The sequence below is a fragment of the Oscarella lobularis genome, chromosome 14 (genome assembly GCF_947507565.1).
Source record: "Oscarella lobularis chromosome 14, ooOscLobu1.1, whole genome shotgun sequence".
Taxonomy (NCBI): domain Eukaryota; kingdom Metazoa; phylum Porifera; class Homoscleromorpha; order Homosclerophorida; family Oscarellidae; genus Oscarella; species Oscarella lobularis.
In genome coordinates, this window is record NC_089188.1 from 102,419 (window position 1) to 233,253 (window position 130,835).

At 43.6% G+C, this 130,835-nt stretch overlaps 16 protein-coding genes, 7 long non-coding RNA genes and 1 pseudogene across 55 annotated transcripts; 11 read left to right on the top strand and 13 right to left on the bottom strand.

Annotated features, from left to right (window-relative positions):
• Positions 1-15,689: 15,689 nt before the first annotated feature.
• LOC136195253 (uncharacterized) lies at positions 15,690-16,245 on the bottom strand. The gene is made up of 3 exons (XR_010671855.1): positions 16,107-16,245; positions 15,960-16,056; positions 15,690-15,904 (listed from the first exon to the last, which is right to left on the bottom strand). It is a non-coding gene; the product is annotated as an uncharacterized lncRNA (long non-coding RNA).
• Positions 16,246-33,770: 17,525 nt separating this feature from the next.
• On the bottom strand, positions 33,771-37,321 carry LOC136195319 (U1 small nuclear ribonucleoprotein 70 kDa-like). Of its 11 annotated transcripts, none has more exons than XM_065984626.1 (7): positions 37,221-37,321; positions 36,854-36,885; positions 36,703-36,791; positions 36,536-36,646; positions 35,016-36,493; positions 34,869-34,965; positions 33,771-34,813 (listed from the first exon to the last, which is right to left on the bottom strand). In XM_065984626.1, exons 1-5 carry the CDS (start codon positions 37,235-37,237, stop codon positions 36,383-36,385), a joined length of 360 nt encoding a protein of 119 aa, XP_065840698.1. In that variant the 5' UTR covers positions 37,238-37,321; the 3' UTR covers positions 33,771-34,813; positions 34,869-34,965; positions 35,016-36,382. The 11 variants fall into 11 exon arrangements, 10 of the variants coding, with proteins under 10 accessions (XP_065840698.1, XP_065840697.1, XP_065840695.1 ...); XM_065984625.1 differs by having other exon boundaries at positions 36,549-36,646; positions 36,854-36,943; XM_065984623.1 differs by having other exon boundaries at positions 36,545-36,646; positions 36,854-36,943.
• Positions 37,322-41,367: 4,046 nt separating this feature from the next.
• Positions 41,368-44,679, bottom strand: LOC136195120 (uncharacterized). The gene is made up of 4 exons (XM_065984388.1): positions 44,501-44,679; positions 43,097-43,345; positions 42,987-43,045; positions 41,368-42,936 (listed from the first exon to the last, which is right to left on the bottom strand). Exons 1-4 carry the CDS (start codon positions 44,589-44,591, stop codon positions 41,629-41,631), a joined length of 1,707 nt encoding a protein of 568 aa, XP_065840460.1. The 5' UTR covers positions 44,592-44,679; the 3' UTR covers positions 41,368-41,628.
• On the top strand, positions 44,381-48,579 carry LOC136195121 (uncharacterized). Of its 6 annotated transcripts, none has more exons than XR_010671799.1 (6): positions 44,381-47,099; positions 47,156-47,299; positions 47,356-47,505; positions 47,562-47,771; positions 48,212-48,311; positions 48,374-48,579. XR_010671799.1 is itself a non-coding variant. In XM_065984393.1 (6 exons), exons 1-5 carry the CDS (start codon positions 46,163-46,165, stop codon positions 48,145-48,147), a joined length of 1,491 nt encoding a protein of 496 aa, XP_065840465.1. In that variant the 5' UTR covers positions 44,381-46,162; the 3' UTR covers positions 48,148-48,151; positions 48,212-48,271. The 6 variants fall into 6 exon arrangements, 5 of the variants coding, with proteins under 5 accessions (XP_065840465.1, XP_065840462.1, XP_065840463.1 ...); XM_065984393.1 differs by lacking the exon at positions 48,374-48,579 and adding an exon at positions 48,098-48,151 and having other exon boundaries at positions 48,212-48,271; XM_065984390.1 differs by lacking the exons at positions 48,212-48,311; positions 48,374-48,579 and having other exon boundaries at positions 44,381-45,673; positions 45,739-47,099; positions 47,562-47,934.
• On the bottom strand, positions 48,551-50,343 carry LOC136195123 (uncharacterized). Of its 3 annotated transcripts, none has more exons than XR_010671801.1 (4): positions 50,228-50,343; positions 49,853-50,097; positions 49,223-49,335; positions 48,551-49,089 (listed from the first exon to the last, which is right to left on the bottom strand). It is a non-coding gene; the product is annotated as an uncharacterized lncRNA (long non-coding RNA). The 3 variants fall into 3 exon arrangements; XR_010671802.1 differs by having other exon boundaries at positions 48,551-49,070; positions 49,391-50,097; XR_010671800.1 differs by having other exon boundaries at positions 49,391-50,097.
• Positions 50,344-50,353: 10 nt separating this feature from the next.
• On the bottom strand, positions 50,354-53,185 carry LOC136195428 (ice-structuring glycoprotein-like). The gene is made up of 7 exons (XM_065984752.1): positions 53,131-53,185; positions 52,902-52,954; positions 52,722-52,843; positions 52,662-52,665; positions 50,792-52,621; positions 50,682-50,741; positions 50,354-50,386 (listed from the first exon to the last, which is right to left on the bottom strand). Exons 1-7 carry the CDS (start codon positions 53,183-53,185, stop codon positions 50,354-50,356), a joined length of 2,157 nt encoding a protein of 718 aa, XP_065840824.1.
• Positions 53,186-55,655: 2,470 nt separating this feature from the next.
• On the bottom strand, positions 55,656-59,741 carry LOC136195223 (CMP-N-acetylneuraminate-beta-galactosamide-alpha-2,3-sialyltransferase 1-like; annotated as a pseudogene).
• A 5,605-nt stretch (positions 59,742-65,346) lies between these two features.
• Positions 65,347-65,835, top strand: LOC136195429 (uncharacterized). The gene has a single exon (XM_065984753.1). The coding sequence runs from the start codon at positions 65,347-65,349 to the stop codon at positions 65,833-65,835; it is 489 nt and encodes a 162-aa protein (XP_065840825.1).
• A 501-nt stretch (positions 65,836-66,336) lies between these two features.
• On the top strand, positions 66,337-69,232 carry LOC136195217 (phospholipid-transporting ATPase ABCA1-like). Its single transcript, XM_065984519.1, has 19 exons — positions 66,337-66,447; positions 66,508-66,581; positions 66,633-66,673; positions 66,727-66,814; positions 66,865-66,987; positions 67,077-67,187; positions 67,242-67,345; positions 67,395-67,447; positions 67,498-67,628; positions 67,680-67,742; positions 67,800-67,889; positions 67,944-68,031; positions 68,083-68,216; positions 68,275-68,432; positions 68,488-68,554; positions 68,605-68,708; positions 68,764-68,856; positions 68,907-69,058; positions 69,111-69,232. The coding sequence occupies exons 5-18, from the start codon at positions 66,955-66,957 to the stop codon at positions 69,046-69,048; spliced, it is 1,371 nt and encodes a 456-aa protein (XP_065840591.1). The 5' UTR covers positions 66,337-66,447; positions 66,508-66,581; positions 66,633-66,673; positions 66,727-66,814; positions 66,865-66,954; the 3' UTR covers positions 69,049-69,058; positions 69,111-69,232.
• Positions 69,233-69,596: 364 nt separating this feature from the next.
• On the bottom strand, positions 69,597-70,858 carry LOC136195226 (uncharacterized). Its single transcript, XR_010671839.1, has 7 exons — positions 70,734-70,858; positions 70,489-70,683; positions 70,332-70,406; positions 70,116-70,269; positions 69,873-70,065; positions 69,769-69,820; positions 69,597-69,720 (listed from the first exon to the last, which is right to left on the bottom strand). It is a non-coding gene; the product is annotated as an uncharacterized lncRNA (long non-coding RNA).
• A 179-nt stretch (positions 70,859-71,037) lies between these two features.
• LOC136195209 (uncharacterized) lies at positions 71,038-74,477 on the top strand. 2 transcript variants are annotated; one of them, XM_065984499.1, is made up of 11 exons: positions 71,038-71,824; positions 71,873-72,021; positions 72,069-72,251; positions 72,300-72,459; positions 72,510-72,702; positions 72,759-72,812; positions 72,881-72,943; positions 72,994-73,080; positions 73,134-73,196; positions 73,288-73,442; positions 73,494-74,477. In XM_065984499.1, the coding sequence occupies exons 1-11, from the start codon at positions 71,260-71,262 to the stop codon at positions 74,318-74,320; spliced, it is 2,499 nt and encodes an 832-aa protein (XP_065840571.1). In that variant the 5' UTR covers positions 71,038-71,259; the 3' UTR covers positions 74,321-74,477. The 2 variants fall into 2 exon arrangements, with proteins under 2 accessions (XP_065840571.1, XP_065840572.1); XM_065984500.1 differs by lacking the exon at positions 72,759-72,812 and having other exon boundaries at positions 71,039-71,824.
• A 775-nt stretch (positions 74,478-75,252) lies between these two features.
• Positions 75,253-78,307, top strand: LOC136195213 (probable serine/threonine-protein kinase DDB_G0271682). Of its 6 annotated transcripts, XM_065984507.1 has the most exons (12): positions 75,253-75,453; positions 75,504-75,555; positions 75,612-75,785; positions 75,858-75,920; positions 75,975-76,037; positions 76,126-76,188; positions 76,237-76,332; positions 76,419-76,430; positions 76,487-76,678; positions 76,737-76,799; positions 76,864-77,060; positions 77,123-78,307. In XM_065984507.1, the coding sequence occupies exons 2-12, from the start codon at positions 75,521-75,523 to the stop codon at positions 77,950-77,952; spliced, it is 1,788 nt and encodes a 595-aa protein (XP_065840579.1). In that variant the 5' UTR covers positions 75,253-75,453; positions 75,504-75,520; the 3' UTR covers positions 77,953-78,307. The 6 variants fall into 6 exon arrangements, with proteins under 6 accessions (XP_065840579.1, XP_065840577.1, XP_065840578.1 ...); XM_065984505.1 differs by having other exon boundaries at positions 75,253-75,785; positions 76,487-76,549; positions 76,616-76,678; XM_065984506.1 differs by having other exon boundaries at positions 75,253-75,555.
• A 194-nt stretch (positions 78,308-78,501) lies between these two features.
• On the bottom strand, positions 78,502-79,264 carry LOC136195227 (uncharacterized). Its single transcript, XR_010671840.1, has 4 exons — positions 79,043-79,264; positions 78,896-78,966; positions 78,689-78,851; positions 78,502-78,630 (listed from the first exon to the last, which is right to left on the bottom strand). It is a non-coding gene; the product is annotated as an uncharacterized lncRNA (long non-coding RNA).
• A 32-nt stretch (positions 79,265-79,296) lies between these two features.
• Positions 79,297-82,460, top strand: LOC136195211 (uncharacterized). 2 transcript variants are annotated; one of them, XM_065984502.1, is made up of 10 exons: positions 79,297-79,874; positions 79,923-80,071; positions 80,123-80,305; positions 80,354-80,501; positions 80,552-80,747; positions 80,829-80,858; positions 80,939-81,001; positions 81,052-81,105; positions 81,153-81,328; positions 81,383-82,460. In XM_065984502.1, exons 1-10 carry the CDS (start codon positions 79,310-79,312, stop codon positions 82,210-82,212), a joined length of 2,394 nt encoding a protein of 797 aa, XP_065840574.1. In that variant the 5' UTR covers positions 79,297-79,309; the 3' UTR covers positions 82,213-82,460. The 2 variants fall into 2 exon arrangements, with proteins under 2 accessions (XP_065840574.1, XP_065840573.1); XM_065984501.1 differs by having other exon boundaries at positions 80,552-80,858.
• Positions 82,461-82,748: 288 nt separating this feature from the next.
• LOC136195231 (uncharacterized) lies at positions 82,749-83,784 on the bottom strand. 3 transcript variants are annotated; one of them, XR_010671844.1, is made up of 4 exons: positions 83,699-83,784; positions 83,542-83,642; positions 83,389-83,461; positions 82,749-83,338 (listed from the first exon to the last, which is right to left on the bottom strand). It is a non-coding gene; the product is annotated as an uncharacterized lncRNA (long non-coding RNA). The 3 variants fall into 3 exon arrangements; XR_010671845.1 differs by having other exon boundaries at positions 82,749-83,131; positions 83,182-83,338; positions 83,542-83,771; XR_010671843.1 differs by having other exon boundaries at positions 83,542-83,771.
• Positions 83,785-83,804: 20 nt separating this feature from the next.
• Positions 83,805-86,898, top strand: LOC136195212 (uncharacterized). Its single transcript, XM_065984503.1, has 10 exons — positions 83,805-84,400; positions 84,449-84,597; positions 84,645-84,827; positions 84,875-85,028; positions 85,079-85,274; positions 85,333-85,395; positions 85,445-85,498; positions 85,556-85,618; positions 85,691-85,866; positions 85,919-86,898. Exons 1-10 carry the CDS (start codon positions 83,821-83,823, stop codon positions 86,743-86,745), a joined length of 2,445 nt encoding a protein of 814 aa, XP_065840575.1. The 5' UTR covers positions 83,805-83,820; the 3' UTR covers positions 86,746-86,898.
• Positions 86,899-87,066: 168 nt separating this feature from the next.
• LOC136195219 (uncharacterized) lies at positions 87,067-88,890 on the top strand. The gene is made up of 4 exons (XM_065984523.1): positions 87,067-87,451; positions 87,509-87,617; positions 87,668-87,843; positions 87,898-88,890. The coding sequence occupies exons 3-4, from the start codon at positions 87,799-87,801 to the stop codon at positions 88,726-88,728; spliced, it is 876 nt and encodes a 291-aa protein (XP_065840595.1). The 5' UTR covers positions 87,067-87,451; positions 87,509-87,617; positions 87,668-87,798; the 3' UTR covers positions 88,729-88,890.
• Positions 88,891-89,269: 379 nt separating this feature from the next.
• On the bottom strand, positions 89,270-90,348 carry LOC136195232 (uncharacterized). Its single transcript, XR_010671846.1, has 3 exons — positions 90,082-90,348; positions 89,934-89,989; positions 89,270-89,880 (listed from the first exon to the last, which is right to left on the bottom strand). It is a non-coding gene; the product is annotated as an uncharacterized lncRNA (long non-coding RNA).
• A 473-nt stretch (positions 90,349-90,821) lies between these two features.
• LOC136195208 (uncharacterized) lies at positions 90,822-94,332 on the top strand. Of its 3 annotated transcripts, XM_065984496.1 has the most exons (13): positions 90,822-91,424; positions 91,473-91,621; positions 91,669-91,842; positions 91,891-92,035; positions 92,087-92,279; positions 92,339-92,392; positions 92,483-92,545; positions 92,601-92,642; positions 92,727-92,789; positions 92,840-92,926; positions 92,982-93,044; positions 93,137-93,291; positions 93,347-94,331. In XM_065984496.1, the coding sequence occupies exons 1-13, from the start codon at positions 90,860-90,862 to the stop codon at positions 94,171-94,173; spliced, it is 2,580 nt and encodes an 859-aa protein (XP_065840568.1). In that variant the 5' UTR covers positions 90,822-90,859; the 3' UTR covers positions 94,174-94,331. The 3 variants fall into 3 exon arrangements, with proteins under 3 accessions (XP_065840568.1, XP_065840569.1, XP_065840570.1); XM_065984497.1 differs by lacking the exon at positions 92,339-92,392 and having other exon boundaries at positions 93,347-94,332; XM_065984498.1 differs by lacking the exons at positions 92,339-92,392; positions 92,483-92,545 and having other exon boundaries at positions 93,347-94,332.
• Positions 94,333-94,791: 459 nt separating this feature from the next.
• LOC136195430 (uncharacterized) lies at positions 94,792-97,795 on the top strand. The gene is made up of 10 exons (XM_065984754.1): positions 94,792-95,344; positions 95,392-95,537; positions 95,585-95,767; positions 95,815-95,959; positions 96,011-96,203; positions 96,259-96,312; positions 96,390-96,452; positions 96,504-96,578; positions 96,630-96,805; positions 96,860-97,795. Exons 1-10 carry the CDS (start codon positions 94,792-94,794, stop codon positions 97,687-97,689), a joined length of 2,418 nt encoding a protein of 805 aa, XP_065840826.1. The 3' UTR covers positions 97,690-97,795.
• A 5,581-nt stretch (positions 97,796-103,376) lies between these two features.
• Positions 103,377-105,513, bottom strand: LOC136195221 (uncharacterized). Of its 3 annotated transcripts, none has more exons than XM_065984526.1 (12): positions 105,320-105,513; positions 105,146-105,233; positions 105,045-105,086; positions 104,738-104,995; positions 104,612-104,690; positions 104,464-104,543; positions 104,228-104,416; positions 104,053-104,176; positions 103,932-104,003; positions 103,772-103,878; positions 103,574-103,713; positions 103,377-103,519 (listed from the first exon to the last, which is right to left on the bottom strand). In XM_065984526.1, exons 1-4 carry the CDS (start codon positions 105,357-105,359, stop codon positions 104,764-104,766), a joined length of 402 nt encoding a protein of 133 aa, XP_065840598.1. In that variant the 5' UTR covers positions 105,360-105,513; the 3' UTR covers positions 103,377-103,519; positions 103,574-103,713; positions 103,772-103,878; positions 103,932-104,003; positions 104,053-104,176; positions 104,228-104,416; positions 104,464-104,543; positions 104,612-104,690; positions 104,738-104,763. The 3 variants fall into 3 exon arrangements, with proteins under 3 accessions (XP_065840598.1, XP_065840597.1, XP_065840599.1); XM_065984525.1 differs by having other exon boundaries at positions 104,228-104,346; positions 104,400-104,543; XM_065984527.1 differs by lacking the exons at positions 103,377-103,519; positions 103,574-103,713; positions 103,772-103,878; positions 103,932-104,003; positions 104,053-104,176 and having other exon boundaries at positions 104,336-104,346; positions 104,400-104,416.
• A 2,197-nt stretch (positions 105,514-107,710) lies between these two features.
• On the bottom strand, positions 107,711-108,678 carry LOC136195228 (uncharacterized). Of its 2 annotated transcripts, XR_010671842.1 has the most exons (4): positions 108,236-108,678; positions 108,097-108,170; positions 107,967-108,048; positions 107,711-107,921 (listed from the first exon to the last, which is right to left on the bottom strand). It is a non-coding gene; the product is annotated as an uncharacterized lncRNA (long non-coding RNA). The 2 variants fall into 2 exon arrangements; XR_010671841.1 differs by having other exon boundaries at positions 107,711-108,048.
• A 156-nt stretch (positions 108,679-108,834) lies between these two features.
• LOC136195203 (uncharacterized) lies at positions 108,835-117,968 on the bottom strand. 2 transcript variants are annotated; one of them, XM_065984485.1, is made up of 21 exons: positions 117,763-117,968; positions 117,563-117,701; positions 117,321-117,431; positions 116,947-117,267; positions 116,622-116,895; positions 116,458-116,564; positions 116,229-116,410; positions 116,058-116,175; positions 115,855-116,001; positions 114,759-115,801; positions 114,226-114,703; positions 113,861-114,169; positions 113,511-113,810; positions 113,164-113,454; positions 112,848-113,111; positions 112,470-112,787; positions 111,797-112,414; positions 111,440-111,748; positions 111,105-111,389; positions 110,668-111,039; positions 108,835-110,613 (listed from the first exon to the last, which is right to left on the bottom strand). In XM_065984485.1, the coding sequence occupies exons 2-21, from the start codon at positions 117,591-117,593 to the stop codon at positions 109,046-109,048; spliced, it is 7,446 nt and encodes a 2,481-aa protein (XP_065840557.1). In that variant the 5' UTR covers positions 117,594-117,701; positions 117,763-117,968; the 3' UTR covers positions 108,835-109,045. The 2 variants fall into 2 exon arrangements, with proteins under 2 accessions (XP_065840557.1, XP_065840556.1); XM_065984484.1 differs by having other exon boundaries at positions 117,563-117,712.
• A 5,968-nt stretch (positions 117,969-123,936) lies between these two features.
• LOC136195207 (uncharacterized) lies at positions 123,937-127,665 on the top strand. Its single transcript, XM_065984495.1, has 2 exons — positions 123,937-127,433; positions 127,484-127,665. Exons 1-2 carry the CDS (start codon positions 124,055-124,057, stop codon positions 127,492-127,494), a joined length of 3,390 nt encoding a protein of 1,129 aa, XP_065840567.1. The 5' UTR covers positions 123,937-124,054; the 3' UTR covers positions 127,495-127,665.
• Positions 127,666-130,835: the final 3,170 nt, after the last annotated feature.

Here is a 130,835-nt window from a genome sequence, read left to right on the forward strand (position 1 = left end):
GACCTGAAGATAAAGTTGAGGGCCTAAACTTTTATTCTAAGGAGCTAAAGATAAAGTTGAGGGCCTAAACTCTAATTCTAAGACCCTGAAGATAAAGTTGAAGGCCCAAACATTGATTCTAAGGACCTGAAGATAAAGTTGAGGGCCTAAACTTTGATTCTAAGGGCCTGAAGATAAAGTTGAGGGCCTAAACTCCGATTCTAAGGACCTGAAGATAAAGTTGAGAGACTAAACTTTGATTCTAAGGACCTGAAGATAAAGTTGAGGGCCTAAACTTTGATTCTAGGGACCTGAAGATAAAGTTGATGGCTTAGACTTTGATTCTAAAGACCTGAAGAAAAAGTTGATGGCCTAAACTTTGATTCTAAGAGCATGAAGATAAAGTTGAGGGCTTAAACTTTTATTCTAAGGGCCTGAAGATAAAGTTGAGGTCCTAGACTTTGATTCTAAGGACCTGAAGATAAAGTTGAGGGCCTAAACTCTGATTCTAAGGCCCTGAAGATAAAGTTGAGAGACTAAACTTTGACTCTAAGACCCTGAAGATAAAGTTGAAGGCCCAAACATTGATTCTAAGGGCCTGAAGATAAAGGTCATGGCCAAAACTCTGATTCTAAGGACATGAAGATAAAGTTGAGGGCCTAAACTTTGATCCTCAGGGCCTGAAGATAAAGTTGAGGGCCTAAACTCCGATTCTAAGGACTTGAAGATAAAGTTGAGAGACTAAACTTTGATTCTAAGGACCTGAAGATAAAGTTGAGGGCCTAAACTTTGATTCTAGGGACCTGAAGATAAAGTTGAGGGCCTAGACTTTGATTCTAAAGACATGAAGATAAAGTTGATGGCCTAAACTTTGATTCTAAGAGCCTGAAGATAAAGTTGAGGGCCTAAACTTTTATTCTAAGGGCCTGAAGATAAAGTTTAGGTCCTAGACTTTGATTCTAAGGACCTGAAGATAAAGTTGAGGGCCTAAACTCTGATTCTAAGGCCCTGAAGATAAAGTTGAGAGAATAAACTTTGATTCTAAGACCCTGAAGATAAAGTTGAAGGCCCAAACATTGATTCTAAGGGCCTGAAGATAAAGGTCATGGCCAAAACTCTGATTCTAAGGACCTGAAGATAAAGTTGAGGGCCTAAACTTTGATCCTAAGGGCCTGAAGATAAAGTTGAGGGCCTAAATTCCGATTCTAAGGACCTGAAGATAAAGTTGAGAGACCAAACTTTGATTCTAAGGACCTGAAGATAAAGTTGAGGGCCTAGACTTTGATTCTAAGGCCCTGAAGATAAAGTTGAGGGCCTAAACTCTAATTCTAAGACCCTGAAGATAAAGTGGAAGGCCCAAACATTGATTCTAAGGGCCTGAAGATAAAGGTCATGGCAAAAACTCCGATTCTAAGGACCTGAAGATAAAGTTGAGAGACTAAACTTTGATTCTAAGGACCTGAAGATAAAGTTGAGGGTCTAAACTTTGATTCTAGGGACCTGAAGATGAAGTTGAGGGCCTAAATTTTGATTCTAAGGATATGAAGATAAAGTTGAACGCGTAAGCTTTGATTCTAAGGGCCTGAAGATAAAGTTGAGGGCCTAAACTTTGATTCTAAGGTCCTGAAGATAAAGTTGAGGGCCTAAACTCCGATTCTAAGGACCTGAAGATAAAGTTGAGAGACTAAACTTTGATTCTAAGGTCCTGAAGATAAAGTTGAGGGCCTAAACTTTGATTCTAAGGAGCAAAAGATAAAGTTGAGGGCCTAAACTCTAATTCTAAGACCCTGAAGATAAAGTTGAAGGCCCAAACATTGATTCTAAGGACCTGAAGATAAAGTTGAGGGCCTAAACTTTGATTCTAAGGGCCTGAAGATAAAGTTGAGGGCCTAAACTCCGATTCTAAGGACCTGAAGATAAAGTTGAGAGACTAAACTTTGATTCTAAGGACCTGAAGATAAAGTTGAGGGCCTAAACTTTGATTCTAGGGACCTGAAGATAAAGTTGAGGGCTTAGACTTTGATTCTAAAGACCTGAAGAAAAAGTTGATGGCCTAAACTTTGATTCTAAGAGCATGAAGATAAAGTTGAGGGCTTAAACTTTTATTCTAAGGGCCTGAAGATAAAGTTGAGGTCCTAGACTTTGATTCTAAGGACCTGAAGATAAAGTTGAGGGCCTAAACTCTGATTCTAAGGCCCTGAAGATAAAGTTGAGAGACTAAACTTTGACTCTAAGACCCTGAAGATAAAGTTGAAGGCCCAAACATTGATTCTAAGGGCCTGAAGATAAAGGTCATGGCCAAAACTCTGATTCTAAGGACATGAAGATAAAGTTGAGGGCCTAAACTTTGATCCTCAGGGCCTGAAGATAAAGTTGAGGGCCTAAACTCCGATTCTAAGGACCTGAAGATAAAGTTGAGAGACTAAACTTTGATTCAAAGGACCTGAAGATAAAGTTGAGGGCCTAAACTTTGATTCTAGGGACCTGAAGATAAAGTTGAGGGCCTAGACTTTGATTCTAAAGACATGAAGATAAAGTTGATGGCCTAAACTTTGATTCTAAGAGCCTGAAGATAAAGTTGAGGGCCTAAACTTTTATTCTAAGGGCCTGAAGATAAAGTTTAGGTCCTAGACTTTGATTCTAAGGACCTGAAGATAAAGTTGAGGGCTTAAACTCTGATTCTAAGGCCCTGAAGATAAAGTTGAGAGACTAAACTTTGATTCTAAGACCCTGAAGATAAAGTTGAAGGCCCAAACATTGATTCTAAGGGCCTGAAGATAAAGGTCATGGCCAAAACTCTGATTCTAAGGACCTGAAGATAAAGTTGAGGGCCTAAACTTTGATCCTAAGGGCCTGAAGATAAAGTTGAGGGCCTAAACTCCGATTCTAAGGACCTGAAGATAAAGTTGAGAGACCAAACTTTGATTCTAAGGACCTGAAGATAAAGTTGAGGGCCTAGACTTTGATTCTAAGGCCCTGAAGATAAAGTTGAGGGCCTAAACTCTAATTCTAAGACCCTGAAGATAAAGTGGAAGGCCCAAAAATTGATTCTAAGGGCCTGAAGATAAAGGTCATGGCAAAAACTCCGATTCTAAGGACCTGAAGATAAAGTTGAGAGACTAAACTTTGATTCTAAGGACCTGAAGATAAAGTTGAGGGTCTAAACTTTGATTCTAGGGACCTGAAGATGAAGTTGAGGGCCTAAATTTTGATTCTAAGGCCATGAAGATAAAGTTGAACGCGTAAGCTTTGATTCTAAGGGCCTGAAGATAAAGTTGAGGGCCTAAACTCCGATTCTAAGGACCTGAAGATAAAGTTGAGAGACTAAACTTTGATTCTAAGGTCCTGAAGATAAAGTTGAGGGCCTAAACTTTGATTCTAGGGACCTGAAGATAAAGTTGAGGGCTTAGACTTTGATTCTAAGGACCTGAAGACAAAGTTGATGGCCTAAACTTTGATTCTAAGAGCCTGAAGATAAAGTTGAGGGCCTAAACTTTGATTCTAAGGGCCTGAAGATAAAGGTCATAGCCAAAACTCTGATTCTAAGGACCTGAAGATAAAGTTGAGGGCCTAAACTTTGATTCTAAGGGCCTGAAGATAAAGTTGAGGGCCTAAACTCCGATTCTAAGGACCTGAAGATAAAGTTGAGAGACTAAACTTTGATTCTAAGGACCTGAAGATAAAGTTGAGGGCCTAAACTTTGATTCTAAGAGCCTGAAGATAAAGTTGAGGGCTTAATCTTTGATTCTAAGGACCTGAAGATAAAGTTGAGGGCCTAAACTTTTATTCTAAGGAGCTAAAGATAAAGTTGAGGGCCTAAACTCTAATTCTAAGACACTGAAGGTAAAGTTGAAGGCCCAAACATTGATTCTAAGGGCCTGAAGATAAAGGTCATGGCCAAAACTCTGATTCCAAGGACCTGAAGATAAAGTTGAGGGCCTAAACTTTGATTCTAAGGGCCTGAAGATAAAGTTGAGGGCCTAAACTCCGATTCTAAGGACCTGAAGATAAAGTTGAGAGACTAAACTTTGATTCTAAGGACCTGAAGATAAAGTTGAGGGCCTAAACTTTGATTCTAGGGACCTGAAGATAAAGTTGAGGGCTTAGACTTTGATTCTAAGGACCTGAAGATAAAGTTGATGACCTAAACATTGATTCTAAGAGCCTGAAGATAAAGTTGAGGGCTTAAACTTTGATTCTAAGAACCTGAAGATAAAGTTGAGTCCCTAAATTTTGATTCTAAGGTCCTGAAGATAAAGTTGAGGGCCTAAACTCTGATTCTAAGGCCCTGAAGATAAAGTTGAACGCGTAAACTTTGATTCTAAGGACCTGAAGATAAAGTTGAGGGCCTAAACTTTGATTCTAAGAGCCTGAAGATAAAGTTGAGGGCCTAAACTTTGATTCTAAGGACCTGAAGATAAAGTTGAGAGACTAAACTTTGATTCTAAGGGCCTGAAGATAAAGTTGAGGGCCTAAACTTTGATTCTAAGGTCCTGAAGATAAAGTTGAGGGCCTAAACTCCGATTCTAAGGACCTGAAGATAAAGTTGAGAGACTAATCTTTGATTCTAAGGTCTTGAAGATAAAGTTGAGGGCCTAAACTTTGATTCTAGGGACCTGAAGATAAAGTTGAGGGCTTAGACTTTGATTCTAAGGACCTGAAGATAAAGTTGAGGGCCTAAACTTTGATTCTAAGGACCTGAAGATAAAGTTGAGAGACTAAACTTTGATTCTAAGGACCTTAAGATAAAGTTGATGGCCTAAACTTTGATTCTAAGAGCCTGAAGATAAAGTTGAGGGCCTAAACTTTGATTCTAAGGAGCTGAAGATAAAGTTGAGAGACTAAACTTTGATTCTAAGGACCTGAAGATAAAGTTGAGGGCCTAAACTTTGATTCTAGGGACCTGAAGATGAAGTTGAGAGACTAAACTTTGATTCTAAGGACCTGAAGATAAAGTTGAGGGCCTAAACTTTGATTCTAGGGACCTGAAGATAAAGTTGAGGGCTTAGACTTTGATTCTAAGGACCTGAAGATAAAGTTGATGGCCTAAACATTGATTCTAAGAGCCTGAAGATAAAGTTGAGGGCTTAAACTTTGATTCTAAGAACCTGAAGATAAAGTTGAGTCCCTAAATTTTGATTCTAAGGTCCTGAAGATAAAGTTGAGGGCCTAAACTCTGATTCTAAGGCCCTGAAGATAAAGTTGAGGGCCCAAACTTTGATTCTAGGGACCTGAAGATAAAGTTGAGGGCTTTGACTTTGATTCTAAGAGCCTGAAGATAAAGTTGAGGGCCTAAACTTTGATTCTAAGGGCCTGAAGATAAAGGTCATGGCCAAAACTCTGATTCTAAGGACCTGAAGATAAAGTTGGGTGCCTAAACTTTGATTCTAAGAGCCTGAAGATAAAGTTGAGGGCTTAAACTTTGATTCTAAGGACCTGAAGATAAAGTTGAGGGCCTAAACTTTTATTCTAAGGAGCTAAAGATAAAGTTGAGGGCCTAAACTCTAATTCTAAGACCCTGAAGATAAAGTTGAAGGCCCAAACATTGATTCTAAGGACCTGAAGATAAAGTTGAGGGCCTAAACTTTGATTCTAAGGGCCTGAAGATAAAGTTGAGGGCCTAAACTCCGATTCTAAGGACCTGAAGATAAAGTTGAGAGACTAAACTTTGATTCTAAGGACCTGAAGATAAAGTTGAGGGCCTAAACTTTGATTCTAGGGACCTGAAGATAAAGTTGAGGGCTTAGACTTTGATTCTAAAGACCTGAAGAAAAAGTTGATGGCCTAAACTTTGATTCTAAGAGCATGAAGATAAAGTTGAGGGCTTAAACTTTTATTCTAAGGGCCTGAAGATAAAGTTGAGGTCCTAGACTTTGATTCTAAGGACCTGAAGATAAAGTTGAGGGCCTAAACTCTGATTCTAAGGCCCTGAAGATAAAGTTGAGAGACTAAACTTTGACTCTAAGACCCTGAAGATAAAGTTGAAGGCCCAAACATTGTTTCTAAGGGCCTGAAGATAAAGGTCATGGCCAAAACTCTGATTCTAAGGACCTGAAGATAAAGTTGAGGGCCTAAACTTTGATCCTAAGGGCCTGAAGATAAAGTTGAGGGCCTAAACTCCGATTCTAAGGACCTGAAGATAAAGTTGAGAGACCAAACTTTGATTCTAAGGACCTGAAGATAAAGTTGAGGGCCTAGACTTTGATTCTAAGGCCCTGAAGATAAAGTTGAGGGCCTAAACTCTAATTCTAAGACCCTGAAGATAAAGTGGAAGGCCCAAACATTGATTCTAAGGGCCTGAAGATAAAGGTCATTGCAAAAACTCCGATTCTAAGGACCTGAAGATAAAGTTGAGAGACTAAACTTTGATTCTAAGGACCTGAAGATAAAGTTGAGGGCCTAGACTTTGATTCTAAGGCCCTGAAGATAAAGTTGAGGGCCTAAACTCTAATTCTAAGACCCTGAAGATAAAGTGGAAGGCCCAAACATTGATTCTAAGGGCCTGAAGATAAAGGTCATGGCAAAAACTCCGATTCTAAGGACCTGAAGATAAAGTTGAGAGACTAAACTTTGATTCTAAGGACCTGAAGATAAAGTTGAGGGTCTAAACTTTGATTCTAGGGACCTGAAGATGAAGTTGAGGGCCTAAATTTTGATTCTAAGGCCATGAAGATAAAGATGAACGCGTAAGCTTTGATTCTAAGGGCCTGAAGATAAAGTTGAGGGCCTAAACTTTGATTCTAAGGTCCTGAAGATAAAGTTGAGGGCCTAAACTCCGATTCTAAGGACCTGAAGATAAAGTTGAGAGACTAAACTTTGATTCTAAGGTCCTGAAGATAAAGTTGAGGGCCTAAACTTTGATTCTAAGGAGCAAAAGATAAAGTTGAGGGCCTAAACTCTAATTCTAAGACCCTGAAGATAAAGTTGAAGGCCCAAACATTGATTCTAAGGACCTGAAGATAAAGTTGAGGGCCTAAACTTTGATTCTAAGGGCCTGAAGATAAAGTTGAGGGCCTAAACTCCGATTCTAAGGACCTGAAGATAAAGTTGAGAGACTAAACTTTGATTCTAAGGACCTGAAGATAAAGTTGAGGGCCTAAACTTTGATTCTAGGGACCTGAAGATAAAGTTGAGGGCTTAGACTTTGATTCTAAAGACCTGAAGAAAAAGTTGATGGCCTAAACTTTGATTCTAAGAGCATGAAGATAAAGTTGAGGGCTTAAACTTTTATTCTAAGGGCCTGAAGATAAAGTTGAGGTCCTAGACTTTGATTCTAAGGACCTGAAGATAAAGTTGAGGGCCTAAACTCTGATTCTAAGGCCCTGAAGATAAAGTTGAGAGACTAAACTTTGACTCTAAGACCCTGAAGATAAAGTTGAAGGCCCAAACATTGATTCTAAGGGCCTGAAGATAAAGGTCATGGCCAAAACTCTGATTCTAAGGACATGAAGATAAAGTTGAGGGCCTAAACTTTGATCCTCAGGGCCTGAAGATAAAGTTGAGGGCCTAAACTCCGATTCTAAGGACCTGAAGATAAAGTTGAGAGACTAAACTTTGATTCTAAGGACCTGAAGATAAAGTTGAGGGCCTAAACTTTGATTCTAGGGACCTGAAGATAAAGTTGAGGGCCTAGACTTTGATTCTAAAGACATGAAGATAAAGTTGATGGCCTAAACTTTGATTCTAAGAGCCTGAAGATAAAGTTGAGGGCCTAAACTTTTATTCTAAGGGCCTGAAGATAAAGTTTAGGTCCTAGACTTTGATTCTAAGGACCTGAAGATAAAGTTGAGGGCTTAAACTCTGATTCTAAGGCCCTGAAGATAAAGTTGAGAGACTAAACTTTGATTCTAAGACCCTGAAGATAAAGTTGAAGGCCCAAACATTGATTCTAAGGGCCTGAAGATAAAGGTCATGGACAAAACTCTGATTCTAAGGACCTGAAGATAAAGTTGAGGGCCTAAACTTTGATCCTAAGGGCCTGAAGATAAAGTTGAGGGCCTAAACTCCGATTCTAAGGACCTGAAGATAAAGTTGAGAGACCAAACTTTGATTCTAAGGACCTGAAGATAAAGTTGAGGGCCTAGACTTTGATTCTAAGGCCCTGAAGATAAAGTTGAGGGCCTAAACTCTAATTCTAAGACCCTGAAGATAAAGTGGAAGGCCCAAACATTGATTCTAAGGGCCTGAAGATAAAGGTCATGGCAAAAACTCCGATTCTAAGGACCTGAAGATAAAGTTGAGAGACTAATCTTTGATTCTAAGGTCTTGAAGATAAAGTTGAGGGCCTAAACTTTGATTCTAGGGACCTGAAGATAAAGTTGAGGGCTTAGACTTTGATTCTAAGGCCCTGAAGATAAAGTTGAGGGCCTAAACTCTAATTCTAAGACCCTGAAGATAAAGTGGAAGGCCCAAACATTGATTCTAAGGGCCTGAAGATAAAGGTCATGGCAAAAACTCCGATTCTAAGGACCTGAAGATAAAGTTGAGAGACTAAACTTTGATTCTAAGGACCTGAAGATAAAGTTGAGGGTCTAAACTTTGATTCTAGGGACCTGAAGATGAAGTTGAGGGCCTAAATTTTGATTCTAAGGCCATGAAGATAAAGATGAACGCGTAAGCTTTGATTCTAAGGGCCTGAAGATAAAGTTGAGGGCCTAAACTTTGATTCTAAGGTCCTGAAGATAAAGTTGAGGGCCTAAACTCCGATTCTAAGGACCTGAAGATAAAGTTGAGAGACTAAACTTTGATTCTAAGGTCCTGAAGATAAAGTTGAGGGCCTAAACTTTGATTCTAAGGAGCAAAAGATAAAGTTGAGGGCCTAAACTCTAATTCTAAGACCCTGAAGATAAAGTTGAAGGCCCAAACATTGATTCTAAGGACCTGAAGATAAAGTTGAGGGCCTAAACTTTGATTCTAAGGGCCTGAAGATAAAGTTGAGGGCCTAAACTCCGATTCTAAGGACCTGAAGATAAAGTTGAGAGACTAAACTTTGATTCTAAGGACCTGAAGATAAAGTTGAGGGCCTAAACTTTGATTCTAGGGACCTGAAGATAAAGTTGAGGGCTTAGACTTTGATTCTAAAGACCTGAAGAAAAAGTTGATGGCCTAAACTTTGATTCTAAGAGCATGAAGATAAAGTTGAGGGCTTAAACTTTTATTCTAAGGGCCTGAAGATAAAGTTGAGGTCCTAGACTTTGATTCTAAGGACCTGAAGATAAAGTTGAGGGCCTAAACTCTGATTCTAAGGCCCTGAAGATAAAGTTGAGAGACTAAACTTTGACTCTAAGACCCTGAAGATAAAGTTGAAGGCCCAAACATTGATTCTAAGGGCCTGAAGATAAAGGTCATGGCCAAAACTCTGATTCTAAGGACATGAAGATAAAGTTGAGGGCCTAAACTTTGATCCTCAGGGCCTGAAGATAAAGTTGAGGGCCTAAACTCCGATTCTAAGGACCTGAAGATAAAGTTGAGAGACTAAACTTTGATTCTAAGGACCTGAAGATAAAGTTGAGGGCCTAAACTTTGATTCTAGGGACCTGAAGATAAAGTTGAGGGCCTAGACTTTGATTCTAAAGACATGAAGATAAAGTTGATGGCCTAAACTTTGATTCTAAGAGCCTGAAGATAAAGTTGAGGGCCTAAACTTTTATTCTAAGGGCCTGAAGATAAAGTTTAGGTCCTAGACTTTGATTCTAAGGACCTGAAGATAAAGTTGAGGGCTTAAACTCTGATTCTAAGGCCCTGAAGATAAAGTTGAGAGACTAAACTTTGATTCTAAGACCCTGAAGATAAAGTTGAAGGCCCAAACATTGATTCTAAGGGCCTGAAGATAAAGGTCATGGACAAAACTCTGATTCTAAGGACCTGAAGATAAAGTTGAGGGCCTAAACTTTGATCCTAAGGGCCTGAAGATAAAGTTGAGGGCCTAAACTCCGATTCTAAGGACCTGAAGATAAAGTTGAGAGACCAAACTTTGATTCTAAGGACCTGAAGATAAAGTTGAGGGCCTAGACTTTGATTCTAAGGCCCTGAAGATAAAGTTGAGGGCCTAAAGTCTAATTCTAAGACCCTGAAGATAAAGTGGAAGGCCCAAACTTTGATTCTAAGAGCCTGAAGATAAAGTTAAGGGCCTAAACTTTGATTCTAAGGGCCTGAAGATAAAGGTCATAGCCAAAACTCTGATTCTAAGGACCTGAAGATAAAGTTGAGGGCCTAAACTCTGATTCTAAGGCCCTGAAGATAAAGGTCATGGCAAAAACTCCGATTCTAAGGACCTGAAGATAAAGTTGAGAGACTAATCTTTGATTCTAAGGTCTTGAAGATAAAGTTGAGGGCCTAAACTTTGATTCTAGGGACCTGAAGATAAAGTTGAGGGCTTAGACTTTGATTCTAAGGACCTGAAGACAAAGTCGATGGCCTAAACTTTGATTCTAAGAGCCTGAAGATAAAGTTAAGGGCCTAAACTTTGATTCTAAGGGCCTGAAGATAAAGGTCATAGCCAAAACTCTGATTCTAAGGACCTGAAGATAAAGTTGAGGGCCTAAACTCTGATTCTAAGGCCCTGAAGATAAAGTTGAGAGACTAAACTTTGATTCTAAGACCCTGAAGATAAAGTTGAAGGCCCAAACATTGATTCTAAGGGCCTGAATATAAAGGTCATGGCCAAAACTCTGACTCTAAGGCCCTGAAGATAAAGTTGAACGCGTAAACTTTGATTCTAAGGGCCTGAAGATAAAGTTGAGGGCCTAAACTCCGATTCTAAGGACCTGAAGATAAAGTTGAGAGACTAAACTTTGATTCTAAGGACCTGAAGATAAAGTTGAGGGCCTAAACTTTGATTCTAGGGACCTGAAGATAAAGTTGTGGGCTTAGACTTTGATTCTAAGGACCTGAAGATAAAGTTGATGGCCTAAACTTTGATTCTAAGAGCCTGAAGATAAAGTTGAGGGCCTAAACTTTGATTCTAAGCACCTGAAGATAAAGGTCATGGCCAAAACTCTGATTCTAAGGACCTGAAAATAAAGTTGAGGGCCAAAACTTTGATTCAAAGGACCTGAAGATAAAGTTGAGGGCCTAAACTTTTATTCTAAGGAGCTAAAGATAAAGTTGAGGGCCTAAACTCTAATTCTAAGACCCTGAAGATAAAGTTGAAGGCCCAAACATTGATTCTAAGGGCCTGAAGATAAAGGTCATGGCCAAAACTCTGATTCTAAGGACCTGAAGATAAAGTTGAGGGCCTAAACTTTGATTCTAAGAGCCTGAAAATAAAGTTGAGGGCCTAAACTTTGATTCTAAGGACCTGAAGATAAAGTTGAGGGCCTAAACTTTTATTCTAAGGACCTGAAGATAAAGTTGAGAGACTAAACGTTTATTCTAAGGCCCTGAAGATAAAGTTGAGGGCCTAAACTCTAATTCTAAGACCATGAAGATAAAGTTGAAGGCCCAAACATTGATTCTAAGGACCTGAAGATAAAGTTGAGAGACTAAACTTTGATTATAAGGACCTGAAGATAAAGTTGAGTGCCTAAACTTTGATTCTGGGGACTTGAAGATAAAGTTGAGGGCTTAGACTTTGATTCTAAGGACCTGAAGATAAAGTTGATGGCCTAAACTTTGATTCTAAGGGCCTGAAGATAAAGGTCATGGCCAAAACTCTGATTCTAAGGACCTGAAGATAAAGTTGAGGGCCTAAACTTTGATTCTAAGAGCCTGAAGATAAAGTTGAGGGCCTAAACTTTGATTCTAAGGAGCTGAAGATAAAGTTGAGAGACTAAACTTTGATTCTAAGGACCTGAAGATAAAGTTGAGAGACTAAACTTTGATTCTAAGGACCTGAAGATAAAGTTGAGGGCCTAAACTTTGATTCTAGGGACCTGAAGATAAAGTTGAGGGCTTAGACTTTGATTCTAAGGACCTGAAGATAAAGTTGATGGCATAAACTTTGATTCTAAGAGCCTGAAGATAAAGTTGAGGGCCTAAACTTTGATTCTAAGCACCTGAAGATAAAGGTCATGGCCAAAACTTTGATTCTAAGGACCTGAAAATAAAGTTGAGGGCCTAAACTTTGATTCAAAGGACCTGAAGATAAAGTTGAGGGCCTAAACTCTAATTCTAAGACCCTGAAGATAAAGTTGAAGGCCCAAACATTGATTCTAAGGGCCTGAAGATAAAGGTCATGGCCAAAACTCTGATTCTACGGACCTGAAGATAAAGTTGAGGGCCTAAACTTTGATTCTAAGAGCCTGAAGATAAAGTTGAGGGCCTAAACTTTGATTCTAAGAACCTGAAGATAAAGTTGAGGGCCTAAACTTTTATTCTAAGGACCTGAAGATAAAGTTGAGAGACTAAACTTTTATTCTAAGGCCCTGAAGATAAAGTTGAGGGCCTAAACTCTAATTCTAAGACCCTGAAGATAAAGTTGAAGGCCCAAACATTGATTCTAAGGACCTGAAGATAAAGTTGAAGGCCTAAACTTTGATTCTAAGAGCCTGAAGATAAAGTTGAGTGCCTAAACTTTTATTCTAAGGGCCTGAAGATAAAGTTGAGGTCCTAAACTGTGATTCTAAGGCCCTGAAGATAAAGTTGAGAGACTAAACTTTGATTCTAAGGACCTGAAGATAAAATTGAGGGCCTAAACTCTGATTCTAAGGCCCTGAAGATAAAGTTGAACGCGTAAACTTTGATTCTAAGGGCCTGAAGATAAAGTTGAGGGCCTAAACTCCGATTCTAAGGACCTGAAGATAAAGTTGAGAGAATAAACTTTGATTCTAAGGACCTGAAGATAAAGTTGAGGGCCTAAACTTTGATTCTAGGGACCTGAAGATAAAGTTGAGGGCTTAGACTTTGATTCTAAGGGCCTGAAGATAAAGTTGATGGCCTAAACTTTGATTCTAAGAGCCTGAAGATAAAGTTGAGGGCCTAAACTTTGATTCTAAGCACCTGAAGATTAAGGTCATGGCCAAAACTCTGATTCTAAGGACCTGAAAATAAAGTTGAGGGCCTAAACTTTGATTCAAAGGACCTGAAGATAAAGTTGAGGGCCTAAACTTTTATTCTAAGGAGCTAAAGATAAAGTTGAGGGCCTAAACTCTAATTCTAAGACCCTGAAGATAAAGTTGAAGGCCCAAACATTGATTCTAAGGGCCTGAAGATAAAGGTCATGGCCAAAACTCTGATTCTAAGGACCTGAAGATAAAGTTGAGGGCCTAAACTTTGATTCTAAGAGCCTGAAGATAAAGTTGAGGGCCTAAACTTTGATTCTAAGGACCTGAAGATAAAGTTGAGGGCCTAAACTTTTATTCTAAGGACCTGAAGATAAAGTTGAGAGACTAAACTTTTATTCTAAGGCCCTGAAGATAAAGTTGAGGGCCTAAACTCTAATTCTAAGACCCTGAAGATAAAGTTGAAGGCCCAAACATTGATTCTAAGGACCTGAAGATAAGGTTCAGAGACTAAACTTTGATTATAAGGACCTGAAGATAAAGTTGAGTGCCTAAACTTTGATTCTGGGGACTTGAAGATAAAGTTGAGGGCTTAGACTTTGATTCTAAGGACCTGAAGATAAAGTTGATGGCCTAAACTTTGATTCTAAGGGCCTGAAGATAAAGGTCATGGCCAAAACTCTGATTCTAAGGACCTGAAGATAAAGTTGAGGGCCTAAACTTTGATTCTAAGAGCCTGAAGATAAAGTTGAGGGCCTAAACTTTGATTCTAAGGAGCTGAAGATAAAGTTGAGAGACTAAACTTTGATTCTAAGGACATGAAGATAAAGTTGAGGGCCTAAACTTTGATTCCAAGGTCCTGAAGAGAAATTTGAAGGCCCAAACTTTGATTCTAAGGGTCTGAAGTTAAAGTTGAGGGCCTAGACTTTGATTCTAAGGACCTGAAGATAAAGTTGAAGGCCTAAACTTTCATTCTAAGAGCCTGAAGATAAAGTTGAGGTCCTAAACTCTGATTCTAAGGCCCTGAAGATAAAGTTGAGAGACTAAACTTTGATTCTAAGGACCTGAAGATAAAATTGAGGGCCTAAACTCTGATTCTAAGGCCCTGAAGATAAAGTTGAACGCGTAAACTTTGATTCTAAGGGCCTGAAGATAAAGTTGAGAGACTAAACTTTTATTCTAAGGCCCTGAAGATAAAGTTGAGGGCCTAAACTCTAATTCTAAGACCCTGAAGATAAAGTTGAAGGCCCAAACATTGATTCTAAGGACCTGAAGATAAAGTTGAAGGCCTAAACTTTGATTCTAAGAGCCTGAAGATAAAGTTGAGTGCCTAAACTTTTATTCTAAGGGCCTGAAGATAAAGTTGAGGTCCTAAACTCTGATTCTAAGGCCCTGAAGATAAAGTTGAGAGACTAAACTTTGATTCTAAGGACCTGAAGATAAAATTGAGGGCCTAAACTCTGATTCTAAGGCCCTGAAGATAAAGTTGAACGCGTAAACTTTGATTCTAAGGACCTGAAGACAAAGTTGAGGGCCTAAACTCCGATTCTAAGGACCTGAAGATAAAGTCGAGAGACTAAACTTTGACTCTAAGGACCTGAAGATAAAGTTGAGGGCCTAAACTTTTATTCTAAGGAGCTAAAGATAAAGTTGAGGGCCTAAACTCTAATTCTAAGACCCTGAAGATAAAGTTGAAGGCCCAAACATTGATTCTAAGGGCCTGAAGATAAAGGTCATGGCCAAAACTCTGATTCTAAGGACCTGAAGATAAAGTTGAGGGCCTAAACTTTGATTCTAAGAGCCTGAAGATAAAGTTGAGGGCCTAAACTTTGATTCTAAGGACCTGAAGATAAAGTTGAGGGCCTAAACTTTTATTCTAAGGACCTGAAGATAAAGTTGAGAGACTAAACTTTTATTCTAAGGCCCTGAAGATAAAGTTGAGGGCCTAAACTCTAATTCTAAGACCCTGAAGATAAAGTTGAAGGCCCAAACATTGATTCTAAGGACCTGAAGATAAAGTTGAGAGACTAAACTTTGATTATAAGGACCTGAAGATAAAGTTGAGTGCCTAAACTTTGATTCTGGGGACTTGAAGATAAAGTTGAGGGCTTAGACTTTGATTCTAAGGACCTGAAGATAAAGTTGATGGCCTAAACTTTGATTCAAAGGGCCTGAAGATAAAGGTCATGGCCAAAACTCTGATTCTAAAGACCTGAAGATAAAGTTGAGGGCCTAAACTTTGATTCTAAGAGCCTGAAGATAAAGTTGAGGGCCTAAACTTTGATTCTAAGGAGCTGAAGATAAAGTTGAGAGACTAAACTTTGATTCTAAGGACCTGAAGATAAAGTTGAGGGCCTAAACTTTGATTCTAAGGTCCTGAAGAGAAATTTGAAGGACCAAACTTTGATTCTAAGGGTCTGAAGTTAAAGTTCAGAGGCAAAACTTTGATTCTAAGGACGTGAAGATAAAGTTGAGAGACTAAACTTTGATTCTAAGGCCCTGAAGATAAAGTTGAGAGACTAAACTTTGATTCTAAGGCCCTGAAGAGAAATTTGAAGGCCCAAACTTTGATTCTAAGGGCCTGAAGATAAAGGTCATGGCCAAAACTCTGATTCTAAGGACCTGAAGATAAAGTTGAGGGCCTAAACTTTGATTCTAAGGACCTGAAGATAAAGTTGAGAGACTAAACTTTGATTCTAAGGGCGTGAAGATAAAGTTGAGGGCCTAAACTTTGATTCTAAGGACCTGAAGATGAAGTTGAGTGCCTAGACTTTCTGAACAAATTGTCCCAGGACAAATTGTCCCTGGACAAATTGTCCCAGGACCAAATGTCCCAGGACAATTGTCCCCAAGACAACTCTACCTACATCACATACCTTTGCCCCCTCGATAGTCATCCTCCCTTCTGATTGCCTTCCCTTCCAATCCTCCTCTTCCCACTCGCATCCGTTGCTCGTATCATTCTTCCTTACGCTCTTACACATCTATAAAACGAATTAGAGACCCCTCAATAACTAAAACTCTACCTACATCACATACCATCGATCCCTTGATATTCCTTCCCCTCCCTGCCTGCTTGTTCCTCTTCTCCCTCGCGCCCCATCTCCTTGTCATTGTTCCTCCCATCCCTATGCCCCTAAGAAAACTAATTAGAAATATGTAACACAATTAGGAACCATTATATACCTATCAGTATTGACTCTGCCCTAACATTGCCCCTATACACATTAACAAAGCCACACAACTCATAAACAATTGCACGGCACTTATCTGACATCCTCCAGAAACCCCCTGTTTACAAAAAGGAAGAAGGCAAAAGGCAAAGGGAAAAGGCAAAAGGCAAAGGGAAAAGGCAAAAGGCAAAGGGAGAAGGCAAAAGGCAAAGGGAGAAGGCAAAAGGCAAAGGGAGAAGGCAAAAGGCAAAGGGAGAAGGCAAAAGGCAAAGGGAAAAGGCAAAAGGCAAAGGGAAAAGGCAAAAGGCAAAGGGAGAAAGCAAAAGGCAAAGGGAGAAAGCAAAAGGCAAAGGGAGAAAGCAAAAGGCAAAGGGAGAAAGCAAAAGGCAAAGGGAGAAAGCAAAAGGCAAAAGGAAAAGGCAAAAGGCAAAGGGAGAAAGCAAAAGGAAAAGGCAGAAGGCAAAAGGCAAAGGGAGAAGGAAAAAGGCAAAAGGGAGAAGGCAAAAGGCAAAAGGGAGAAAGAAAAAGGCATAGGAGAAGGACAAATTGTCCCCAGGACAAATTGTCCTAGGACAAATTGTCCCCAGGACAAATTGTCCCAGGACAAAATGTCCCCAGGAAAAATTCTCCCCAAGACAAATTGTCCCAGGACAAATTGTCCCAGGACAATTTGTCCCAAGACAATTTGTCCTGGGGACAAATTGTCCCCAGGACAAATTCTGAATAAATGCAGATTTAATTCTGAATAAATGCAGAATTAATTCTGAATTAATGCAGAATTAATTCAGAATTTATTCTGAAATTAATGCAGAAAAAATGCGGAATTTATTCTGAATTAATGCAGAATTTATTCTGAATAAATGCAGAAGTTATTCTGAATTAATGCAGAATTTATTCTGAATTAATGCAGAATTAATTCTGAATAAATGCAGAATTAATTCTGAATTTATTCTGTACTAAAGCAGAATTTATTCTGAATTAATACAAAATTAATTCTGAATAAATGCAGAATCAATTCTGAATTAATGCAGAATTAATTCAGAATTTATTCTGAATTAATGCAGAATTTATTCTGAATTAATGCAGAACTCATTCTGAATAAAAGCAGAATTTATTCTGAATTAATGCATAATTTATTCGGAACTAATGCTGAATTTATTCTCAATAAATGCGGAATTTAAACTAAATTAATGTAGAATTTATTCTGAATTAATGCAGAATTTATTCTGAATTAAAGCAGAATTTATTTTGAATTAATGCAGAATTTATTCGGAACTAATGCCGAATTTATTCTGAATAAATGCGGAATTTAAACTAAATTAATGCAGAATTTATTCTGAATTAATTCTGAATTAATGCAGAATTTATTCTGAATTAATGCAGAATTAATTCTGAATAAATACAGAATTAATTCTGAATTACAGCAGAATAAAAGATCGTGAACTTACGTAGACAAGGTGCTTAACCTTTCTTTTCAACATTCTATATTCTTTACGAGAGCTATGCTGCCATGAAGCATCCATGATCGTATATAAGGTGAAGAAAACGACAGGCGCTCCGTCGTGAGTCGACGATACGTCGGCGATCGTTCTAAAAGATCGCTCGTACACCCAGAAACGCCATGACGACGAAAAACTTAGCAATAACCGTTCAGAAAGTGACGGAACACGACAAGAAGTCGATCAAGAACCTCAAACTCGCTCGCTAAGCGATGCACAGGAGACGAAAGACGAGCAGGGCTTTTCGAGTGTAACGCGCGCTAAAACATGGCGAAAAAATCTCACATTCTCTGAATAAACACAGAATTTATTCTGACCTAATGCAGGATTTATTCTGAATTAATTCAGAATTTATTCTGAATTAATTCAGAATTTATACTGAATTAATGTAGAATTAATGAAGAATTAATGAAGAATTTATTCTGCATTTATTCAGAATAAAATTCAGCATTAATTCAGAATTAATTCTGAATTAATTCAGATTTTATTCTGAATTATTGCAGAAATAATTCTAATAAAATGCAAAATAAATTCTAAATTAATGCAGAATAAATGCGGAATTTATTCTGAATAAATGCGGAATTTATTCTGAATTAATGCAGAATTTATTCTGAATTAATTCAGAACTTATTCTGAATTAATGCAGAATTTATTCTGAATTAATGCAGAAATTATTCTAGATTAATGCAGAATTTATTCTGAAATAATGCAGAATTTATTTTCAATTATTGCAGAATTAATTCTGAATAAATGCAGAATTAATTCTTAATTAATGCAGAATAAATCGGGAATTTATTCTGCATTAATGCAGAATTTATTCTGTATTAACTTAGAATTTCAAGGAAGAATTGTAGAAGGAAAAATTGCCCCAGGACAAATTGTCCTGAGAACAAATTGTCCCCAGGAAAAATTGTCCTGGGGACAAATTGTCCCAGGACAAATTGTCCGAGGACAAATTGTCCCAGGACAAATTGTCCCAGGACAAATTGTCCCAGGACAAATTGTCCGAGGACAAATTGTCCAAGGACAAATTGTCCCAGGAAAAATTGTCCCAGGACAAATTGTCCCAGGACAAATTGTCCCAGGACAAATTGTCCCAGGACAAATTGTCCGAGGACAAATTGTCCCCAGGACAAATTGTCCCCAGGATAAATTGTCCCCAGGACAAATTGTCCCAGGACAAATTGTCCGAGGACAAATTGTCCCAAGACAAATTGTCGCAGGACAATTTGTCCTGGGGACAAATTGTACCCAAGACAAATTCTGAATAAATGCAGAATAATTTCTGAATAAATGCAGAATTAATTCTGAATTATTGCAGAATAAATGCGGAATTTATTCTGAATTAATGAAAAATTTATTCCGAATAAATTTAAAATTTATTCTGAATTAATGCAGAATTTATTCTGAATTAATGGCGAATTTTTTTGAATTAATGCAGAATTTATTCTGCATTAATCTAGAATAATTTCTGCATTAATGCAGAATTAATTCAGAATTTATTCAGAATTTATTCTGAATTAATGCAGAATTTATTCTGAATTAATTTAGAATTTATTCTGAATTAATGCAGAATTTATTCTGATCTAATGCAGAATTTATTCTGAATTAATGCAGAATTAATTCAGAATTTATTCTGAATTAGTGCAGAATTTATTCTGAACTAATGCAGAATTTATTCTGAATTAATAAAAAATTAATTCTGAATAAATGCAGAATCAATTCTGAATTAATGCAGAATTAATTCAGAATTTATTCTGAATTAATGCAGAATTTATTCTGAATTAATGCAGAACTTATTCTGAATAGAAGCAGAAATTATTCTGAATTAATGCAGAATTTATTCGTAACTAATGCCGAATTTATTCTGAATAAATGTAGCATTTATTCTGAATTAATTCAGAATTAATTCTGAATTAATGCATAATTTATTCTGAATTAATGCAGAATTTATTTTGAATGAATTCTGGCAGGCAGTGTACGTACTCCGCAGGAAGGCGTTGTATATATTCCGGCAGGCGGTGTATATATTCTGGCAGGCGGTGTACGTACTCCGCCAGCAGGTGGTGTAGATATTCTGGCAGGCGGTGTATATATTCTCGCAGGCGGTGTACGTACTCCTCCAGTAGGCGGTGTATATATTCCGGCAGGTTGTGTAACTACTCAGCCAGCAGGCGGTGTATATATTCCGTCAAGTGGTGCACGTACTCCGCCAGCAGGCGGTGTAGATATTCTGGCAGGCGGTGTAAGTACTCTGCCAGCAGTCGGTGTATATATTCCGGCAGGCGGTGTAGATATTCTTGCAGGCGGTGTACGTACTAAGCCAGCATGCGGTGTATATATTCCGGCAGGCGGTGTATATATTCTGGCAAACGGTGTAACTACTCAGCCTGCAGGCGGTGTATATATTCCTGCAGGCGGTGTACGTACTCCTCCAGCAGGCGGTGTATATATTCCGGCAGGCGGTGTATATATTCCGGAAAGCTGTGTACGTACCCCGCCGGCAGGCGGTATATATATTCCGGCAGGCGGTGTATATATTCCTCCAGGCGGTGTAAATATTCTGGCAGGCGGTGTAAGTACTCAGCCAGCAGGCTGTGTATTTTTTCCGGCAAGCGGTATACGTACTCCGCCAGCAGGCGGTGTATATATTCCGGCAAGCGGTGTATATATTCCGGCAGACGGTGTAGACATTCTGGCAGGCGGTGTACGTACTCCGCCGGCAGGCGGTGTATATATTCCGGCAAGCGGTGTATATATTCCGGCAGGCGGTGTATATATTCCGGCAGGCGGTGTACGTACTCCGCCGGCAGGCGTTGTATATATTCCGGCAGGCGGTGTACGTACTCCGCCGGCAGGCGGTGTATATATTCCGGCAAGCGGTGTACCTACTCCGCCAGCAGGTGGTGTATATATTCCGGCAGGCGGTGTATATATTCCGGAAAGCGGTGTACGTACTCCGCCAGCAGGCGGAGTAGATATTTTAGCAGGTGGTGTACGTACTCCGCCGGCAGGCGGTGTATATATTCCGGCAAGCTGCGTACGTACTCCGCCGGCAGGCGGTGTACGTACTCCGCCGGCAGGCGGTGTATATAATCTGGCAGCCGGTGTATATATTCTGGCAGGCGGTGTACGTACTCTGCCCGCAGGCGGTGTACGTACTCCGCCGGCAGGCGGCGTAGATATTCCGGCAGGCGGCGTATATATTCCGGCAGGCGGTGTACGTACTCCGCCGGCAGGCGGTGTATATATTCCGGCAAGCGGTGTACGTACTCCGCCAGCAGGCGGTGTATATACTCCGGAGAGCGGTTTATATATTCCGGAAGGCAGTGTACGTACTCCGCCGGCAGGCTTTGTATATATTCCGGCAAGCGGTGTATATATTACGGCAAGCGGTGTACATACTCCGCGGGCAGGCGGTGTATATATTCCCGCAGGCGTGTACGTACTCCGCCGGAGGCGGTGTATATATTCCGGCAAGCGTTGTATTCCGGCCGGCGGTGTAGATATTCTGGCAGGCGGTGTAAGTACTCCGCCGGCAGGCGGCGTAAATATTCCGGCTGGCGGTGTATATATTCTCGCAGGCGGTGTAAGTACTCCTCCAGCAGTCGGTGTAGATATTCTGGCAGGCGGTGTACGTACTCCGCCAGCAGGCGGTGTATATATCCCGGCAGGCGGTGTATATATTCCTGAAAGCGGTGTAGGTACCCCGCCGGCAGGCGGTGTATATATTCCGGCAGGCGGTGTATATATTTTGAAAGGCGGTGTAAGTACTCAGCCAGCAGGTGGTGTATATTTTCCGTCAAGCGGTGTACGTACTACGCCAGCAGGCGGTGTATATACTCCGGAGAGCGGTGTATATATTCCGGCAGGCGGTGTACGTTAACTGCCAGAGGAGATGTATATATTCTGGCAGGCGGTGTAAGTACTCCGCCGGCAGGCGGAGTATATATTCCGGCTGGCGGTGTATATATTCTCGCAGGCGGTGTAAGTACTCCTCCAGCAGTCGGTGTAGATATTCTAACAGGCGGTGTATTTCGGCAGGCGGTGTATATATTCCGGCAGGCGGTGTATATATTACGGCAAGCGGTGTACATACTCCGGAGGCAGGCGGCGTATATATTACGGCAAGCGGTGTACATACTCCGCGGGCAGGCGGTGTATTCCCGCAGGCGTGTACGTACTCCGCCGGAGGCGGTGTATATATTCCGGCAAGCGTTGTATATATTCCGGAAGGCAGTGTACGTACTCCGCCGGCAGGCTGTGTATATATTCCTGCAGGCGTGTACGTACTCTGCCAGCAGGCGGTGTATATATTCCTGCAGGCGTGTACGTACTCTGCCAGCAGGCGGTGTATATATTCCGGCAGGCGGTGTATATATTCCGGCAGGCGTGTACGTACTCCGCCGGCAGGCGGTGTATATATTCCTGCAGGCGTGTACGTACTCTGCCAGCAGGCTGTGTATATATTACGGCAAGCGGTGTACGTACTCCGCCGGCAGGCGGTGTATATATTCCGGCAGGCGGTGTATATATATTCCGGCAAGCGGTGTACGTACTCCGCAGGCAGGCGGTGTTTATATTCCGGCAGGCGGTGTATATATATTCCGGCAAGCGGTGTACGTACTCCGCCGGCAGGCGGTGTTTATATTCCGGCAGGCGGTGTATATAATCCGGCAGGCGGTGTATATATTCCGGCAAACGGTGTACGTACTCCGCCGGCAGGCGGTGTATATATTCCGGCAAGCGGTGCACGTACTCCGCCGGCAGGCGGTGTATATATTCCGGCAGGCGTGTACGTAGTCCGCCGGCAAGCGGTGTATATATTCCGGCAGGCGTGTACGTAATCCGCCGGCAGGCGGTGCATATATTCCGGCAGGCGGTGTACGTACTCCGCCGGCAGGCGGTGTATACACATACCGGCAGGCGTGTACGTACTCCGCCGGCAAGCGGTGTATATAATCCGGCAGGCGTGTACGTACTCCTGCGGCAAGCGGTGTATATATTGCGGCAGGCGTGTACGTACTCCGGCGGCAAGCGGTGTATATATTCCGGGAGGCAGTGTATATATTCCGGCAGGCGGTGTACGTACACCGCCGGCAGGCGGTGTATATATTCCGGAAAGCGGTGTTTATATTCCGGAAGGCAGTGTACGTACTCCGCAGGAAGGCGGTGTATATATACCGGCATGCGTGTACGTACTTCGCCGGCAAGCGGTGTATATATTCCGGCAGGCGGTGTATGTATTCAGGCAAGCGGTGTACGTACTCCGCCGGGAGGCGGTGTATATATTCCGGCAGGCGGTGTAGATATTCCTGCAGGCGTGTACGTACTCCGCCGGCAAGCGGTGTATACATTCCGGCAGGCGGTGTATATATTCCGGCAAGCTGTGTACGTACTCCGCCGGCAGGCGGTGTATATATTCCGGCAGGCGGTGTATATATTCCGGCAAGCGGTGTATATATTCCGGCAAGAAACTACAACGGCTACAACTACAACAACTACCACAAAGGCTACAAAGGCTACAAAGGCTACAACCACTACAACGGCTACAACGACTAAAACGACTACAACGGCTACAACGACTACAACGGCTACAATGACTACAATGACTGCAACGGCTACAAAGGCTACAAAGGCTACAACCACTACAACGGCTACAACGACTACAACGACTACAACGGCTACAATGACTACAATGACTGCAACGGCTACAATGACTACAACGACTACAATCACTACAATGACTACAACGACTACAACGGCTACAACGGCTACAATGACTACAATGACTGCAACGGCTACAACGACTACAACGACTACAACGGCTACAAAGGTACAACGGCTACAACGATTACAACGACTACAACGGCTACAAAGGTGTATATATTCCGGAAGGCAGTGTACGTACTTTGCCGAAAGGCAGTGTATATAATACGGAGGCGGTGTACATACTCGGCGGGCAGGCGGTGTATATATACCGGCAGGCGTGTACGTACTCCGCCGGCAAGCGGTGTATATATTGCTGCAGGCGTGTACGTACTCCGCCGGCAAGCGGTGTATATATTCCGGCAGGCGTGTACGTACTCCGCCGGCAAGCGGTGTATATATTCCGGCAGGCGTGTACGTACTCCGCCGGCAAGCGGTGTAGATATTCCGGCAGGCGTGTACGTACTCCGCCGGGAGGCGGTGTATATATTCCGGCAGGCTGTGTATATATTCAGGAAGGCAGTGTACGTACTCCGCCAGCAGGCTTTGTTTATATTCCGGCAAGCGGTGTTGATATTACAGCAAGCGGTGTACGTACTTCGCTGGCAGGCGGTGTATATAATCCGGCAGGCGGTGTACGTACTCCGCCGGCAGGCGTGTAGATATTCTGGCAGGCGGTGTACGTACTCCGCCGGCAGGCGGTGTATATATTCCGGCAGGCGGTGTATATATTCAGGCAGGCGGTGTATATATTCTGGCAGGCGGTGTAAGTACTCAGCCAGCAGGTGGTGTATATTTTCCGGCAAGCGGTCTACGTACTACGCCAGCAGGCGGTGTATATATTCTGGGAAGCGGTGTACGTACTCCTCCAGCAGGCGGTGCATATATTCCGTCAAGTGGTGCACGTACTCCGCCAGCAGGCGGTGTAGATATTTTGGCAGGCGGGGTATATATTCTGGCAGGCAGTGTACCTACTCCGCCAGCAGGCGGTGTATATATTCCGGCAGGCTGTGTATATATTCCGGAAAGCGGTGTAAGTACTCCGCAAGCAGGCGGTGTATATATTCCGGAAGGCGGTGTAGATATTCCGGCAGGCGGTGAACGTACTCCACCAGCAGGCGGTGTATATATTCCGGCAAGCGGTGTATATATTTTGGCAGGCGGTGTATATATTCTGGCAGGCGGTGTAAGTACTCAGCGAGCCGGCGGTGTATATATTCCGGCAAGCGGTGTACGTACTCCGCCAGCAGGCGGTGTATATATTCCGGCAGGCGGTGTATATATTCCGGCAAGCGGTGTACGTACTCCGCCAGCGGGCGGTGTAGGTATTCTGCCAGGCGGTGTAGATATTCTGGCAGGCGGTGTACGTACTCCGCCTGCAGGCGGTGTATATATTTTGGCAGGCGGTGTAAGTACTCCGCCTGCAGTCGGTGTATATATTCCGGAAAGCAGTGTACGTACTCCGCCAGCAGGCGGAGTAGATATTTTAGCAGGCGGTGTACGTACTCCGCCGGCATTCGATGTACGTACTCCGCCGGCAGGCGGTGTATATAATCTGGCAGGCGGTGTATATATTCTGGCAGGCGGTGTACGTACTCTGCCGGCAGGCGGCGTATATATTCCGGCAAGCGGTGTACGTACTCCGCCAGAGGGCGGTGTAGATATTCTGGCAGGCGGTGTATTCCTGCAGGCGGTGTATATATTCCGGCAGGCGGTGTACGTACTCCGCCAGAGGGCGGTGTATATATTCCTGCAGGCGGTGTATATATTCCGGCAGGCGGTGTCAGTACTCCGCCAGCAGGCGGTGTATGTATTCCGGCAGGCGGTGTATATATTCCGGCAGGCGGTGTATTCCGGCAGGCGTTGTAGATATTCTGGCAGGAGGTGTAAGTACTCCGCCAGCAGCCGGTGTATATTTTCCGGCAGGCGGTTTATTCCGGCAGGCGGTGTAGATATTCTGGCAGGCGGGGTACGTACTCCGCCGGCAGGCGGTGTATATATTCCGGCAAGCGGTGTATATATTCCGGCAGGCGGTGTATATATTCCGGCAGGCGGTGTACGTACTCCGCCGGCAGGCGGTGTAGATACTCTGGCAGGCGGTGTAAGTACTCCGCCTGCAGGCGGTGTAGATATTCTGGCAGGCGGTGTACGTACTCCGCCGGCAGGCGGTGTATATATTCCGGCAGGCGGTGTATATATTCCGGCAGGCGGTGTATATATTCCGGCAGGCGGTGTACGTACTCCGCCGGCAGGCGGTGTAGATATTCCGGCAAGCGGTGTATATATTCCGGAAGGCGGTGTATATATTCCGGCAGGCGGTGTACGTACTCCGCCGGCAAGCGGTGTATATATTCCGGCAGGCGGTGTATATAATCCGGCAGGCGGTGTACGTACTCCGCCGGCAGGCGGTGTATATATTCCGGCAGGCGGTGTACGTACTCCGCCGGCAGGCGGTGTAGATATTCTGGCAGGCGGTGTACGTACTCCGCCGGCAGGCGGTGTATATATTCTGGCAGGCGGGATACGTACTCCGTCGGAAGGCGGTGTATATATTTCGGCAGGCGGTGCATATATTCAGGCAGGCGGTGTATATATTCTGGCAGGCGGTGTATATATTCCGGCAGGCTGTGTATATATTCCGGAAAGCGGTGTAAGTACTCCGCAAGCAGGCTGTGTATATATTCCGGAAGGCGGTGTAGATATTCCGGCAGGCGGTGAACGTACTCCACCAGCAGGCGGTGTATATATTCCGGCAAGCGGTGTAGATATTTTGGCAGGCGGTGTATATATTCTGGCAGGCGGTGTACGTACTCCGCCGGCAGGCGGTGTATATATTCCGGAAAACGGTGTATATATTCCGAAAGGCAGTGTACGTACTCCGCCGGAAGGCGGTGTATATACACCCGCAGGCGTGTACGTACTCCGCCGGCAGGCGGTGTATATACTCCGGAGAGCGCTGTATATATTCCGGAAGGCAGCGTACGTACTTTGCCGACAGGCGTTCTATATATTCCGGCAAGCGGTGTACGTACTCCGCCGGCAGGCTTTGTATATATTACGGCAAGCGGTGTACGTACTTCGCCGGCAGGCGGTGTATATATTACGGCAAGCGGTGCACATACTCCGCGGGCAGGCGGTGTATATATTCCGGCAGGCGTGTACGTACTCCGCCGGAGGCGGTGTATATATTCCGGCAAGCGTTGTATATATTCCGGAAGGCAGTGTACGTACTTTGCCGACAGGCGTTGTATATATTCCGGCAGGCGTGTATGTACTCTGCCGGCAGGCGGTGTATATATTCCTGCAGGCGTGTACGTACTCTGCCAGCAGGCGGTGTATATATTACGGCAAGCGGTGTACGTACTCCGCCGGCAGGCGGTGTATATATTCCGGTAGGCGGTTTATATATATTCCGGCAAGCGGTGTACGTACTCCGCCGGCAGGCGGTGTATATATTCCGGCAGGCGGTGTATATATTCCAGCAAGCGGTGTATATATTCCGGCAAGAAACTACAACGGCTACAACTACAACAACTAAAACAACGGCTACAAAGGCTACAAAGGCTACAACCACTACAACGGCTACAACGACTACAACGACTACAACGACTACAACGACTACAACGACTACAACGACTACAAAGGCTACAACGACTACAACGGCTACAACGACTACAACGACTACAACGACTACAACGACTACAACGACTACAACGACTACAACGGCTACAACGACTACAACGACTACAACGGCTACAACGACTACAACGACTACAACGGCTACAAAGGTACAACTACTACAACGACTACAACGGCTACAACGACTACAACGACTACAACGGCTACAACGACTACAACGACTACAACGACTACAACGACTACAACGGCTACAACAACTACAACGACTACAACGGCTACAAAGGTGCAACTACTACAACGACTACAACGGCTACAATGACTACAATGACTGCAACGGCTACAACGACTACAACGGCTACAACGACTACAACGGCTACAACGACTACAACGACTACAACGGCTACAACGACTACAACGGCTACAACGACTACAACGGCTACAACGGCTACAACGACTACAACGGCTACAACGACTACAACGACTACAACGGCTACAACGACTACAACGGCTACAACGACTACAACGACTACAACGGCTACAACGACTACAACGGCTACAACGACTACAACAACTACAACGGCTACAAAGGTACAACTACTACAACGACTACAACGGCTACAATGACTACAATGACGGCAACGGCTACAACTACTACAACGGCTACAACGACTACAACGACTACAACGACTACAACGACTACAACGGCTACAACGACTACAACGACTACAACGGCTACAAAGGTACAACTACTACAACGACTACAACGGCTACAATGACTACAATGACTACAACGACTACAACGACTACAACGGCTACAACGACTACAACGGCTAAAACGACTACAACGACTACAACGGCTACAACGACTACAACGGCTACAACGACTACAACGGCTACAACGACTACAACGGCTACAACGACTACAACGACTACAACGACTACAACGACTACAACGACTACAACGGCTACAACGACCACAACGGCTACAACGACTACAACGACTACAACGGCTACAACGACTACAACGGCTACAACGACTACAACGGCTACAACGACTACAACGGCTACAACGACTACAACGACTACAACGACTACAACGACTACAACGGCTACAACGACTACAACGGCTACAACGACTACAACGACTACAACGACTACAACGGCTACAACGACTACAACGGCTACAACGACTACAACGACTACAACGACTACAACGACTACAACGGCTACAACGGTGTATATATTCCGGAAGGCAGTGTACGTACTTTGCCGACAGGCAGTGTATGTATTACGGAAGCGGTGTACATACTCCGCGGGAAGGCGGTGTATATATACCGGCAGGCGTGTACGTACTCTGCCAGCAGGCGGTGTATATATTCCGGCAGGCGGTGTATATATTCCGGCAGGCGGTGTATATATTCCGGCAGGCGTGTACGTACTCCGCCGGCAAGCGGTGTATATATTTTGGCAGCCGTGTACGTACTCCGCCGGCAAGCAGTGTATATATTCCGGCAGGCGTGTACGTACTCCGCCGGCAAGCGGTGTAGATATTCCGGCAGGCGTGTACGTACTCCGCCGGCAGGCGGTGTATATATTCCGGCAGGCGGTGTATATACTCCGGCAGGCGGTGTACGTACTCCGCCGGCAGGCGGTGTATATTCCGGAAAGCGGTGTATATATTCCGGAAGGCAGTGTACGTACTCCACCGGCAGGCTTTTTATATATTCCGGCAAGCGGTGTATATATTACGGCAAGCGGTGTACGTACTTCGCCGGCAGGCGGTGTATATATTAAGGCAAGCGGTGTATATATTCCGGAAGGCAGTGTGCGTACTCCGCCGGAAGGCGGTGTTTATATACCGGCAGGCGTGTACGTACTCCGCCGGCAAGCGGTGTATACATTCCGGCAGGCGGTGTATATATTCCGGCAAGAAACTACAACGGCTAACCCTACAACAACTACCACAACGGCTACAAAGGACCTGAAGATAAAGTTGAGGGCCTAGACTTTGATTCTAAGAGCCTGAAGATAAAGTTGAGGTCCTAAACTTTTATTCTAAGGGCCTGAAGATAAAGTTGAGGGTCTAGACTTTGATTCTAAGGGCCTGAAGATAAAGTTGAGGGCCTAAACTCTGATTCTAAGGCCCTGAAGATAAACTTGAGGGCCTAGACTCTGATTCTAAGGCCCTGAAGATAAAGTTGAAGGCCAAAACTTTGATTCTAAGGACCAGAAGATAAAGTTGAGGGCCTAGACTTTGATTCTAAGGACATGAAGATAAAGTTGATGGCCTAAACTTTGATTCTAAGAGGCTGAAGATAAAGTTGAGGGCCTAAACTTTTATTCTAAGGGCCTGAAGATAAAGTTGAGGGCCTAGACTTTGATTCTAAGGGCCTGAAGATAAATTTGAAGGCCAAAACTTTGATTCTAAGGCCCTGAAGAGAAATTTGAAGGCCCAAACTTTGATACTAAGGGTCTGAAGTTAAAGTTCAGAGCCAAAACTCTGATTCTAAGGACCTGAAGATAAAGTTGAGGGCCTAGACTTTGATTCTAAGGACCTGAAGATAAAGTTGATGGCCTAAACTTTGATTCTAAGGACCTGAAGTTAAAGTTGAGAGACTAAACTTTGATTCTAAGGACCTGAAGATAAAGTTGAGAGACTAAACTTTGATTCTAAGGACCTGAAGATAAAGTTGAGGACCTAAACTTAGATTCTAAGGCCGTGAAGATAAAGTTGAACGCCTAAACTTTGATTCTAAGGGCATGAAGATAAAGTTGAGGGCCTAAACTCCGATTCTAAGGACATGAAGATAAAGTTGAGGGCCTAAACTTTGATTCAAGGGACCTCAAGATAAAGTTGAGGGCCTAGACTTTGATTCTAAGGACCAGAAGATAAAGTTGAGGGCCTAAACTCTGATTCTAAGACCCTGAAGATAAAGTTGAAAGCCCAAACATTGATTCTAAGGGCCTGAAGATAAAGGTCATGGCCAAAACTCTGATTCTAAGGACCTGAAGATAAAGTTGAGGGCCTAAACTTTGATTCTAAGAGCCTGAAGATAAAGTTGAGGGCCTAAACTTTGATTCTAAGGACCTGAAGATAAAGTTGAGAGACTAAACTTTGATTCTAAGGACCTGAAGATAAAGTTGAGGGCCTAAACTTTGATTCTAAGGCCCTGAAGATAAAGTTGAACGCCTAAACTTTGATTCTAAGGACCTGAAGATAAAATTGAGGGCCTAAACTCCGATTCTAAGGACCTGAAGATAAAGTTGAGAGACTAAACTTTGATTCTAAGGACCTGAAGATAAAGTTGAGGGCCTAAACTTTGATTCTAGGGACCTGAAGATGAAATTGAGGGCCTAATTTTTGATTCTAAGGACCTGAAGATAAAGTTGAGGGCCTAAACTCTGATTCAAAGACCCTGAAGATAAAGTTGAGGGCCTAGACTTTGATTCTAAGGGTCTCAAGTTAAAGTTCAGGGCCAAAACTCTGATTCTAAGGACTTGAAGATAAAGTTGAGAGAATATACTTTGATTCTAAGGTCCTGAAGATAAAGTTGAGGGCCTAAACTTTGATTCTAAGGCCCTGAAGATAAAGTTGAACGCTTAAACTTTGATTCTAAGGCCCTGAAGATAAAGTTGAGAGACTAAACATTGATTCTAAGGACCTGATGGTAAAGTTGAGGGCCTAAACTTTGATTCTAAGGCCCTCAAGATAAAGTTGAACGCCTAAACTTTGATTCTAAGGTCCTAAAGATAAAGTTAAGAGCTTAAACTTTGATTCTAAGGCCCTGAAGATAAAGTTGAGGGCCTAAACTTCGATTCTAAGGCATTGAAGATAAAGTTGAGGGCCCAACGGGTCTCTCCTGTAATAAATTACAGCGAAATTACAGGGGTTAGCCAAAGGGTCTCTCCTGTAATAAATTAGAGCGAAACTACAGGGGCTAGCCAAAGGTTCTCTCCTGTAATAAATTACAGCGAAATTACAGGGGCTAGCCAAAGGGTCTCTCCTGTAATAAATTACAGCGAATTAACAGGGGGTTAGCCAACGGGTCTCTCCTGTAATAAATTACAGCCAAATTAAAGAGGCTACCCAACGGGTCTCTCCTGTAATAAACTACAGCGAAATTACAGGGGCTAGCCAACGGGTCTCTCCTGTAATAAGTTACAGCGAATTTACAGGGGGTTAGTAAACGGGTCTCTCCTGTAATAAATTACAGCGAAATTACAGGGGGTTAGCAAACGGGTCTCTCCTGTAATAAATTACAGCGAAATTACTGGGGCTAGTCAAAGCGTCTCTCCTGTAATAAATTACAGCAAATTTACAGGGGGTTAGTAAACGGGTATCTCCTGTAATAAATTACAGCGAAATTACAGGGGGTTAGCAAACAAGTCTCTCCTGTAATAAATTACAGCGAAATTACAGGGGGCTAGCCAACGGGTCTTTCCTGTAATAAATTACAGCGAAATTACAGGGGCTAGCAAAAGGGTCTCTCCTGAAATAAATTACAGCGAAATTACAGGGGGTTAGCCAACGGGTCTCTCCTGTAATAAATTACAGCGAACTTACAAGGGCTAGCTAAGGCCCTGAAGATAAAGTTGAGAGCCTAAACTTTGATTCTAAGGACCTGAAGATAAATTTGAGGGCCTAGACTTTGATTCTAAGGGCCTGAAGATAAAGTTGAGGGCATAAACTTCTTTCTAAGGGCCTGAAGATAAAGTTGAGGGCCTAGACTTTGATTCTAAGGGCCTGAAGATAAAGTTGAGGGCATAAACTTTGATTCTAAGAGCCTGAAGATAAACTTGAGGGCCTAGACTTTGATTCTAAGGCCCTGAAGATAAAGTTGAAGGCCAAAACCTTGATTCTAAGGCCCTGAAGAGAAATTTGAAGGCCCAAACTTTGATTCTAAGGGTCTGAAGTTAAAGTTCAGAGCCAAAACTCTGATTCTAAGGACCTGAAGATAAAGTTGAGGGCCTAGACTTTGATTCTAAGGACGTGAAGATAAAGTTGATGGCCTAAACTTTGATTCTAAGGCCCTAAAGATAAAGATGAGGGCCTAGACTTTGATTCTAAGGGCCTGAAGATAAAGTTGAGGGCCTAGACTTTGATTCTAAGGACTTGAAGATAAAGTTGAGGGCCTAAACTTTGATTCTAAGGCCCTGAAGATAAAGTTGAGGGCCTAGACTTTGATTCTAAGGCCCTGAAGATAAAGTTGAAGGCCTAGACTTTGATTCTAAGGCCCTGAAGATAAAGTTGAAGGCCTAAACTTTGATTCTAAGGCCCTGAAGAGAAATTTGAAGGCCCAAACTTTGATTCTAAGGGTCTGAAGTTAAAGTTCAGAGCCAAAACTCTGATTCTAAGGACCTGAAGATAAAGTTGAGGGCCTAGACTTTGATTCTAAGGACCTGAAGATAAAGTTGATGGCCTAAACTTTGATTCTAAGGCCCTGAAGATAAAGTTGAGAGCCTAAACTTTGATTCTAAGGCCCTGAAGATAAAGTTGAGGACCTAAACTTTGATTCTAAGGACCTGAAGATAAATTTGAGGGCCTAGACTTTGATTCTAAGGGCCTGAAGATAAAGTTGAGGGCATAAACTTCTTCCTAAGGGCCTGAAGATAAAGTTGAGGGCCTAGACTTTGATTCTAAGGGCCTGAAGATAAAGTTGAGGGCATAAACTCTGATTCTAAGGGCCTGAAGATAAAGTTGAGGGCCTAAACTTTGATTCTAAGAGCCTGAAGATAAACTTGAGGGCCTAGACTTTGATTCTAAGGCCCTGAAGATAAAGTTGAAGGCCAAAACTTTGATTCTAAGGCCCTGAAGAGAAATTTGAAGGCCCAAACTTTGATTCTAAGGGTCTGAAGTTAAAGTTCAGAGCCAAAACTCTGATTCTAAGGACCTGAAGATAAAGTTGAGGGCCTAGACTTTGATTCTAAGGACCTGAAGATAAAGTTGATGGCCTAAACTTTGATTCTAAGGCCCTGAAGATAAAGTTGGGGGCCTAGACTTCGATTCTAAGGGCCTGAAGATAAAGTTGAGGGCCTAGACTTTGATTCTAAGGACTTGAAGATAAAGTTGAAGGCCTAAACTTTGATTCTAAGGCCCTGAAGATAAAGTTGAGGGCCTAGACTTTGATTCTAAGGCCCTGAAGATAAAGTTGAAGGCCTAAACTTTGATTCTAAGGCCCTGAAGAGAAATTTGAAGGCCCAAACTTTGATTCTAAGGGTCTGAAGTTAAAGTTCAGGGCCAAAACTCTGATTCTAAGAACCTGAAGATAAAGTTGAAGGTCTAAACTTTGATTCTAACCGTCTGAAGTTAAAGTTCAGGGTCAAAACTCTGATTCTAAGGACCTGAAGATAAAGTTGAGGGCCTAAACTCTGATTCTAAGGACCTGAAGATAAAGTTGAGGGCCTAAATTTTGATTCCAAGGACCTGAAGATAAGTTGAGAGCCTAAAAATTGATTCTAAGGCCCTGAAGATAAAGATGAGGGCCTAAACTTTGATTCTAAGGCCCTGAAGATAAAGTTGAGGACATAAACTTCGATTCTAAGGCCCTGAAGATAAAGATGAGGGCATAAACTTCGATTTTAAGGTTCTGAAGATAAAGATGAGGGCATAAACTTTGATTCTAAGGTCCTAAAGATAAAGTTAAGGGCTTAAACTTTGATTCTAAGGAGCTAAAGATAAAGTTGAGGGCCTAAACTCTGTTTCTAAGGCCCTGAAGATAAAGTTGAGGGCCTAAACTTCGATTCTAAGGCATTGAAGATAAAGTTGAGGGCCCAACGGGTCTCTCCTGTAATAAATTACAGCGAAATTACAGGGGTTAGCCAAAGGGTCTCTCCTGTAATAAACTACAGCGAAATTACAGGGGGTTAGCCAACGGGTTTCTCCTGTAATAAACTACAGCGAAAGTACAGGGGCTAGCCAAAGGGTCTCTCCTGTAATAAATTACAGCGAAATTACAGGGGCTAGCCAAAGGGTCTCTCCTGTAATAAACTACAGCGAAATTACAGGGGGTTAGCCAACGGGTTTCTCCTGTAATAAACTACAGCGAAAGTACAGGGGCTAGCCAAAGGGTCTCTCCTGTAATAAATTACAGCGAAATTACAGGGGCTAGCCAAAGGGTCTCTCCTGTAATAAAATACAGCGAATTAACAGGGGGTTAGCCAACGGGTCTCTCCTGTAATAAATTACAGCCAAATTAAAGAGGCTAGCCAACGGGTCTCTCCTGTAATAAAATACAGCGAATTTACAGGGGGTTAGTAAACGGGTCTCTCCTGTAATAAATTACAGCGAAATTACAGGGGGTTAGCAAACGGGTCTCTCCTGTAATAAATTACAGCGAAATTACTGGGGCTAGCCAAAGGGTCTCTCCTGTAATAAATTACAGCGAATTTACAGGGGGTTAGTAAACGGGTCTCTCCTGTAATAAATTACAGCGAACTTACAGGGGCTAGCCAACGGGTCTCTCCTGCAATAAATTACAGCGAAGTTACAGGGGGCTAGCCAACGGGTCTCTTCTGTAATAAATTACAGCGAAATTACAGGGGGTTAGCCAACGGGTCTCTCCTGTAATAAATTACAGCGAAATTACAGGGGGTTAGCCAACGGGTCTCTCCTGTAATAAATTACAGCGAAATTACAGGGGGCTAGCCAACGGGTCTCTCCTGTAAGGACAAATTTTCCCAGGAAAAAATGTCCCTGGACAAATTGTCCCAGGACCAAATGTCCCAGGACAATTGTCCCCAAGACAACTCTACCTACATCACATACCTTTGCCCTCTCGATAGTCATCCTCCCTTCTGAGTGCCTTCCCTTCCAATCCTCCTCTTCCCACTCGCATCCGTTGCTCGTATCATTCTTCCTTACGCTCTTACACATCTATAAAACGAATTAGAGACCCCTCAATAACTAAAACTCTACCTACATCACATACCATCGATCCCTTGATATTCCTTCTCCTCCCTGCCTGCTTGTTCCTCTTCTCCCTCGCGCCCCATCTCCTTGTCATTGTTCCTCCCATCCCTATGCCCCTAAGAAAACTAATTAGAAATATGTAACACAATTAGGAACCATTATATACCTATCAGTATTGACTCTGAACTAACATTGCCCCTATACACATTAACAAAGTCGCACAACTCATAAACAATTGCACGGCACTTATCTGACATCCTCCAGGAACACCCTGTTTACAAAAAGGGAGAAGGCAAAAGGCACAGGAGAAGGCAAAAGGCAAAGGGAGAAGGCAAAAGGCAAAGGGAGAAGGCAAAAGGCAAAGGGAGAAGGCAAAAGGCAAAGGGAGAAGGCAAAAGGCAAAGGGAGAAGGCAAAAGGCAAAGGGAGAAAGCAAAAGGCAAAGGGAGAAGGCAAAAGGCAAAGGGAGAAGGCAAAAGGCAAAGGGAAAAGGCAAAAGGCAAAGGGAGAAGGCAAAAGGCAAAGGGAGAAGGCAAAAGGCAAAGGGAGAAGGCAAAAGGCAAAGGGAGAAGGCAAAAGGCAAAGGAGAAAGCAAAAGGCAAAAGGAAAAGGCAAAAGGAAAAGGAGAAGGCAAAAGGCAAAGGAGAAGGCAAAAGGCAAAGGGAGAAGGCAAAAGGCAAAGGAGAAAGCAAAAGGCAAAAGGAAAAGGCAAAAGTAAAAGGAGAAGGCAAAAGGCAAAGGAGAAGGCAAAAGGCAAAGGGAAAAGGCAAAAGGCAAAGGGAGAAGGCAAAAGGCAAAGGGAGAAGGCAAAAGGCAAAGGGAGAAGGCAAAAGGCAAAGGGAGAAGGCAAAAGGCAAAGGGAGAAAGCAAAAGGCAAAAGGAAAAGGCAAAAGGAAAAGGAGAAGGCAAAAGGCAAAGGAGAAGGCAAAAGGCAAAGGGAGAAGGCAAAAGGCAAAGGAGAAAGCAAAAGGCAAAAGGAAAAGGCAAAAGGAAAAGGAGAAGGCAAAAGGCAAAGGAGAAGGCAAAAGGCAAAGGGAAAAGGCAAAAGGCAAAGGGAGAAGGCAAAAGGCAAAAGGAGAAAGCAAAAGGCAAAGGGAGAAGGCAAAAGGCAAAGGGAAAAGGCAAAAGGCAAAGGGAGAAGGCAAAAGGCAAAGGGAGAAGGCAAAAGGCAAAGGGAGAAGGCAAAAGGCAAAGGGAGAAGGCAAAAGGCAAAGGGAAAAGGCAAAAGGCAAAGGGAGAAGGCAAAAGGCAAAGGGAGAAGGCAAAAGGCAAAGGGAGAAGGCAAAAGGCAAAGGGAGAAGGCAAAAGGCAAAGGAGAAGGCAAAAGGCAAAGGAGAAAGCAAAAGGCAAAGGGAGAAGGCAAAAGGCATAGGAGAAGGACAAATTGTCCTAGGACAAATTGTCCCCAGGACAAATTGTACCTGAACAAATTGTCCCAGGACAAATTGTCCCAGGACAAATTGTCCCCAGGACAACTTGTCCCCAGGACAAATTTAGAAACGAATTAGAGACCCCTCAATAACTAAAACTCTACCTACATCACATACCTTTGATCCCTCGATAGTCGTCCTTCCTCCTGATCACTTTTCCGTCCTTCCCACTCGCGTCCCTTGTTCATAGCCTTCTTCCTTACACTCTTCCACATCTAGAAAACGAATTAGAAACTCCTTAATTACTAAAACTCTACCTCCATCACATGCCGTCGATCCCTTGATATTCCTTCATCTTCTTGATTGCTTGTTCCTCCTTCTCCCTCGCGTCCCTTGCTCTTGTCCTCGTTCCTCCCATTCCTATGCACCTAAAAAAACTAATTAGAAATCATCCAACATAAAAAACTCTACCTCCATCACATACCGTCGATCCCTTGATATTCCTCCTTCTCCTTGCTTGCTTGTTCCTCTTCTCCCTCGCGTCCCTTGGTCTTGTCCTCGTTCCTCCAATTCCTATGCACCCCCCCAAAAAAACTAATTAGAAATATGTAACACAATTAGGACCCAATATATACCTATGAGTATTGACTCTGCCCTAACACTGCCCCTAAAATAGACGGCCCCGACGGTAAATTTGATGAACCGGGAGAGATTTAACAGCAATACTACGTCGAGAACCACGATTAGGACCCGAATACGCGAAATAGACGCCTAAAACCACTCGACTCCCACGAGACGAATCGATCTCCCCTCCCGGGCCCCCAATTTCCTCCGCGCAACGCCAACAAACCCTCGCGAAAGCTCGTAACATCACCGAGAAGCGCCGAAAACCAAAAAAACCGACGAGAGAGCGAATAAACGCGAAGATAACACCTCCGAACGTACACAGAGCCCCCGTAACGCGATCGCGAGCAACGAGAAGCACGTAAAAACGTTCCTAACCTTTCGCGATTGTACATCTTCCCCTCCTTTCATCGCGGTCGCCCCGTTTTGAGCCGGTTTCAGTCATCCCAGCGCAATGACTGAAAATGCAGTTCCCGTATATCAGCAACCTGAACTAGAGAATGATGGCCGGTGTTCACCGTGTTGCCATCATGCACAGCCTCCCACCGCTTACAGTACGCGAGTGCATAACATAGTGTGACGTCATATTTTTTATGCTGTCACATATTCACGTGGTCATTACAGCCGTTAGCTACTACAGCTCAGTCGTACCTACATACTGTAAATGATTGCAATTTTTTCCTAATTAGGCGCTTTTCTGACGTACTGTATTTGATAATTTGCTCTTTATTTGAGGTGGACCTATGCATGTGTACGGGTCATATTTCCTCTTACCCGTACACGCGTACATACCCACGCACATACTGTACATGAGTGGAAACTTTTGATTGTGACGTGACGTCAGAGCGTGACAATCAAAACTCTCGTTTCGCCTTCTCAACGCATTTATAAAACGGAAAATAGCACGGATCAATTTGAAACACTGTTTTCTAAGCATTTTATCCGTTTATCAAAGTAAAAACGCTTTTTTCGCGCCGTAAATCGCCTTTTTCGGGTCACCGTTTTGGGCCCCATTTCGCGCATGCGCTTTACAAAGTAAGGGTTTTTCTTATGTGACGTCACAATACAGTGTACCGAACAGACGTACATACAGACAGACATACACTTCCGGCCTTGAGATCACGTTTGAGAGAGCCTCCCTCGCCGTTATACGGGCTCGCAAACTGTGTTTGCCACCCCGTACAACTGCGGTGGTCGGCTCATAAACATTCTTCGCATATATTGAAAAATACCAACACGATCTCGCACACTGTCACACATGCAGAGAAAAAATTAAACAACCTAGAGCGCGAAAACACCGAAAATTTTCGCGGCCCGGTTCCTAATAGGGGCCCCATTTTCATCTAATAATTCTTTGCTTATTTTAAGATGGAAATCACTCGATAGAGCTCTTCTCTAATTAAGAAAAATGTTTTCAAAGCTGCCTTAGCTTTTAAAAAAGCGAAATTTTCGCGGCTCGGTTCCTAATGGGCGCCCCGTTTTCATTTAATAATTATTTGCTTATTTTATGCTGGAAACCAGTCGATAAAGCTCTTCTCTAATTCAGAAAAATGTTTTCAACACTGCTATAGCTTTTAAAAGAGCGAAATTTTCGCGGGCCGGTTCCTAATGGGGACCCCAATTTCTTCTAAAAAAATTTTGCGTATTTAACGTTGTGAATCAGTCGAACGATGTCTTATTCATTAGAATGCACATGCTTTTATTTGAATGCACATGTTTTCATTTGAATCCACAGGGCCTCAAGTAAGCGCACAGGCTCTCAATTGAATGCACAGGCTTTCATTTGAATGCACAGGTTTTCAATTGAATGCACAGGCTTTCATTTGAATGCACATGCTTTCATTTGAATGCACAGGCCTTTATTTGAATGCACATGCCTTCATTTGAATCCACAGGGCCTCAAGTAAGTGCACAGGCTCTCAATTGATTTGCACAGGCTTTCATTTCAATGCACAGGCTTTCATTTGAATGCGCATGCTTTCATTTGAATGCACAGGCTTTCATTTGAATACACAAGCTTTCATTTTGAATGCACATGCTTTCATTTGAATGCACAGGCTTTTATTTGAATGCACAGGCTTCTATTTGAATGCACATGTCTTCATTTGAATCCACAGGGCCTCAAGTAAGTGCACAGGCTCTCAATTGAATGCACACGCTTTCATTTGAATGCACCTGCTTTCATTTGAATGCACAAGCTTTCATTTCAATGCACATGCTTTCATTTGAATGCACAAGCTTTCATTTCAATGCACATGCTTTCATTTAAATGCACATGCTTTCATTTGAATGCGCAGGCTTTTTCTTGAATGCGCAGGCTTTCATTTGAATGCACATGCTTTCATTTGAATGCGCAGGCTTTCATTTGAATGCACAGGCTTTCATTTGAATGCACAGGCTTTTATTTGAATGCACAGGCTTTCATTTGAATGCACAGGCTTTCATTTGAATGCACAGGCTTTTATTTGAATGCACATGCTTTCATTTGAATGCACAGGCTTTTATTTGAATGCACATGTCTTCATTTGAATCCACGGGGCCTCAAGTAAGTGCACAGGCTCTCAATTGAATGCACACGCTTTCATTTGAATGCACCTGCTTTCATTTGAATGCACAAGCTTTCATTTCAATGCACATGCTTTCATTTAAATGCACATGCTTTCATTTGAATGCGCAGGCTTTTTCTTGAATGCGCAGGCTTTCATTTGAATGCACATGCTTTCATTTGAATGCGCAGGCTTTCATTTGAATGCACAGGCTTTCATTTGAATGCACAGGCTTTTATTTGAATGCACAGGCTTTCATTTGAATGCACAGGCTTTCATTTGAATGCACAGGCTTTTATTTGAATGCACATGCTTTCATTTGAATGCACAGGCTTTTATTTGAATGCACATGTCTTCATTTGAATCCACGGGGCCTCAAGTAAGTGCACAGGCTCTCAATTGAATACACACGCTTTCATTTGAATGCACAGGCTTTCATTTGAATGCACCTGCTTTCACTTGAATGCACAGGCTTTCATTTGAATGCACAGGCTTTCATTTGAATGCAAAGGCTTTCATTTGAATGCAAAGGCTTTCATTTGAATGTACAGGCTTTCATTTGAATGCACAGGCTTTCATTTGAATGCACCTGCTTTCATTTGAATGCACAGGCTTCCATTTGAATGCGCATGCTTTCATTTGAATGCACATGCTTTCATTTGAATGCACAGGCTTTCATTTTTATTGCACAGGCTTTCATTTGAATACACAGGCCTTCATTTGAATGCACAAGCTTTCATTTGAATGCACATGTTTTCATTTGAATCCAGAGGGAACTTACTTGAGGCCCTGTGGATTCAAATGAAAACATGTGCTTTCAAATAAAAGCATGTGGATTCAAATGAAAGCCTGTTCATTCAAATGAAAGCCTGTGCATTCAATTGAGAGCCTGTGCACTTACTTGAGGCCCTGTGGATTCAAATGGAAACATGTGCATTCAAATAAAAGCCTGTTCATTCAAATGTAAGCCTGTGCATTCAAATGAAAGCCTGTACATTTAAATGAAAGCCTGTGCATTCAAATGAAAGCCTGTGCATTCAAATAAAAGCCTGTGCATTCAAATGAAAACATGTGCATTCAAATAAAAGCCAGTGCATTCAATTGAGAGCGTGTGCATTCAAATGAAAGCACGCGCATTTAAATGAAAGCCTGTGCATTCAAATGAAAGCCTGTGCATTTAAATGAAAGCCTGTGCATTTAAATGAAAGCCTGTGCATTTAAATGAAAGCCTGTGCATTCAAATGAAAGCCTGTGCATTCAATTGAGAGCCTGTGCACTTACTTGAGGCCTTGTGGATTCAAATGAAAACATGTGCATTCAAATAAAAGCCTGTGCATTCAAATGAAAGCATGTGCATTCAAATGAAAGCTTGTGTATTCAAATGAAAGCCTGTGCTTTCAAATGAAAACATGTGCATTCAAATAAAAGCCTGTGCATTGAAATGAAAGCATGTGCATTCAATTGAGAGCGTGTGCATTCAAATGAAAGCCTGTGCATTCAAATGAAAGCCTGTGCATTCAAATGAAAGCCTGTGCATTCAAATGAAAGCCTGTGCATATGTAAAGTAGAGAAAGACACGATGACATCATCTCATTCTCTCTATTATAGAGATGTCATGTGTTTATTATTTAAAAGTGTACGTGCACAAACTGTCGAGCAATAAAAAAGACGAATAAATTGCCCTTCTTTCACGTGTTTCATATTTTAAGTATACTCTTTGCGTATATATGACTCTTCCAAGTTCCCGGATTAGACGACCACCGCCCCCATTTTCCCAAATCTTGCAAAATGGGGGCGGTGGTCGTCTTATCCGGGCATTTATAGCCGTTTACCCTATTAAATCCGGGACATTGCGCCTTGTGACAGAGGACGGCAGGTTGCATATATTTAGGAACACTCTACCATTTTTTCTGGCTAGAAGAACTTACCTTCTACCAGGATATTTAGAAAAATTTGAAAGCTGTTTAGCTTACAAAAAATGAAAGCACAATTGCGTTCATTCCATCTAGTTTCGAACAACAGACAAAAACGCAAGAAGAATAAGAAAAAAACTGAGTGTCGTCACCCCCCTCCCCGTCCTAACCTAAGCAAAATCCCATTCAGCAGCAACAGCCAACAGAGCGTAAAGAAAGAAAACAACAAAAAAAACCCTGAGTACTGATCATATCAATCGTAAATCAGTATGCCAAACAACTGAAGAACAAAAGAGTCAATATGTTCCTATTTAGGAACACACCTACCTAAAGTCCAGCAGCGGCCTCGCGAATTTTTCTCTTGTATCCGGCTAGAAAGTAGAGATCGTGGCACTGCCGCAGCTCACTGCTCTTAAAGCAAGGCCAAACATAGTAATTGCCCAACTGCTCATACTTCGTCTCGTCTTCTTTGCCCGACCAATCAAAATCCACAATTTTAACAGAACCGTCGTAGCAGACAAGAATGTTGGGGCCTCGAAAGTCTCCGTGGACATAGCCCTTGCTGTGAAGAACGTGCAGAGCTCTTTCCATACTTTCGATGACACGTTGGTAAGGCGCGCAGCTTGATGAGTGTGAAGCCACAGCTTTGATGTATTCGTCGAGATTCATAGCCTCTTTAACTTTCTCCATGACAACAATAGTGTATCCGTCAGCCTTTTCCACGCGAAACTTAGGAGCAATGCCGTTTTCATAGCAATGCTGATGCACTTCTTCTGGGTACGTTATAGACAAGAATTTGACAATGCAGTTCACAGGCCCGTCTTTGCGCTCTTTGGCTTCAAAAACTCTGCTATTGATCATGTTCACGTATTCCAGTTGTGGATAACAATCCGGTTTTACGACAGGAAACAACGAACTCGAACTAGCTTCTTCTGTTGTGGCTTTGATAGATTCAAGCAATTGCACCATTGCCAGCATTCCAGATTTTAGCCGATACGCAAGTTCATCAAACTTGGACTTGTCATCCATTCTTGAGCAGGAGCAGAGCAGACAATGAGATATCTTTTCTTGACCGTGTGTAGCCACTCCGTACAAGTTGAAATTGTTCTTTACAATGGTGAACAAGAAGGAAGGAAAACAAGTTCTCTTGGCAAACTTTGCATAACATTGCCCGGACCGGAGCCAATATCTCCACAAACACTGATATTCCCGCATTACTTGATTGAGGGCACGCTCAGGAGAGACATTTTTACCGTCCTTCCTCTCGCCAATGCCCAAAGCGTAAAATAGCATGCAAGTAAGAGGAAATATGATGGCCATGTCCGCGCGGTAAGCGCCTCGCAGACCGAAAGGTGCGTCTCCAACCACTCTGGGATCTTCTACAAGAAACTCCTTTTGAATTAGCATTGGCAACTGGCACAAGACGCTGAAAGCCTGCCTAATATATTTTTCGCCGTCCGTGCCTGATTGTAGCCCTTTGTACATCAACCCGTGAAACTCCCGAAGATCGTTGTCAGAAATTAAGTCGGCGATGGCGGGCTTGGCAAAGCCCTCAAAGAACGGCACCGATGAGAAGGTTGTTTTATACCCTGCCATGTACCTGCCAACATGACCAGAAGAAGGAGACGTGGGTTCCTATTTCAGTTAGAACTTAGGCACATTGAATTTCAAAGCAGAAAACTTACGATACTACAAGGTACATCTCTGCGAAGAGGCCAAGAAGGAAAAAATGCGCCCTCCTCTCCTAAGTCGCCTCATAATAATAAAAGCCTTCAACAGACAAACAAGTCCTTACCTTCATTTTCAACCAGGTCCGAAACGCACGTCACGTAATTTTGACTTGTAATCACGCAAAAGTAGAAACAATTGGAATGGCTAGCGCTGCAACTCTGAGTAGTGTCCGAACACTCGACGATTCCCCCTTTATCAGTGTCAACCATCCACCACTGGTATGACAGACTTTCGGTGCATTCTACTTCGACGGTCAGCTTCTTCTTCCATTGTCCTCCTTGTGGCTGGCGTGTGACCTCCATTAAAAGCAAATCTGCGCACAAGTCAATAGGGCTTGTGCACGTGACGTCACAGGCGACGTCACAGTCCTTTGTTTGGTCATGACGCGCGTTAGGGTTTCAGAAAATGTCCTCTATCTGCGCGATACTACCTTTCTTCCGCGTAACCACCAGAAGATATGTAGAGGAATGCTATAGACGTCGTTCGGCGCCTATTCCGTGGTATTTCTCCGTGTTTTCGGCGAGCTATATCGATAAATGGGCGGGAACTTCCGACGAAATGGGCGTTTTCGATGTGCTTTCATTCCTCACCAAAGCGTCTGATTGCAACGAGACTTTACCACGTTATAGGCACATGATTGATTTTCACATTAATGGCCAAGATCTGGCAAGAAGAGGTTTAGTTTCGAACTTTGGGTCCTGTTTGTAACACCCCTTAGCGCACGCGCTTCAACTCCTTCTTTCTCGTTTCTATACTTCTAACTCCCTGTGTCGTCGATGGAATGTTGAGAGAAGGTATTAGTTTGTATTGCGTGCAAACATTTGAGATTGCGCGGCGGGATACAAAGTTATGTCTTCTCTCGACATGCGCGACATACGAAATCCATGGCACAGGGAGTTAGAACCACTGAAACGAAAAAAGGCGAAAAAAGCGCTGAAACACGTGCGCTAAGTGGTGCTACAAACAGGGCCAAAAGTGCGAAACTAAACCTCTTCTTGCCAGGTCTTGGCCATTAATATGAACATCAATCATGTATCCATAACGTGGTAAAGTCTCGGTGCAATCGGATGCTTTGGTGAGGAATGAGAGCACATCGAAAACGCCCATTTCGTCGGAAGTCCCCGCCCATTTATAGATATAACTCGCCGAAAACACAGAGAAATACCACGGAATAGGCGCCAAACGACGTCTAAATCATGCTTCTACATATATCTTATGGTGGTTACGCGGTAGAAAGGTAGTATCGCGCAAATAGAGGACATTTTCTGAAAGCCTAACGCGCGTCACGCCCAAGCAAAAAGCTGTGACGTTGGCTCTGACGTCACTGTGCACAAGGCTACAAAGCAGAACGACGAGTTTTGTTCGAAGACGCTTGTTAAGACCTCCCCGAGCGAAGAGGTCTGGCCCCCAAACTACATCCACCGCTAAGGAACCGGTCTCGACGGTCATACTCGCCTTCGTACAGTACCTGAAACCTTCTTGCGTTCGGCACTGCGAGAGGACGACTCGCTCGCCTTCTCATCCGAAAGCTTCCTGCGCTTCGCGTCGGGAGAGGACATGATCGGGGTGATAACAGACGAGAGATTCTCAGTACAGCGAATATGAATGCTAAGGCGCGTGCGCAGATTTGTCCTAGTGACGCACCTCGATGTCCTTTGATCAACAGACACAGTCAGCGAGACATTCGCCCCTCGGCTCCGATCCGCGTACCTTTTCGAGGATCGTTCGAAGTCGTAAAGCGTGCGATTGGTTTTCGATCGCGTGTCGAAGCATGTTTTTTCTACGCAGTGGCTACAGTTACGCCACCGTAACGGGACTTCTTTTTGCTACAGTTACGCCAGTCTATATATCTATGTAATTCGTGACGCAAATGCTACAGGCGCATGCGCGTAGCACCGAATAGCGCCATCTCCGGTGAAGACACATCCAGATGGCGGAAAATGCGAGCGAAAACCTTGTCCTCAGAGCGGGGATGAAATTCGACCGCTTTGAAGCTTGGAACGCCGCTTTGGTGAAGTGGGAAAAGGAAAATTTTACCCAGCTGTACGTTCGATCATCAAGATCAATCGAGGCTGGTCGAAAGCGAACGCCGAAAAAGCCATTGGCCGATCGACTTCAGTATTCTGAAATGACATACGCATGCATTCACGGCGGAAGAGATTTCAAAAGTCGTTCAAAAGGCGAAAGACCAAAGCAAAAGTGCGCTCGCATTTACCCTCAGTAACGAAGTCTTTACGCTAATTCCGCAGGACATTTCTGCAAGACTGCCCATTTTACATCAAGCTAAACGCATCCGCTGATGGGCAATTTTTGGTGATAACATCTATTGGAGAAAATCACAATCACGACATGGATATTAGCAAGGTGCTGAAATCAGTGTAATGTACACTTATACCAGTGGGGTTAGTGCAGGTGGCATTCAGTCATCTGCCTAAGCAGAGAAAACTGAATGAAGCCGAAAGAGAGGAAACGCAGAAAATGTTAGGATTGCGACCAAACAAAAAATTGCTGCAGCACCACGTCGTGAAAACGACAGGAAAGCCGGTTGCCTTGAAGGACCTGCACAACTTAGCGGCGAATTCAAAGCGTGAAAAAGGCAGCAATCTGAAGCTACTTCTAACAGGGATGAAAAGCACTGAAAGTAACAAACACATTGTAACTGTCGCCGATAATGCAAAACTAAAAGCTGAATGATGTGTCTAATAGACTCTGTCACGGAAATTGCGTGCGATGCAGAAGGAACCATAACGACAGTTTTCTTTCAGACACAAGAGATGAGGAATATGTTTTCTGTTTATCCTGAGGTTCTTTTGATGGACGCTACCTACAAGTTGAATGACTTGAGGATGCCATTGTACGTTCTTCTCACGATCGACGGAAATGGAGAAAGCGAGATTGTCGGACTATGGATGGTTGAAAGTGAAGGCAAAAGTAACCTTGGATTCGCTCTTGATGCTTTCAAGCGTCACAATGAAAACTGGGAGAAGATACGCTGTGTGATGACAGACAGGATATAACGGAGAGGGACATTATTTACGAAAAATTTCCTGGAAAATCGCTTCTAATATGCCTCTTTCACACTCTGCGCACTTTTCGGCGTGAAATTTCAACTGACAAACTAGGAATTACGATGGGAGAAAGACAACTGGCTCTAGAACTGCTCCAGAAGCTTGCTTACTCTCGATCACCAGAGGAATACGAAAAGAATTTTGAACAGCTTCGCTCCACAGCTCCTAGATCCGTATTTGACTACTTCTGCGCTAATTGGCATGGTATACGCTCTCAATGGGTTGAAGGACTTAAAAACAGTCACGGCAACTTTCTAACAAATACCAACAATCGATTAGAAGCAATTAATCAAAAATTGAAGAGTGTGATCAAGCGATACTCGCCAAAGCCGGTTTTCTTCCATGATCTCATGACGTGCATTGCGTTTTTACAAGCAGAGCGCAAGCACCGCGCTCTTTCCAGGGCTGTAAAAGTGCCGGCATCTCACGTCTTGCTCAACGACGACTTGAAGCTGTACGAAAAATACCTTACACCCTTTGCCTTCAATCATGTGGAAAAGCAGTTTAATAAGATACCATCTGTCCAGTTCACCACTGATAGCTCAACGCACTTTCTTGTGCAGCATAATGATGGACATATTCTGGCCGCTATAGACTCCTGTTCCTGTGCGTTCTTTGAGTCCATGAAGCTACCATGCAAGCACATATTCGCTGCTCGCAGACGTAGTAGTCTGAGCATGTATTCAGAAGATCTATACGATGTCCGTTGGACAAATAGTCATTACAGAAGCAAGCATTACGCATTTCATGGTGTCACTGCTGATTCTACTTTAGTAACGTCGGCTGGTAGCATTGAAGCCAATGTACTGGACGAGGGCTCGACAGCGGCGGCTCATCAGCAGACACTCACAGAGCAGCAGAAGTACAGAATTGCGTTTAAAATTGCTCAGAAGACTGCGGAAAGCATGTCACACCTTGGATCTGAAGACTTCTTCGAGTATTTGAAAAAGCTGAAATCAGTTAATAATCTTATTATGGAAAGAAAGCCTATATATCTCAGTGAGTATTAATCAGCATTAAAAGTTGAACTAACGTTTGCAACATAATTTGAGCAGAATCAGAAGATGAGGAATGCTCTGATGGCAACATGGATGATGTCGACGGAAAGAGCAAAGAAGACAGCGAAGGAACAGAATTCGATGCAAAGATTCTTCAAAAGAAAAAGGATGGGAGCATTCAGGAAGGAACTGAAAGAAGGAGTAAGACTGGATACCTATTTCAGCTTAGCTAACAATACTAACACGCAAATCTGTAGCTCTTAGTCTGAAATTACCTCCACCAATGCTAAAGAGAGGTCGTCCAAAAGGTGCAGATTTGACGGTTATTGGGCTGCCATCAAGCAAACGCAGAAAGTCGGATCAGCCATTGCCTTTCAAAAAAAAGTCCCCTCATGAGAAAGAGAAAAGTACGACGTTATCGACGCCTGTAACAACTACTAAACTTACTAGCAATCATTTTTAGCAATTCTGGAGTGGTTTGTGGAGAAAGAGGTTGCGCATAAAGCAATGCATGACAAGGTTTTGATTGAGGAAGAATTCGTCGAAACGAGGCCTGAAAGGGTTCCTATGAAGTGCACTGCGGACGACGTTGCGATTCATCAAGTAAAGAAATACTTCAGTTTCGACGGATGGAAGGTTGTGATGAACGTTTACGAAGTGCTGAAAGAGAGGGGTGAGTGGGAGTGCAGAGTATGCCGTCAATCTCTGCAAAAATCCATCTCCGTGGGCTGCGACGGATGCCTTGAATGGTATCATTTGCGATGCCTTGGGCTAGACGACGCTCCCAAACGTAAAACATGGTTTTGTAGAGCATGTTTCAAGTAACTACTTGTCGAGCGTAGAGCGTGTTCTCTAAGTCCCAATAATGATTCTCTGCGCATGATCCTACGTCACGAATTACATAGATATATAGACTATATATAGACTGGCGTAACTGTAGCCAAAAGAAGTCCCGTTACGGTGGCGTAACTGTAGCCACTGCGTTTTTTCTATTCTTAGGTTTTCTACGGGGCGATTACTTCTTGCTACGATGTTCGTGGGGGGAATAACTCCGTAATTAAACTACTCTGGGTATTGTTATTTCTAATTGTGCGTTCTCTTGTTTTCTTTTAGGCTCTTATCTCTATAGGATTGCTATGTGTAAAAGATATTGATAGAAGGCAAGGAGCTGGCATTTTGTTTGCTATAAGTCAATAGCTGGCATTTTTAAAAGGTACGTCATCACCGTCACAACCATCTAAATTGATTATATGTCTTCATTCATATGGCACACAGATGACAAAGAAAAGATTCAGCGAAATGGAAAATGACTTTATTTGTCTTACTTTGCAGTACGTAATAATTTTTTGACTAGCACTAGGCGCATAATACAATCACGTGCGCTCGCGTCTCACGTGGTCCTAGTTAGGCGCGTGGAAAGTAGATAGGGCGGCACACACAATAAAGTAGAGTGAGTCATGTCAAATTTTATTAAATAAAGTCCCGGATGAAGATACAAAATTTAAACAGAGTTTCCCCTCTCCTCCATCCACTCCCTCGCCCCACATGGGAGGCAAGGCCAGGTGGGCACCTGCTGTGAGTCAAAGGACTCGTGGGGTCACTCCATACTCCCCCGCGGAGGGTGAGCCCGTTTAACCTCCTGGCTCCGAGCCTTGGACTGTGAAAGTGGCAGCTGGGATGTCAGTCCACTCACAGGTGCAATTCCAAGGGGCGTCACTGATTTACCCGCCAGTGCTCTGCCTTACGCGGAGAGGCAACTCTATAGCCTTTGCAGAGGTATGGCCTATTTATCGCTCTTGGCCACAGAGGGATGGCTGCGTCTGCCTCGTCTGATTGGAGAAACAACTACACGGCAAAACAATTGACAAAGGGGAAAACAAAGAAAAGTACCTGGCGTCGGCCAAAGTCTCGAGCAGATAAACGTCCGGAACAACTAAAGGCCTATTTGTCGCTCTTGGCCACAGAGGAATGGCTAGCATGAAATATAAGGTCTATGAGTAATTTTATTAGAAATAGAAAATTACTCAAGGGACTATGAGTAAACTTGGGATACCTCTATAGTTATTACTCTAAGCCTAGTCCTTAGGGAAGACGTTTCTCAACTGAAGCGATATAACTTCTTACCTCAACATCTGCATAGGGATCCGGATGGTCTTTGACATAGCTACACGCCCGAAGGATATTCAGTCGCGTTTTTGCGGGCCCCCAGGGCCCGCTTGACACAAGGGAAGATACACCTAAAAAATAAAAAATAAATAACAATTATATTTTTGGTTGCTATGGCAACCAAACTTTGGCTATCAACAATTCCGGGGTCAGAGAGACCAGATAAAAAATCTCGGCTCGATCCGACAAAGGGAAGGCACTTTGCCAACGTCGCAAAGATGTACAAAAACCCAAAAACTTTACGAGTGGAAATTTCACTCAAAAATTTGACCGACGGCCACCAAACCCTTTCGTCCCTTGCGTACCACCCAATAGAAATCCTCTCCAGGAATAATCGCGAACAAATTCCTTCAGGGGACGGAGAAAATCGAAAAACAATTTCGAATTTTCTCGTTCGCGATCAAACGACTTAAAAATCGTGCCGTTTCGCCACGAAACGTCGCACGACGACCGGACCGCGACTAATCAAATCGCCAACGATGACTCTATAAGATTGGCTCAAAGCCGTGTGGAAATTCGCGAGTTTTCGACAAAAAAACGTGTCGAATAAACAAACACGCTTACTCGCGTGCGTCAAAATCACCCCACCTTTGCGACGCCGTCTTTCCTCGACAACGCAACGTACGGCGACGAACGTGCCATCGATCGAAAGCCTATATCATCTAGTTTTCGATTTTCGATTCGCCGACGGCATACGATGCGCCGTTTCTCGTGGAGCGAGCGCGAAAGTTAGGGGCCACGCCCCCTTTTTCGCGCATCAAAATCGTCGCAAACGACTCGAAATACGCCACGGAATGCAGCTAAACGCTTCGTAACGTTCCGAAAACATGATTCTGCGTCGAAAAAAAACGATTCAAGCGCATTTCGCACGGCGCGTCGCACCTTGGCGACGGGACGCCTCGATTTCGATCGTTTCGCGCCATTGCGAACGGTCGAACGGGTTCTAAACTACTCAAGACTCACCTCTTTCACTCTTTTGACGTCGCTCAAGCTTCGAATCCGTCGTTTCGAGCCATTGACCATTCATTCGTAAAAAACGAGTCAAGCGCTAACGTACGCACGTGACTATTGTGGATTATATAAGTGACGTCAAAAACAAGTATTGAAAACCATGATTTCACACTATTTACAATCGATAAAAGTATAGCAAGGGTTTGAGAGGGTATTCGAGGCAAAACGGCGCACGTTACGCAATAAACGAGCCCGAATTCCACTCGACGGCAGCTCTAGCTACACCGTCTGTTCGCTCTAACTCGGTTTGCTTTGTACCTAACCCGATCCCTACCCCTAAACCTTCACCCCAGTATCTGTCCACGCGGTTCTCGCTTTCCACGTGTCCGTTGCGCCTGTTATGACGACTGGAACGGCGCGTCGTTCGTATTCTCGTAATTTTAAAATTGTAACTAAGTGTGCGTACCGCTGAGACAAGACCTTCGGCCCATTGGCTATCATCGGAACCAGGAACGCCAGGACGAAGCTAAATTCAATCAATTAAATTAAATACAAAGTGTTAGTTTCTCTTCTTACTCTTCCTTGAGCGACTAATTCTCGTTGTGCCGCCGTCGCAGATTTGATGAGCGCGCCTGTCGCTGATGCGATGGCGCGCGCCGCTTCCAGGATCTGCTCATCGAAACTCAACGTCTCATCGGCTTCGTGTTTCTTCTCGCGCGGTTTTAGGAGCGCTAGTTTCTTCGCCGCCGCTTCGATCGACGCCGCAGCGTTGAGCAATTCATTCTCGGCGATGATGTTGGGATCGGTCGGATCGACCCAATCGTTTCCTTTGAGAACTTCCGCTGATTGCTGTTTCTGACGGTACAGTTCCTGCAGGTGCTCGCGCGGGTATTGATGCAGATATAGCTGGTGCTGGTGAAGCTGGTGGAGGTCTGTTGACGGTGCCGGTGCAGTTTCTGCTTCTACTTCCGGTATTACTGCAGATGCGAGGGCAGCAGGTGCTGATCCTGGCGCAGTTGCTGCCTCCGGTGCTGGTGCCAGTGCAGGAGCTGCTTTCGGTACTGGTGCCGTTGCAGAAGCTGGTTTTAATGCTGCTTCCGGTGCTGGTTCCTGTGCAGGAGCTGCTTCTTGTGCTGGCGCAGGTGAAGAAGCTGGTTCTGGTGCTGATGCCTGTGCTGCTGCTTCCGGTCCGGCTGCTGCTTCTGGCCCTGCTGCTGCTGCTGCTGCTGCTGCTGCTGCTGCTGCTGCTGCTGCTGCTGATGCTAGTGCTGGTGATGGTGCTGTTGCTGCTGCTGCCGGTGCCGGTGCTGGTGCTGCTACTGCTGCTGCTGCTGCTTCCGGTGCTGGTCCCCGTGAAGGAGATTCTTCTCGTGCTGGTGCAGGTGAAGAATCTGGTTCTGGTGCTGATCCCGGTGCTGCTGCGGCTGCTTCCGGTCCTGCTGCTGCTTCCGGTCCTGCTGCTGCTTCCGGTGCTGCCGCTGCCGCTGCTGCTGCTACTTCTGCTGCAGTTGCTGCAGCTTCCGCTGCTAGTGGTGGTACTGCTGGTGCGGGTTGTGCTTTTGCTGCTTCCGGTGCCGGTGCTGGTGCTGTTACTGCTGCTGTTGCTGCTGTTGCTGCAGGTGCTGATGCTGCTGGTGCTGCTGGTGCTGCTGCTGGTGCAGGTGCTGGTGCTGGTGCTGGTGCAGGTGCTGGTGCTGCTACTGCTGCTGCTGCTGCTGCCGGTGCTGGTTCCTGTGAAGGAGCTTCTTCTCGTGCTGGTGCAGGTGAAGAATCTGGTTCTGGTGCTGATGCCGGTGCTGCTGCTGCTTCTGGTCCTGCTGCTGCTTCCGGTACTGCTGCTGCTGCTGCCGCTGCTGCTGCTTCTGCTGCAGTTGCTGCAGCTTCTGCTGCTAGTGCTTGTGTTGCTGGAGCGGCTTGTGCTGTTGCTGCTGCTGCCGGGTCCAGTGATGGTGCTGCAACTGCTGCTGCTGCTGCTGGTGCTGGTGCTGGTGCTGGTGCTGGTGCTGGTGCTGGTGCTGCTACTGCTGCTGCTGCTTTTGCTGCTGCTGCTTCCGGTCCTGCTGGTGCTTCCGGTTCTGCTGCCACTGCTGCTTCCGGTACTGCTGCTGCTGCTGCTGCCGCTGCTGCTGCTGCTGCTTCTGCTGCTTCTGCTGCAGCTTCTGCTGCTAGTGCTGGTGCTGCTGGTGCGGCTTGTGCTGTTGCTGCTGCTGCCGGTGCCGGTGCTCGTGCTGCTACTGCTGCTGCTGCTTCTGTTGCTACTGCTTCTGCTGGTGCTGGTGCTGGTGCTGGTGCTGCTGGTGCTGCTGGTGCTGCTGGTGCTGGCGCTGGTTCTGGTACTGGTGCTGGTGCTGGTGCAGCAGCTGCTGCTGCTGCTGCTTTCGGTGCTGCTGGTGATGATTCTACTACCTAGCTACCTAGCTACCTAGCTACCTAGCTACCTAGCTACGAGACTAATTAGATCTATTTAATTTAGTTACTTAATTCTTATTAATCTACTGATCTATACCTTAAAAAGGTGATCCTTGAAAAACCGTCATTGCGTCGGTCCTCGACGCTGTCCTCTCGTCCGTCGTCCCGTCGTCCCGTCGTCCCGTCGTCCCGTCGTCCCGTCGTCCCTGCATAGAGTACCTATATACTCAAAAAAAGAACGAGCAAAAGAAATATCATGAGCGCTACATACAGATACCTTTGCGAATGCCGGTTTCGTCCCCTCTTCTTCATCCTGCTTGAGACCTAATGCTCAAAGAAAAGCAAGCAAGGGAAACTGTAAACAATCCATACAGATACCTGTGCTATTTCTTCGTCTGCATCATCTTCGTCCACGTCTTTTTCGTCCCTTCTACTTCATCTTCCTTGAGCACCTAAAACTCAAACAGAAGCAAGCAGGAGAAAATATAAGCTACCCATACAGATACCTCTGTCATTCTTCGTCTCCGTCATCTTCGTCTCCGTCATCTTCGTCTCCGTCATCTTCGTCTCTTCTTCTTCATCCCATCGTCGTCCTAAAACTCAAAGAAAAAACAGCAAGAGAAGCACTAAACGATCCATACAGATACCTCAGCAATATCTTCGTCCACATCTCTTTCGTCTACATCTACTTCGTCCCTTTGACGTCGATAACCTAAATCTCAAGAAAAAGAAAGCAAAAGAAAAAATAGGCAATCCATACAGATACCTCTGCAAATTCTTCGTCTACGTCCTCTTCGTCGCCTCTACTTCGTCTACATCGCCTTCGTCTACTTCTACTTCATTCCTTCGTCCTTGAGAACCAAAACCTCAAAAAAAAGAAAGCAAAAGAAAAACTAAGCATTCCATACAGATACCTCAGGACATTCTTCGTCTACATCATCTTCGTCGACTTCGTTTTCGTCTACATCATCTTCAACATTCCGGCGCACCTAAAACTCAAAAGAAAGCGAGCAAGGGAAAAAATAATCAACCCATGCAGAAACCTGTGCCATTTCTTCGTCCACGTCATCTTCGTCTCCATCATTCGTCTTCATCGTCTTCGTCCCTCTTCTTCGACCGTGCGTCCTTGAAAACCTAAATCTCAAAGAAAAGAAAGCAAAAGAAAAAATGAGTACTCCATACAGATACCTCTTGCATTTTTTCGTCCACTTCCTCTTCGTCTGCTTCTTCTTCGTCTTCGTCCCCTTCAAGTCAGCATCATCTATTCAAAAAAGCCAGCAAGTGAAAATGAAAGCACTACATACAGATACCTCAATCTTCGTCCCTCACTTACGTCAACGTCGTCCTCTTGCCTTCCCGTCTTGCATCCGCCCTAAATCTAAAAAAAAGAAAGCAAAAGAAAACGCAAGGATAATATACAGGTACCGCATAAGACGTCTTCAATGGGCGTAGCAAAATCCCGTCCGCACCTAGGCCCCCTAAAGAAAGCAGAAGTACGGAAAAAAGACATCGATTAATACAGACCTTTATTTGAATGTCGTCTTCCGTTGAGGCGACGATCTTCATCAGGACGCCTGCAAGAAAAATTAAATTAGTAAAAATGAATAAAAAATTCTATTTATCTATCTATCTAATTAATTGATTAATTAATTAATTAATTACCTAATTAATTACCCTAATTAATAATCTTCTACCCTAACTGCCTCTAATTTCCTCTATAGATGCCTAAAGTAAGATGATTGACGAGGTGAAGATTAGGTGAAGTTGAAGTGTAAGAAGATGACGTGTAAATGAAAAATGAAGTGAAAATAAACGAAGAACCTACAATGAAAAAGATTAATAACAAATTAAGTATAGAAGGACAGCTACGTAGGTACACCTAAATCAAACAAGTCTATAAGAAAATGACAATAAATAAGTATAAAGGACTCGTACCACCGGCGTTTCACCACGCCCAGTATTGAAGTAATAAATTAATTACGTTAAGAACCTATGCTGAAATAAAAGAGATGATTAATTAAAGAAAACAGGTACGCAAGTAAAGTAAACCTAAATAAAACGAATTTAATAAAAATGGCAATAAATAAATAAATAAAAGTGTCATACCACCAGCGCTTGACAACGCCCAGCATTGAAAAATTGAACCGTTCACGATTTACCTAAGGAAACAAACGTTAGGATCGAGTAAAATTAAATTCACCTCATATTCTGAATGTTCCTTGAAAGGGACCCCACTCACTAAAGCACAACGATTCCTTTGCGACGTAAGAGCAACCGAACTCTAATGCTTCAAAGAATTGTTTACTTTTGAAAGGGCGCCTTCGAAAGTGCTAAAAAAAAAAGGAATTAGCGAAAACGTGCATGATACGCCTTCTAGCTGCAAATGCGGACGAAGAAAGCGCAAGCGAGACACAATTTCCTAAGGAGACAAACGTTAGAGCCTAAACCAATGAGAATTCGCTTCGATTTTTCAAAGTGCCTAGTCGAAAAAAGGGGCCCCCACTCACGCGAAGTCGTTTTTGGGAGCGAAACAGATCCGAAGAGCCTCGATCGGCCAAAAGAACGTCCTCGAAGGCTAAGAAGAGACACTATAGGGAAACGCGAACGCACACCGCGTCACGCCCACGCAAACACCGCCATCTTCGCTTGTCATGTCGAGTCTTCGTTCGGCGAACTGGGGTAAAATGGACGACCAGCAGCGACTACCTGCGAAAAACAGTCGATCGGCTTACCATTGACGAAGGAAAGCAGAACGATTGAGCCTCGAAGAAGACTCGTACGACGTAGAAGCGAGTTTTCCCTTCGCGATTGGGTAAAGACTGAAATGAGAGGTTAAACTACAGCCATCAGCGCTAATTTCAGCTGGAGCGGGTCTCCTTGAGTCGTTTCGTCGTCGTGCTGCTCCAACTATCTTTACGGGAGTTTGACACGTGTCACTGATGTCACGAAAAGTTCCGGACAATCACGTGCTGCACGTATGGCGCGAAAAATGCGCTGCACGTGAGGTAGGCTCATTCTTTGGCAAAGCGTAATTGTAAAAGGGAATACAAATGAGTATGATACCAGACGATTTTTACGGTGTTGTTCCTACTAGCTACTTCAGTATCACTCTATTCTTGTGTGTGAGCGCCTGCAATGCAATCAGCCAATGTATCTGTTTCATTCACACTTAGACAACAGTCTACATCAGCATCTGTCAAAGCAAAGATGCCCATTGCAGCATATAGCATTGCTCACAGCAAAAGCCTTGCCAATTAGATTACGATTACGTAAATTGAATATTTCCAAGAAAATACAAAGGGCTAATGGTAATTTCTATAGAAGAGACGGTCCGTGAATAATCAATTTGCCGTATCCCTCCCACGACAAATCGACGAGAGAATTATCATGCCTACCATCAGCATAGTCGGTAAAAAACAACGCTTCAGCAGAAAAATCGTGCGAAACGAGAACCTCTTTCACAGTCGCATTATTAAAATACTCAAATCGCTTCGCCTCTCGCAACCCAAAACCATACATGTGCACTTCACGACACAAGTGCAAAGCAAACACAACAGTATCGAAACCAGACGTTGGAAACATGCACTTGAATTCAACCCAAAACCGCGACCGAACAGTCCCATACTTTCGCCCATAAGCGTAAAACAGGCGATTACTCAATTCAAAAACGCGAGGTGCCATACCGTAGGTCTTACGTCGGTACCGCGTCCAACAGTTCCTCACGAACTCCGCATAGGCAGTCGGATTCCGATGACTCGTCACAAAAAAACTCTTCACGTCATGGCAAGGTCAATGCGATAAGAAAGAATTAAGAACGAGAACGTCGCCTTCGCGACTTCCAACGTATTTTTCGTATCCCTTTATAGGAGGCAGATTGATACGGAACACGACGTCGCGTGAGTCGATTTCAGCACCAAATTCGTAGTTAAGAAGATTGCCTGAGGAGCCAACAACGGCGCAAGTGTCGTGGATGCGACGGAGGAGTGGTTCCGTGATGAAATCGTCGTCTGTGGCGAATTGGGCTGCTTTGAAGTAGAGTTCATCGTAGTTGCGTGCGTTGTTTGAGCAGACGAGGAGCGAGTGCGGTCCGTAGCAACTCAGTTCGAATGTGTTTGATTTGGAGATGTTGGCAGTGCGGCGGTAGTGTGAGACGTTGGGAAGATGGATCGTGGCGAAGAGCATCAATACAGTGGCGAAGAGCGAGAGAATTAAAACTACAAAAAAACTGCATGACAGATGGCTCCATCCTAAAGAAAGATCAATATAACGAACATATATAGTAGTACACTTGTACCAATATTTATGTTTTGAATAAAATTAAACTAATCATTTTGGAATTGCTAGCGAAAGTTAATCTACTAACACAGTGAGGTTGGAATGTGTTGACGACTTGGCCTTGTGGAAGTCGCCACGAAAATAAAGAACTCACCCTGGTAATCTTAAAACAATCGTTTTAAAATAGAAAGAAACATGTATCATTTCTCTTGGTCTAGTACGAGTGAAAATGTGAGGACGCAGAGATTTCTCCTCAGGCCTGCAACTGTCGACTTTCATAGCTATCTAGCAAAGTCGTGGTACGTAGACAGTCTGCAACGGCACAGTCGACTACTACGCAGAGTGCAAGAGCAAGCCTAGGAGAAGAGCTCTTTTGCTACAAGGCCAAGCGAGACTTGGAAAGCAAGACGAAGAGCTACAACACCCCTCCAGTCTAGCTGAGAACCATTACCAACGTAAAACATACCGCCGTTGGTCGAGAAGAACGAGAAAACGGGAAAGAAAAACCGAACGAGAAGATTTAACGCACGCTACCATTTTTTTAAATATCAAGTTTTGAGAGTAGAAAGATGAGGAAAAAGTGCAGTATCAGAATCATACTTTCTGCTCTAATGTGAATTGCTACCAACTGACAGTGTAATCGAGAAACTTAATTTGACATGTAATTGATTACGTATTGGCGGACGTAACAGTAGTACACAGTAACTAAAAACCGTATATAACATTGTGAATAAAAGTGAGGCTAATGCAGTCTGCTCTATTCCCCAACAGGCCAAAATAAGTGTACGATGAAGCCGACTTTTACACGTCACTAAACTGCTACGTAACCCCCTTCTTTGTTGGCCAACATCAGTTCGCTGACATTATTGACTAGCTGCGGAAATGACGGTCGCTCTTCTGGGTCTTCCTTCCAACAATCGCCCATGATCTTGAACCTTACATTATAGAGTACAAATATTATTACATCAGTAGCAGCATAATCAATTACATTCGATCAGGGCAGTGCTTTGGTTGACTGAGTCGCATTCCTTCTTCGAGCAGCTTGATGAGATCGCTAATAGGTACACCGGGATATGGAGTCTTTCCTATCGCCATCACCTCCCACAACGTAATCCCATACGACCACTGAATAAGTAGATAGGAACCAGTAGACGCTTTCACATTACTATGATAGGGACTCACCACGTCGCTTTTCGATGTAAATATTCCGTCTGTTAATCCTTCGAGTGCTACCCAGCGAATAGGAAGTTGATCGCCTTTGCCAGGTGTAATTCGGTAATATTCCTTGTCCTCTTGCAATACTCGAGCTAATCCGAAATCGGATATTTTGATGGTCAGATCCTAGTCCACCCTAGAGTGGCTCAATTAAACATTTGCGAGTAAATGCGCTATCAACAGTGAATGGTACATACATGCAATTGCGGGCAGCCAAATCTCGATGCAGTATCATCTTCCCGGACAAATATTCCATTCCTTTGGCAATTTGATAGCCAAACTGCAGCAGTTTGCAAAGCTAAAGACATATTATGTTATCACCAATATGCTGTAGCCTCAAAGCCACTGTTACATTGCGAGTCCTATCTTTATTATCTTCATCATTAGCTGCAGAACTGAGCGAATAAAGGACTCTTTGCTTTCTTAAATATGTCTTCAAATCTTGAAGAACCATGTAAGGAAGCAATAGTAAAGGCCTGTAGTATTGCTCGTCTTCAGGATTGGGTGACCAGCAGATACCAATCAACTTCATCACGTTTGGATGATGAAAGTTTTTCATTCGAAAGGCTTCGATTAGGAAGTCCCGCACATTAACTCCTACATCAGTTATAATTAAAACAGCAAATTCCTAATATATGTACCTACGTACCTGCTTTAGCTGATTTTGCAGCAACCGTATTCCCATCCAATTGACACTTATAGACTCTCCCAAAGTTACCTACGTACGTGAGATCTTACAGATGCATGGTGTGATTGTCGCTACTCTTAAACGTACCTTCTCCTATATCTTTCTCTACTATAAGACGTCTAGGACAAACCCTGAAGTTTCCTATCTTGGTAACCATTTCGGAATCCCAGAGCTTATTGGCTGATGTCTGAAGTTCGAGCTCGATAGGCTCATGCGTCTTTGGCGCACGACGTCTCCAAACAACGTGTTTCTTGCGCCGCAGTACAACCAGAATAGCCACAATCAGTAATCCTGAGATAGTTGCTGGAACGACAGCAGTGACGATAAAATTTTTATCGCCTGTGTTTGATTCTACTTCTGTTGAAGCGTTGAGCGAATTTTTTATCATCATGCATCTAGAATCTCTTCCATTTTGAATTTCATCACAGCTTGGCGCCTTAAAAATCATTTGAACAGGGCTGATTGAATTCTGCTCAAAATATGCTTCAACTAAGGCTAGAGCGTCTTCGTAATTCGAAGAGCAGCTTCTGTTGTGACCAAATCGCATTGAGCATTCTCTTGAGCACAAAGGAGCTGGATAGGTATAGTTGCGATTCCCAATCGTTACGGTCAAACAATCAGGAAAGAGCAAGTGACAAAATAAATTTAGAAAGGTGCCGTAGCAAGAGGCGTTTAGTGCTCGATCTAAATCCTCCTTAATGTCTTCAAGCATTCTCAGAGATTCGACGGCTAAGCGAGATTGACTGTATAGAGAATCCACAAAGACGAAGGAGTTCGCACGATCTCCACACATGCCACCACTCGTGTATAGTTCACATGTGCCAAGATCTTGAACTATTGCTGAAATTCAAAACGTAAGTTACTAATATCTCAGACACACTTGTCTTTACCGAAATCGCAATTACAAGACGTCCACATTGCTTGACTTCCGTTTGTCATGCACCAAGGCCTGAAATTCCGATATTGCAATCCAACTTTTGTACAATCAGTGTACTTGATTCTCTGGTAAGTAAAGGGAAAAGCGCAGTTGCTGTCACACCTGCCTACTTTGGACGGAGTAACAGAGGAGCGGCTAATAGTTGAAGAAGTCGTAGTGAAGCTGCTACCTTTACTTGAGATACTCAAAGTTGGACTGCTGTTATTAGTTGACAAAGTGACTGTGACACTGTTGCTATCAGTTGACGAAGTGACAGCAGTACTGCTGTTAGTAGACTGTGTGACAGATGAGCTGCTTCCTGTGGCAAGCGGTGGTGACCGCGTGGGAAAATCTACGCAGAAAATACACAAATGCAAAACTTTAATCAAAACACTTACCTAAAAATACGTTGTAGCAGCTTTGCCGCGGTCTCGCTAAAGACGAAGCTGGACACGAAAAGTCGCTAAAATTAAAATGAACGGCGTGAAAGTCACGGAAGACGGCGGAAAGTGGCGGAGATTTACGTAAAGCGACAAACGTTTTGTGGCATAAATGAGGTGGAAAAAATATTTCCTTGCAATTCTCGTGACAAAGACGAGGCACGATGGCTCTTCCCAAATCGTCCGTCTCACAATCGGGCATCACGTAAGTGCAAAGGAATTTCTTTAGTAACACAGCACATTGACGTACCTCTGTAATTTCAAAAAGACGTTGCTCGAATGCAGATTTCATCAACTGGTTGACATAAAGTTGGCTGTATCTTGAGTCGACGAAAATCGTTTGAAGACTACGAAAAGGCTGACAGACACTCGCAGCCGTGTCATTAAAAGCCTCGCATCTGCCAGACACCTCTTCGCTTGTAGGCCTTGATGCTTCAGTTACAGGTGCAGTGGACTTCAGTCGTATGCGACCTGAACTTATGTTGAACGGTCTCGGAGCCGGCGTTGAGACAGATGGAGGACCCGCGGCTTGACATATCGATAGAAGTAGCCACTCGACAAGAATTGCGGCTAGATAAAGAAATATGAGAAAGGTCACCAATACTCCCCAAGAAGGACTTGTGTCTAAACAGGCTCTCGGGGTGTGACGTACTCGTTCAAAACTAATTTAATCACGACGTAAGAGGGATGCACGCGAGGGAAGTAGAACATATTGAGCCAATTTCCACTATGGGGTTTCAGTACCTAACAGGATTTGGCTTGGCCCAAAGGCATTACAAAACGTCGTGTATAGATATAGTTCTAAGCTTCAAGACTCGATCCGTCTGGACATGCAGTATAGCAGTCTAACCATTGACTATATAAGCTCTCACAACAACAGGTTAACGATACCTGCAGCTGCGACTGCGACGTTGCCCATCTTTCCAGTATATAGAGTATATGGTTTCATCACGTAGTGTCCCTGTGTTCCTCAACTGTTAGATCAGACGTTCAGCTTACGATAGCAGCTCTCCTACACTGGTGGTATAGCAAGTCTGTGAGTGACAGGATGTTAGACAACGCCCAAGGAGCCAGTAAAGTAAAACACGTGATCGAAAAAACAGATGGTTCCGCATACGTGAAAACATACATCTCCCTGATGTGACGTCACAGGATCAAAAACGCTGCACGACTAGTGAAACGTCTGGATGTCGATTCATAATTTCTCCATTCTGTACGACCAATGGAAAATGACCTTTCTTAACAGGGGCCCCCAGTAAAGCAGAAACTGTTGAAGCGAGGCCAAGTGTTCGGAAACCTACAATGCAACGCAATGGAAACCTGTGTTTGATTCTGTGAAAGCCAGCAACGGTTCTTAGCACTGAACGTGACTCGACCACTAGAACAAGTAAACTCTAAGTATCATTCTGTATATCCTACCGTTAAGAACCTTCATTCCGAGTCTCTCGAAGCCCTCCAAGCGCATTCTCGAAGAATTCATCTGCTGTGTCGTCATCAGTTACCCGTTCCCGTATGTCAAATTGCACGCTGACAGAATCGTACTAAATTTTTGTAAATTGATTTATAATACTTTCCCATTAATATTATTTGCACACTGTCAAAATATATCATTTAAACAATCTACTGTAATTGAGGATCATTGTACCACCAAAGACAGGCTTTCATTGCAAGAAGAAATTAGCTGTCAATTGAGACTTTACGAAGGTCACAAACAGATGCAACAATTATAATTATATCGATTGGGAGCACATACAATATGAGAAACACTAACAAACGGACAACTGTTTCACGTCATCACAACCATGCAGGCTTATAGCAGCATTGGAACTTTCATTCCATCGATCCGACTCTGACATTGACGCTACTATCATAAGAGTTGATTGAGAAGCAATTAACTCCTATTAGCAAATACTGGAGTCCTTTCATCCACTAAACCGGCCAAATATCTGCTATTGTCTACTTCACAAGAATAAAGTGTAGAGTCACTTCTATCCGTAAACACTGAAGTGGTTTCATCCACTAAGCTGGTGGCCTCAAAGCGAAGGTCTCTTCTACGAAAACAACTGCGGCATCTGAGTCCAAAAAGGTTGTGCCAGCACGTCACTGTCAGTACGGTAAACAGAAGACGGTTCAACAAAGCGACGGAGAGCACTGAGAAATCCGCAACGATGCCCAAGTACGTTGCAAATTTGTATGCTTTAGAAATTTACCAAGATCGTTTGCATTCGATATGAGAAGAAGGTTCCAGATGATTTGCACTGAAACGAGTGGAACGGAAATGAAAACTGTCGTCATCAGAGTCCAACCGAGCCGACTTCGAAACTGGGTGTCTTTCACTATTGACGTGCAGTAGACAACAGAAACAATAGTAGAGTAGAGAGCGGTTATGCCAAACACAAACACAAAATAAGCACACATATAGTGGCAATGTCCCTGTGCGCCGCACTTGCATTGTGTGCAGGAGCTATATCGTACACCTAGCAGATGTGCCAGTCTATGAAAGAGCTGCCATTGATTTCTATTGACGTTAAGTGACTCCTATCGTTTTTTATCATCGCGGCAGCATATGCAATTGAAATGAGCCACGTAAACGTCAAAATCACAAAAACCTGTCGTTTGGAGTTACGACCCGATGAGCAGCAGCAGCATCCGACAATCACCTTGAATCCAAAACTTGCTATCGTTGCCGACGTGAGAGTCGTCATAGAGCACGACATGTTGGACAAGAGATAGGCGGTAAAGCAGAGGCTCTTTGACATCACAGTGGTTTCACTGCACCAACTGGCTACGATTCGTGCGGTTATAAGATAAAGAATCTTTCCCGTGGCAAGAAGGAAGTCAGACGTCGCCAAGTTGATAAGAAGCATAGATAGTGGAGAAGTGCGGTGACGCGCAGGCCGGCATCTTGCTACAATGACGAGAACGTTCAAGAAGGCCGCCAAAACTGCGAGCGTCCAAAAGGACGCTTCGACTCCAGGTTTGGTCAAGGTGGAGTACTTGAACTCTGAGAATTTTGCCGCCGAGTCGTTCAGTGACAGACACACGGTGCTGTTGCTAACGTTCAACATGTAAGTAAAGCAATTGGCGCCCTGTTTGGCTCAGATGCACACTATAAGTAAGAATAAAAAGCGCAGCGTCATGATACTATCCGAACTTTCCATTTCCGTTTCCCTTCCGGATGTTGACGTCATAGTACTTTCAGGATTCTGCAACTGAAGGCTTGTTGTCAAGGACTCCTACTTATTTGCTCTACCTTTAGCGTCAGCTGAAGCGTCTTAGGGTCCCCAAGTGTCAGCAATTTACTGCACGTCAAAGCTCTAGTCGAACTTTGGCTTAACAGGCGCTTAGTGTTTCCTGGAAACAGTACCGTGACCTCGGACATAACAAGCGGTCATAAACGGACAAATCTCTGATTTTGACTGCATTTTAAAACTCTATTCCTCCCTTTTCTCGTGCCTTTTAAAATCACGACAATGTTTCAGAAGATATGCGTCTTTCTCGTAGGTGTATCTCATCTTATTAATCTGATTCAATTGGGCGGAGTCCTGGGGAGGAAGCCTGGTAATTTGAAGACTGGAGACAGGTAGACTTGAAGGATTCTTTTAAAGCAACATCCGTGCAGTCACGGAACACATTGCAACAGGACTCAATGCATGAGACAGATATACAGGCTTCTACTGATGAAATCTGTGTCGTACTGAGTAAGAGAATGGTTTCCTTCGCAACCTTACAGTTACTATATGAAACACCAGCAGAAGAATTAGAAGGTAATTCGAAGGCTTGAGACAGATAGCCTTGAAGGATTCTTCTGAAACAACATCCGTGGAGTCCAGGAAAGAGTGAAACATGACTCATTTCATGAGACAGATAAGCGAACCATGCAGACTTCAACTGATGAAATCCGTGCCGTACTGAGTGAAAATTGTTTCCTTGGCAAGCTACCAGCAGGACGAAGTAGTTCTAGTATTTGAGCATCAGTTTCCCAGGCATAACAGGTCACTCCCTCAGATCCGACAGGTCAAGAGGTCAACATTATCCTGGTTCCACAAGTTACAGTACTCAAACGCTTGAGGCACATAAATTACGAGCCATATTGCCAAAGTCAAACATCCGCAACGCCTCGACAAACCGTAAAGCAAACGAAGACACAAACAGAGGAAGATAAGGAGGGTGCGACCGAAACCGGCACTGAAACAGGTAATAGAAAGATGCTTGAAAAACAAACAAGGCGTCAGTCATTATCGAGGGTGGAAGCCCAGCCTTGGTCCGACACCGCCCACAGAAAAACGCTTTAAAAGGGAGCCAAAGGGAGCACGACTCCTCACTACGAACACAAGCAATAGCCCTTCACAATGGTCTGCATCGCTATTCCGTTACTTTTCAATCTCGCTTCAGTTGCTGTGGAGAACAGTGTCCAAATCAAAGGCACCATTCTGTCCAGTCCGTACGGCTTTGCCTTGAATTTGAAAACCGACGCCAACAACGCTCCGCTTCACATCTATCCACGCTGGTTCGAAAATAACGTCTTCGTCATCAACAACATGGTGAACGGCAATTACAATCCCGAACAAGAAGCTCGCGTGAATTTCCCGTCGGGCTTCGGCGCCGTCGGAGAGGAGTTCACCTTGTCAGTCACAATTGATACGTCCATCTTTCACATTTACGTCAACGGGGTACTCCTCACTACGTACCCCAATTTTTCTCAGGCTGTGGCAGACTTGAGTCAAGTGACACTTGACCCTGCCTCGACTTCACAACCAACCGTTTGTGCTACGACCGTCGAGGTTGGCACTGGAGCCTAAAGCAGTAAGATCGGTCCTAATGCAAGTCTATAACTAAAATAAATAAATTAGGAAACCTCAGTGTGGCAGATTCTTGGAAAAAAAATGAAGAAAATCCAAGAACCAAATGAGTACTGATCTGCAAGGTGTGTGTGTGCTGCTGCTGCTATGTGTACGTCTTCTGTTTGCTGCGTTTCTTGTCTTGCTGGTGAATAAATAAATGACTGAATTGTCAAAAAAATACCGATATGTCCCCATTCTCTTCGTCTCAGAGAAGAGTGAGTCGATAACACCGTGTTAGTTTTAAAGTCTCCACATTATGTTTGCGACTTCCACGCCAGGAACAAGCCTTTCTTCCAAAAGAACTTTCCTCCACCTGAGTACATAACGTGCGTTAAGGAAAACAAATGTCTGTGGAATTCGAGCAAATTCGCCGCGAGCTTGACTTGGTTCCGCACTTCGAAGGCGGATACTTCTGCGAAGTGTACCGAACAGCGTGCTCGTCAAACGAACGCGCCGCCGGCTCGCATATTTACTACGCTCTGCAAAACGACGATCGATCAAAGTTCCATCGAACCGATGCAGACGATATGTGGCACTTCTATCTCGGCTCACCGGTCGTCATCATCGAATTGGACGCAAACGAGAAGGGGAACGTAAAGAAGACCGTTCTCGGTTCGGACATTTCGATTGGTCAGAAGCCCTTCTACGTCATCAAGAAGGGCACGTGGTTTGGCGCGCACTTGCTTAGGGAGAAAACGTGGGCTCTCTGTGGAGTCACTGTGGCGCCGGCATTTGTCCCAGAAGGATTTATGTTCGGTAAAAGAGAGGAACTTCTGAAGGAGTATCCTGAAGCAAGGGAACTCATACTCAACATGACAAGTGCAGATGAGTAGTACATTAATTAAGTTAAGTTAGCAAAATGACTCTTTGAAAGGATGTTCTGTGACTTGCACTGCTCGTTTCAAAATATATTATACCACCCTGTTATGACAGTCACGATTTAGTAGTACACAAATATTCTTCTAATGTTCTCTTTTAGTTAATCTACATTTAAAAGGTTACTTGATAACATGAGGAAAACATTTATTTCTGTTACTAACTGTATATCTAATATTATTTCCAAAACGTGTGTTCGCATCTTTTCGCTTACAGATTCGTGAGAAGAAAATAGTCTATCGATTGTCCTAATCAATTGTATGTTTTGACGAATTTTACAATGCTTTCTTGCCGGTGAGGCCCCTCAGTCCCTCACCTGTCTCAATCGATCCAGTCTATGGTCTGCGAACGCTAGAGAGACTTGCCGCTTGACTCGCCGCTTGTATTGTGTTCTGTTGAGCCTGTGAGCATAGATCTCGTGATTTTGTCTTGGGGCGGGCGGGGAGAGGCGGGAACGCGAGCGCACGCTAAGTGAAGTCCCTTTCATTTCTTCGCGCCGACCGAAACCCATTGAAATGGGACGATGGACGCAGTTGCGACTTCTTTTATGGAAGAACTACGTTCTACAGGTTTGCCCTGACGCACAGACGAGTAAATCGACTCGCTTTCAGGCCGTTTTCCCTCTCTAGATCCGTCGTCCCATCGGAACGGCGATGGAAATCATCGTCCCGATACTCGCAATAGTGTTTCTCATCATCATTAGGTTGGTAGACCGCTTCGTCGAGCGCTGAAATCGTCAAATCGATCGATTTAGACGATTGACAGATGCAAGACTCAGTGAAGGAGGAACACAATGCATGTGTAAATCGCTCGATCACAAATCGAGTCGTTCATTTTCTCTTATGCAGCGACATTCAATGAACATCCACTGACGACCCAGTTCTCTCCAACGCCCTTTCCTAATTCGAATCGGCTGGCCTATGCACAGTTCAGATGGTCTGATGATATAGACGCCTTAGTGCAAATTAAATAAATGCTATTTATAGTTAAATTTGTTATGACACGTGTTCGTGAATTAATGGGAATCGTCACTCTTCCTTATCCCACGGAATCAGCAGCTGTAGCAGCAGCTGCAAATGAGACGACGTTTAGTTTCGTTACCCCTTTCTGTAGGGATAGACTGTTTAGTTTCGTTACCCCTACAGCTTTCTTTCGAATAGTCATGCGAAGTTAACGAATTTAACTTTCTTATTAATAGATTGTCAATGCCTGGGCTAATCTTCCTTTGGTCTACCTCTTCTCCTTTCTCTTCAGCTCTCCCTACACTGGCTTTGCGATCATGGTTCTGATTCTCGTTCTCACTTCCTTGGTGCGAATGTTAGCATTTGAATTGTTTATGTAAGCATGATTCTTTTTTCTACAGCTGGGAACAATTCTCGTCTTTGTGTTCCTTATTATACCGGGTATTGATTTGCCAACTGCAGCTCACGTCTGTCGCTATATCTTCTTCCTTCAACCAAATTATGCGTACGTGATCAGCAGCATTGGCAAAGTAAAAGCTATGACACATTTCTAGATTTAGTCAATCGTTATCCGAACGGTCCAGAAGCCCTGTTCAGTGTCAAACATGTTAGCTCTTTTCATCCTATATTTAGTATTCATAATGTCTTCTGTTTTAGCTCGCAGTTCGGGTATTGAAAACACTTTTGCTTCCAATGAACTCTCTCTCACTCGTCCTGGAATCGGAGTTCCCGTTCTCTACCTCTTCTTTGAAGGCATCGTTTATTTTCTCTTAGTATTTCTCGTGCAGGTGAGCTCCTTACCGTGCACCAATGTAGTTTAAGGTTTGCATATATTTTAGTATCGCTTCTTCATACCTATACAAGATGATCGAGCTTTAGCTGAGAGCACGCCTATCGACGAGGTATACACACGTGCCTTTTATGGCGACAGTTCTTGCAGTCTTTCTTGTGTTACTTAGGACGCCGATGTTGCTGCAGAAAGAGAGGCTGTCATGTCTCCTGATTTCGACGACACCTCTTCTATCGTCGTAGCTAAGAATCTTACTAAGGTATGTCATGAGGATTTGTCTTTGTGTTATAACAAGGTCTTCTCTCTCTTCTAGCAATATCGTAAAGCTGCTCAGCCAGCTGTCGATCATTTGACGTTTAGCATTCCACGTGGCGAATGCTTTGGACTTCTTGGGCTCAATGGTACTTTAGAAAATTTTTCTATCACAGCATTTCTTTTCTGATGTGAGTCAGGTGCTCGTAAGACGACTACGTTTAAAATTCTGACTGGTGATTTGACGATGTTCGCTGGAACATCTTACATCGAAGGGCTTAATATCCGCTCCGATCTTCATCGTGTGCAACGTCTAGTGGGATATTGTCCTCAGGTACAAAGACATTTTATTATACTTCTTTGCCTAATTTTTTTGATGTGTTTTTCTCAAGTTTGATTCTCTTATTGAGCGTTTAACTGGCCGTGAATATTTGACGTGCATCGCTCGACTTCGCGGTTACGTGCCCTCCTCTATCTCGGTAGTCGTGCAGAAGATCATAGATCGTCTTGATTTGAATGAATATGCAGACAGAACGTGTGGAACATACAGGTTGGCTAAGATCATGTATTCTGATTACTTGCACGTGTTTCTCTTTCTATGTTAGCGGTGGCAATGAAAGAAAGTTGAGCACTGCCGTTGCACTTGTAGGAGATCCGTCAGTTGTTTTCTTGGTACGTTTCTCTTACTTTACTTGGCCTATACTGACTAATAAGACGTGAAGGATGAACCCACACCTGGAATGGATCCTAAGGCTCGCCGTTTCCTATGGGATTGCTTAGTCGATGTACTCAAAGAAGGACGAAGTATTGTCTTGACGTCTCATAGGTATGACTTGTTCCTCGATATCTCAATCTTTTTTTTTAATGTTCTTAATTCTCAGCATGAAAGAATGCGAAGCTCTGTGCACTCGTCTTGGAATTCTTGTCAACGGTCGTTTCAAATGCTTGGCAAGCATTCAGCACCTCAAAAACAGGTACACAAAAAAACAAAGAGCATTAGACTCTATATCTTACATGTTTAAAGATTTGGCGGAGGGTTCTCTCTCACTGTCATTGTGGGAGAGGCAATGACAGACAACGTTCAAGCGCCGAACACCGCTACCTCAACTGTGGCCATTATAATAAGACTTCATTCAAAGAAAGTTTCCTGGTGCGAAGTTGACTGATGAACATGGGGTACGTATTGCCTTCCGATGAATATATTTTGTCTACTTTATTTTTTCGGCAGGGACAACTCGGATACGACTTGATGAGTGGTCAGCAGTGGTCCTACATTTTCGATTCTCTCGAGTCGGCTAGAGTCGATCAGGATCTCAATTTGGCTGGCTACAGTGTGAGCCAGACAACTCTCGAAGAAGTGAGTGTGCTGATTCACCCGTTTATTATAGCTATAGTATCGGGTTATTGTAACAGGTTTTTCTGCATTTTGCTAAAGAACAAAAGGAAGCTGACTAAGTTTCACTTGTCGTCTGTAAACTGTCTTGTTTTCTTGTGCTGCCTATTGTTTTTCTGTTCCGTTTTGCTTCGGTAAAAGGTGAGCCCACTTGTTCCCCTGTTTTCTTTGTTGCAGTAGACATTAGATAGAATATATGCCGCAATTTTAGAAGCATTCCTGATACGTAACCTTCTTAGGGACGACAGCATTTAAATATTCCATGATCTGTTGATACACGCGAGAGAACAGCAATTCGTTGAAACGTTTATTACAGTGTATTAATAATAAATTACCAAAACTAGACAACTAAAAATTTGTATATTGTTTCTTAATTAACTAGTAGCGCCAGCCAAACACACAGGAAATGAAAAACTTGTCTAATCCTTAGACCTCCGCCCAATTTCTAAACAAATTGCCTAACCGATATAATCTTTTTTCAGATTTAGATAACCATTTTAGAATTCCGGCCAACCACCCTTTCACGTCCACCAAAAATTAAGAATCTTAAATTGAAAAAAGATTTTGATTTGAATATGATAAATCAAGAGCACATACTGCACGCATGGTCAAACTGTAAAAAACAACCTTGCAAAAATTCCTCATCGCACCGCTAAGTTTTCGTCCTGCCACAACGAAAGAAGCAAAGCCACTGACATTCACAGAATAACTTGGACACTTATCTGATCCATCACAGGTAACGTCCTCCAATGACGTAACGACTCCAACGTCCATCCCACTGAGAGAAACCCTATAAAATGAGCATGGATTCTAAACTAGAACCATTCCAAAGTACCTCACCTATCATAGTTGCCTTGAGATGTTTCAATTTCAATAATTAATTTCCTTTCTCCGTCCATGTATATAAAGAAGATATAGGAACTCAGGTAGAATGTCTCACAGGTGAGGAATCGGTTGGAGAGCCCAACGCTTTTGACAATTAATTTGGAAACGCCTACAACCGTAAAAATGATTCAATTAGTCTAAATAATAAAATCAAACTCTGAAGTAGATTACATTAGTTTTAGGCTAAAACATTATCTGCAGAAAATAGATCCGGAAAATATTTTCTATTCCATCATTGTATGCTGCCTAAAGACGAGACCCTATTAATAACATTCAAAAAGAGAGAAAGGGGCCCCTCCTCTCTTTCTCTTTCTACTCTCTCTCATACCTCAGTTTCTTGTCTTCGTCGCTCGCCACCAGTCCAATTGATCTTCAGAGGTCTATTTGGCTTCTTCGTTGACGCCGAATTAACGATTTCGCTGCACAATTCAGTTTCCGCGAGAAAAGTTGTTCGCTGTGGCTAGAGTCACGGTAACGTAACTCACCGTAACTGTAACGAGGTAGCGCACGGTAACCTAGAGAGCTTAAAAGCGTTTTTCACGTACCTAACCCAACACTAACCCTAAACCTTACCGGTATCGGTGGCGGCCCCGCTCCGGGCTTAACCGCCCCAATGAGCATAGGTCGCAGAGGGGGGCTTCGCCCCCCTGGAACCACCATGCTACGGGCGGTTAAGCCACAGTCGCGGGTGATCGTATATCGCCGCTTAGGCACAGAGAAAAAAGAAGAAAAGAAAAAAAAAGAAAAAAAAAGATCACGCTTCGGGATTCGAACCAGCGACACGTCACGTGCCCGTTGTTCATGCATCCCCAGCGTCAGGCCAACCCACCTGCCCGTTGAGCTACCGCGAACCTTGCGTAGGAGTCGATATCACATGCTCTTAACTACATCATTACCGTGACTCCAAGCCGTGAGAGTTGAGTCACGGTACCGTGACTCTAGACACAGCGAAAATCGTTTCACGGAGAAAACAGGTCGACAACCAGGACGATCTGTGTCTTATTCGATCATAATCGAACGGGCTCAATCCAGAATATTCCGTGAAACACACAAAGAAAAGGTGAACCTTTACTGCGCGTGCGCACTGGTTGTCAGAGTAATGGCTTCGCTTCGTCAAAAACTTCGCAAAAACGACTTCTCCGACGACGACTCTCAAACCATCGCACCCGAGAAACGGCGTTCTCATGAATGCGCGTTGGTCGACGATCATCTTCATCTCTTCGGTGGCTTCGATGGATCAAAATTCTTTCCCCGCAATGAAATCTTTGTGATGAATGTTCGAAGAGCGAAAAAGAAGTGGATCCGTCGATTGACTCGTGGTCAAACGATTCCTCCACCTTGTGCGGGAGCACGATGTGTTGTCATCGACAAGATGATCTACTCATACGGGGGAATCACGGAAGAGGATCGTTTCCTGGGAATCGTTTATCGTCTCGATCCGAAGAAAATGGAATGGATCGAAGTAGCGACGCCTATCGGAGGAAAGAAACCGCACGAACGCTCATACTGCTGTTTGTGTGCGATTGGATCAAGAATGATCATGTTTGGGGGACAGAGCGAAAAGAAGATTCCTCGTGATCAACTCCAGTCTGGGGCAACTCAGGATGAATACGATTGGAGTAATGATATTTATGAATTTCAACTTGAAGAGGGAAATGAAAAAGGTGACTCGATTTAATATCAATTTGATAATAATTTGAAATATAAACTAGGAATGTGGTTGGATTTGGAATTAAGTGGAACACGACCAAAACCACTTGTTTTCGCTGCCATGGCAGCCGTTGACGAGCATCGAGCATTACTTCATGGAAGGGACGTGGAGAATGAATCTCACTCTATTTTATTAGATTTAAATCGCAAAGTAAACCTGTGTAGTTAAATAATAAATCTGTTTAGCAATATTTTTAGTTGTGGACAATCATTGATTTCAATGTGAAACCATCACCAAGACATGGCCATACAATTTGTCAATTACTGACAGAAGGATTAGAAGACGAATCATTTTGTCTTGTCGTTGGCGGTAAAATTGTCGACAAAACAAATTCTGACTATGTTTACATTCTGGATTGTGACAATTCCAAAGCATATGAGGTTGTTATAATTTTACTTTTATTGAATGTTTAATGATTATTTGTTAAGATGGACGTCGATCCGCAATTGGGAATAGTTATGATGCACACATGTCATTGTGTGCAGAACGAAGACAAGACTACAGACGTCATTGTCTCAGGTGGTGTTGAATTCGTCTCCTCTTGGCTGTCTTCGTTCCGGCCTATTCTTAGCGGTTTTCATCTTGGCAGTAACGTGCTGTAATTATTATAACCAACGTCTAAATAATGAATTTTTTAGACGTGAAGAACGAGCCGTACATGAAAATTAAACGAGAAATTCTCTCGTCGAGACGGGCGTCAGTTCGTGCAGCAACTTCATATCCGCGTCTTTCACTTCCAAGTGACAGAGAAGATATTGAAATGATGCAACGCGAGCTCGAGCATTTGCGACGAAGGTGCTCTGAATTGACCGAAGAAAAATCGTCTATCAGGTTATATATTATGTTGTATTCTATTGTAAAGTATAACGTAATTTTTTGTCTTTTAGGAATGAACTGGTCTCTGTGCAAAGTCTCCTGCAAAAGGAAATCACTCAGATTAGGTTAGTTAATTTTGTAAATATCGTTTATCTTTTAATTTCAATCATAACGGGAATTTTATTACTTTCAGAGAAGAACTGACCTCTTCTCATCGTCTTGTTGAGCGTAAAGACGGAGAAATTGCACATATCAGGTTATTGATGGAAAGTAATAAATTAATTTTGTTTCATCTTTTAATTATAGGCGAGAATTGGCGTCTGTTCAAAGAGAAGCATCTATTGCTCAACGTCGTCTTGAACAGGAAAAAGACCAACAGATTGCTTCAATTCGGTAGCCACGAAAAAATAGGCTTAGCCAATAGTTGATATATTTATTGGTTTTAGAGGGGAACTGGCCACTTCTCAACGGCTTGCACAGGATAAAGACGGAGTGATTGCTCGCATCAGGTCATTGAAAATAATTCCTAATAAATAAAATAATCAATTTATTAGGAAATAGTGATATTAATAATAGTCTCTCTAATGTTATGTACTGTAGAGGAGAATTGGACGTTTCTGTGACGCACTGGAGAACCCTTGAAGCATCTTGCAACGAAATGAGACGAACCCTGGACGATTTCACTGACGTGTTGAACATCAATCGCGATGATGTTCACGTGACTGACCAAAAACTGGGTTCCGGAGGATTTGCAAGTAAATTCTATTTAATTAAGAAATATTTCAGACCTCACCAATTGCATTCAGGCGTTTCAGTTGGCCGATGGCGCGGAGTGACAGTGGCCGTGAAAAAGATTCACGACCTCATCACGAATCGTCGAAACATGGCAATGTTCAAACAAGAAGTTCTCGTCTGCAGTCGACTTCATCATCCCAATATCATGACCGTTTGCGGAGCGGTGATGACCGAAAGAGTTCCTTTTCAAATGATCATGGAATTACTCGAGGGATCGGTTGGTGAAGTCATCACAGCCTCTCACGCTTCCGAGTCTTATTTGACTATTTACGAGCAGCTGTCTATTGCCATGGACATGACGTCAGGAATCGCATATCTTCATCAGAATCGTCCTCGTCCCTACATCCACGGAGACATTCGTCCTTCAAATGTCCTCGTTACAAAAGATATGAAAGTGAAAGTAGGTGACTTGGGAGCAGCTCATCTCATCGAGAGTTCTCTGTCCGCTGGCCCACTCAGTCCTCCTTATCTCGCTCCAGAAAGAGTGCCGCGTGCTGACGGCACTGCCGCTTCAAGCACGTTGAGCAGTGACGTCTATAGCGTGGGAGTGTCTCTTATTGAAATATTCACGGGTGAGGGTCCTGTACCAGAAGTGAGGCACACTCAATTGGCCTCTCTTGCTAATCGTCCTAACTTATTAATGCTCTGCTCTCGCTTGATTGATTGTAACCCGGCCAATCGACCCCTAGCCCAATCATGCTTCGAAACGCTTTTAGCTGAGTTTGTTCAGAATAAAAGTCGCTTGGCAGCGTTAGGGGGGATCGCCTCAAACCGAATGGTGAAGGGTGTGTTTGAAGGAGACGCTCACAAAGTCGTATTTCCAGGACTTTTCTATTAGTCTCAAATTTTTAATTGTTATTGTTGATTCTTTGGTGTTCGGTTTCGTGTTCGTAAGTTTCTGTATTTTTGATAAATTCTCTGCTTTTACGTTACGAAGACACACTATTTTCTCAGGTGCAGCGTTATTTTTGTAAATAAACCCTTTACTTTTTGCACAGGGTAAAGACGGAGTGATTGCTCAAATCAGGTCATTGAGAATAATGCTTCATAAATAAATTATTAAATGATGTTTTACCTCTTTACAAAATAAAAAGATAAATGTTTATTGATAACGTGAAGTGTTTTTAATTTAGAGAAGAACTGACGTCTTCCCAACGTCGTCTGCAGGTTAAAGAAAAAGAAATTATTCAAATAAGGTATTATCCGTTCTGTGAACCACTTGCTCCAAGGGAAGGTTATTCTGTTTTTATAGGAAAGAACTCGCTGGTTCTAGACTAGGAGGTGAAAAGAGATAGTGTAGTTTTTGGCTTCATCACATTCAGTTCTTGCAGATGCACTTCCAAAGGAAATCAACAAGTTCCTCATTCACGTCGACGTCGTGACACTAGTAGCGGCAAAATGGCAAAGGTTTGCTGTTTGTTTGGGACATCAAGGCAATGCCATACCGCAGTACAAAGAAAAGTCTGATGAGAATTTTATTCGGGCTATGATGATCATAGAGGATTGGGTAGCAAAACGCGGTCGAGAGGCAACGGCAAATGCTCTTACTGAAGCGTGTGAGGGAGTGTGGCATTCACAAAGATAACATTGAAGCTGCTTATAGAAAGAAGTCGAAGTCGTGAAATTTCTCCATAATTAATTTCTTGCCTTTGTTTTAAATTTTGTTTTTACTTTTTTGTACAGTGTATGATTTTTGCTTTTTTTGATTGCGCTTCTGTGTTTGCGATTGCGCAAATTGTCGTTGCTAGGCATGTGACTGTTTACAACATGGCGACGACAAGACGATCTCCGATCTTAACGCGGAGAAACACTAGCGGCTCAACGGCATCAAAATCACTGAGTTCGCCGAGACCACAACGCAAATACCTTCCAGGGGGATCGCCTCGCCAGTTACCGCCCGATCCTCGCCCTAAACAGACATCCAGCTACAAAAACGAGTCAATGAGAGCGCTAGCCGGCCGCCACGAGCTAGTAAAAGCAACTACGCAATTCAGGAACGACGCCAGTTCACGAAATTACAGCACAGGCACTCGCTACGATGACGTCCCTGCTTCCACACCAAGAATTCCTCTAGTGGGAGTGTCTAAAGCATTAGATGCGAGCCAGATTTATACAGGCTCTGATTATAGTCGCAGCTCTCTTCGACGATCAAATAGCATCGAATCGATTCCATCTCATGTGACTGTAACTCGTTCGCGTTCGAATTCGTCAAAAGACGATTTTCTACTGCGAGAAACGAAACTCACGTCATTATCAAGAGAAAAAATCGACTTGGGACGAGATCGTGGCAATACTCCAACGACGTTAGTGAGAGGCAGTGTTAGCTATTAATTAATATGTATACTTTAAGTTCTTACGTGTTTTTTTGAAATCAGAGAAGAACTGACGTCTTCTCATCGTCTGGTACAGCATGAAGACGGAGAAATAGCTCAGATCAGGTTATTTATTGAAAGTAGTAAATTTATTTAGTGACGTACATATTTTTTATTCAGGAATGAACTGGGCTCTGCCCAGCGTCTTCTGAAAGGTAAAAACGAAGAAATCACTGAAATGAGGTTAGAATAAATATTGTGAATGTAGTCAATCGTTATGTTGCCTTCGTTTTGTGTAATGTAATTTTTATCGTGATTTTTGTGATTATAGAGAAGAACTGGCCTCTTTTCATCGTCTTGTTGAGCGAAAAGACGGAGAAATTACTCTGATCAGGTTATTTATTTAAAGTAATTTAAATTTGATGTCAGCTTCTAATTATAGGCAAGAATTGGCGTCCGTTCAAAGAGAAGCATCATTAGCTCAACATCGTTTTGAACAGCAAATTTTTCGAAAAGACCAACAGATTTCATCCATTAGGTTTTTAAAGAAACCTTATTAAATATATTTACCATAATAAATATGATAAATATTATAGTACTCTTACCACATATTATTGTCTTTAGAGAGGAACTGACGTTAGTGCAACGTTACAGTGTCACTTAAATCTGAGCGTGATTTTTTGTAACTTCAGAGGAGAAGTGACCTCTTCTCATCGTCTTGTTCAGCAGAAAGACGACGAAATGGCACAAATCAGGTTATTCAATAAATGTATTTGGTGTCAGCTTTTAAATAATAGGCAAGAATTGGCTTCTGTTCAAAGTGAAGCGTATATAGCTCAACGTCGTCTTGAACAGCAAAAAGACGAACAGATTTCTTCTATTTGGTTTTGAAGAGATTTATGATTTAGACGGTTATTGACATATTTATTGGGTCTACCATAGGCAAGAACTGGCCTCTTCTCAACGCCTTGCACAGCGTAAGGATGAAGACATAGTTCATATCAGGTGATTGAAATAATAATGTAAATAGTTAATACATAGCGATGTTTCTTAATTTTATATTTTTCAGGGAGGAACTCTTCACATCTCAACGCCTTGTCGAACAAAAAAATGAAGAAATTGCAGTTTTTTTGATGCGCTATGAATCCCTAGAGGCGTCCCGTGACGAGATAAAAGGAAACCTCGACGCATTCACTGACGTGCTAAACATCAATTCCGATGAAGTCCATCTCTCAGATAAAAGTCTTGGCTCGGGATCATTTGCAGGTAGACACACTACAGATTATGATTCATATTTAAAACTAATATCGCTTAAATAACTCAATCAGGCGTTTCTGTTGGGCGTTGGCGCGAAATGCGAGTCGCCGTCAAAAAAATTCACGAGCTCATCATAAGTCAACGCAACGAAGCAATGTTCAAACGAGAAGTTGTCGTATGCAGTCGTCTCCACCATCCCAATATCATGGTCGTATGTGGAGCGGTCATGACCGAAGGAGCACCCCTTCAAATCGTCATGGAATTACTCGAGGGATCGGTGAGCGAAGTCATCGACGCCGCTCACGCTTCCAGGTCCTATCTGACCATTTACGAGCAGCTGTCTATTGCCATGGATATGACGTCAGGAATCGCATATCTTCATCAGATTCGTCCTCGACCCTACGTCCACGGTGACATCCGCCCGTCGAATGTTCTCGTAACACGAGACATGAAGGTGAAAATAGGTGATTTAGGAGCGGCGCACATTATCGAGAGTTCTCTGTCCGCTGGTCCAATGAGCCCTCCTTATCTCGCTCCAGAAAGAGCGCCGCTGTCTGGCGGCACTGCCACTTCGAGCACGTTGAGTAGCGACGTTTACAGCATGGGCGTTTCATTACTTGAAATATTCACGGGTGTGGGTCCTATTCCAGAAGAGAGGCACACTCAGTTGGGTCTTCTCGCTAATCGTTCCAATTTATTCGTACTCTGCAGTCGTTTAATAAGTCGCGATCCCGCTAAACGATTGTCAGCACAAACGTGTTTTGAAACGCTCAAAATTTATTTTGGTCAACATGAAAAGCATTTGTCTGAACTTGAACTTGTAACAGCGAAACGGTTGGTTAATGGGGTGTTTGAGAAAGACACTCACAAAGTCATTCTCCTCAATATTTCCTTGAACTAACGTTCAGTTTTCATTTTAAAGTTCGCCGTTTTGTGTAACGTGGAAAGATACTCTTCAAAACGTGCACAATATTTTTTTTAAATATGTCAAAGAATTTGCCTGTTTTTTTGTGCTGCCTTTCCCTTCTATATCATTTGTTCTTTGTTTATATTTGGTAGTATTTTCGATTTTATATTAGTGCTACTGGTTTGCCTTGCTTTTTAATTTCATCTTGATTATACTGTATAGAGAAACGACAACTGTTTAATGCCTCAATGTACAAAGATATAACTACTCTTAATTAATTGTAAGAGGTATGGGAACGACCTTGTTGTAACTGCTCATACAATGCATGAATACACTAAGTTGCATTTTTTGCTTTGTTTTATTCATTCATAAGTCATTTGCTTTCTTTCCTTAACTTAATTATCGGGACAACTTACTGCGTCTGAGATATTACTCCTTTACATATGATCCCCGACTGCCCGCATGTCTGGGTAGGGTAAACGAGTACCCTATCCGGACATACGGGCCACTGAAGTTTTGAGACACGCGAGAGAACAGCATTTTGTTCCAACCTTCGTTAATCAAATAACCAAAGTTATACAACAAAATTCATAAACTTTTACTAAAAAATTTTCACCAGCTAACACAAATAAATTACCTTCGGTATCTTCCGGTTATTGCGTCCCCCAATGACTAAGAGAAAATTTCTAATTAAAATAATGAATTAACTTTGATTACGAAGAGTCCTTGCCTTGAGATGTTTTCATTCCAAATCCCAAGTATATGAAGATTCACGAAGAAACTCAAGTAGGGATGCGTCACACAGGTGAGAAATGGCTTTCACGGTCTGACAGCGAGACGCTTGTGAGGAGAGAATTGAAAACGCGCACGGCAGTGAGATTGATTCAATTAGTCTAAATAATAAAATAAATTCAAACTATGAAGTAGATTATGATACCATGAGATCTGAAGAAAATAGCTCTGAAAACTTTTCTTTTCCATCATTGTATGCCGCCCAAAGACGAGACCCTAAAAATAACTTACACAAACCGAAAAAGAGAGAAAGGGGCCCCACCTCTCTTTCTCTCTGTCTACTCTCTCATACCTCAGATTCTTGTCTTCGTCGCTCGCCACCGTTCGTAAATTGTCCAATTGATCTTTAGATGGTGTAATTGGCTTCTTCGTTTACGCCGAATTAACGATTTCGCTGCAAACTTCTGTTTCCACGAGAAAATTTGCTTCACCGAGAAAACAGGTCGGCAACTAGGACTCATTTGATGATGTAATCGAACGGGCTCAATCCAGAACATTCCGTGAAACACACAAAGAAAAGATGAACCTTTACTGCGCATGCGCACTGGTTGTCAGAGTAATGGCGTGGCTTCGTCAAATACTTCGCAAAAACGACTCCTCCGACGGCGACTCTCAAACCATCGCACCCGAGAAACGGCGTTTTCATGAATGCGCGTTGGTCGACGATCATCTTCATCTCTTCGGTGGCCTCCATGGATCAAAATACTTTCCCCGCAATGAAATCTTTGTGATGAATGTTCGAAGAGCGGAAAAGAAGTGGATCCGTCGATTGACTCGAGGTCGAACGATTCCTCCACCTTGTAGGGGAGCACGATGTGTTGTCATCGAAAAGATGATCTTCTCATACGGGGGAAGAACAAAAGAGCGTCGTCGCCTGGGAATCGTTTATCGTCTCGATCCGAAGAAAATGGAATGGATCGAAGTAGCGACGCCTATCGGAGGAAAGAAACCGCACGAACGCTCACACTGCTGTTTGTGTGCGATTGGATCAAGAATGATCATGTTTGGGGGAGAGAGCGAAAAGAAGATTCCTCGTGATCAACTCCAGTCTGGGGCAACTCAGGATGAAGACAACTGGACTAATGATATTTATGAATTTCGACTTGAAGAGGGAAATGAAAAAGGTGACTCAATTTAATATCAATTTGATACTAATTTGAAATATGAACTAGGAATGTGGTTGGATTTGGAATTAAGTGGAACACGACCAAAACCACTTGTTGTCGCTGCCATGGCAATCATTGATGAGCATCGAGCATTACTTCATGGAAGGGACGTGGAGGAAGAATCTCACTCTATTTTAATTGATTTAAATCGCAAAGTAAAGCTGCGTTGTAAATTAAATAATAAATCTGTTTAGCAATATTTTTAGTTGTGGACAATCATTGATTTCAATGTGAAACCTTCAACAAGACGCGACCATACAATTTGTCAATTAGTGACAGAAGGATTAGAAGACGAATCAATTTGTCTTCTCGTTGGTGGTCACATGATCTACAGAACAAATTCAGACTATGTTTACGTTCTGGATTGTGACAATTCCAAAGCATATCCGGTTGTTATAATTTTACTTTTATTGAATTTCTAATGATTATTTGTAAAGATGGACGTCGATCCACAATTGGGAAAAGTTATGGAGCACACATGTCATTGTGTGCAGAACGAAGACAAGACTACTGACGTCATTGTCTCTGGTGGTTTTGACTCCACCTCATTTTCGTACCGGCCTATTCTTAGCTGTTTTCATCTTGGTAACGTGCTCTATTTATTATTATCAACGTCTAAATAATGAATTTTTCAGACGTGAAGAAGGAGCCGTACATGAAAATTAAACGAGATATTCTCTCGTCGAGACGGGGGGCGTCAGTTCGTGCAGCCACTTCATCTCCGCGTCTTTCACTTCCAAGTGAGAGAGAAAATATTGAAATGATGCAACGCGAGCTCGAGCATTTGCGACGAATATGCTCTGAATTGACCGAAGAAAAATCGTCTATTAGGTTATATATTATGTTGTATACTACTGTAAAGCATAATGTAATTTTTTTGTTTTTTCGAAATGAACTGGTCTCTACCCAAAGTCTCCTGCAAAAAGAAATCATTCAAATTAGGTTAGTTAATTTTGTAAATATTGTATATCTTTGTTTTCACTGAATAATTTCAATCTGAACGCGAGTTATTTTGCTTTTAGAGAAGAACTGATCTCTTCTCATCGTCTTATTGAGCGCAAAGACGGAGAAATTACACAGATCAAGTTATTTATTTGAAAGGAATAAATAAATTTGGTGACATTTTTAATTATAGGCAAGAATTAGCGTCTGTTAAAGGAGAAGCATCTAATGCTCAGCGTCGTTACAGGTTTTTAAAAATGATACTCTCGTAACTAATAATGTTCTGCTTTGTAGGGAGGAACTGACGTCAGTGCAACGCCAACGTAGTGTTGCATTGACACGCTGCGAGACCCTTGAAGCATCTCGTGACGAGATGAAGCGACGCCTCGACGAGTTCACTGACGTGTTGAACCTTAGTCCAGACGAAGTTCACCTGTCAAGCCAAAACCTCGGGTCAGGATCTTTTGCAGGTGAATGTCATAAAAAGGTATTTATTTAAATTTAATATTGCGTATATCACAAAGGCGTTTCCGTGGGCCAATGGCGCGGAATGAGAGTGGCCGTGAAGAAAATTCACGAGCTCATTACAAGTCAACGCAACGTGGCAATGTTTCGACGAGAAGTCCTCGTATGCAGTCGACTCCATCATCCCAATATAATGGTCGTATGTGGAGCGGTCATAACCGAAGGATCTCCTCTCCAAATCGTCATGGAATTACTCGAAGGATCCGTCAGTGAAGTCATCGACGCCGCCCACGCATCCAGATCCTATTTGACCAATTACGAGCAGCTGTCTATTGCCATGGATATGACGTCAGGTATATCGTATCTTCATCAGATTCGTCCTCGACCCTACGTCCACGGCGACATTCGCCCGTCAAATGTTCTCGTCACGAGAGATATGAAGGTAAAAGTGGGTGACTTGGGAGCGGCTCATATTATCGAGAGTTCTCTGTCCGCTGGTCCAATGAGCCCTCCTTATCTCGCTCCAGAAAGGTTTTCTGAGTCTGGCAGTCCTGCCACTTCGAGCACGTTGAATAGTGACGTGTACAGCGTGGGCGTGTCATTACTTGAGATCTTTACGGGTGTGGGTCCTATTCCAGAGGAGAGGCAGACTCAGCTTGATGCTCTTGCTAGTCGTCCTGATTTATTCATGCTTTGCTCTCGCTTGATTGGTCGTAATCCCGCCAATCGAATGTCAGCACAAAGGTGCTTTGACACGCTAAAAGTTAATTTTGTCGAACATGAAAGGGGTTTAACAGATGAAAACATTCTCACAGCAAAGCGAATAGTTAGTGGTGTTTTTGAGGGAGACACTCATAAGGTCATCCTCCAAAAAATATCCCTCGATTGAACGTTTATCTGTGCTTTGATGTTTCCCCTGCATTTCTCTAGGCTTTTATATTTGTAGTTTTTCTACTTGTTTTGCGAAAACAATTTTCAATTTAACTTTATTTTGTATTTCTCTTTTTATGATTGCTCTTTCTTAACAGAAATTGATTTTGTTTATCATCATATTTGACCGCCAAAGTGCGTTTTACGTGTGTCTTTAACGTTATTATTTTTAGAATTTTTATTTTCCTTTTTTTAGTTTCCTATAGTAGCCTAGACCCGAGAGAAATTACTGGCACTGGGAAAATACGTGTCTGCCTTTTGTTGGAAGCCCGTATGTCTGGGTAGTGTAATTACGTAAACAGCTTTTCCAGAAAAAAAAGCGTTTACCTTATCCGGACATTCGGGCCAACCAAGTATTAAAGATACGTTTTAAAATATTCCACGATCTTTTGATACACGCGAGAGAACAGCAATTCGTTGAAACGTTTATTATTTAATAATAAATTACCAAAACTAGACACATTTGTAAATTGCTTTTTAAATAACATGTAGCGCCAGCCAAACACACAGAAAATGAAAATATTTTCTAATCGTTAGACCTCAGCCCAATTTCTAAACAAATTGCCTAACCAATATAAATCTTTTTTTCAGATTTAGCTAACCATTGTAGAATTCCGCCCAACCACCCTTTCTTCAATTCAAAAAAGAGTTTGATTTGAATATGATAAATCAAGAGCACATACTCTGCACGCATGGTAAAAATATAAAAAACAACCTAGCAAAAATTCCTCATCGCACCGCTAAGTCTTCGTCCTGCCACAACAAAAGAAGCAAAGCCACTGATATTCACAGAATAACTTGGGCACTTATCTGATCCATCACAGGTAACGCCCTCCAATGACGTAACGACTCCAACGTCCATCCCACTTAGAGAAATCCTATAAAATGAGCAGGGATTCTAAACTAGAACCATTCCAAAGTACCTCACCTATCATAGTCCTTGCCTTCAGATGCTTTAATTTAAATCATTAATTTCCCTTCTCCGTCCATGTATATAAAAAAAGATAGGAACTCGGGAGGAATCGGTTGGACAGCCCAACGCTTTTGACGATTAAATTTCGAAACCGTAAAGTGATTCAATTAGTCTAAATAATAAAATCAAACTCTGAAGTAGATTACATTAGTTTTAGGCAACCATATTATCTGCAGAAAATAGATCCAGGAAATATTTTCTATTCCATCTTTGTATGCGGCCAAAAGGCGAGACCCTAATAATAACGTTCACAAACCGAAAAAGAGAGAAAGGGGCCCCTCCTCTCTTTCTCTCTGTCTACTCTCTCTCTCATACCTCAGTCTCTTGTCTTCGTGGCTCGCCACCATTCGTAAGTTGTCCAATTGATCTTTAGCGGTCTATTTGGCTTCTTCGTCGACGCCGAAATAACGATTTCGCTGCACAATTCAGCAAAGATTGCTGAATTCAGTTTCCTCGAGAAAAATTGCTTCACCGAGAAAACAGGTCGGCAAGCGTGACGATTTGTGTCTCATTTGACGATGCAATCGAACGGGCTCAATCCAGAACATTCCGTGAAACACACAAAGAAAAGATGAACCTCTACTGCGCGTGCGCATGGTTGTCAGAGTAATGGCTTCGCTACGTCGAATACTTCGCAAAAACGACTCCCCTGATAAAGACTCTCAAGCCATCTCACCTGAGAAACGGTGTTTTCATGAATGCGCGTTGGTCGACGATCATCTTCATCTCTTCGGTGGCTTCCATGGATCAAAATACTTTCCCCGCTATGAAATCTTTGTGACGAATGTTCGAAGAGCGGAAAAGAAGTGGATCCGTCGATTGACTGGAGGTCGAACGATTCCTCCACCTTGTCAGGGAGCACGATGTGTTGTCATCGACAAAATGATCTACTCATACGGGGGAAGAACAAAAGAGCGTCGTTGCCTGGGAATCGTTTATCGTCTCGATCCGAAGAAAATGGAATGGATGGAAGTAGCGACGCCTATCGGAGGAAAGAAACCGCACGAACGCTCATCATGCTGTTTGTGTGCAATTGCATCAAGAATGATCATGTTTGGGGGAAGGAGCGAAGAGAAGATTCCTCGTGATCAACTTCAGTCTGGGGCAACTCAGGATAAGTACAACTGGAGTAATGATATTTATGAATTTCGACTTGAAGAGGGAAATGAAAAAGGTGACTTGATTTAATATCAATTTGATACCAATTTGAAATATGAACTAGGAATGTGGTTGGATTTGGAATTAAGTGGAACACGACCAAAACCACTTGTTGTCGCTGCCATGGCAACCATTGACGAGCATCGAGCATTACTTCATGGAAGGGACGTGGAGAATGAATCTCACTCTATTTTAATTGATTTAAATCGCAAAGTAAACCTGCGTAGTTAAATAATTAATCTGTTTAGCAATATTTTTAGTTGTGGACAGTCATTGATTTCAATGTGAAACCATCAGCAAGACGGGGCCATGCCATTTGTGAATTAGTGACAGAAGGATTAGAAGACGAATCAATTTGTCTTCTCCTTGGTGGTCAAATCTTCGACGAAACAAATTCAGACTATGTTTACGTTCTGGATTGTGACAATTCCAAAGCATATCCGGTTGTTATAATTTTACTTTAATTGATTTTTAATGCTTATTTGTACAGATGGACGTCGATTCACAATTGGGAAAAGTTATGTGGCACACATGTCATTGTGTGCAGAACGAAGACAAGACTAATGACGTCATTGTCTCTGGTGGTAATGACTCCACCTCTTGGCCGTATTCGTTCCGGCCTATTCTTAGCGGTTTTCATCTTGGTAACATGCTGTATTTATTATTATCAACGTCTAAATAAGGAATTTTTCAGACGTGAAAAACGAGCTGTACATGAAAATTAAACGAGATATTCTCTCGTCAAGACGGGGGGCGTCAGTTCGTGCAGCAACTTCATCTCCGCGTCTTTCACTTCCAAGTGAGAGAGAAGATATTGAAATGATGCAACGCGAGCTCGAGCATTTGCGACGAAGGTGCTCTGAATTGACCAAAGAAAAATCGTCTATAAGGTTATATATTATGTTGTGGAATATTTTTAAGTATAACGTGAATTTTTTTGTTTTTCAGAGAAGAACTGACCTCTTCTCATCGCCTTGTTGAGCGCAAAGACGGAGAATTGGCTCAGATCAGGTTATTTATGGAATGTAATAAATAAATTTTGTTTCATTTTTAATTATAGGCGAGAATTAGCGTCTGTTCAAGAGGAAAAAGACGAGCAGATTTCTTCCATTCAGTAGCCCCACAAAAAAATGGCTTCTGCCAATAATAGTGTATATATTCATTGTTTTAGACAGCAATTGGCCGCGTCTCAACGGCTTGGACAGGATAAAGACGGTGTCATTACTCGCATAAGGTCATTGAAAATGATTTCTAATAATCAAAATAATAAATAGTGAATATCTTTTTGATTTTTTCATTTTTTTAGGGATCAACTAACAACAGTGCAACGTAACCATAATGTTGCATTGACACGCTGCCAAACTCTGGAGGCATCTCGTAATGAAATGAAACGACGCCTTGAAGAATTCACTGACGTGTTGAACATCCGCGAAGATGAAGTACACCTGACTGATCAAAAAGTAGGATTCGGAGGATTTGCAAGTAAGAAATGAAATGCATAATATCTCGGTTAATATTATGTATTCACACTCAGGCGTTTTTGTGAGCCGTTGGCGCGGAATGACGGTTGCAGTCAAAGAAATCCACGAGCTCATCACGAATCAACGCAACATGGCATTATTCAAACAAGAAGTCCTCGTCTGCAGTCGACTTCATCATCCCAATATCCTGACCGTTTGCGGAGCGGTGATGGCCGAAGGAATTCCTCTCCAAATGGTCATGGAATTACTCGAGGGATCAGTGAGCGAAGTCATCGACGCAGCTCACACTACCGGCTCTTACCTGACCATTTACGAGCAATTGTCTATTGCCATTGATATGACGTCAGGTATTTCATATCTTCATCAGATTCGTCCGCGTCCCTACGTGCACGGTGACGTCCGCCCGTCTAATATCCTCGTCACAAGAGATATGAAAGTGAAAGTGGGCGACTTGGGAACGGCTCATCTGATTGAGAGTTCTCTGTCGGCTGGCCCTGTCAGTCAGCAATATCTCGCTCCGGAAAGATCACCGCGTTCTGACGGCACTGCCGCTTCTAGCTCGTTGCCTAGCGACGTGTACAGCGTTGGCGTTTCTTTGATAGAGATTTTCACCGGGGTGGGTCCCATTCCTGAAGTGAGGCAGACTCAATTGGATGCTCTCGCTAATCGTCCTAATCTTTTAATGCTTTGCTCTCGTTTGATTGACGATGACCCTAACAATCGACCCTCAGCACAAGAATGCTTTGATGCGCTGAAGAGTGAGTTTAGTGACAGTCAAAGTCGTTTGTCAGCGCTTGGGCTGTTTCCAACGCTACGACTGGTGAAGGGAGTTTTTGGAAGAGACAGTCACAAAGTCGTACTATCAAGTGTTTTTTATTAACTTCAATTTCTGCTGTGTTTTTCGGGCTTTGCTGCTTGTTTTTATCTCTTATTTTTGACACGTCTTTTTCGATATTTTGAATGTTTGCATGTTCTCTAAAAATTCATATCCAATTTTTTTTTTGAAAAATTTTAAGCTGATAGGTTGATCGAGGCTTTGCGTCAGTTTGAAAATCTTCCTTTTCGAGCAATTAGTTGAATTAAAATAGTAGAGGATCAAAGACAGTGTATAGGAAGTTACATACATTTTGTTTGCGATCGCGCATTATTGTTGCTAGGCACGTGACTGTTTACAACATGGCGACGAACAGACGATCTCCGATCTTACAGCGGAGAAATACTAGCGGCTCAACGGCATCGAAATCACTAAGTTCGTCTAGACCACAACGCAAATTACCTTCCAGGGGGATCGCATCGCCAGTTACCGCCCGATCCTCGACCTAAACAGACATCCAGCTACAAAAACGAGTCAATGAAAGCGCTAGCCGGCCGCCACGAGCGAGTAAAAGCGATTAAGCGTTTCAGGAACGACGCCAGTGCTCATAATGACAGCACAGGCACTCGCTTCGATTACGTCCCTGCTTCCACACCAAGAATTCTGTCGAAGAGATTAGATGCAAGCCAGATTTATACAGGCTCTGATTATAGTCGCAGCTCTCTTCGACGATCGAATAGCATCGAATCAATTCCATCTCATGCGCAAAGACGTAGAAAATGCACAGATCAGGTTATTTGTTGAAATTAATAAATACATTTTGTTTCAGCTTTTAATTATGGGCAAGAATTGGCGTCTGTTCATAGAGAAGCATCTTTGGCTCAGCGTCGCCTTGAGCAGAAAATTTGCCATAAAGACGAACAAATTTCTTCCATCAGGTTCCAAAGAAAATGCATAACATAACTTTAAAAATTAATCTGCTTTGTAGGGAGGAACTGACGTCGGTGCAACGCCAACGTAGTGTTGCATTGACACACTGCGAAACCCTTGAAGCATCTCGTGACGAGATGAAGCGACGCCTCGACGAGTTCACTGACGTGTTCAACATTAGTCCAGACGATGTTCACCTGTCAAGCAAAAACCTCGGTTCAGGATCTTTTGCAGGTGAATGTCATAAATAGGTATTTATTAAAATTGAATATTGCGTATATGACTAAGGCGTTTCCGTGGGGCCAATGGCGCGGAATGAAAGTCGCCGTGAAGAAAATTCACGACCTCATTACAAGTCAACGCAACGTGGAAATGTTTCGACGAGAAGTCCTCGTATGCAGTCGACTCCATCATCCCAATATAATGATCGTATGTGGAGCGGTCATAACCGAAGGATCTCCTCTCCAAATCGTCATGGAATTACTCGAAGGATCCGTCAGTGAAGTCATCGACGCCGCCCACGCATCCGGATCCTATTTGACCAATTACGAGCAGCTGTCTATTGCCATGGATATGACGTCAGGTATATCGTATCTTCATCAGATTCGTCCTCGACCCTACGTCCACGGCGACATTCGCCCTTCAAATGTTCTCGTCACGAGAGATATGAAGGTAAAAGTGGGTGACTTGGGAGCGGCTCATATTATCGAGAGTTCTCTGTCCGCTGGTCCAATGAGCCCTCCTTATCTCGCTCCAGAAAGGTTTTCTGAGTCTGGCAGTCCTGCCACTTCGAGCACGTTGAATAGTGACGTGTACAGCGTTGGCGTGTCATTACTTGAGATCTTCACGGGTGTGGGTCCTATTCCAGAGGAGAGGCAGACTCAGCTTGATGCTCTTGCTAGTCGTCCTGATTTATTCATGCTTTGCTCTCGCTTGATTGGTCGTAATCCCGCCAATCGAATGTCAGCACAAAGGTGCTTTGACACGCTAAAAGTTAATTTTGTCGAACATGAAAGGGGTTTAACAGCTGAAAACATTCTCACAGCAAAGAGAATAGTTAGTGGTGTTTTTGAGGGAGACACTCGTAAGGTCATCCTCCCAAAAATATCTATCGATTGAACGTTTATGTGTACTTCGATGTTTCCCCTGCATTTCTCTAGGCTTTTATATTTGTAGTTTTGCTACTTGTTTTGTGAAAACAATTTTCAATTTAACTTTATTTTATATTTCTCTGTTTATGACTACTTTTTCTTAGCAGAAATTGATTTTGTTTATCATCTTTATTTACCGTTAAAGTGAGTTTTACGTATGTCTTAAACGTTATTATTTTTAGAAGTTTTCATTTTGCTTTTTTTAGTTTCCTAAATATATTGGTTACCTTATTGCATAGTTATCTTTACCCGAGAGAAATTACTGCCTGTTTGCCTTTTGTTGGAAGCCCGTATGTCTGGGTAGGGTAATTACGTAAACAGCTTTTCCAGAAAAAAAAACAGAAAAAGCGTTTGCCTTACCCGGACATAAGGGCCACCCAAGTATTAAAACACGTTTCAAGATATTCTATGATCTGTTGATACACGCGAGATAATAGCAATTTGTTGAATGTTTATTAATTAATAATAATTTACAAAACTAGAAAACTAATAATTTGTAAATTGCTTCTTAATTAACATGCAGTGCCAGCCAAACACACAAAAAATGAAAATATTGTCTAATCCTTAGACCTCAGCCCAATTTCTAAACAAATTGCCTAACCGATATAAATCTTTTTCATATTTAGTTAATTAACCATTGTAGAATTCCGCCCAACCACCCTTTCTTCAATTCAAAAAAAAAGATTTTAATTTGAATATGATAAATCAAGAGCACATACTGCACGCAGGGTGAAAATGTAAAAAACGACCTGGCAAAAATTCCTTATCGCACCGCTAAGTCTTCGTCCTGCCACAACAAAAGAAGCAAAGCCACTGACATTCACAGAATAAATTGGGCACTTATCTGATCCATCACAGGTAACATTTCTCCAATGACGTAACGACTCCAACGTCCATCCCTCTTAGAGAAACCCTATAAAATGAGCAGGGATTCTAAACTAGAACCATTCCAAAGTACCTCACCTATCATAGTCCTTGCCTTCAGATGCTTTAATTTAAATCATTAATTTCCCTTCTCCGTCCATGTATATAAAAAAAGATAGGAACTCGGGAGGAATCGGTTGGACAGCCCAACGCTTTTGACGATTAAATTTGGAAACCGTAAAGTGATTCAATTAGTCTAAATAATAAAATCAAACTATGAAGTAGATTACATTAGTTTTAGGCAACCACATTATCTGCAGATAATAGATCCAGAAAATATTTTCTATTCCATCTTTGTATGTCGCCTAAAGACGAGACCCTAATAATAACTTTCACAAACCGAAAAAGAGAGAAAGGGGACCCTCCTCTCTTTCTCTCTGTCTACTCTCTCTCATACCTCAGGTTCTTGTCGTCGTCGCTCACCACCATTCATAAGTTGTTCAATGGATCTTTTTCGGTCTATTCGGCTTCTTCGTCGACGCCGAATCGACGATTTCGCTGCACAATTCTGTTTCCACGAGAAAAATTGCTTCACCGAGAAAACAGGTCGACAACCAGGTGTCTCATTTCATGATGTAATCAAACGGGCTCAATCCAGAACATTCCGTGAAACACACAAAGAAAAGATGAACCTTTACTGCGCGTGCGCACTGGTTGTCAGAGTAATCCGTTTGTCTACAATGACGTCACAAGCATGTGACCGCCGCCATTTTAAGTCCAATTCGATAAGGCAGAAATGAGCTCTCCTGCCTCGAATCTTTAGTTTCGCTTCTTCGACAGTAGCTAGAAATCTTCTGTAGACGTAGCCAGACTAGGTTATCGAGCGCTTAAAGCGCAACTTAGCTCTTAGGAGGCTAAACGAAGGTGGGCGTTCCTCTAATTCTGGCGTAAATAGCCCTTTCTCACCCAAAACAGAAGCTATCGTTTTTCGCTTCCAGTAGTGTTTTGACGTAATCAATTCGCCACGTTTTCGCTTGAGAAGCGAAAAAGTATTTTTAGCTTATTGATTTCTCTGAAAAAATAACAAAAAACGTGATTTTGGCCTAATTTTAAGCGGAGGATTTGTTTATAAAAATAACAACTAGCTCAGAAGAGATTTAGAGACTCTTTCTAAGAACGCTCGGACTTCATTGCGTGGGCGAGGTGACAAAGTGTCCCGTATTGTAGACAGACGGATGGCGTGGCTTCGTCAAATACTTCGCAAAAACGACTCCTCCGACGGCGACTCTCAAACCATCGCACCCGAGAAACGGGTTTCTCATGAATGCGCGTTGGTCGACGATCATCTTCATCTCTTCGGTGGCTTCGATGGATCAAACTTTGTTCCGCGCAATGAAATCTTTGTGACGAATGTTCGAAGAGCGGAAAAGAAGTGGATCCGTCGATTGACTCGAGGTCGAACGATTCCTCCACCTTGTGATGGAGCACGATGTGTTGTCATCCAAAAGATGATCTACTCATACGGGGGAAGAACAGACAAGCGTCGTTTCCTGGGAATCGTTTATTGTCTTGATCCGAAGAAAATGAAGTGGATCGAAGTAGCGACGCCTATCGGAGGAAAGAAACCGCACGAACGCTCATTGTGCTGTTTGTGTTCCATTGGATCAAGAATGATCATGTTTGGGGGAGGGAGCGAAAAGAAGATTCCTCTTGATCAACTCCAGTCTGGGGCAACTCAGGATAAATGCGGCTGGAGTAATGATATTTATGAATTTCGACTTGAAGAGGGAAATGAAAAAGGTGAATCGATTTAATGTCAATTTGATAATAATTTGAAATATAAACTAGGAATGTGGTTGGATTTGGAATTAGGTGGAACACGACCAAAACCACTTGTTGCCGCTGCCATGGCAACCATTGACGAGCATCGAGCATTACTTCATGGAAGGGACGTGGAGGAAGAATCTCACTCTATTTTAATTGATTTAAATCGCAAGGTAAACCTGCGTAGTTAAATAATAGTTATGTTTAGCAATATTTTTAGTTGTGGACAATCATTGAGTTCAATGTGAAACCATCACCGAGACACCGCCATGCAATTTGTCAATTAGTGACAGAAGACGAATCAATTTGTCTTCTCGTTGGTGGTCGAATGGTCGACGAAACAAATTCAGACTATGTTTACGTTCTGGATTGTGACAATTCCAAAGCATATCAGGTTGTTATAATTTTACTTTTATTTAATTTTTACTGATTATTTTTAAAGATGGACGTCGATCAACAATTGGGAAAAGTTACGTGGCACACATGTCATTGTGTGCAGAACGAAGACAAGACTATAGACGTCATTGTCTGTGGTGGTGTCAATTGGGATTGGACGTTCAGGCCTATTTTAAGTTGCTTTTGTCTTGGTAAATAAATTTTAATTGACTTGTGGACCTTTAACGGATTATGTTTTGCAGACGTGAAGAACGAGCCGTACATGAAAATTAAACGAGAAATTCTCTCGTCGAGACGGGCGTCAGTTCGTGCAGCAACTTCATCTCCGCGTCTTTCACTTCCAAGTGACAGAGAAGGTGTTGAAATGATGCAACGCGAGCTCGAGCATTTGCGACGAAGGTGCTCTGAATTGACCGAAGAAAAATCGTCTATCAGGTTATATATTATGTTGTATACTATTGTAAAAGTTAATGTTTTCATTTTTTGGTTTTTAGAAAGGAACTAGCGTCTGCCCAAAGTTGTTTCCAAGGAGAAATCACTCAAATAAGGTGAATTTTTTTGTAGATGTTGTTAATTTTGGTTTTCACTTTAAATTATATATGTCATTTTAATCCTAACAAGACCTTTTGTGATTTTAGAGAAGAACTGACCTCTTCCCATCGTCTTGTTGAGCTTAAAGACGGAGAAATGGCACAGATCAGGTTATTTATTGAAAATAATAAATGATGAAATAGTATTTATTTTTTTTAAATTTAGAAATGAACTGGCCTCTGCCGAACGTCAAATCGCTCAAATGAGGTTACCTAATTGATATATTAATTATTAATGATTTTTAAACTTCTCTATGAAAATAATTCTTAACGTCAATTTTTTTGGTTTTAGAGAAGAACTGACCTCTTCCCATCGTCTTGTTGAGCGTAAAGAGGGACAATTGGCTCAGATCAGGTTATTCATTCAAATTAATAAATAAATTTGGTGTCATCTTTTAATTATAGGCGAGATTTGGCGTCTGTTCAAAGAGAAGCATCCTTTGCTCAACGTCGTCTTGAACAGGAAAAAGACCAACAGATTGCTTCAATTCGGTAGCCACGAAAAAAATAGGCTGATCCAATAGTTGATATATTTCTTGTTTTTTAGAGGGGAACTGGCCACTTCTCAACGGCTTGCACAGGGTAAAGACGGAGTGATTGCTCGCATCAGGTCATTGAAAATAATTCCTAATCAATAAAACAATCAATTTATTACGAAATCGGGATATTAATAATATTCTCTCTAATGTTATTGTACTGTAGAGGAGAATTAGACGTTTCGGTGACGCACTGCAGAACCCTTGAAGCATCTTGCAACGAAATGAGACGAACCCTGGACGATTTCACTGACGTCTTGAACATCAATGGCGATGATGTTCACGTGACTGACCAAAAACTGGGTTCCGGAGGATTTGCAAGTAAATTCTATTTAATTAATTAAGAAATATTTCAGACCTCACCAATTGCATTCAGGCGTGTCAGTTGGCCAATGGCGCGGAGTGACAGTGGCCGTGAAAAAGATTCACGACCTCATCACGAATCGTCGAAACATGGCAATGTTCAAACAGGAAGTTCTCGTCTGCAGTCGACTTCATCATCCTAATATCATGACCGTTTGCGGAGCGGTGATGACCGAAAGAGTTCCTTTTCAAATGATCATGGAATTACTCGAGGGATCAGTTGGTGAAGTCATCACAGCTGCTCACGCATCCGAGTCTTATTTGACTATTTACGAGCAGCTGTCTATTGCCATGGACATGACGTCAGGAATCGCATATCTTCTTCAGAATCGTCCTCGTCCCTACATCCACGGAGACATTCGTCCTTCGAATGTCCTCGTTACAAAAGATATGAAAGTGAAAGTAGGTGACTTGGGAGCAGCTCATCTCATCGAGAGTTCTCTGTCCGCTGGCCCACTCAGTCCTCCTTATCTCGCTCCAGAAAGAGCGCCGCGTGCTGACGGCACAGCCGCTTCGAGCACGTTGAGCAGTGACGTCTATAGCGTGGGAGTGTCCCTTATTGAAATATTCACGGGTGAGGGTCCTGTACCAGAAGTGAGGAACACTCAATTGGCCTCTCTTGCTAATCGTCCTAACTTATTAATGCTCTGCTCTCGCTTGATTGATTGTAACCCGGCCAATCGACCCTTAGCCCAATCATGCTTCGAAACGCTTTTAGCTGAATTTGTTGAGAATAAAAGTCGCTTGGTAGCGTTAGGGGGGATCGCCTCAAACCGAATGGTGAAGGGTGTGTTTGAAGGAGACACTCACAAAGTCGTATTTCCAGGTCTTTTCTATTAGCCTCATATTTTTCATAGTTATTGTTCATGCTTTTCGTGTTTGTAAGTTTCTGTATATTTGATAAATTCTCTGCTTTTATGTTACGAAGACACTCTATTTTCTCAGGTTTAGCATTATTTTTTGTAAATAAATCGTTTCCTTTTCGTATTGTTTAAAAATTAAATTCTGCACATTATTTTTAGGCAACGATATATGTATAATGATAGCTCCAGAAAATGTCTGCCGTTCTTCCTCTGCGTCATCGTATGCCGCTTGAAGAGCATCCCCAATATAATGCGTTCATTAAACAAAGGATAGGGAAAGGGGGCCCCCTTTTCCTTCTCTCTACTCACTCACACGTCAGATTCTTGTCGTCGTCGCTCGCCATCATTCTTTGTTCACTTATCGTATTTTAGATAGCCTTTTCGTCGACGCAGGATTGACGACGTCGCTTCAAAATCGGTTTCTTCGCGAAGAAACGTGAATTTCTTCTCGTTTTCGATTCCCAGAGAGAACATGTCGACGATCGACAACCGCAGTCTTATTGAAGGATGCATAAAGTGGAGATAAAGTGAAGAAGTCTCGATTTCTAAAGAAAAGCTGAAACTTTACTGCGCGTGCGCACTGGTTGACGAATCAATGGCGTGGATTCGTCGCAAAAACGATTCCCTCGAAGACGACTCTCAAACCATCGGGCCCGAGAAACGGGGTTCTCATGAATGCGCGTTGGTCGACGATCATCTTCATCTCTTCGGTGGCGTCGATGGATTAAAATTCTTTCCCCGTAATGAAATCTTTGTGATGAATGTTCGAAGAGCGAAAAAGAAGTGGATCCGTCGATCGACTCGAGGTCAAACGATTCCTCCACCTTGTGCGGGAGCACGATGTGTTGTCATCGACAAGATGATCTACTCATACGGGGGAATCACGGAAGAGGATCGTTTCCTGGGAATCGTTTATCGTCTCGATCCGAAGAAAATGGAATGGATCGAAGTAGGGACGCCTATCGGAGGAAAGAAACCGCACGAACGCTCATACTGCTGTTTGTGCGCGATTGGATCAAGAATGATCATGTTTGGGGGATTGAGCGAAAAGATTCCTCGTGATCAACTCCAGTCTGGGGCAACTCAGGATAAAGACAATCGGAGTAATGATATTTATGAATTTCAACTTGAAGAGGGAAATGAAAAAGGTGACTCGATTTAATATCAATTTATACTAATTTGAAATATAAACTAGGAATGTGGTTGGATTTGGAATTAAGTGGAACACGACCAAAACCACTAGTTGCTGCTGCCATGGCAACCATTGACGAGCATCGAGCATTACTTCATGGAAGTGACGTGGAGAATTCTCACTCTATTTTAATAGATTTAAATCGCAAAGTAAACCTGCGTAGTTAAGTAATTAATATGTTTACCACTATTTTTAGTTGTGGACAGTCATTGATTTCAATGTGAAACCATCACCAAGACGCGACCATACAATTTGTCAATTTGTGACAGAAGGATTTGAAGACGAATCAATTTTTCTTCTCGTTGGTGGTGAAATGGTCGACAAAACAAATTCTGACTATGTTTACATTCTGGATTGTGACAATTCCAAAGCATATCCGGTTGGTATAATTTTCTTTTACTGAATTTTTAATGATTATTTGTAAAGATGGACGTTGATCCACAATTGGGAAAAGTTTTGTGTCACACATGTTATTGTGTGCAGAACGAAGACAAGACTACTGACATCATCGTCTGTTGTGGTGTTAATTGGGATTGGTCATATAGGCCTATTTTAAGCTTCTTTTGTCTTGGTAAATAAATTCTAATTAACTTTGGGAAGTTCAATGAATCATGTTTTGCAGACGTGAAGAACGTGCCGTACATTGAAATTAAACGAGATATTCTCTCGTCGGGACGGGCGTCAGTTCGTGCAACAATTTCATCTCCGCGTCTTTCACTTCCAAGTGACAGAGAAGATATTGAAATGATGCAACGCGAGCTCGAGCATTTGCGACGAAGGTGCTCTGAATTGACCGAAGAAAAATCGTCTATCAGGTTATATATTATGTTGTATACTATTGTAAAGTATAAGGTAATTTTTGTCTTTCAGAAATGAACTGGTTTCTGCCCAAAGTCTCCTGCAAAAAGAAAACACTCAAATTAGGTTAGTTAATTTTGTAAATAATGTTTATCTTTGTTTCGACTGTTTAATTAATTCGAAACGTGATTTTTTGCTTTCAGAGAAGAACTGACCTCTTCTCATCGTCTTGTTGAGCGCAAAGACGGAGAAATTGCACAGATCAGGTTATTTATGGAAAGTAATAAATAAATTTGGTTCAAATCTTTTAATTATAGGCGAGAATTAGCGTCTGTTCATAGAGAAGCAACTTCGGCTCAGCGTCGTAAAGACGAACAAATTTCTTCCATCAGGTTCCAAAGAAAAATACACAATATAACTTTTAAAAGTTTCTGCTTTCGTAGGGAGGAACTGACGTCAGCGCAACGCCAACGTAGTGTTGCATTGACACGCTGTGAAACCCTTGAAGCATCTCGTGACGAGGTGAAGCGACGCCTCGACGAGTTCACTGACGTGTTGAACCTTAGTCCAGACGAAGTTCACCTGTCAAGCCAAAACCTCGGTTCAGGATCTTATGCAGGTGAATGTCATAAATAATTATTTCTTTAAATTTAATATTGCGTATATCACTAAGGCGTTTCTGTTGGCCAATGGCGCGGAATGAGAGTGGCCGTGAAGAAAATTCACGACCTCATCACAAGTCAACGCAACGTGGAAATGTTTCGACGAGAAGTCCTCGTATGCAGTCGACTCCATCATCCCAATATAATGATCGTATGTGGAGCGGTCATAACCGAAGGATCTCCTCTCCAAATCGTCATGGAATTACTCGAAGGATCCGTCAGTGAAGTCATCGACGCCGCCCACGCATCCGGATCCTATTTGACCAATTACGAGCAGCTGTCTATTGCCATGGATATAACGTCAGGTATATCGTATCTTCATCAGATTCGTCCTCGACCCTACGTCCACGGCGACATTCGTCCGTCAAATCTTCTCGTCACGAGAGATATGAAGGTAAAAGTGGGCGACTTGGGAGCGGCTCATATTATCGAGAGTTCTCTGTCCGCTGGTCCAATGAGCCCTCCTTATCTCGCTCCAGAAAGGTTACCTAAGTCTGGCAGCCCTGCCACTTCGAGCACGTTGAATAGTGACGTGTACAGCGTGGGCGTGTCATTACTTGAGATCTTCACGGGTGTGGGTCCTATTCCAGAAGAGAGGCAGACTCAGCTTGATGCTCTTGCTAGTCGTCCTGATTTATTCATGCTTTGCTCTCGCTTGATTGGTCGTAATCCCGCCAATCGAATGTCAGCTCAAAGGTGCTTCGAAACGCTAAAAGTTAATTTTGTTGAAAATGAAAGGGGTTTAACAGCTGAAGACATTCTCACAGCAAAGCGAATAGTTAGTGTTGTTTTTGAGGGAGACACTCATATGGTTATCCTCCAAAAAATATCTATCGATTGAACGTTTATGTGTACTTTGTTTCCTTTCTTTGATGTTTCCCCGGCATTTCTCTAGACTTTTATATTCGTAGTTTTGGTACTTGTTTCATGTCTTCTTTGTCTCGGATTTTTAGGGAGTTTTCTATTTCTATTAGACTTCTAAAGTCTCAGCGGCGAATCTCCATCACCTTGTTTTCTTAATTGGAAGGGTTCGCGTAGAGAGCTTTGCTCTCCAGCAACAGTTAGGTCAATTTGATATAATGACTGAAACGGCTGCCTAAGCAGTGACGATGTCAACGCGTAAATTTCCACAGCTAAATAACCTTTCAAGAACAATTAGCACGTTTTACGACGGTATTGCGCTATATGTCTCACCAGTATTGTCAGCGTAGGCACCAATCATTTCTCGAGTCAAACCTAACCCGTCTTTGACAACGATAAGTATCCGAACTTTGCGGCTTGAAGGAGCTTGGCTGGTCCATACAATTGTTCCTCGAACGACAAGATCGTCGGACGATACGTACCAGCTAGCCCTGTCTAAAGCCCGGCATGCAATGTTACCCTGGTCCTCTTCTCGGAAGCTAAAAAACTCGAATAATTCTTATTGCTTTGTTATTATAAGGGGCATTATACTGTAAAAAGCAACTGATTGAATAGTTTGGAAGTTGGACGTCGTTTGTGGAGTTCACACATGGTGCCGTCGTAAGTTGGCTGCTATTGACTTTCAGTAGCAGAAAGAAGCTAATGGCAGTAGAAACTCACCATAGCTTCGTAAAAGACAGAAGATGTGCAAAGTTCTTCCATGATAAATGCGCGTCTATAGAAAGCAGCAATGCCAGTCTCAATTGAATAGCGATAGCAGTTAAATAATAGAAATCTTGCCTGCCAGTTGTCTGCTGTCAGCATTGTATACAAACGCTGACTTGACGTCAGTTTTGTCGCAGGTTCCAATAAACACGTTTCCGGTGAAATGTATTTTCAGACACTCTTCATCGACGTTTGAATGCATCGTGACGAAATCAGCACTCCTATCTGCTTAATTAATTATGCATTGAAAGAATCACACTGTCCTGTATATACGCGTTTACTTCTTACCGTATGTAAAAATCGCTGAAGGAAACAGCGTTTCGTCAGTGTCATAAAATTGGTGCCACATGCACACTTTTGTATGTCTCCAGGTCGGGATACTCTACAGTCCACTGAGACCCCGAGCCCAGGGAAAAGCATGATACAAAGCCATTCATAGCTAAGCAGTTATTAGTGCCTAAAATTCAAATCATTAGTATCCTCTTGCGTGAGTGGCTATACACGACGTACTTGCAAGTCTAATTCGTAATTTTCCTTGTCTCTCGAACGGTTATGAAGCTTTGTCTCTCAATTGGAGGCCTCTGACAGATTCGAGAAAAGCCCCGGCGCAAATTTTTTCCTCCTTGAATGCACTGGTCAACATTTGGCCACATCTGGATTTGATGCACTGCAACCACAACGTTATGTCAAAAAACTTTTCTTTGTCACTTGTTATATTTTCCAAACCTCCAAAGGGGGCGTTGTATTCAGCCGCTGCACAGAATAGACATCCGACGACTTGTCGAGGACGTTTCTAAAGCCAATTCTTCGTAGAAACACACGAACGTAAACAGTGTCGGGGCTTCCAAGCATAAACATAGGAAGTCTGTAGATTAATTAAGAATTATGGAGAGGAGAAAACATGCAAATGCAATATAATTACAAACTGACCAAAAAGCTGCATGCCAACGCAACTGCAAGCAGGAAAGCAACGAGTAAGAAGCACGTACATCTCTTGTGCCGTCTGTAGTAGAATAGGAGGCCGCCTTTGTTACAGTCACGTCCGGTGATCCGCAAGAAGTCTTAGGAAAGGTTCTAAGTTTGGTTCCTAGCCACATCCGCTGGCCAAAGTGAGGCTTCGCAAAGAGGGATGGATAGGTGATATACAAAAACGAGTCTTACGAGCACTGTGCACGTGGCCAATAAAAAATCAAACAAAATAAATAAAGTAATAGCAATCAAAGAGCATCTACGTGAAACGATAAAGTGTGAGTATTTCTTGTTATAATGATCTTCATTCTGACGTCGCTTTCTTTGCTACATGGCGGCACGAGATATGACACGTGGGTAACCACACGTACTAACCACGTGTACGAACGTCCTCGTCTATTTTATAGATTCTAAGCTCAAATCGAATATTGCGCGCCACTGCAGGTTTTGTTGCAGTACTTTAAGGTTTTTCAGGCTTAGATAAGTGAGTCTTTTTTGGGTGCGAAGATATCGCGAAAGGCAGAACGTCGATTTATACTACGGCGTACCTCCAAAAAGAGTTCTGTCTCGCTCGTACTAGTCATACTGCTTCTTAGTCATCGTTCGTAATCACCTGCGTACCTTCAGAGCTAATTGAATGAAGTTAATGCCTCTAATCGACGGTTTTTCCCCAATGGAGCCCCGATTTTCTAACAACTAGATAGACGCAATCTCTTACGCGATAAACTTCCTACGTCAGTTGCATCGACGACGAATCTTTTCTCGCGTTAGAAAAAGCCATTAAAGTTCATCACGTGACGACGACTAGTCGAGTCCCGTAGTAGAATTCCGGCTTTGTCTGAATCCACACTCTCAGAAGACTCAGCTCGATGCACGCTCATCGCATCGACTTCTTCGCCTCTTTGCAGCTCAAGCAGCGCAGATTCAAACACGCCAATAGGTAAGCGCACGTTCCCCGTTCATTTTTCGTCCGCGCGTCGCGTTGCGACAATGCCTGTGTCCAGTTTCAACGCGGAGAACGACGTAGAGCGCGCGCGTGGATGTTTCTGCTCTCCAGCGACTTTTTCGCTACGAGCGGCGACGTGACACGGATCGCGGACGTGACGACGCTCCGCGGCTCGCGTAATCCTTTCGCCATTCGTCGATCCCTCATCACGTGCACTCGCACTTCGTTTCATTTCATTCCCTTCTTCTTTTTCTTTAGTTTCGCGACGAAAGAGCGAAGAAGAAAGGCAGAAGAAGGCCTCATGTCAGCGCAAAACAGGTCACCCATTGGGGCCCCACTGGTGTAGGCGTGCACTTAGGGGGCGGGGCTCCCTGTGACGTACACGGCGCCGAATGCCTGCGATGACACTGCCCACGCTCGTGGGCATAGAAAAATTTCCGACAGTCTAACAATTAGGTCTGATTTCCAAAAGTCTAATCGAGGGCGGGTTGGGGTCCACGAGTGAGGGCTGGTGGTCATTGCAGTGCACGAAGCCCAATTGTGTACGTTGCAGAGAGTGTAGCGGGACAACAAATCGGTATAATGCAGTAATGGCACTTCCTCCCTCACGTGCTTGGCTTGCATTACTACGTTAGTTTGCATGGGTCCTCTCCCTATGCACTAAGGTTTAGTTGGTGGCTGCTAGTAGGGTAGGATGGTTTGAGTAGTAGGCTTATAGCTCCTTTCCTCTTCACGTGCTTAGCTAGCAGCCGCTACGTGCTTTAGACTATTATTCAGTGGATTTTCAGGTAATCTAGGTTGATTAGTACATAGGCTTATTTTAGGTCAATGGATTTATAAGGTAATCTAGGTTGTTATCAAGTTCCTGCTTTTCTTTTTTCAGGGTAGTATAGTAGGTTTTTTTATTTGCAGGTTTTTATTTCTTCCACAGGTTTTTATTTTTTTCACATGTTTCTTTTTTTACAGGTTTTTATTTACAGGCTTTTATCACATGTTTATGTTTTTTGCAGGTTTTTATTTTCTTTACAGGTTTAATTATTATTAGGTGTAATTAATATTAATTTTTAGTCTAGTATTTTATGAAAATTTCTGATTAATAATTTTTGTTCTCTTTTTAGAGTACGAGAATTTGCTGAAGTATCATTGTGGAAAGGTAAGCGTTTTCTGTCATTGTATCGTGTCTTTTCACTGACATGGTAGGTGAATCAAGAATAGAAGATAACTGAAAAAGAATGTATTTTTGTGCATGTTTTTATATTGTGCTGGTTTTTATATTGTGCATGATAAATTGTTGCATTCTTTTTCTCCTGAGCTCCATGTTCTGGAGACAGGAGTTGCATGATCGGTTAGCTTAGGGACTCGTGTACAAGCGCGCGCGTCTTCTGTTTTCCGCGAATCCTCGGCGTATAACTGGTTTGGTGCATGGGCGCGTGCGTGCCCCTTTGCGCGAGAACCACGCAGAGATTCGCGCAGAGATTCGCGCTAATCCCATGTAGCGTAATGCTCGGTTGCAAGCGCTCGCTTGTAAGCCTTTCGTAACGCTGTATTGCGCGAGCCCCACACGATTGCACGGTACACCTCACTCGAACGTTTTGTGTTGAAACAGAATTTTTATTAAAAATATTCTTCGTTTACATTACGGTTCATGTAGATGACTAGCGACCAAGCGCGTTTGCTTTCCATCACGTCAAAGGAATACACACGTACGACCAAAAATCAGTCCGGGGTTTTACTGAAGGCTAATCGTCACGTGAGTCGCTTTTTTCATGCAACTGGCCAAAGACGCGAGAAATGAGCGTCTTTTCTGCGTGAAAGTCCTGTTCTGCTCATTAGAAATGAAGAGAGGAGGTAGGCAAGCGCGTGAATCGACTCGAGAGGCCCCCTTCGCCGCGTGCTGAGATCTAGAAGCTCTAAATCCAAAGATCTCGCGACTTCTAGCGTTTTAATAAGACGATCACGGCGCACCAGACCCGAATCAACTCGCCGGCATAGTCTCCGACGTTTTTGTTTCGTATTAGAGCTCAAAACGGTGGAAGACATGAACTCCAGCGAATTGGGAAGCTGAAACGCGAGCAGCAGAAGCAGGAGCGAGTTTTCGACGCTCAGAGAGCAGGAATTGGCCTGAAGCGTGAATGGAAACATGTAAGTCTTTATAGGAAAACTTTGAAAGGATTGCTAAATATAAAAATTAAATATGAGACCTTTATATACAGTATATGAATTTTTTCACTTATCTGTGCGGATAGATAGGCTAGATAGATAGATAACCAAAAACTAGATATAGCTCACAGTTTTATTTCTGAATCAACAGTGGGGCTTTTCTGCCCTTTTTAACGTCATGGTATTGAATTATTCTATGCCAATTCATTTGAGCTGATATTAATTATTTTTAATTTTTTTCAGTTATTGAAGTGACGAAGAGGTAGACCGCGGTCCCAACGTCCTCAGCATGACGGGTCGGTCCATCTGCCGGACTGCGGAGATTTGCATCTTTATTCCATAGATGCAGTCTCCTAAACTGCTTGTATGCCTCCTGGATAACGAGGCCTTAGCGTCTAAACTGTCCCATCTCCTGGGTAGGCCTACATCAACTGCTGAAGCGGTTGTGCGGCCCCGAGCTGGAAAACTGCCCACTCACAAGGCGTGTATCTCCGGACGAGGCTACTATCTATATTGGTAGCCTCTCCTGAAGAATGACGCCTACAGCAAAATATGCCTGCCTACCTATTGATTTTATGAGGGCAGCTGGCATACATTTTCCCTGTGCCTTTGGGATATATAATAAAGGCACCCCTCGGAACAGATGGGTGAACTGTTCCTCCTTAGGGGGCTTGGGTCAAAGCCCCCTCCCGCATGAAAAAGGCGAGGGGAATTTTTATTTCGTCTTAGCTACTTCCGGGTTATTTCCGGGTATATGAAATAAAAACGTCATCTCTCTCTATATGTGCTATGAGTCGTCGTCGTGCGTGCCGTAGACGTTTATTCTATTCACGCGATACGGTTACAGTTCTGCGGCGTAAGAAAAACATTCAGCTTCACGTGCAATACCGAGCATGCAAGAAAAAAACAAAAGAACTAGCTAACTACAAATACGAAGAGCACACAGCTTGCTTTCACCCTTTCCAAGTACCTTAAAAAATACATAAATAGCTGCAATAGAGGAAAAACATTCTCCTACTCTCACCTTTGAAGTATTCTAAGTGAAGTAAGCTGTTGTCGCTGAAATGACGACGTAAAAACGACGGGCTTTGAAGTGACGCGACGTAATGATTCGTTTCGATGCGTCGTCGCTTCGCTTTGAGAAGTGTAATTAATATAGGGTCCCTTGAAAAGCAGACATAAACAGAAAATCAATATAATTTTTGAGGAAATATTGAATTACCGTTGGAAGGTGTTTCACCAGTGCGGCAAGCGAGTTGAGACCGCCGCAGTGAGACATATGTCCGTGATGCGGTTATGAAACGGCCCAACGACCAGCAACAGGAGAATCTATTGATAAAATTGAGAACGTCTACGTACTATTGATAAATCAATCAATTTACCATGATACTCCGTGCTGAATGGACTGACAGTTGAAAAGCTGCAGTGATAATTAAACGTGTAAGAAGTGCAACCTAAGAAAAAATAATCAATATCCAAATAGCCTTCATATCCCAAGCATACCTGAAACGTGAGTCCGTCTGAACAGGATAAAGTCAGTCTGAAGGCCACGCAGATTTTCTCTCTGGTCCCAATGGGCTTTGGAGCTTCTAGTGTAGTTGTCATTGACACCACAAAGACAATCAATCTAAAATCAATAAAATGAACATACTGTATTATTGATAAAGAGATTCCTTACCATGACATTCTGTGCAGTGACATGGTCTCAAAAACGCAATTCCCCACGGAGAAATAAAGCGTCATACGTACGTACGTACGTACGTACGTACGTACGTATGGTACGTACGTACGTATGACCTAAGAAAAAATCAGAATCCAAATACCCGGTACTCTTCATGTCCCAAGCATACAGGATTCATGAGTCCGTCTGAACAGAATAAGCTCAGTTTGAAAGCCACGCAGATTTTCACCAACCAGCTTTGGAGCTTCTATTGTGATCGTTGACACAACCTCAATTATTCATCGACGCTTCCGAACAACTCTTTCTCTTGTGGCTAGAGTGTCGTAGTGATGACAAAATCGATAAAATTGAGATCGTATTACTGATAAAGAGATCGCTTACCATGACATTCTGTGCTGTGACACGGTCTCAAAATCGCGATTCTCCACGGAGAAATAAAAGCATCAGACGTACATACAACCTAAGAAAAAAATCAGCATCCAAATACTCTTCATGTCCGAAGCATACCAAGTCAGAACGCCGTGATGTTCTTCTCAATCGGTTTCGAACGTAACTGCTTCTCGGGCGTCGTCATGGTCACGGCGACGGAATTTCTGCGACGGTGCGGACGCAAACGACGTCATCGTCGTCGCCACGGAAACGGAAAACTGACTTCCGGCGAGGTGGCGAAAGACGAGGGAACGAATTGCTGTTGTACTCGTTGCTAGAGGCAACGGAGCGGTGAAAATTCGCGATAATTTTGTTTTCGTGGCGTTTTTCTTTCTCCTAGGAAAGAACGGATAAAATAGAAGTCGCTCTTTTCCTTATCGCTCACCGTTCGCTTTGCCGTATGTAGCCTTCTATCGCTCCTTTTTGCCTACAGTACACAAGAGAGTGAGAGAGCTACGAAGAGATAGAGATCGAGAAAAACATTACTTGGTCGAATACTTGCACCGTTTCTCCAATCTTGAGCACGAGTTCTCGATCGATTCTTGCTTCTTAGATGTGCATCGCTGCGAAAAAACTAGGAGAAAGTGATCGGCGAAGTCCGCGTGGAGAGATCCCCTTTTTTATCGCGAAAAAAGGGCACCCGATCGACCGAACGCTTACCTTCGTCGTCGTTTGCATTCGTCTTTAGCTCCCACGCCATCGCGGCGCCGAAGTCGAGCGCTTTCGTCTTCTACGCCACGCTTTCTTCTTCATCGATTCGACGAAATCACGTGTTCGTTCGTTGTACGATGTCCCGTTCGATGACAAGCCCGCGAATGCCCGTTCTACGACAATCTACGCGAAACGTAAGACAAGAAACCATTTAGAAGAGAAAGGCGACCACGAGGCATCTTCCACCATCTTGAACTTGAGGCGACAAAGCTTACATCATTCATTGCTAAAAATAGAATTGCTGACCATAATCATTATGTAATCAACAGTCAAACCGGTATTGAAACCGGTTTCTATTTTCGCACCTATTCAGAGAAACCAATGAGAGCTCTAGGTGAAACCACGTGACTTTGACGGACCAATGAGAGCAATGGGTTGGGCTACGCTGTTCAAAAGCAACGCGCACACCGATTTCCCTTCAGTTGAGGCCTAGGGTGGGTGCGGCGCGGAGCAATCTGCGTCTCATCCTTGACGGACTGGCTCGGGAGATTGGCAAAAGGGCAGTCAGGATCGTTGGATCAGCGTGGCCCACGGATTAAACCCGTGCCGGAGCCTCTAAGCAGGGCGATGGGGGGCTTCGGCCTCGGTTCACGCACTGAGCGGAAAGATCGCTTATACGTCTTATTGTTGCCAAACGAGCACGACCTGCGTTAAGCAGAGTGGGTACGGCTCGGAGGGGGTGTCGCAAGCGGTCTGGTTGCCGGCACTTATCTCACCAATTGGCGCGATTAGATTGCGGATGATCTGGCTCAGGAGACTTCGATTCAGGCATTGCACGTCCTTTCCTGTCGACTCCTACAAACGGTGGTCAGCCGCTCTCCTCCTCAGAAGCCCTGGTTCTTAGCTATATGCTTACCAATGTGGTCAGGTATCGTCGCGCCGGGGGATTCGGTATTAGGGGCCGACTACTCATCCAGGCGGATACTGCTTGAGGGGGCCTATGAGGTTAAAACTCGCCCGACACTTTTTGGAACCGGTGGTCATCGCTTGCGGTGGCTGCCATGAGCTACGTAGCGTTCGAACCTCCCCGCGGTGTAGCTCGGGTAACGCTAATACGAACGCATTCAGAAAAGGTACGTACAGCAATTATTTTACAGTGACTAATAGGAGTTTGATTTTCAGGTGGGGATGAAAATTGAACGTGCTACGAAGATGAAAATGGTCAAAGACAATTTGTTGGCGAAGACAAACAGAACTTTCGGAAAGACGAACAGCAACAAAAGAACGAAAGAAAGGATGTTGGTGACGTTAGATAAGATTTTGGCATGAACATACCGTAAAAATCGCTGTGCGTATTTAAAGAAATAAATTGAGCGCAATTTGAGTACGTGGCCACGCTCTTAACTAACTACGGCATCCGGTTTCAAAAACATGCGCCCTGACAAATAATCACTAAACAAAATCTTCTTCTAGTTGATACATCATCACAATTTGCTGCTTGCTATTGATAGTTTCTGTGCGAGAAGACAACAGTGAATTAAAGTGCTCATTCGCCTAATTAATTTCACTGCCAGCTCAAAGAGATGCAACTGAAATGTTTTGCCTCGTCTTTTTCTGAACTAAAGATCGCGACCAATTTTTGATTGAAGTCGCATTAGAGTGAGGTTGTGCTAAGTTATTACATTCTTGACGTAGATTTTTGAATGAATTTCAAAGCGAATGATCCAGTTAGTTGTAGATGATCATGTCGCAGTTACAGGGTTACTCAATGAGCCCCTATATTGGTTAACTGAATCACTGTTGCCTATAGCGTTGGCGTTCCAAATCCAACGCCGTTAGGTGACGTCGCAGATCAGAAGGAACGGACCAGTAGACATTGTCGTCATCTAGAACTCGACATCAATCAATTTGATCATTGAAACAGTATATAGTGCAAAATGTCAGTCTCTCACGTGCGCTGCTTATTCTAAACAATAGACTTTGCCCCAGTGATCAGTTACAAAATTAATGTGATACTTTGTGGCGACACCAAAAATTGTCTAAAGTCTACGAGGAGATATGTAACGGTATGTAGAGTAGCAGCGCCGACCTCAAAACGCTCTATGTCATTGGGAAACGCCCTCACCTACAGTATAAGGCTGAACCTGATTTTCAAATTGATGACGCGGACGTTGGAGGAGGAACGTCCGTTTGTAGGTAGGTAGAAGTTCATTCAGTCGTATCAAATAACAGTGATTACTCAAACGACAATTTTTCGTCGCTGACCTGACTACGTCATTTTGAATTTGAGTCAAAAAGAGCGGGACAATTGCCTACTGTGCACTCTGGATCAGCTGATGCAGACGGAATACGAAAATATGACCACTATCAAAGGATGCAATCATTTCTCGGTTACGTTCATGAAAGCCACAAAACCGGAATGTTACAGAATTCAGAAATGAAGACAACAGTTAATAAATTTTGGGCGATCTTTCCCAGGTATCAAAAGAAAGACCAACAGTCTAGTCAGTACGTTTGAGTTTTGTAAGAATTGGATTAGCTGAGGATCTATACTCGTTCAAATACCTAAGAGTCCTATGGTAGGATCGAGAATCTCTACTCGTTCAAATACCTAAGATTCCATTGATAAGATTTAGATTCTATCTCGTTCAAATACCTAAGAGTCCTTTGGTAGTACGGTAAGGCTGAACCTAACCTATAGATGCTGATGCCACGGACATTGGAGGAGGAGCGTCCGTCTGTAGGTATGAGGTCATTCAAACGCATCAAATAAGAGTGCTTATTACTTCGAAGTTGAATACCCGACGACGGCACAAAATTACAACGGACGCACGATCGCCTCCTGTGCACTCAGGATCAGCTAATGCAGATGGAACACGAAACAATGACCACTAGCAACAAAGAAGCTATTATATTTTTGGTTACGTTCATGAAAGCCACAAAAACCCAGAAGTGGCAATGTCATTCCGAAATAAAGACAATGATATAGGAATTTTTTTTGCGATCTTTCCTAGGTATCAAAAGAAGAAAGACTATCAGTCTAATGATTACCTTTGCGCAAAAATTCCGTGAGAATTGGATTTGCTGTCGGTTGGACAAAAACTGAAGAAAGTCTTTGTAGACATCTTGAGTTGAGGAGAATGCCGGGGAATTTGACGATCTCCTGCAACGAAAATGCCTTGGTGATCTCGCTAGATGACTGGTAGACGCTTTGAACGATCTTTCGATGCTCGACGCACGTCGCTTCGAAGTCGAGAACGAGAAAGAAGTAGAACGAAGGCATAGCTCGGCCAGCCAATGCTGTAGAAACAAGCTAAGACCTTTTTAATGCCGCATCGAAGCAATCGCAATTGCCAAACGGGCTAAAAAGACGGAAAAACACGTAGCAGCTTGTAGAACAAACGGGAATTTAAAAGAACCCGGACATGGAGTTTAACCGGTACAAAACTGAAACATTTCTTTCTGACTCGCTGCTACTTCTAAGGAATCCAGGAACACTATCAAAAAAAGCCCAAATTTTGACATCGTTTTAAGCACGCATTGACGGAACATTATACAGTATTATTTACTATCTAAAAAAAAACACAAATACACAAAAAATCCGAACACTGTCTAAAACACCTGAAAGAATGAAATGTTTTATCTAACGATTTTTGCTGTCGTATGCAGGGTCAACTATGACCTTCTACAAGTAATGTTGTCAGCTCAGACGAAACACCCGTGCACGGCTGATTTTCAAGCACTAGGATCATCCTTACCTGTTTGGGTTGCAGAGTCCAAGTCCTCTGTGCTGGCCATTACATTCACGTAAGTAGTCGACTTCTGAGATGACAATTTCTTCTCTTTCTTCTTCTCTTTCATCTCCGCGGGCGCATCACGCAAAGGATTGCCATCATTCATAGAAATGATATCTGGCAAGGAAACTTCTTCTTTATTCATAGGATCTAACATGGCGCCACGAGGAGCGAAAGAACTCATTGGCGTGCAATCGTCTTCAACGGGCATCTTCGATTGGGTCGACGCAATATTGGACAAATCCTGCGCCGCAGCGTTGACGTAACTGGTGCCTGCCAACGGCACATTCTTATTCGAAGGAGCCGTGCCGCCATTCATATCCAAGTAGTAAGCGTTATTCGACCGAGGCAATAAAGGTTGTTCTTCAAATTTGGAGTTGGGAGGAGTAAAAGAACTCATAGGCGTGCAATCCTCCGACTTCGATTCGGTCGACGACATATCTAAATGACCCGCAGATATGTCGCCCATATCACTCATAGCTTGCAAAGCGTTCGCCACGTCACTCGACTTGATTCTATCCGACGGATCTCTCTCCCAGCAGCGAAGCATAAACTGATACACGGACTTGGGACACAGCGAAGGACGCTCCAAACTCAAGCTACCTTGAAGAATTCCACCGATCACTTGCTCGTTGCTCTTACCAAAATACGGCTGATACCCAAAGACGAAGATCTCCCATAGAAGAACGCCTAGTGACCAGACGTCTGATTCGACGGTGTATTTCCCGTCGGTTATCGCTTCTGGGGCCATCCATCGAATAGGCATCGTACCGCCTTTACGACGATAATACTCTTCTTGGTAAATATCTCTTGCCATTCCAAAGTCGGAAACTTTCACTGATAATTGATTATTGTTTTCGCCGACGAGACAGTTTCGTGCGGCGATATCGCGATGAACGAACAAACGCGAGGCGAGATAGGCGACGCCGGCGGCCGCCTGAGCGGCGATGTCCACCAGTTGGACGATGGACAGAAGAGAACGCGGATGCGTCTCGTTGGGACGCGCCTTTCGAATGTAGGCCTTCAAATCGCCGTGTTTCATGAGTTCAGTGATGAGATAGAGGGGTTCGTCACGCGTGCAGATTCCCAGAAGACGGACAATGTTTGGATGATCAAAGTCCATCATGATTTCCATTTCCTTTCGAAAATCTTCGGCCGTCTCTTGCGACGACCCCTGCTTCATTGTTTTCACTGCAACTCGCGTTTGCTCTTCGCCTTTGACGATTCCCTTTGCCCAGGCAAAATAGACTTTTCCAAATTGACCTTCGCCGAGTTCATCTTCCATTTTGAGACGTTCCTTGCTGAATTGGAATTCGTCGTACGTTGGCCAGGTCATGAGCCAGTGAATTTGGCGTTGGTTTTGTAATTCTTGTAGCCGAATGACTTCCAATTTTGCCTGACGACGTCTCATTCGCACGCAGACAATAACAATCACAAGTACGATGATTAACAGCGCTGTTACCGAAGAAGCTATGATAATAACCATTGTCATGGTGTTGTCACCAGTGTCTAAATTATCACGTGTATAAGAGCGAGTAAGAAATAACGCTGTCCAAGTTTTACCTGGTAGTGTTTCAGGAGGCTTTGGAATAAAAAATGAGCAAGAATCGCTTGTCGGACCGGTGTTCTTTTCATTGCACTTAGAGTCACTCTCAGCCTCCAAAGTTACCATGTACCGATGGTCGAGGTCAATCGCAAACTTTGATAAGTCTAAGATATTTGATTCGCCAACCGATTTTCCAACGTGCATGGTAGTATCACTATCGACTCGACCAGCGCCCGTTTCGTTTGCTTTGAACAAATTGACACGGTATCCCTGACGTTCACCACGCCAGTCAGACATAGAAATGTCGGTGTAATTCAAATTCAATCGAATCTCATTCCCATTATCGCCAAGAAGTTCGCAAGTAAGATTGAGAGCCGCAGACCGAGGAGCTGTGACAAACGATATTAATTAATTAAACAACGTACATCCAATTGTTATGTGAGCCGATGCGTACCTTCACCGCAAGTGAAAACAGGTAGAGTCCTAGGCAAACCCGCTCCTCGCCCGGAGTACGCTCGAATACTTACGGTATAGGGATGATAAGGCTCCAGACCAAAGAATTCCGCTTCGCCAGTCACGTTTGAAGTATTGTAGACGTCACCTTGATAAGACGATATGTCTTGATCAGACGATATGTTTGCGTCCACTCGAAATAGAATTCCATTAGGCTCGACAGTCCAATTGACTTTTATCCACGTCGAATTTCGCCCAACCAAAGAAACGTCAGGTTTATTAGGTACTTGTAAAAGAATTGATTATTTAATTAAACGAATGAAATAAATAACAAACCTCCTTCTCCAGTTCTGTTTCTTCCGGAAGCGTAAGGACCTATCCCATTGACACTACACGTTCTTGCAGCGATTTCTACGTAATACTGGGTATAGGGCGCTAGTTCCGTAAGCAGCGTTTCGTGATTTCCAGCTTCAATTTCTTTTTCAGGCCAATCGACCTTGGAGCTATTCTCCGGAGAGTACCGTACGACGTAGTGGCACAGCGCGCCGTTCAAATTAGATTTCAAAACCGATATCCAACTCAGAAGAAGCGTCGAGCTTTCTTCCGTTCGACTAACAGTGAAATTACGCGGAGCAGACGACGGAGCTAAACAACCACTTAGAGAATCCATATATTTAAAAATACTTATCTTACCAGATGGAGGCGTCTGAAAGAGATGAAGATCAGAGTCGCCTTCGAGCGAATCATCCAAAAAACCGGCAACAATCTTAGCAGAGAAAAGCGTATTGGGCGGCAATTCTTCAACAGTTGCACTAGTCTCATTTTTGTTGACAACTCGCCCAGATGAAATAGGTTCGTCTAGTTGTTTAATAGGTTCGTCTAGTTGTTTAACATTAAGTGTATAGTTCAGCAGATCCTGGTCCTGCAACGGTCGTTCCCAAATTAACGTTACTGACGTCGACGTAAGATTCGTATGAGTAACGTTGCGCGGTGCCAAAGCACCAACATCTTGACGTTTTGTAAATTCGAATATCTGCTCGCTAGCCGCTCCCTCTCCCGACGACGTGATTGCTCGTACAATGACGGAATAATTTACAGGGAACTGCAGTCCTTCTACGTTTTGAAAACGCGCCTTTGGATTGTTCACATGAATGATTCTTAACGTTTTTGGCGTTCCCGTTTTGTTGGCCCACTGCGTGGCGATTTCGTACTCAGTTATAATGCCGTTGGGTTTCTTCGGCGGAGACCACGAGACAATTAGCGTCGCTTTTCTCGTTGCAAATACACGAACGGCATCAGGAGGACCCGGCTCTAAATGTACCCCAAATCAAATCAAAAAGTAATCAACATTGTCACTAGATCTTACTTCCTTCATTGGTTGCAACGACAAGTAGCTCCGACCTAGGACCTACATTGAGATTGTGAAGAATGTTAAAGGCTCGCATGGAGAACTGATATTCTGTGTATCCCGTCAAGTTTGAGACTTTCCATCGAAAGAATCGGCGAACAGGTAAGTCGAGTTGGCCGGGGAGCAGATCCACGTCTTGTGCAAATCCCGTTGCCGTTTCCGTAATATGGTATCTATAAGCTATTCGACCATTTGGAGAACTAGGCGGCTCCCATTCGAGAATGGCAGACGACTCATCCACGTCAGAAATTTGAAACGATTCAAGCGGCCCGGGAGCTGTGACAAAGAAAATATTATTCGTCTACATTATTATTAACCCCCTGCTGCGACACGTACTTCCTTCGAGTGTATAGGCAACTGTGACGGCACTTGCATTACCACCTTCGGCCTTCACTTCAATTTTATAGTAAGTGTATGGGGACAAACCCGTGAGTACGTAAGACTCATTTTTCGTCGTTACGTTCTGCTTCTCATCATCAGCGCCAACGTACATGATTATGTAGCGCGAGATGTTGTTGCCAACCAACGGAGCAAGCCACGACACTAAAATGCTATCCGGCGTGTTAGACGTTGCATTCAACTCACGTGGAGCACCAACAACTAAAACAGACGCATGAGTATATAATAAAAAGTAAACAACTTATTGACTAACTTTGCTTCAAAGTTACGACGTAAACGGCTTCGGTCCGTTCGCCTAGTCCCTGCGACGTTCTCGCCCGCATGTATGTTGAATAGTTGGTTCCTTCGGCAAGGTTTGTCAACATTGCGTTGCTCTCGTTTCCTTGAACCGTGATATTGGCAACAGAGTCACGATTCGACGAGTATAATACAAAAAAGCGATAGTCCAATATCCTGCCGTTAGGTTTCGACGGCGCCTTCCAGCTCACTGAGATCGCCGTCACACTCGAAGCGTCAGCTCGTTCTAATGAAGGCGGCCCAGGAACTACATAAAATTAAACAAAAATGAAATTATCTATAAATAAAATTGTCGTTCTATACCGCCTTCGCTTGTTTGCACGATAAGATCGTCGCTAACCGGTCCAGGGCCAATGTTCGTTCTACCGCTCACTTTGACGACGTAAGATGTGTACGGTAAAAGATCGGTAAGCGTAGCCTTCGTTTCCGTTCCATGCACCTCAACAGTTTTCTCCGACTCGTCGCCCTTCGGAGCGACATATGTGACGACGTATTCGCGAAGGACGCCGTTACGACTATATTTAGGTATCGCATTCCAAGAAATCGTAACGCTGCTTTTCGTAGCGTCAGTCAGCGAAACATTGGACGGCGGCACATCGGGAACTACAATTGATTATTAATTGTAGAGGGAAAATCATATGTATTCTTCTCACCGTCTTCTGGAGTGGTGAAGTCGTAGTAAGATGACGTTGGCCCGGGGCCAATTGCCGTTTCCGCGCTCACTCGCGTTCGATGTTTTCGTCCCGAAAGTAGAAGGCTCACCGTTGTGGTCTTGTGATTTGCGTCGATCTCGATTTCTTGTTGGGCCAAAATCCACTGGCCTTCTTCTTTAATTTGGACTTCTACTTTGTACTTCGTGATAAAGCCATTCCGATAAAATAGATCAGGTGGTTTCCAAGCGATCTCAGCTATTCTATTAGGTCGAGTCGTAACCGCAATAACGACGGGACTCCCATCAGGACCTATGCAAAAATTGCCTACATAACGTAAATCCTCTCTAGTTAATTAATACACCTACTGTCTTCTAGCGTCTTCGTCTCGTTGGGTGCACTCAACCCAGACCTATTCCCGTAAAACGCTTCTATTTGAACTCGATAAAAAGTGTCGGGTCTCAAACCCTTGACCTCGGCTTCACGCTGCGATCCGTTAACGCTGACTTCGAAACAAGTGACACATTCTTTCGCTGTTTCTAAATCCTTTCGACAGGCAATCACAAGAAAACTCGTTGAAGAGTCGTCGTTCATAGACCATTTAACGTTCATCGTTTTACTAGCTGACGTTAGGCGTTCGAGTGTAGGAGAAATTGTCGCTGTCATTGGTGCAGAAATTGTACGTTTTACCCACTCGGATTTCAATCCAGATCGGCTAGTTGCCCTAATAGACAGGTCAAGCCCGTGAAACGCCTTAATTCCATTAAGCTTCGACGTAAATCTTTTCGAAAGACACGCACCGTCGAGAGCGCAATAGCAAGACTCGTCGCGATTGAAACATTGTAACTAAACAAGATCCAATTAATTAACTACAAGAGAAAAATTCTAAAGATTAACTCACCTGATATTGCGGATCGATTTGGCCACTTCCACTTGAACTCGTCCACTCAACTGCTTCGATTCCGCTCTCTTCATCTACTGCTGCCAGTTCGAGAGTGTACACCGGTTCATTTCCGTCTTTCGAGCAAAGATCTAAATCTCTGATTGGACTATGCTCGCGTTTCCACACGTTAACGCTGGAGATTAACGGATGACTGAAGTCCGTGTAAAAAAACGCCGAACTGTGCGCCATGTGTCCAAAAACATCAATTGCGGTTATATTAACTCGGAATGTTTCGCCAGATTGAAAGAGCTTCGAATGAAGATAGGCATAGCTATGTTCCAAAGCCGTGAAATTTCGAGATGCAATTAGAGAGTCGTTCTGATAAAGAGTCACTTCGAAAGACATGATTCCCGAGTCATTATACGTTGGGATGCCGGTGAATGAGAGTGGCGATGCGATAAAGTTGTCGCCAGTCTGAGGCCGTTCAATGCGATATAGCAGTGACGGATTCGTTTTGATGTACGAATTGTAAAAGTGATTTTCCCAGCTAACACTAAGATATCGTCCATTTTGATTCGTTTGCCAGTGTGAGTTATTAGTCGACGTGAAGTGAAGCTTGTGACGAGTCGATAAGGCAACCGAAGAACCTTCCGCTTTGTCGACCAAGACGTAACTTCGAATGACGTGTGGCGTATAGGAATCGTGAGTAACCGTCAATTCAATCACATTCATTCCCGAAGAAAGATGAATTTGAATAGGATGAGGAACCGGCTGACTGCTGATGCGATGGGAATTACTAAATTGAGACGGCTTCTGGAGAAAGCTGCTTTGATTCTCAAGAACATAGACTTTCCACGTGTACGTTAGTTGACAGTCGAAGAAGCATGTCCAACCGTTCCAATACACGTCGACGTAATCACGTAGAGCGCTGTGTCCAGAGACTATTGTGGCGCTGACATGAAGAGGAGTGGGCTCCGGTGACGGTAGAGCCACGTCGCTGCACCCACGTGGCCATCTCGGAGGAGGATAGAGGCAGTTGAAAGGAGCATAGTCAATTTCGTCTGTATAGAAAACAAGATGACAGTGTTAATAACTAACTAAAGATGATTGGTACCAAGACATTCGGTGATGCTATCAAATCGTTTTAGTGATCGAATGCACGTGTCGCAGTTCTGTCCGAATGCGCCGTCGAGACACGAACATTGGCCGGTTGTCAGGTTACAATTTTCGTTCAACGATCCAGGTGAAAAACATTCGCAAACTGAAAACGTACAAACCTAACTTACCAGGTAGCTGTTAATTAAAGAGACGCCTTACCTCGCTGAGCTGTACGTGCTTTGACTATGGAAGTAAGAGGACCTTCTCCGGCTCCTGTGACAGCTTGCATCCACACTGAATATTCGCTAAGAGGCTCCAAGTTTGATATAGTAAAATTCTATATATAAGAAGCACGTTAGATTACGATTATTAGTTGAGGATTGGTTGTACTTTAGACTCTGGAGATGCAGTACCATGTAGCACTGTTGAATTGCTTTCTCTTTGATAGTAAATGACGTATTCCTTCAACAATCCGTTGATTTCGGTACACGAAATTTCGCTCCACGTCACTAATAGCTCCTTTCCTCCGGGGATATCAAACACGGACATATTCCGAGGAACACCGGTCGGTTCTATTACTTAATAATTAAATACAATGCGTACATTTAGTTTGCCTTACTGCTTTCTGCTGTCAAAACGACGTGCGACGTCCAATTGCTTACGTATAGATATCCTAATGACTCGTCTTTAGATAGTGCATAAACATAAACGTTGTACCACGAGTAACTAGAAAAAAGTCCCTGTAAGAGCGTCAAGGAGATGAAGTAAAAGAAACAAAAAAACCTTGTCAAGTTGGTGATCACATGTTCGGTTATGTTTTCCGCCAAAGCGCAAACGAAAGGACGACAATCATGGCAACACGTCGTTTGGCCGTGCACCTCTTCGTTCATTGAACTGTTATCGGAAGAACATTGGTACCCAACGCGAAATCCCGCGAACAACCCGTTGACATATCTTGGAGATAAAGACCATGTCACTTTGAGATCAACCCGACCATCCACGCCGGAAATTGAAGTGACGTTTAGAAAGGAAACATCCGTTGGACGTGCAGGCGGTACTAAAAGTTATTGAATAATATCTCGATTATCTGACTATTTACTGTACAAACCTGCGTACGTTCTAACAGATTGAACAGAGGAGTATTGGCTGGGACCAACGTGGTTGTAAGCCCGGATTTTGACGTCATAAACCACGTATTCCTCCAGGCAAGTTAGAGTCCGTGAATGAACGTCACCGCTCACGTTAACCGGAGGAAGATCCGTATCAAACTCTTCTCCAACGTAGTGTATTTCATAAAGAATGACATTTCCGTTGCGATCTTCCACCGGAGGAGGATCCCATTCAACGCGAATACAGCTCATACAGCTATTGCAATGTAAGAAAGGATCAAGAGAAGTGACGGTTAAATTAGCAGGCGGTTGACTAGGAACTATAGAAAAGCTTGTAAAGAAATAACCTATAGATTAATTAAATCATCACGACCTCGTTTCACGAGTGTCGTCGGTGTTTCAATCTCTGGCGTCGTTGTTGCCGTTTCAGTCGTCGACCAGAGAAGCGACGCGAAGACGAGAACAGTGCACAAAGTCATTCGTCCTACCAAAACAATGATATAATGGCTAGCCACGTGTATGCATCGAACGCATCCTATGAATATTTTTAGGAGTGTTTATAGGGAGAGCTTTGCTTCCTTGCCTCCACGTAATACGATCCCTCGCGTGTCTCACCTTCGATGATAAATCCTATTCGCTTGACCATGACTTGGATCGCACGTGGAATGTTGAACGCTTCACGCGGTATAGTCAAGTTCGCTTAGACTTCTATTTTCCCTTCCCAATCGGTTGAGAAGAGCGGGGCTATAGCTCACTAGAGACGAACTATAGAAATGAAACGTGACGCGACTGTCTAATCAGGAGAGCGGAATTACGCGTGGCCGCGGTTCGGGAGGACGGTAAGGATATGACTAGCAGACGTCGATCGTTTCCCCCTCTAATTGAGTCAGGTTAGACACACAAATGACTACGTCAAGTTATATATATATGCCTATATGAAAAAACGTCAGATATCCGCACGCCGTTATATTAAGCCGAAATAGCTACTAAGGTCTTCTCTTCGACGCGCGTCGAGTCTCTTCTGATATCTTATACGGTTTCACAAATATTATTAGTTTAGGTCATTGTTTGGAAGTCGTTGACGCCCTTCCTGTGACTTATATAGCCTGCAGGGGGAAAGGGCACTATAGTCTAGCTCCTTACAACCACCAATAACATTCACTATCTAAAAATGACTCTAGCAATGCGTAGGCTCGAGGGTCCAGCCTGTTGTCCGGTCTAGCGCGCGCGCGAATCCCTACCAACAGGCTGGACGCATCTGACAGCACGTGACCTGGGCGTTCCTCTAGCCAGCCAATCGTCGACCAGCATTACGCATTCCTACTGGAGAAGAATGCGTAATGCTGGTCGACGATTGGCTGGTTGAAGGAACGCCCAGGTCACGTGCTGTCAGATGCGTCCTGCTGGTAGGGATACGCGCGCGCGTTAGACCGGACAACAGGCTGAGCAATGCGTGACACTGCATGCCTACTACATATGCTTATGTGTGCATGCATTGAAAGGGTTGTTCTCGAGATAAGTTGTTCGCTCGATTGATGTGCATGTGCGACGGATTTCGAACGTTTTTTCTCCCGATGTTGGAATGCCGGTTTACGAAAAATTTTGCAGGCATTCGTAACTCTGCGACGACGAAAATTTCACTTTCTTCTTCACGACTTTCTTCCTAGGTAAGAATCCAACGGCAAAATCATGAATATTACCCAGGTTGAACATTATTGTTGACCAGATAACGATTTATGCATTTGCGGCTTTTGTGTCGCTGTCTTTGTCTTCTCGTTGCTACGTACGACAGAGCGGTGTTTTTCTTCATGAAATCGGGTCTCGATACGCTTACAGCATCAACTGAATCCCTGACCCTAAAATAAAAACTCTTCCTGAATCATGCTCTTCTACTTTCCTTTTCTTACTTTATAGTCTTCATGCCTAACAATTCAGGAGTACCACTTTGATCCATCATCAATTCCCTCCTTGCAAATCACATCAACTATCCTCTTTCACTTTCAAACAATTTCTTCCAGGCCCTCCCTCTTCAAACAGACAAACGCTCGTGAGTCGACTACGTTCACGTGATAATCTCCCGAACTTTTCAATAAACACCATAGAAACATTTTTATTGCAAAAGTACGGAATCCAAAACCTTACTACTATTGATTTACTGCATCTAGTTTTGAAGATGAGAGTAAAGGTTGGCGTCAAATGAAAGGTGTGTGACCGTCAGCGTGGGAAAGAAAAGAGCCATCATTTCCTAAAAAAATCTAAGAGATAAAAGCAAGACATAATAATTTATATACTTGCATTTGCAACTACGCCAACACAAATATTAAATAATTTCAGGAAGAAAAGAAAGTATTGCCTTGGCTTTTAAGATCAATAAAAGTCTATAGGCACCTGTCACGTGTAAGCATAGAAAACATTGATACGTGCTAACCTCTAACGGAAGTCACAATGGCTCAATCGATAATAAATAATCGTTAAAAATATATTTTCTTACGGTTCCAGCTGGCCTTTGTATTTGTGTTTACCATTCTCGCCGTGAGTCCCGCTTTGCTTGCCGCCATTTTCAACGTACTCTTCAAATCTTTCACCGCTTCCGTCATGTTTCCGGCTGCGTCATTGATTTCCGCAAACGCTTCGGTCAGCGCTCGAATTCAGCCATCCAATTGTGAAGAGTCGATCTTGGAGCGATGATGAGATGAAGAACGTCTATGGCTCGCAAAAACTTCAGATAGGCAGGAAAAGAAACGTCTTCCCCAGACCTTAAAAAAATCAAATCATGCAGTGAAATAAGGAATTTCGAAAAATTGTCACCATTTTATCAGCCAAAATTCCATTTGATCGCTGATCGAAAAACGATATTAACCAGTTGAGCCCACGTATTTGAAAATCTGTCATTTCACCGTTTTCAATGTCTGCACAAAGACAGTGAAAAAACATGAGCAAACTCTTCGTAACGCGTAGAAGAAGGAGACCACGAAAACGACGTAATATAATGAGGCACGCCCACTCCAAGGGATCTCGGGGGACCCTCCTCAACTCACTCTTCAGAGACGCTTCGTTCGTCCTCATTCAAAGCTTTTCGTAGCTCGTGCTGCATTTTAGGACGAAGATTCGAATCTTTCGTGTACAATTCGGCGCGCTCGAGGAGAGAACTGAATCGCTTCGCTCGATCCGACTCCTAGAAGAAAAAAAAGAACTGAATCGATGCTGAAAAGTCCCTGCACGACGTAAAAAACGACTTCGCCTAAGAAGAGCGATTCCGAAACGCCTTCAGAGCTTTTTTCACTTGTCTCGATTGATCTTTCCACTTTGTTCTATAGGTAGAGAAATTGTTTCAATGTCAGCAAGCGGAATAACGCTTACTTTCTTCATTTCGCCTCCAAAAGTCTAACCGAAAAACGAGCGTGCGCAGAAGAAACGTGAGTGTTCGTAGGCACGTGATCTCATTAGTTTATTTATACGAAAAAACGATACGCTACGCTACCAAGACAATCTGATGCACGTATTGTTTCAAACGGACGCTTTTCAAGGCGAAATAGTTTGCCGCATCGACTTGAATTTAGTCTAATTTTTTCTCCGAGAAGTTTAGTTCAAACACTCTGTTTCTTTCTTCAGCTAAATTATTTTGCGTTCGTTTAACGATGCAGATTATTGAATTTGGTCAAAAGATTGACATCCTTAGATCATTTATCGTCGCAGACTTAGAATTTTGGCACGTGTGCCACGTGTGCCACGTGATAGCGAAACGTGATTAAAAAGCATACGTCTTTGTCACGTGTCCGTAGAGAGTCCTCTCCCATTGGTCGGTTTGGCTCCAGCAGTATCCGCACCGAAGGCGATCGCACCGCTGAAGCTCGCTCTTTGCGCCATCAACTCGCTCTCCGGGCGATCGCTCAAACTCATCGCCACTTCTCGATGGCGTGCGTCGAGAAAACTCGGCTGAGGTTAGATTCTACGCGAATTTGGCTCGATTTTGCTTCAAAATCTCTCCTATTTCTAGCTTCGTCGTTTGATAAGGCGATATTCGTCACGATTGTCTCGCTCGCTGCATTCCAAAGGCTAGAAAGTGGACTGCGGTGACCCAAAGGAAGAAGGATCCCCTTTTGGGGCCTCGATCGTCGCGATCGTCGCTTTTTTTGGCTAAAAGGCGTTGCTGTGTGTGCGAACTGTCGTTTGGAGTTGTGAAGGTTTGCCGAGAGCAAGGCGTTACGACAGCGGAGGCGTTGTTTCTTAGTGGGGCCCCTTTTTAGGACCCGTGTTTTTTTCGAAACGAGTGCGCGTCGGCAAACTGTCGCGACAATATGGTAAGCCGCGAAAAGGTAAGCAGTATCATTTCTAGGTTATATTCGTGAGATGAAGAAAGCAAGCACGTGTTGACCGCGCCTACATTGTGGGTGTGGTCATTTTTTTAGCAGTTTTTAGGTTTTCCATGAAATTATCTGTATAGGTGTTACGGTATTCACATCTTAATCATTTTTCTCATTGCCATTCTTCATCATCAGTCCATTATCCATGTCCACTTCCTGTCCATTATCCACTTCCGGTCCACTTTCTGTCCATTGATTAGTCTTAGAGATTTAGTTTTAGGTAGTAGGATAGAAGGATATAATAACAATTATTATAATATAAATAAATATTTTTTAATCTTTATTATCATGTGAATTTTTACTGATCTAATGCCGTTGGCAGGCCGTCGCAAGTCGCAAGGTGAAGTGTACGAAGACAACGAATGAACGAGGTTTCTGTATGGGGAATAGACAATTTCTCCGTACTCGCTCTTCCTTTAGGAACGTTAGGTGCGTGAAGGGTAGTGCACTACGCCGGCCCTGCCAAGGATCTCCAGCCAAGAAACGAGGTATCTGTATGACATTCTCACATTTTCTTTTGCTTTCTTTCTTTTCAGATTTAGACGGGCCAACGACAAAGCGAAGAAGATGAGACGAAGGCCAGGTATCTGTACGGTGTAGTCACCTTTCCTAGTATACTTGCCCTGTTTTCTTTGAGTTTTAGGATCGAGACGACAGCAAGGTGATGGGACAATCGTCGCAGGTGGGGTAAGTCGACGAGGATCAAACGAGGTATCTGTATCTAGTGTTTTGCTTCTTCTTTTGCTTGCTTTTTTTATAGTCTAGATCCGCTATAGATGAAGACGGCGGAACTGATGAGTGGACGAAACCGGCTAAGGGTTTTCTGTAGCATCTTTCTTATTGATGATTTCCTTTTCCTTTGTTTCTAAGATTCTCTTTGCACGGATGAAGATCGTCGCCTACGCGCCTGGCATCGGATTCAGTAGTGGTATCTGTATCTGTTAAGTGGTTGCTTTTTCTCGCTCTTTCGCATATGTAGGTCGTTCGTGCTGTGGGACGGAAGGACAACCAATGCCAATCGCCTGCATGGAGAGCGAAGCCCAGCCTAAAATCTTTAGATTTTTCAGGAATGCTATTATATTTCTTTCTTTCATGCAGAGGGATAGTCCGAGTCGACGCAGCCGATGCCAACGACTGCACCGCCGCCGATTCACGCGCCGATTCCCGCGCCCATGCCCGCGCCCATGCCCGCCTATGCCCCAATGCCAAAGCCGGCGCCGATGCACGCGCCCATGCAAGCGCCGATGCCCGCCAATGCCATGCCCGCCGATGCCCGCCGATGCCCATGCCCGCCGCCAAGGCCCGCTGCCCCCACCATATGACATCATTTCAAGATGCAAGGTAAATACCATTATTATTAATTATTCAATTAGTTATTACGTAGTGCAGTTATTATTTATTTTAATAGTTAGGTAGCTAGGTAGCAGGAAACCTCTTCTCTTTCCCAAATACCACCGTCACCATTAGCACCACCACCACCATGACCACCACCACCATCGCCATGACCACCACCATGACCACGATCGCAACGGCCAGTTAACAAACCAAGAAACGATTCCTACTCCTAAAACTACGTAGTATCAATAGCAAATAGCTTTTATCAATTCTTAGCCAATGCGCATGCTCAACCTTACCCTCTTCGTCTGGTTTTTTCCGTACGGTACGTGCTCGCCAAATGGCAGCGACGTTTTATACTGCAACGAAAACGCTTTTTCGCGCTTAGTGACGTTACTGGCGTGGTCGTGTCGACATCAAAATCGCATTTCGGCCAAACCTTCGAAAGACGTGCAAACGTGAAAGCCTGTTGAATGAGGTAACCTATCGAGGTAGCAGAGACGACTCACTGTGCTTCTATATACGAAACGGGACGAAGTCTTCACGTATCTGATCGAGGGGGCCCCTTTTGGGGTGTTTCTAATTGCCAGCACTGGAAAGATGTCATCTAACTATCAGTATGAAGCAAGCATTCGACAGCAAACAATTGCCGTAAGAAAAGCTAGATGCGTGCAAAGAAAAGCGTTTTTTCGTCAAGAGCCTTTTGAGTGCTGAATTCCGGCCATTTCATCTCAACGCTTAGACATGCAGCAAGTCAAATCCTTTCATTACATATGCCTTTCTCGCCCAAGCGTTCTTTTTTCTAAACAGACTGAACTTTGGACCTATTAATTAAGGGTGTCCATTCCTTTTCATTGTAGCAATTTCATTAGCTATTACAGTTAGGTCCTTCTCGATCTTTTTTTTTATACTAGACCCCGTTTTGACATTCTCTATATATTACCCTGTCGACGAGCATAGCGACGGGGTAAGATAGTCGCTACCCTCATGTGACGCAACTCCCCCTCGCGGGGAGAAACCGGCAATGTCCACTCCTGCGCAACTCGAAAGCCCAGGCAACCGGAATAGGCAATCGCCAGGCTACCATTTCCTATGGGTTTTGCTTGACGGAGAAGGTTGTTCTGTGCTGCCCAGCTTTGTAGTAAAAGAGAGTGTACTGCCGGATCGGTAGGAGGCAATACTCCCTCGCACGGGGATAACCCGGCCGCCTCCCGCGCAGGGAAAACGTCGAGCTTCCCCAAGTACATCTTGCGTAAATCGAAAGTTGAGTTCATTCCTAACAGGCGTGATGCATAAGCAGCTGCTCATCTTTCTCTCTCTCGCTTTCTGCTCGAATCGACTTCATATTGGAGCCGATAGTGAAGGCGAGTGCAGTGGTTGCCCAGACGCTTTGAACAAGTGGCTGAAAATGTCCGAATGGAGTAGCAACAGACCCTCATTACGCGAAAATTTCGCTATGGCGGCATATCGACGTAGCCAAAATGCGGCTTCAAATTCTTCCAACTTTTACACATCGCGTACTCGTCTTCTATTTCAGGGAGGCGAAATTTCACACGGCAGTTTCTCTGACTCGTGGATATACAGCCCTGGAATTAACTCGTGGGCTCTTGTAACGCCCCCCTCCGATTTAGGTTTGCGTTCCGGTCACTCTCTTACAACGCTTTGCGAAACGCGAGTAATTCTGTTTGGAGGAAACAGGTCGTTAGAACAAAATGTATGGCTCTTTGACGGCACTCGTGAAGAGTGGCTACTACTTTCATTTTCTCCTCTTCTTCCCTCACCTGCGGGACTTACGAAACATTCAGCAAGTGCCGTTTGGCGCGAGGAAAGTCCGTGTCAGTGCAAGGAGTCTTTATTCATATACGGTGGACGCAATAATAACACGAATGTTTATGAAACTGATAATTTGTGGGAGATGTACTGCGTACATGACACTGACGAGAATAACATGACATATCGTTGGAAGTTTCTTGGAAATAGCGCTACCTCCGACACGTATTGGGCACCAAAGCTATCTGAGCACCTATCTTTTACGATAAAAACGGATCTGTTTTTGCTTGGCAATAATCATACCTGCGATACCTCAAAAAGATTTTGTTTGATCGACAAAAGCGGTGTTTGGAAACTAGATACGCTTACTTTAACGTGGTCACATTACGACAATTTTTCCACCGTCATCCTTAGTAGATTTCAGCCAAGTTCTGGAACTTACCTTAAAGAGTTAGGGTTAGTGCTAATGGCAAATGGCAGTAAAGCTTTTACTTACGATGTTCAAGCGAAGCAACAAACGATACTCACTCTTACTTCTGACACGGAAACCGGCGTCAGTTTGCCACAAAGCGACGCGCCTACTGCGATTAGCGTTGAAAAGAATGTGTTCATGTTTGCGAAGAAATGCTTCGACAGTGGCTGCGAAACATTTCCTGCAGCGTGGACAGTAGAACTCGATTCAGCTAAAAACGAGAGCAACGCGACAGATTTGACTCTAACTAGTTTGACTTCGCCTCGTCTTTCTCCTTCCACTACCGATTGCTTCAATACAGACTCTCCTCCAATTGTGTATGGAATTGGAAGTTCTCTTTTATTTAAGTGCACTTCTGATGCTGCTACAAAGCTTGGATGTGGGCATTCATTCGAAGGCCCGTTATGGCAATTGGACTTTGACTCAAAGAGGTGGATGCTATACACACCTGACCAGCAAATACCCTTTCACTTAGGTGCTTCGTCAGTTTTTGATAGTGATAGCCTTGTGGTTTTTATGGGTTTGTGGATTGACAAAGGGGGAATTTACAACATAACAAATGAGCTATGGGTATACACAGTTAGCAGAAGAGTATGGAATCAGGTTCAACAACCTGAAACCGGGCCAAAAGGTCATATATACGCTTCTCTTACACCCATGAAAAACGGATCACTAATTCTATACGGCTCTTTTGAAGATACCTGCTGTGGTCAGGCAGAGTTTTGGATACTGAACCTAAACTTGACTACACTGTCTGCTACGTGGTATCGTCCGCGCCACCACTGCAATCAATCGATTCTCTGCAACGCGTGTATAAACGCCAACAATTTTTACGGTCATTCATCTACCTATGCAAAAGTTGTCAATGACTATTTGTTTGTTTACGGCGGGTTATCCAACAAAAGCACTGGTGATCCTTGTAATTCTGATATATTTTACGTAAACGTAACCAATCCTAACTCACCTTGGAAACGTTTTACTTCAATCGACGGCGGCTGTGTTGTAGCTTCGGAAAGAATTGGCTCCTATATATTTATAGCATTAAGAAATTCGTCCCGTTACATATCGCTGAAGAAATTCGACAGCGTTGAAGCCGAAGAAAACACAACTCTGATTACAGCTGAGCCATCGGCTAAGATGTTTGGCTTTCTCGTAGTTCTAAAAAATTATCTTTTCACAGTTCGGATGAGTCACGAGTATCCAATCAGATACCAGCCATTCCTCTACTCCTTTCAACTTGGATGCTTGCCCGGAACAAACAGCTCCGACATTAGTCTCTATTCTTGCCAAAAGTGTCCAAAAAACGATTACTGTAAAGCCGTTGGATCAAAGGAATCCACACATTGCCCTCCTCACTTAGTCACACCCTCCAGTGGATCAACTTCGGAAGAGAACTGTACTTGTCCGGACAACTGGTGCTCCCACGGCAAATGTAAGCTTAACCCTGACTATAGTATTTTCTGCCAATGTCACTTTGGATATAATGGAGAAAGGTGCCAAACTCCAATTCTTCTTATCATCAGCTCCGGATCTCTGGCTGCGGTGCTTCTCGTCATTGCTACTGTCTACTGCATCAAGAAGATAAGGCGACACCGGAAAATGGCAATAAGCAAAAACGAACAGTTGCAAAGAGCGCAAATGGAGTTAGATCAAGCGGAGAAGACGGTGACCAAACTGTCGAACATTTGGGCGGTCAATCATGAAGAAGTAGTTTTCAAAAAAACGATTGGACAAGGATCATACGGCATTGTGTGGAGCGCTGAGTATCGCAACCAGGTCGTTGCCGTCAAAGTTCTCAAAATAAGCGCAGACGATTGCACCAATGAACAGCTTCGAGACTTCAACGACGAAAGCGAATTACTGCAGTCGATATGTCACGGTAACATTGTCCGGTTCATTGGCACCGGAAAGACAACTGGCGACAATCCATTCATCGTTCTTGAATTCATGGAACGTGGATCAGTGCGCAGAGAATTAGACACGGAATATCTAAACAAACTCATGCCAATACATCTCCAAGTAAAATACGCCCTCGATGCAGCCAGAGGTATGAACTATCTGCATAAACAGGGTCGAATGCATCGCGACCTCAAGTGCGACAACTTGCTTATTGACAATCGCGGCGTCGTCAAGGTCGCTGACTTAGGCTGCACAAAAATCGTGCCGCAAGTAATGGACAACGGACTTAAACGCGTGGGACCCGTACGAGGAACAAAAGGCGTCGGCACATCTTTTTTCAGAGCACCAGAAATTGTTTTGGGACGCGAATACGACTTGTCCGTCGACGTATACAGCTACGGAATTGCCTTGTGGGAAATTCAAACAGCGAAACATCCCTATTGGGAACACACCCAACTTGGTTTGTCTTCGAGTGAAATTCTCAATCAGATCGTTTCAAACGAGCTTCGTCCTGAGTTTGCATTCGCTGGGGATAAACAGATGAAGGAACTGACTGAGTTGTGCTGGAGTGCAAGTCCGTATCGGCGACCCACATTTGACGGCGTTGTGCTCAAGTTGGAAGCGATTTGTTATCAGCACGAAATCGGTAAAATGAGCGTACTAAATTTTCTTTCTATTACGTTTTTAAACTTTTAGCAGTCAATTGAGAAATGCTTTGGAAAAAGGAACCAAGAGAACTCCCTTCGACGCACCGTAACTTAATGTCCCTCCGTCTTGTAAGCGTTTCAGTTCGGTTAGTGCATGTCAAGTCACGACGTTTCGTTATGTTTACCAATTTTGTTGTAATTTTATGTTATGCAAAATGACCCTGAAATGGCGACAGGTATTTACCATTATTAGCGCTCTGTCTGGTGGAAATCTGTCGAAGTCCCTAATTTTGTAGGGCAAATGGGTTTTTACAAAAAAACGAGTAAAAGCCGTTCATCCTTATAAGTCCGGGACATTTCGTTAGATATGTTGCTGTGCGAAGAGAAGAGTTTTACGTCATTTTAATGAAAAAGTTGTAATCAATTAAAGTAAACGAAACTTCCATGAAAAAGCCCTCTAACGCAAAAACTAAAATAGGAGGGCGTTCAAAGTAACAGACAACACTGCAACCATAAGAATCCAACCAAGAACAACAATAACTACTCCGATCTAACATTTCAATTAAATTTCCGAATTTCTCCAAAAGGGTCTCCCAAAGGGTCTCCCAAAAGTTCCTCAAAAAGGGACCCCACCAAGGACAATCAATGTAATATCACAAAAGAGGAGAGCCAAGCACCTAAAGAATCCAATAGGATCATTGTGAACGTCTCTTGGGCGCAGAGGACTACAACGAAGAAAATATTCGCTGCACGTGATCGGAAACGGTTACATAGATTTCTATTGCTTACAACGTTAAAAAAGTCCTATGATCTAACAACTGCATTCATAGTACACGCGACTGCGTTGATCACAGTACGAAGTGACGTGCAGTAAAAAATACAAAGAAAGACACGCCCCCGACTGACACCGTGTCGGATGGCCAAAGGAACTTCTTCGTCGAAGCCTTTCGCAAGACAATATCTAGACAAAAAAGCGAGTATCCATTCAAAACAACTACGTACTTACCAAAATAGACGAAAATGAAGCGCGTCTGTGTTTGCGTGACCCAGGTCGCACCACGTGGAGGTCCAGACGCTTCGCAACCCAGCCGACCCTCACCAACAGCATGAATTGAATCAGAACCCACCTTGAGTGAGCCTCCGAGGTTCGTTGCCACCCCAGGAGACGGCTATCGCCACCGCCGAAGAGGCCCGCTCATCGTGTGCTCGACGTGGAGGAGAGCCGGCGAACGCCGACGCTGTCCCGTGTTATACCAAGGAAACAATCCTTGATAAGACGGAGCGTGTTTTCCCGATGCGAAAGCCCCTAGAGGTCTTAGGGATGTGCCTCTAATCACTTTCGCACCGTTGCTCCAGGACCGTGCGTCGGAATATCGCTCGCCCCTCTGGCTCCCTGTCTTCCAACGACTCACCAAGCGTACGAGCGAGTTCTCAAGCGACGGGGTTACGTAAAGAGGGAGAGCGCCGTGCACAACTTTATGTACTCCCGCGCGAACGATGACGCCAGCTTTTCTCTGATTGGACGTCGGGTGTGCGTGACTAACCGCAGGGATGTCACGAGAGACAGCGTTGCTTTTTGCACCTCTACGCGCAACCAAATAAGGAAATATTTGGAGCGATCACGCGCGTGCAGCGTTTCTCCCAAAAGAAAGGGGAACAAGAGACGGCACGTGCACGTACGCATGGCCAAGATGTCGGACGTGTGACGTCAACGTTTTGTTCACCATCTCGACGAAACGCGAGGAAAGCGCGTCGATAGGCGACACGAAAAGATCTAACTCATTCAATGGATTTCGCCTTTTAAAAGAAATGCGGCGAACTCGATGGAACCGTAGTGAATTAGAGGTTTCGCGATATCGAGTCGTACATTCGTACTATATCTCAGTTTTGGGGCTTCAGATCAAAGCAGAAAACAGCATTTGAGTTGCATTTAGTCGTAGAATTGAGAAGAACGCGCTCGCTCACCCGCGTTTCGCTTCGCGAATGCGTGAATATGTAGTAAGGTCTAATCCGGGCTAACGGGAGGGAGGATAGATAATGGGTAGTTGGAGAGATAATAAAATAGTCTAGTCTGAAGTCTGGGGTAAGCACAACGCTTCACTACACTGGTGACAGGAGTCCTCATCTCGACGCCGTCCGATGACCGACCAGCCGAACGACACAGACCAGCCCCCCGACCCCGCCGACGTGAAACCGCCCGACGGCCTCGGCGGCGCATCCGCCGCTCTTCGCTTCAGCTCTCTCCTCCCCCCGCCATTTCGCGCCGCTCCGGATCAATCCTGGGAAGACTGGGAGGAAGACTTCACATCTTGCGCACAACTCAATCACTGGGACGACGCCGCCAGCCGCCACGTGCTTCAGCTGCGGTTACAAGGCCCCGCTCGCGAAGCTCTTCGTTCATTGTCACCGGCGACGAAATCTCAGTTAGCCACGCTTCTCGCCGCTCTTCGAGATCGCTTCCTGCCGGCCAATCATCACGAGGTTACACAAGTGGCGTATTACGCGTCCTTCAAAGCTTGGGCCTTGATCGGAGTGAAGTATTCGGGGAACGCCGTGTCGCGATACAATTCCGTCGTAGAGAGCCCGTGCCACCGTCTCGCTCTTTTGGTCTGCAGTAGCAAATGCTTCCGGCCAGCGGGTGAAGTAGTCGGTACATACCAAGACATATCGATTTCCCCGAACGGTCCGAGGAAGTTCAAGGAAGTCGATCGAAATCATTTCAAACGGCCCGCCGACGGGAATTGACCTCAAGGGCGCTTTTGGGCGAGGCGCTACGGCGTTCGCTCGTTGACAGGTCGAGCAGCGACGAATGTAATCGTCAACGTCGGCGGAAAAGCCTGGCCAATAGTAGCGTTGCAGAAGTGTGTCGGTGGTTTTGCTGACGCCGAGATGACCGCTGAGAGGATCGCCGTGAAGTTGTTGCAAAATTGTTGGAACGAGGGCTTGCGGCACGACGAGGACCGACGTTGTTTCCAACCGGGCACCAAGACGACGGTTGCGTCGCAAAATGTTGTGGTCGTCGAGCTGTAGCTGGTCCCACAATTGCCGGTAGCGGCGATGTGCGCCATCGCGCCAAACTCCTTCTGCTGGTGGTCGTCCTTCGTCCGCTCGAAGGCGGGCAATCACAGTCGCTAAGACATCGTCGGCTTCCTGCATAGCGCGGAGTTCTGCAACGTTGGCGCTCGCTGGTATCGTTGTGACGGCACACATTCGCGACAGTGCGTCAGCGTCAACGTGCAATCGTCCTGGCTTGTACTCCACTGTGAAGGTGTACTGGCTCAGGGTGTGCAGCCAGCGACCGACTTTTCCCGCGGGATGCTTCATCGTGTTCAGGTGGACTAGCGGTCGGTGGTCAGTCACGACAACGAACGGTGCTCCCAAGAGGTATGGGTGAAAATGCG

What these genes read in the sequence shown, in the direction of transcription:
- LOC136195319 (XM_065984622.1), bottom strand. Translation starts at nt 37,287, where the DNA reads ATGACTGAAACCGGCTCAAAACGGGGCGACCGCGATGAAAGGAGGGGA. An exon ending in AAGATGTACAATCGCGAAAG is followed by an intron (nt 36,944 to 37,220) that starts GTTAGGAACGTT and finishes TTCTCGACGTAG; the next exon opens with TATTGCTGTTAAATCTCTCC. An exon ending in GGAATATCAAGGGATCGACG is followed by an intron (nt 36,647 to 36,702) that starts GTATGTGATGGA and finishes TAGTTTTTTTAG; the next exon opens with GTGCATAGGAATGGGAGGAA.
- LOC136195120 (XM_065984388.1), bottom strand. Translation starts at nt 44,591, where the DNA reads ATGTCCTCTCCCGACGCGAAGCGCAGGAAGCTTTCGGATGAGAAGGCG. An exon ending in CGAACGCAAGAAGGTTTCAG is followed by an intron (nt 43,346 to 44,500) that starts GTACTGTACGAA and finishes ACTTGTGCGCAG; the next exon opens with ATTTGCTTTTAATGGAGGTC. An exon ending in GGACCTGGTTGAAAATGAAG is followed by an intron (nt 43,046 to 43,096) that starts GTAAGGACTTGT and finishes GAGGCGACTTAG; the next exon opens with GAGAGGAGGGCGCATTTTTT.
- LOC136195121 (XM_065984389.1), top strand. Translation starts at nt 46,163, where the DNA reads ATGGGAGAAAGACAACTGGCTCTAGAACTGCTCCAGAAGCTTGCTTAC. An exon ending in AAGAAAGCCTATATATCTCA is followed by an intron (nt 47,100 to 47,155) that starts GTGAGTATTAAT and finishes TAATTTGAGCAG; the next exon opens with AATCAGAAGATGAGGAATGC. An exon ending in GGAAGGAACTGAAAGAAGGA is followed by an intron (nt 47,300 to 47,355) that starts GTAAGACTGGAT and finishes GCAAATCTGTAG; the next exon opens with CTCTTAGTCTGAAATTACCT.
- LOC136195428 (XM_065984752.1), bottom strand. Translation starts at nt 53,185, where the DNA reads ATGACGGAGACGAAGATGACGGAGACGAAGATGACGGAGACGAAGAAT. An exon ending in CGAAACCGGCATTCGCAAAG is followed by an intron (nt 52,844 to 52,901) that starts GTATCTGTATGT and finishes TTGAGTATATAG; the next exon opens with GTACTCTATGCAGGGACGAC. An exon ending in CCGAAGGTCTTGTCTCAGCG is followed by an intron (nt 50,387 to 50,681) that starts GTACGCACACTT and finishes GATTGTAAATAG; the next exon opens with TGTGAAATCATGGTTTTCAA.
- LOC136195429 (XM_065984753.1), top strand. Translation starts at nt 65,347, where the DNA reads ATGTCTGTGGAATTCGAGCAAATTCGCCGCGAGCTTGACTTGGTTCCG.
- LOC136195217 (XM_065984519.1), top strand. Translation starts at nt 66,955, where the DNA reads ATGAGACGACGTTTAGTTTCGTTACCCCTTTCT. An exon ending in TGGACTTCTTGGGCTCAATG is followed by an intron (nt 68,032 to 68,082) that starts GTACTTTAGAAA and finishes GATGTGAGTCAG; the next exon opens with GTGCTCGTAAGACGACTACG. An exon ending in TAGTGGGATATTGTCCTCAG is followed by an intron (nt 68,217 to 68,274) that starts GTACAAAGACAT and finishes GTTTTTCTCAAG; the next exon opens with TTTGATTCTCTTATTGAGCG.
- LOC136195209 (XM_065984499.1), top strand. Translation starts at nt 71,260, where the DNA reads ATGGCTTCGCTTCGTCAAAAACTTCGCAAAAACGACTTCTCCGACGAC. An exon ending in CAACAGATTGCTTCAATTCG is followed by an intron (nt 73,081 to 73,133) that starts GTAGCCACGAAA and finishes TATTGGTTTTAG; the next exon opens with AGGGGAACTGGCCACTTCTC. An exon ending in GGAGTGATTGCTCGCATCAG is followed by an intron (nt 73,197 to 73,287) that starts GTCATTGAAAAT and finishes TATGTACTGTAG; the next exon opens with AGGAGAATTGGACGTTTCTG.
- LOC136195213 (XM_065984504.1), top strand. Translation starts at nt 75,424, where the DNA reads ATGAGAGCGCTAGCCGGCCGCCACGAGCTAGTAAAAGCAACTACGCAA. An exon ending in GGAGAAATTACTCTGATCAG is followed by an intron (nt 76,189 to 76,236) that starts GTTATTTATTTA and finishes TTCTAATTATAG; the next exon opens with GCAAGAATTGGCGTCCGTTC. An exon ending in GAACAGATTTCTTCTATTTG is followed by an intron (nt 76,679 to 76,736) that starts GTTTTGAAGAGA and finishes GGTCTACCATAG; the next exon opens with GCAAGAACTGGCCTCTTCTC.
- LOC136195211 (XM_065984501.1), top strand. Translation starts at nt 79,310, where the DNA reads ATGGCGTGGCTTCGTCAAATACTTCGCAAAAACGACTCCTCCGACGGC. An exon ending in TCTTAGCTGTTTTCATCTTG is followed by an intron (nt 80,502 to 80,551) that starts GTAACGTGCTCT and finishes TGAATTTTTCAG; the next exon opens with ACGTGAAGAAGGAGCCGTAC. An exon ending in CGGGTCAGGATCTTTTGCAG is followed by an intron (nt 81,329 to 81,382) that starts GTGAATGTCATA and finishes TATATCACAAAG; the next exon opens with GCGTTTCCGTGGGCCAATGG.
- LOC136195212 (XM_065984503.1), top strand. Translation starts at nt 83,821, where the DNA reads ATGGTTGTCAGAGTAATGGCTTCGCTACGTCGAATACTTCGCAAAAAC. An exon ending in TAATTGATTTAAATCGCAAA is followed by an intron (nt 84,598 to 84,644) that starts GTAAACCTGCGT and finishes CAATATTTTTAG; the next exon opens with TTGTGGACAGTCATTGATTT. An exon ending in TCTTAGCGGTTTTCATCTTG is followed by an intron (nt 85,029 to 85,078) that starts GTAACATGCTGT and finishes GGAATTTTTCAG; the next exon opens with ACGTGAAAAACGAGCTGTAC.
- LOC136195219 (XM_065984523.1), top strand. Translation starts at nt 87,799, where the DNA reads ATGTTCACCTGTCAAGCAAAAACCTCGGTTCAGGATCTTTTGCAG. An exon ending in CGGTTCAGGATCTTTTGCAG is followed by an intron (nt 87,844 to 87,897) that starts GTGAATGTCATA and finishes TATATGACTAAG; the next exon opens with GCGTTTCCGTGGGGCCAATG.
- LOC136195208 (XM_065984496.1), top strand. Translation starts at nt 90,860, where the DNA reads ATGGCGTGGCTTCGTCAAATACTTCGCAAAAACGACTCCTCCGACGGC. An exon ending in GGAGAAATGGCACAGATCAG is followed by an intron (nt 92,546 to 92,600) that starts GTTATTTATTGA and finishes TTTTAAATTTAG; the next exon opens with AAATGAACTGGCCTCTGCCG. An exon ending in CAACAGATTGCTTCAATTCG is followed by an intron (nt 92,927 to 92,981) that starts GTAGCCACGAAA and finishes CTTGTTTTTTAG; the next exon opens with AGGGGAACTGGCCACTTCTC.
- LOC136195430 (XM_065984754.1), top strand. Translation starts at nt 94,792, where the DNA reads ATGGCGTGGATTCGTCGCAAAAACGATTCCCTCGAAGACGACTCTCAA. An exon ending in AAAGAAAACACTCAAATTAG is followed by an intron (nt 96,313 to 96,389) that starts GTTAGTTAATTT and finishes TTTTGCTTTCAG; the next exon opens with AGAAGAACTGACCTCTTCTC. An exon ending in CGGTTCAGGATCTTATGCAG is followed by an intron (nt 96,806 to 96,859) that starts GTGAATGTCATA and finishes TATATCACTAAG; the next exon opens with GCGTTTCTGTTGGCCAATGG.
- LOC136195221 (XM_065984526.1), bottom strand. Translation starts at nt 105,359, where the DNA reads ATGGCGTGGGAGCTAAAGACGAATGCAAACGACGACGAAG. An exon ending in GAATGCAAACGACGACGAAG is followed by an intron (nt 105,234 to 105,319) that starts GTAAGCGTTCGG and finishes ACTTTCTCCTAG; the next exon opens with TTTTTTCGCAGCGATGCACA. An exon ending in TACATACGGCAAAGCGAACG is followed by an intron (nt 104,996 to 105,044) that starts GTGAGCGATAAG and finishes GTTCTTTCCTAG; the next exon opens with GAGAAAGAAAAACGCCACGA.
- LOC136195203 (XM_065984485.1), bottom strand. Translation starts at nt 117,593, where the DNA reads ATGGTCAAGCGAATAGGATTTATCATCGAAG. An exon ending in GACGAAGACGCTAGAAGACA is followed by an intron (nt 114,170 to 114,225) that starts GTAGGTGTATTA and finishes ATTTTTGCATAG; the next exon opens with GTCCTGATGGGAGTCCCGTC. An exon ending in CTTCACCACTCCAGAAGACG is followed by an intron (nt 113,811 to 113,860) that starts GTGAGAAGAATA and finishes AATCAATTGTAG; the next exon opens with TTCCCGATGTGCCGCCGTCC.
- LOC136195207 (XM_065984495.1), top strand. Translation starts at nt 124,055, where the DNA reads ATGTCCGAATGGAGTAGCAACAGACCCTCATTACGCGAAAATTTCGCT.